Source organism: Chaetodon auriga, chromosome 16, assembly GCF_051107435.1.
Source record: "Chaetodon auriga isolate fChaAug3 chromosome 16, fChaAug3.hap1, whole genome shotgun sequence".
Classification (NCBI taxonomy): Eukaryota; Metazoa; Chordata; class Actinopteri; order Chaetodontiformes; family Chaetodontidae; genus Chaetodon; species Chaetodon auriga.
Window position 1 is genome coordinate 21717023 of NC_135089.1, and position 133993 is coordinate 21851015.

The 133993-nt window shown below is 40.9% G+C and overlaps 2 protein-coding genes across 7 annotated transcripts; one reads left to right on the forward strand and one right to left on the reverse strand.

Annotated features, from left to right (window-relative positions):
* Positions 1-9708: 9708 nt before the first annotated feature.
* Positions 9709-20622, forward strand: LOC143334605 (pyruvate dehydrogenase (acetyl-transferring) kinase isozyme 2, mitochondrial-like). The gene is made up of 11 exons (XM_076753462.1): positions 9709-9970; positions 10729-10870; positions 12554-12625; positions 12779-12966; positions 13144-13233; positions 14574-14651; positions 14764-14840; positions 15474-15572; positions 16688-16798; positions 18048-18161; positions 18440-20622. The coding sequence occupies exons 1-11, from the start codon at positions 9841-9843 to the stop codon at positions 18581-18583; spliced, it is 1245 nt and encodes a 414-aa protein (XP_076609577.1). The 5' UTR covers positions 9709-9840; the 3' UTR covers positions 18584-20622.
* Positions 20623-25661: 5039 nt separating this feature from the next.
* LOC143334073 (voltage-gated potassium channel KCNC1-like) lies at positions 25662-113607 on the reverse strand. Of its 6 annotated transcripts, XM_076752595.1 has the most exons (7): positions 112842-113531; positions 77190-77321; positions 75278-76139; positions 72081-72293; positions 39834-47783; positions 27355-35985; positions 25662-27315 (listed from the first exon to the last, which is right to left on the reverse strand). In XM_076752595.1, the coding sequence occupies exons 1-5, from the start codon at positions 113382-113384 to the stop codon at positions 47632-47634; spliced, it is 1902 nt and encodes a 633-aa protein (XP_076608710.1). In that variant the 5' UTR covers positions 113385-113531; the 3' UTR covers positions 25662-27315; positions 27355-35985; positions 39834-47631. The 6 variants fall into 6 exon arrangements, with proteins under 6 accessions (XP_076608710.1, XP_076608711.1, XP_076608713.1 ...); XM_076752596.1 differs by having other exon boundaries at positions 25662-35985; positions 39834-41870; positions 112842-113607; XM_076752598.1 differs by having other exon boundaries at positions 25662-35985; positions 39834-44117.
* Positions 113608-133993: the final 20386 nt, after the last annotated feature.

The window sequence follows — 133993 nt, forward strand, 5'->3', positions numbered from 1 at the left end:
GAATTCATCAGCTCCTGTCAACAGGTACCGTCTTGTCTTCAAACAGAAACCGTAGAAACTGTTATTAAACGTCTCACAGTTTTAGACTTTTTTTTACTTGTCAACTTTCACCAGCTAATTTCAATAATTTCATTATGAAATCATCAATCATCAAATCATCAAAAATGTTCAGTTATCTTGTTTTAAAGCAAACCAGCTCTGCTTTGTAGCACACTACATGATTCATGGCCTGAAAGTGTTGTGCCTCCACACAGAGGAGCTGCTTCTTCATGCTGCAGATTACATGACTCCAGTTTACTTCTGAAATGTATTTCTTCATCTTTAAACTGTTTAATGCCTCTGTTATATGTGAAATATTGGATTCATCAGGTGTTACATGTGCTTGTGTCCACAGATGTGTTATAAAAACAAATGTTTCATTTTTATGGAGGTAAATAAATGCAGATTGTTGAGAATGGTGTTAATGGACATCTCAACATGTGCTAAAGGCTTATAATTAAATGGTGTGCTCACTTTCCCATTAAAACTCACTGAAATGTTTTATCTTCTGCTCTGTTTTGTTATGTTTGAAATTGTTTCATAATCTGTTTCAGTGTTTTTAACATTTTGGGGGGCTTTTTGTGAAATTTCATGTTCAGCACATTGAGCTGCAGCTCTGGTATGAAGTGTTGAATATAATGAAGATTTAGTGTGAACATTTGCCCCTGCTGGTCAGAGTGGGCAACTTTTACAGTGCAAATGGACTGAAATCAAGAGTTTTCCATTGGGGACAGAAGGACATGGGGACATTGATAATGATCGCCATATTTACCTATGAACTCTTGGTTCACTGGTTGTCAAGGTGATACTTTAAAATGTGTCAGAGTATTAGATTACAAAACATAAGACACAAAGACATTACATCATGATGTCCAAACTAAACTATATATAGACCTGATGCATTCCACCAGGAGATTTCCCTGTTTTCACACGTACAACGGAGAAATCGTTGCATTGAGTTCAGAGAGTGACAAAGCACAAAACTTTTTCAGAAAGTACCTCAACAGCTGGCTGTTTAGCCAAAACTGTCATTCTTTGGCATGCAGGAACAGATCCATCCCTCAAAGTTAAGGCCAGATAGATCCTCTTTTCTCTCAGCAGGCACACACAGCTAACATTAGCTATTAATCGTGATGCATCTAAGCAGCCTTTTAAAGTTGGTGCTGGTTCAGTTGAAGCCAATTCTAACAACTTTATATGTTGCTGAGGAGTTAAATCCATGTCAAATCCATATCTGCAAAGCAGCTACAGCTGTCATATAAATGTAGTGAATGAAAGCACAACATCTACCCCTAAATGGATAAATGAAATATATAATATACAATGTTACTGCCCATAAAAATGTCTGACAAGCAGCTTCCCATTACTGTGTGACAGGAGTCGAGTACCAGGCAGAAACAAGACATCTTCTTCTGGAATTGATCTGTAATGGATTACAGAAATCAGCCCTGCTGTAGCGGAGACCTGCTCCGTCTTCACAGTACAAAGATAACATTGCGCAGCCAGGTCACCATCAGGCAGGTGCTTATAGTCAGGGACAGGTAAGCTACTCAGTATAGGTGAGGCCATTAGGAGTAGATACTGTACTTGTACAGAAACTTGTGATGGTGGATGCTTTACGCCAAAAGAAGGCACGAAAAAAAGAATAATTTTAATGTCAGATCACTTTGTTGTCCCTTCACGTGTGTTGACTGTAAGGAGCTGTTCAACACTGCTGTGAGTTTCTGCTAAGCAATGAACCTAAAAACAGCCAATTAGCCGTAATTGAAAAGCAATAATTCAAGAGAACTGAAATGTAATGAGAGGGAAAACATTGAAGCTCGGTTGTATTTATTTTTATTTGGATACACAAATGTTAAGATAAGACTGTGTGCCTGTCAGGGTTTCAGGTGTGCGCTCAAGTAACCTTCTGTTCTCTAAGTGAAGTGACTGCATGTGAGTTCTGATACAACCATGTCAACAACAGTGTGTCATCCAAGAAGTGATTTATTCATAGGAAAACACGCTCCTGATCTCTGACCTCTGACCTCTGTGACCCTCAGCAAAAACATTCAGACATATTATGGTTGTATACCTGCGTGTGGCAGATTCAACACGTTTTTACGCCACAGATTTCACAGCAGCTCATTCAAACACTGCTTAGGGAGGAAAAATCCTGACACCTGGTGGACAGATGACACCATTGCAACTTGTACAATTCACCCAAAACCTGCGCTGCGTTTGACAGCCGTAAGTAACGCACACATCAAAGAAACACGCCAGTGAACACAGATATTGAGCTTCAGTTTTTCATCGTCACACACACTCTTTGAACTGTCTGATGCGTCTGTCTGTCTCTCTTTATCTGTGTAGGAATGGAGAGCTGCTGTATGAGCTCCCACAGGTTTTCCCTCCACCTGCCTTTGCTGCTGCTCCACCCAACACCTCCAACTCAAAGTAAGTTCGCTTTGGACAGTTTGGATCAAAATGGATGTTTCTCTTTTTTTCTGACTGGCTCTTGATCTGTGGCTGAGGTCACTATCAATAAGCCAGACTCATCATCAAATCACAGTCTTTTTATATTTCACTTCCATCAGCTGTTGAAAAATCAGCTGTGTAACAGTGTCTGTTAATGTACAGCACAGCACACCCAAGATTACACTTTACAAGTCTTGTATTACTGTGCTCCTCTTCACATTCACATGCATATTTATGTGTCTGTTAATATGCTTTATGTTTGTTTGTGCACTTGCCAGCCTGTAGTTTTGTCAGTGTGTGTGTTTCCTGACACTGTGTTGACGTCTGTCCACAGTGGCCGAGAGTTAACGACTCCTTGATGGCCAGCAACACCCAGAGTAGCCCAGCAGGAAAACTATCGCGACACACATCAGTGCGCAAGAGCTAATGAAACACAGTCACTGCAAAGAGCTTTCATCAGCTGACACCAGTGTTTGTGTTTGTATGTGTTTACAGGGCAAAAAGAGGAAAAAGCGGAGGAGGAAGGCCAGGGCCATGCGGTGGAGGCTCCACGCACTCAGACAGGTGTGATGGAGCCCCGTCACCTGTAGACGGTCCAGGTGCCGCTGCCACACACACGTCATCTGCCTCAAGTGAAGGAGGTCAGCCCTGACACCTGGTTGGATGCTTCAAGAACATCGTCCACCTAACTGGCCTCCCCTGCTGGCCGCCCTCAAATCAATTAATAAATTATGAAATAAATACTTCATGTAAAAAAATCTGATTTTATCAAAATATCAATGGGAACAGTTTTGAGAGCCATATATTATTATTTAATCACTGGAAAACAGCATCAAGAAAAGGGAACAGCAGCCACATGTTGGAACAGGCCAACAGGCATCTGACCAAATCATACAGTGTACAAGAGGTGGTTGACACTGCTGACTGACATGTAATCTATTACAAACCATATTTAGGAGTGCAGTGTATCGGAAATTGTATATGCAGTGTATCAACACTTCTCTGGAACAGTTTCAACAAAGATAAAACATTCTAACCTTCATTACAGGAGGATTCAACACAGAACTGCTGTATTAGACTGCATTAGTTTTAGCTATAGGTGTACCCCACGAACTGGCAACTCAGCATATATGACTAACCAATAATATGGTGTCTCCCAGTCCTGTAGCCCTTCAGCTATCCATATTTTTATGCGTTTGTAAAGCCTCATTACCGAATGTATCTCTTTAGATATTTGGAATTTATTTAGTTTATTTTTGATGTCTTTCTTTTCCTGTCTACTGTGTGTGCATCTGTTGATCTGGGTGTAAAGCTGCATACAATTACCCCCACTCAGATAAAAAGCTCGAAGCCACAGACGAAACTTATTCTATGGAAATTCACTAAATTATTTCAAAGGTTTTCTTTTTTCAACATTATGTGCCAATGCTGTAAAAAGACAGCAGTAGCATTGTCTGTTTGAATCTGGGCGTGGCCTCCTTGACTCTCTTAAATCACCTGCACACCTGCTGGGCATCAGGCCAATCAGACCAGCGGTATATAGTCTGGCTTCATTCATCTCTGGTTGCCAGTTTGTCCTCATTCTTCCTGTCATTTGTGGTTTTCCTTGTGTGAGTCTCTAATGTACAATCTTTAAATAGTTGAATCTAGCCTGATTCTCCTGGCCCTGCTTATGTTGACTTTTTGTTTTTTGTTTGTTTCTTTCTTTCTTTCTTTCTTTGTTTTTTGGCTTTTGGACTTCCCTCTGTATGCTTTCTGTCAGGTTCAGACAGACAAACTGGGAACCCACAGAGCAGACCAGAGACTCTCAGGTGAGAAGAGGCGGTTAAATTACAGATCGAGGTCAGTACACGGGGAGGCAGTCGGGAAAGGCAACAGTACAAAAACACTGGGCAGATCAGGAGTCAAAAAACAAGCGAGAGTCAAAAACCAGAAAACCGTGTGGAAGGCAAAGGTACAGAGACGCTGGGCAAAAGGGCAACACAGAGCACAAACAGGTCGAAACACGAGGAAAAGCTACTCACAAGGAACGCAGACAATCTGACAAAGACACACTGGGGAGAGCAGGTATATATATACACACGAGGGGCGGACATAATGAGACACAGGTGAAGAGAATGAACAATCACACACATGGGGAGTCAAGACATCTAACAAGACAACACAAAACAGGAAGTGAAAAAAAACCCTTCAAAATAAAACAGGAAGTGACAAGACAGAACACAGACTCGGGCTGACACCTCTTTCAGTGCCAGCTGGCCACGTCTAGTGTCCCGCTGACACTAGACGTGACACTGTTCTGATTGTTAAATTCCATTGAATTCTATAATAATATCAAATCGAAATAAAAAAATCTATTTCTTGAAAGACAAATATTTATTGGAGACATTCTCAGCCTTTTTACAGTCCAACTGCTGTAGAATAAAAAGCAAGTCACATTATTAAACTAGTCACATTATTTGTAGAATTTTGGTGTCGTCAAATGTATGCCTTAGAAGGATTAGCATTACAGGAGTAACAGAAGCAAAAGACTATGGGAAGGTCTAATACATCCTCATACTAACCCTTCAGCAATGTTCCGTCCAAATTTGGTCCTTGTTGATCAGACAATAGTAGCAATGCTGGCTTCTAGTTTCTGGCTATTAGTTTCAATTGCCATTAGCTGCCAATAATAAAAATGCCATTGATGAATATTGTCAAAAGATCCTGTTGAAGCTTGTTCCTTCTTTTACACTCTTTGTCTTTGTCTTGTTGGGGGCTGTTCTCAGCACTGTTTTATAGGCCCTGTGTATGGAATTTAGTGGCAGCAATGAAGTTGCAGATTTCAAGCAACTGAATATTCCCTGCCTCACTCACAGCGTGTAGTAGAACCTATAGTGTAGTTACTTTTGTATGAAAATGGAGGAATTTCAAAATGTATTTGCCAGTCTGATAGATGGAAACATGAACAAATGTGAAGCAAGTGTGAAACACCAAGATAAAGCCTCCCTGACCAAACTCCTGCCTGCAACCAACTCCTGAACTACCTGGAACCTACTTTGGATCAGCACTCTCCTGATGGCGCACTGAACTCCCCTTGCTCAGTCTTCCATCACCAGCCTTGCCTGGTTCCCCAGTGATTCAAGGCTCAGCCTCTGCTCTCCCCTAGTGATTCTGTTTCCTGGAAGTTATCATTTGAGCATTAGTAAATTTAATGTTGGACCTATTCCTGCCTCAACTTCTGTGTTCTGCATCTCACAATTAGTCCTGCAGAAACAGTACCCATGGATGTAGGACAGACAACTATAACTGGATTGATACTCAAGAAAACTTAAAAACCTGATGATTCGTTTGAAGTACAGTAGTTTGAAGCATTTGATTTGTAAGTGTATTTATGTTTGTGACTGACATCAGAGATAGCGACACCCACAAGAAATGTCTGCCTCTCCTTCAACTCCATCTGCCTCCTCTTCAACTCTAACCCAAAGTCCCCATGTCGGGGCTGTTGGTGTTGTCCTGCTGAATGTCCATGTCTATGACAGACAACATCCTGTAATTTCCCCATGGTAAAAATGCCATCTGGAACAATGTGAACAGTTTATTACCAACCACTCCTGTAATCTTATCTAAATCCGAATGGGGTTTCAGTTGAACTTGCTCCATGACAGAGGCTGGTGTGAGAGACGTATCTGTACACTGCGTGCGTGCGTGCGTGCGTGCGTGCGTGCGTGCGTGCGTGCGTGCGTCGTGTCTGGCAGGGATCTAAACTGTAATGTATTCTCCTGCTGTCACCCACCCTGCTTCCAAACTGTAAGCAAGTTATATTTGGGAATGCTCAAGTGGTGGGTGATTGGTTGTCTGATGACGGAACAAGATCAGGGGGTCAAAAATAGGAGGAACATCTAGAACCACAATAACAAGAGGTGGTCAGATAATAAAAGGTGAAATATTCCAAAACCACAGAAATACTGAAAATCACTTGTTGTTGTCTTGATAAAGTCATCCTATCGAATACAACAGAACAGAACTTTATTTATACAACATATGACATTGGTAGTTTTTCTCATAAGAATATTGGCAATAGTATTGTTATCACATTTAGTATTAGTATTTTAGAAATTGTACATAATGTATATTGATACGTTGATTTCCTCTTCTATAGTCCTATATACCTTTTGTTATTGTCTCAGCCGGATAAGATTATTATTCATTTATTTTTTACCAGTGTAATCATAAAGTGAACCTATTTCAGAAAACAACAGGTATATCAAGTGAATGATAATTAATACAGACTGAGATGAATAATGTAATTGGGATGTTACTTGAACATACTATTTAAACATGTACACAGCATGTACATATACAGCTTCAGCTGGAATGACGCAGTGAGTAAATGGAGATGGCAGTGCAACAACAGACTGTCACTCAGGTTACACAGCCAGAATATTTCCACACACATGACGCACTAGTGGCTGATAGAGAATGTTCCTCTCTAGAAAAACACAAGGCAGGAACATACACAACAGACAGCTGCTTCTGTCTGTCACACACTGGCATGGAGACATATCGAATGAAAAGCTGCTGCTGTTTGCGGTTGGTTTCATTATTTGGTTTTGACAGTTTATATTTTAATGAAAGAAATGCTGAATGAGAGATTGATAGCCCTGACATGACTTTAGCTCTCTACTGACAGTTAAATAGAATATTGTATTGGCAACACATTAGCCTCAGACAGGGACTGTAATGGCAAGGCTTGGTTCACAGTAAACATCACAGAAAAACAAAATTAACATCTCTACGTACAGATCTGTAGGTGCTCAAACAGGAGCCTTTGGAAGCCTGATAGAAGATGCATTTCAATATTTACTTGGTCATAAATGTGACAACACTGTTGAAACATTTGTATCTGAAAATGAGTTCATATACAGGCATTTGTGATCTGTTACTCAGACAGCAGGTGCAGATCAATTTTAATCCAGCTTGGAAGAACTGAAAAATGTCAAATCACCTGTCTTCAAACAATGGTCAGGTGCCCATATGAGGACTGAAACCATTTTTTTCTTCATATTGGCTGATGCTCTCCTAATACTTGTCCATGGGAGTGATGGGGGACAAAGGTGAAGGTGATTCAACCACTTGAGTTCAACAAATCAAGTGGCTGATCCCTTCACTGCAGCTCACAGACAGACTGTTTGGGGAAACACAAACAGAGAATTTTGTCCTAAAACAACTGTAACTCTGGAAGATATCCGCTTCATTTGGCTAACGCAGACTGTTGAAGCCTCGGCTTGATTAATGACCAAGTCAGTGAGAAACCTTTTTACAGTAGGCGTACAGTGAGGAATGCAGTGACATAATCCCTGCGATGTGACTGTGTTGATGTTTTTCTCTTTTCCTTTACTTGACATTGTTATTGGTCAAATGGTGCGTTCTCTGTTTCCCTGTTCTAACATCATTACTATAAATATGTGGGTGTGTTTGTGCCTGCATGTGTGTATGTGCATGACAGAGTGAAATAACTCTTAATGACACATCAAGGATGCTGGTACACTCGTACTCATAATGAAATAAATGTAACAGCACTGTGGATTAACAGTCACTAGATAAAAATAAAATAGAACATGGATTTGTGTACAGCCAATAGTAGTTTAAGCTTTCTGCCCAATCTATTACTTAGTTTGGATGTTAAGTACTTCCTAAGCTTTTAAGTACTAGCTAGTTTCAGACTAGTGATTTATCAAATCAGGTTGCAACATTAAATGTTAAGAAATGTCTTACCTGTTCAAGAATTGTATAATGTGTAAATTGATTGCTGGGAAATATCAATAGCATCGTCCAATCACGAGCAATCCACTGAGTAGCTCAGGAGTGACTGCAATGTCACGAGCTAGCTATGAGCATGTCTCATAATTTGAGGTATTTATTTTTGTGGAATGAAATTTAGAATCTTCAGGATTTACTTCACTGTTAAACAGCATTTCTCCACATTCTTCACATTCTCTTTTATTCTTGACTTTAAACTCTGAATATATAAGTATGACATAGCAGTAGATTTGTCAGATCACGCAGATCAAGAGAAGATGGTTTTTTGCGTGGATGACTCTGGTTAAAAACACAGGGATGTCCAGCTATTTGGAAAAAGACAAAGAGGAATCTAAACCTGGTTTGAAGGCTTAAAAGCCCTAAAAAAGCAATTTTCCTAATCTTCTCATGATGATCTAGTCCTACTTCAATACCCAATTTTCTTTACATTTGAACAATTTTAGTTGTTTCATGAGAAGTTTCTGTATTCGTGTTTTGCTGCCCGTCCTCCTTCTCATTGGTTTGAAGAGTGCAGGGCTGGGTGATGTCATGCACTTTCATGCAACTTTTTGCTTATGTTGCAGGAACCATCAATCAAATGTGATCATCTAACCATCTGAATGAAACAATAACCTGACTGCTGCACGATTGCTAACCCATCAGTGAAGTTGTGCCAAAGACTGCAGCTTTAAATGACTGTGTCTCCTTACTTTGTTCTGTACAATGTGCAGCAAACCTGACAATGTTACTGTGTCTATATATTGGTATATATGGATGTTGCTCTCCAATAATCTATATGTTCATACACAGATGTGTAAATATTTTGCTTGTGTATTACAAAAAGAGCATAGACACATTATTTCTGGCTACCTGAATTAGGTAGGCCTCATATTATTGTAACTAGAACAATCTGACAGAATATATTTTCAACCTGATGGTTAGAATAGTAGTGGAAATGTGTTCTGAATTGTTGAAAAGCTGCTATGTGTGCCTTGTTTTCAGAGAAACGGATGCTTAGCTGTGTGACTCCAGGGTAAATGTGGTGCACGAAAGGCACAAACCACTCCACCATAATCATGAAACACCTGTTGAAAGTGGATTCATCGTGAATCACTTAAAGCATTTCTCACTGTGTTCTGATACGGTCTACGGGAAAAGGTCCTCGTGTGACTTCAGTCGTGTCCATGTAGTGACGCTCGCTCGTCTCTTAAAGCGCGTCCTCAGCAGACACAGTTACACATGCTGTTTATCAGGCGGAGGAAACGTTACGTAAAACACGACGTGACCCGGTCACACACGTCCCCGTGTTTACTATCTTCCTAGGGTCCAAGTAGGTGGGATTCCTGGAATCCTATTTGCTGGCGGCCGCCCCCCGCGCTCTCCCATTGGCTGAGCTCGTCTGTTAAATCAGAGCGCCATGTGCGGCTCCGCAGACTGTAAACGGCGGAGTGTCTTGAACTGTGGGTCTTTACTGCTGTAATTAACTGTTACTGAACTCGTTAATGCCAGAGGATTTCATCTTCACGTCCTGACTTTTTTTTTTTTCTTTTTAATTGATTGAGGATGTCTAGTAAAATGAAGTTTGTTCGGTCTCTGATGAAGACTGCAGCGCTGGCCAATGTGCCCAAGCACATCGATCATTTCTCCAAGTTCTCGCCTTCTCCTCTGTCCATGAAGCAATTCTTGGATTTCGGTGAGTGCGCGGCATCTATTAGCACTATACAAGGTGGCTGCAGATCACGGACATGTTTCCGGTTGATCTCCAGTTTAAAGTTGTAGTTAGTCATAGTTCTATCAGTAGTTAAATCAAAGGTGCCCGCTGTCATATGCAAAGACAGCAGTTCTGTGTCTGCATCGTGGTTTTATTAATGTGGACCTTGAGGAACAGTACTGAGAAAGCTGCACCAGTTTAACAGTTTGTTTCTGTTAGCATGCTGTGGGGTCTATGGTTTACCTGTCTTGAGATGAGAGGGGGGTCATTTTCCTAGCAGGCTTTAGCTTTTTTTTTTTTTTTTCCAACCCCCCCTCGTACCGTTCTGATAAACTTTGTACTGTCCCTCCGGTTTGCTCTGGTTTTGCTCATGATTTGATCAATAATTACAGTAACTGGCTCATTCTTGCTCTCGGTCCACTTGTCCAAATGAATCTTTGTAGAGCTTTCAACACCTCTCATCAGTGAATGGAGTTTGCTGGGGTCTTTACAATCTCCCCACAATGAATGACCACTCGTCTCCTGACTGCACCCAAGCTCACTTAACAACTGAGCAAACTCGATTTGCTGATGAAGACTGTGAGATGCAGTTGAAAACACCATAAAAAGTTAATAAGTGGGCCTTGAGTTCAGATAATTTTGTCAAATATCTCATGTCATAACTAGTTTCACGTCCGTTTTGGGTTTAATTTTGTGTCTGTTTGCATTGAATTGTAATCCTGAGCTGTTCTGTTGTCCAGGTTCCATCAATGCGTGTGAGCGCACGTCGTTTGTCTTCCTTCGTCAGGAGCTTCCTGTCCGTTTGTCCAACATCATGAAGGAGATCAACCTGCTGCCTGACCGGCTGCTGGCCACGCCCTCTGTCCACCTGGTCCAGAGCTGGTGAGACACGCAGTAGTACTCACTGAATGACTAACTTACTGATAAATAGAATATCTGATTGACTGGTGACTGATTTACTGACTTGTTTACTGACTGCTCTTACATGATACTGCTGAGAACATCCTTCTCATGTAAAAACACTGTTGCCTCATATTTCTTTTTGTTTTTAAAAAGGAGCTGAATGACTTTCAAAATTACTCATTTTATAATGCACAGTACAGGTAACAGGATTACATGTAACTCTCCACCTTTAGATTTGTTTATTTGCACTTCAGGCACAGCCTCATGCTCTCCTGTTACAGTGCAGACAGTCCTCTCCACACTTGTGACACACTTTCAACACTTCATTTTGTTCATAGAGTAGTTCCTCGTTTTTAAGAGGTACAATGTTATGAATCCGACTGCTATGAATAGCAGGCCAGCCGTGCACTGTAAGCTCAGAGATTTCATAACAGAGAGGGGGAGAGAGGGTGGCTGAACTTTGTCCCAGTTCCTCCTCTAACCGCCGCCTTTCTTCTCTTCGTCCTGCCTGCTTGTTGTTGAAGCTGAAGGAGAGAGCGGTCAGAACAGCAGCCTCACTGCTGAGTGAAAAAGTGATGTTGTTGTTGAAGTTGATGTTGTTTAAAACAAGTAAAACTTTCAATATCAACTGGATTCATTCACACAGTGTTCTGTGACAGCATGCTGTGGTGTCTTTCTCGGAACTTTCTAGGAACTCACAGGAAATGGTTTCCTCCCACACTCCTGGATTTTCTTCTCTTCTTTTTTTTCTCTTCTCTTTCTCTTCTCTAAAAACATAACAGGACAGTAAACTAACAGCTTCCCACTCGCTGTTCTGAAGCATTTTCCAGAATCTTCAAAGGCTCTTCTAACCAGCTGACTGGAAAAAAATAGTAAAATGAAGGTTGCTCAAAGTGACATATGGCCTTGCTCTTTTTGTAAAACACAAGCAAAATATCAACGTTATTTCTTAATCTAAGGTATTGGAAAGATATATACGAATAGAACTGATGCTAAGATTGTACTTTTTTGAACCACCCTTTGGGTTTTTCAAGGATTGCTTGGTAGGCCTATTTATTTAGAAATGAGTTATTTAGCTCTCAGATTCATCCAAATTGTAATAAGCTGGGCCAATATAGACTATTTTCACTGCAGTGGGACTGAAGAATAAGAGAGTAAGAGAATCAGCAGCATTCTGTTTGGCTAAAGCAAATGACAGCAGGCGTAGAACCGGAAAGTATCAAACAGAAAGTATGCTGTTGCAGAAAACAGCACGCAACTGAACGACCATTGGTCTCTAATAAGAAACAGCAAACTGGACTGACTGATTAGCAGGCTGCTGCTCATGATCTGCTGGGAGGTGGGTCACCCCAGGGAATCAGAGTCACGCTTGTTTGAATTGCATCAACACACACACACACAAACACACACACACACATATGGAACTACACCAGTCAGGACTGATGATGGATGGTGGTGTTTGTGTTCTTCTCTCTGTCTCTCCCTCACTCACTCTCTGTGTTTCTGTGTTGCTCTTCCTGTGGAATGTACTGCTGATGCTACAAGGCTCTAGCGGCTGTTAATGTGTCTATGTGTGTGTCTGCCATGCTCTAGCTACCACTGTCTGTCCTGTGACAGGTGTGCTGGGTTTTCAGTGGCTCTCCTGTATTTGTGATCTCTCAGGTACATCCAGAGTCTTATGGAGATCCTGGAGTTTCTGGACAAGAACCCAGATGACCAGAGAGTCCTGGAGACGTGAGTGTAACATGCAAAGAAAAGATAAACTGAGCAGAACTGGACAGGATAACGTTGATTTCCCTTTTGTATTTTCTCTAACTTAACCTCCTGCACCTGTCCTGTTCGTCCTCCCTCTTCTTTCTGTTGCCCTCCTCTGCCCACCAATCCCAGGTTTGTGGAGGTCTTACAGGGTATCAGGAACCGGCACAACGAGGTGGTCCCCACCATGGCTCAGGGAATAATTGAGTACAAGGATGCCTTCGGCCAGCAGGATGCTGTTACTGACCACAACATCCAGTACTTTCTGGACCGCTTCTACACCAGCCGCATCTCCATCCGCATGCTCATCAACCAGCATAGTGAGTTTGCCCCACCCTTCACACACACAAACACACACACACACACACAGACACACCTGTGTGCGCCTGTGCGTAAGCTCATAAACTGCTATTAATCTACTAGATCTCGAAAGTTACTACTAGTAGTGGTTGTTGTAATGGGATGAGTAATAAATGATTCCCTCTTATTTCTTGCAGCTCTCATCTTCAACGACAATATAAACCCCGCCCACCCCAACACCATCGGCTGTATTGACTCTGTATGTGATGTGACAGAGGTTGCACGAGGTAAGAAGCCTGACGGTAGTGAAGTTTACACAGATCAACCACAACATTAAACCCACTGACGGATGAATAATATTAATCATCTTGTTATAATGCAATGTTCTGCTGAGGAACATTGGGTCCTGGCATTCATGTGGCCTCTTTGACTTGTACCACCCACCTAAACATTGTTGTACACTAAGCCTCCATGGCAACAGTGTGCAGCACATTGCGCCCCATCACATTGCAAAAACTGCTCAGGAATGGATCCAGGAACATCACAAATAGTTCATGCCATTGACCCGGCCTCCAAACTCCCCAGATCCTGATCCAATCAAGCATCCAAGGGATGCACAAGGCCTAGCTTCACCCACCCCAGCCCACAGGACCCAAAGGTGCTAACTGCCAATGTCCTGGTGCCAGACACCAACAGGACACTCTTAGAGGTTCCTGTCCATGCCCCGAGCAACTGAAAAAACTAAAATAAATCGAAAAGAAAAATTATTTTTCATGCCTCTGTGCTGGCAATAACTGTGGCCAGAGGCATTATGTTTTTGGGTTGTCTGTCCAACTGTTGTGAAAGCCATATCTCAGGACTGCCTCGAGGAAACTTTGGCACAAACATTCACTTGGATTCACGATGAACTGATTAGATAATGGCAGTCAAAGGTCACTGTGACAACACAGAACCCATTTTTGACTTCAGAATTCATATGTTGAAGTGATGAAGTGGTGACATGAATTCCCCACCAAATTATAGTGTATAGATGATATTTAGACAAATAACCAAAAACAAGTTGACACACAGCCAATCTGGGACAGGTTGTACTAGTCATCTCTCGGTGAAATACGCTGCCATGTGTAGTCTGAAGTGTGCACTTAACAGGTGTTTTGGAGGTGACAGGGCGCATGTAAAATGTACAGGGAGTGGGAGAACAAGGTCCCAGCAGGGGCCCAACAAAACAGTACACCTTGAAGATGAAGTGCATTTTTGCTATATTCATCAAAGCAAGGATTTAAATTTCCCACTGCCATTTCGAAATTCCATCATGTATTTTCACAGAGTATTATGTCAGCAGAACTATTTCAGTTATCATTGCGCTTGTCTGATAGAGGAACAAAGCCCTGACACAAATCATCAAATAAAGCAGGTCAGTAACTGGGACAGAGCTGGCAGGCTGCTGATCCAGTTTGGGCCACTTTCAGTCTTTGAACAGAAAAAGTGAGAGCAACTGGCTGTGATTCAACGCACTTATCAGCCATAATGTTTATACTGATGATAGCCTTGTATTTATCACATCTGTTTATCTTTATGTCCACACAGGGCAAAGAATACAGTTGTTTTTTTCTTTGTCTCTCTGTAGATGCCTATGAGAGTGCTAAGTTGCTGTGTGAGCAGTATTACCTGGGAGCACCGGAGCTAGAGCTGAGGCAAATCAATGGTGAGACACACACAAAACGCCATGACAAAACACACACAGTTTGCATCCATGGATAATGTGTGTGTGTGTATTTGCATAGAATATTAACTGTTGTTTTTTTCCCCTCCTCTAGCCAACAACATCAGAGAACCCATCCATATCTCATATATCCCATCTCACCTGTATCATATGCTCTTTGAACTCTTCAAGGTAATAATTCATACTGCCTCTGCTGACAAAACAAGAACACTATGTTATACTATATGCAATAGTATGGGTGCCTCCTTGGTAACTTTCAGGGCCACTGCAGTGGTTTACTATTGCAGTTCCATAAAGTACATGGACTCTGGACTGACAGATTCTTTTAAAAAACAAATGTTTAAAATTCAGGCAACAAAGGCAGAGATATACTGACTTTCAGTCTATAGCATTGATCAAACTCCAAAACCACTGGATCCTACATTGCAACTTGATAATAACTCGATAATCTCTGTGTTAGACCATGTCAATCTGGTAAATAACCACATCTTTCAAAGATTGTAACACAGGCTGTCAGTTAAAAATTTGTAGTCTCTTAAGTCAAGATCGCCATGATATGACGCCATTATGATGGATTTTACAGCTGTCTTCACAGACTGTGCAGTGCTAACCATAATGAGTAAAATCATTTCCAAGCCTAAAAATGCCCCTCTGACAATACCTAAGTCCCCCCCACCCAAATACTACCTATGAACCTCAACAGTTGTTAGTATGGAGAAGCAATCGGGTGTTTGGGATCTAAATATTGCACCAAATTTGTTAGATTTTAAACAGCTGATAAACCTCCCCGTGTCCTCTCTGTAGAACGCCATGAGAGCAACCATTGAGACCCACGAGGCCAGCAGGACCCTCCCACCGATCAAAGTCATGGTCTCTCTTGGTGGAGAAGACCTGTCAATCAAGGTGAGGTGAAATACAGAAATAAGTACTCTTCATATCACATGTCTTCGTCATAAGATAGCTGCCCAATCACAGCTTCCGCATTAACTAAAACTGCTTGGTTGTATCACGTTATGTTCAGTCACATTTGCATCTGGTGTTTACCCAGAAGTTATAGCGACAGGCGACCAAATGAAGCACACAGTTACCTTGAATGACATTACAGATTGCTTCACAAAACGTCTAACATTTTAATGCAGAATGTTACATGTCATACATTTAACAAAACAGAAAGGAAAGACGAAGGAAGGGCAGCATGTACTCATGGAAGTTGTCTGTCTTATAGAAGGCTGAGGAAAAGAAGGGAATGGAGTCCTGATTCTTTTGTTGTGGTTTTGTTGCAAAGGAATGACAAATGCCATTCATGATGGCAGGATGCAATAAGGAACACCCACACAACATTAACTGAGCTTTCTAGCATGCCACAAGTTGAAAGAACAAGGTGTTATCAGAATGGCCTAAATTCTCAAACCAAGAATAGAAACAGTTTGCTAAACTAAGACGTCTTTACTCAAAAAAAGAAAAAACAGTAATCCTCCCAGTACTAAAGCTATGCTGAAGTATACTGCACATACATTATGTGTACACTAAGGTGATTATGTGACGATTGATAAAAAATATAGCTATGGAAAGAATGAGCAGAAGGAATGCTGGACTTTTACCCCCATTCTGAAATGACATGTTTCCCCCATTGCCCCATTGTTCTTCTTACCCCGACTCACCTCTTTTCAGCTGCTCAATGAGGTTACATAAACCATCATCAAAGAATGGTCATCCACCCAGAGTAACAGCATTCGTTGGCATCAACTGCACTGGCACACCCTGCTTAGAGAGGATTAACTCTTGTTAACTGTTGATTTATAGCTGTAACCTTTGTCCTGCCACAGAAAACAGTTACATACACACACAAACGCACGTATAACAGGTCATCCCATAACTATACTAACGGTGTTCTCTCAAAACAGACATCTCACACTTTCACTTTGACTAAAGACTGTTTAATATTTGTTTTGCCTCCATCATGGCTGCTGAGTCCTCTCTGCTGTTTTAGCCTCTCAATAATATCGATCTCTCTCCAGATGAGTGACAGAGGAGGTGGTGTTCCCTTCAGAAAGACAGAGCGGCTGTTCAGCTACATGTACTCTACAGCTCCCAGACCCTCCATGGAAGACAAACACAGAACCCCATTGGTGAGTTTCCCAGGCAAACACACATTCAAACCCAATATGAACAGGGTTCTAAATTAACTTTTTTGATCACCAGCCAATGTGGCTGGTGACCTTCTAAAGTTACCAGCCAATCAGAATTTCCACTAGCCAAATTTTTTCCCGGTGAAAATAAGAGAGATTATGAGTGCCACTGAATGCATTTGATCATTTTATTTACATTGTTGGCATGAAAAATGCACAGAAAGTACAACACATGAAACAAAATATACACAGAAAGTGCAAACATTTAATTTATACAAACAAAAAATGCTGTCAGATTTATTATTTTATAAAAGACATTTTTCCAGTATTTAGTATCATTACATTCCTAATAAAATGTATTTTTCCTTTCAACTTAAAGTGTTTCTGCTTCCCGTCTTTAATAAGAAATATATATAAGTAACAGCCATGACTTAAACACTTGCAAAAAATTGCATTGGTAATAAATTGAATTATGTATGTACAACTAGAAAACACAAATAGTGCAGCAGTCAGTACTGCAGACTCCTTAGGCTCTCCTGATGACTTCGGGCACTCATGGTCCTTTACTGCCTCGACTTCAAAATTATTAGTCCCCACCACAAAATTATTCGTCTTGTTTTTTTCTTTCGTGTACATGCGGCAATCCTTACAAAACATGACGGCATTTTCGTGATCAAACACAAGCCATTCACGACCTGTCAGCCATTTAGCGTTAAACTTTCTTTTCTTCGTTTCGCACGCTTTATCGACATTCTCATCCCCTGCCTCCTTCCTCTTCTCGCCCCCAGACATCTGTCCCAACCATGCATTTAGTTTAACTTTACTTTTTACTTTTAGCTAGCTCAGTCTCCTTTTTTACAGTTTATACGCCGCCGTTCATTCTTCCTCTTCTTCTTTGTGTTTGCGTTTCCGTGGTTTCTCGCGCCGGTTGCACTACAAACTGTAGTGTGCCTGCGCACAGCCAATCGGCGTCTTGTACGTCATCACGTAGCATTACGACAGTGTTCATGGGAAATGTAGGACGGACTGTCCGGGGGACAAATGACCAAGAACTGTAGAGCGGCTCTGACTGACATGATTGCCTAATGCATTACCGGCCAAATTGGCTAGTAAGTTTTTATTTACACCCGCCAATATGAATTTTAACCCGCATTTGGCGGGTTGGCGGGTGTTAATTTAGAACCCTGAATATGAATACTTGGGAAGAACTAACCTGTGTGTATGTCTGTGTGTGTGTGTGTGTACGCAGGCAGGGTTTGGCTATGGTCTGCCCATCTCTCGACTCTACGCTCGCTACTTCCAGGGAGACTTACAGCTTTACTCTATGGAGGGTCATGGCACTGATGCTGTCATACACCTGAAGGTAATACAGAGGCAGACTTTGTTCCCTTTGGACAGCCAGGCCTGCTGTTTCCCCCCGTTTCCAGTCTTAATGCTAAGCTAAGCTAAATGGCTGCTGGCTCCAGCCACACACTTGTTTCTTTGGTTTTGATCCTCTCAAGAAATGACCTCTTTACACTCAATTTGAATTATGACAGAGCCTTTTTTAACAACAACAACAGTTCTACATTCATTTAACACTCATCAAGATAGATTGCACATACATGCATGGAGAAAAAAACTGTTGTCTGTCTTCTCTAGGCATTGTCTACAGACTCAGTGGAGAGGCTGCCAGTTTTTAACAAGACTGCTTTGCGTCACTACAAGCTGAGTTTGGAGGCAGATGATTGGTGCATTCCCTCCAAGGAGCCGCTGGACCTGGCCATCTACCGCACTGCCAAGTGATTTAATCATGTTCTGGCATGGCTTCTGACACAAACTCTGACCATGAAATTTAAGGCAGAGCATTATGGCACCAGAACTATTCCAGAGGTGGATTTGAGCTAAAGTGACCAATAATGGCTGAAGAGATCAAAGAGATCCGAGCAACAGGGTCCTGATTGTCTGAGAACTTCCTTGATTGGAGCGAGCGTCTTCTTCATGTTTCTCCTCCTGCTCTCTTCACATGTGCTGTAGATGAAGGAAGACAAGAACAAGGTTGACATTCTGAGTCAAGAGGGCGAACAGTCAAAGAGGGAGAGCGAGATGGAGAAAACAGCTGATGGTAGGGCTGAACGATATAAAGAAACTATCTAATGGACATTTTCTACAGATATTGGGATTTAAAAAACAGAAATTAAAACCTTTTGTAAGAGAAACTGCTGGAAACTGCAGGTGTAACAATCAAGGATTATTGGCAGCTCTGTATTGTCACTGCTTAAGATGATGTTAGCTTTACAGATGAGCTGTTTCATAATGCTAACTATTGGACATCCAGATTCAGCTTCAACAGTGACAAGTACAAAACAAAGATATAATGTACTTAACAGTTCAACTGGGAGATTTTGACAGCTGTCATGCTTTCTGCCGGTTGTCTGTCATTTACACTCAACATAAGCTAACGGCTAGCTAGTAGCTACTTGTCTGCAAATGATCAGATAGATTGTTTATGTACATTCTGAACAATAAAAAGTCATAGTCCACATTGTTTATCAAGAAGATACAGATAAATAGAGAGCATTTTAACCAGACAACTGGCCAGCTCATGGACGATAGATCAGTTGGCTGTACCTGGCCAAAGCTGATTGATTTGATGGTCGTAAAACTTTTCTGTTTGTCAAGACAGTTGTAGTAAGCTATGTTAAAATTGTAGGTATCGTGGTGAAAAAACTGAACTCTTTCAGGTTTGTATTTTGTCTTAAAAGACATCTCTCAGCTTTTAATTATGGGAAGAGACTGTTTCATTTTGGAAACAGTCAAACCTTTGTGAATGTTCCAGCCCTTGTCAATATTTGGTACGAAGCCTTGGCTTTGGAACGCAAAGAAAAGTAAAGTAAGTATTAGCTAATTCGCTAGCATACAAAAATGTTGAGGTGCTTTTTGTGCCATCAATTTACTTTCAGCCGACATCATTGCTACGGTTGATAACGGCTGACTCAATATGCAGCAGAAGGTTTTGATATGTCCGCACAGCAGGAAGGTGTTCAGATGACAGAAAGAGGTTGCAGAATGTTTTGAAAGATTTTCGTAAGTCGAGAGCAAAAAGCAGCAGCTTGGTATTATTCCAACCCTAACGTCACACAGAAAGCACATTTTACCCAAATGATAGCCATTTTGTTTTTTTAGTTTTTATGATGCTTTTCGGGTCTTCATCTTTCAAGATGCCAGCAGAGTTTTTCCTCAGGAACATTAAGTGACTGAGAAGTGCATTGTTTTTCCTTTTTCTACAAGAACCAGAAGATTTTCTCTTCCTGTGCCTGTTAGAGTGAATCAGTCAGCAGGAATACTATGCAAACTTGTGCTGTTTTACTTTTGCTTTTCTTCTTTTACTTTTGCTTGTCTTGAACAAATTGACTGTAAGTAAATCCTCTCTTAAATTCCTGCTTTGTGGCATTGTGCCTCTTTAAGAGGCCGAACAAACAGATGTTCAGTTGCTCGGTTACTGATCGTGAACAAAGATGAAGAGTGATTTGGTTAGAGTTTCGCAGGTGCTGGAACACTGTCAAAGCTAAGCTAACTTGTCTTCTTTTGACAGTCATGTTGATCCATTAATTAGCTTTGCTGAAAGCTTGCTGTTGAAGACCTGTGAGGAGTCCAAACTGCAGTGTGTGTATTTGACTGTGTATGAAAAGAAGAGGTGCTTGTTATATTGTATATTGTGATCGACTGTGTGTATGCACACACAGTTGAAGTGCCTGTGTTCTGTTGTACATTTGAAGTGAATTGTTCATATTTCTTCTATTTTTTTATAAAGAAGCATTAGGAAAATAAATCATCCTGAAACGAATTAAACTCCTTGTTCTCGTTATGTTTTCATTATTACTGTTATTGGTTTATATATTGTGCGATGAATGTGTGTGTTTACTCTTCAGAAGTTGGGTGAATTCATTTGTGCTGATTTAGCGTTTGTTTCAGACAGCCTTTCTGACTGTCTGTGCATGACTCACAGGTCATGAACTGTGCCGGACAAGCAACAGGCCTGAACATCGACCAGTCAGAGACTGAGTTATATAACACACTGTGTACACAAGGGTGTACAATAATGTGTGTTTTGTGTGTGTGTGTGTTTTTGTGTAAATGACCTGAAATAGCTCACAACTGTTCTGGGTCAATGCGGGGACTTTGGCCACCATACAGGGTGTGTCTGTTGGGACTTCAGGTATCACACAGTGTGTGTGTGATCATCATCATTATCAACATCATCATCATCACTTTTCATCTAGCACCATCATCAGGTCAAATTTTTATTTGTCCAATACTTTGGTTTATGACCAAATAGCTGAACAACTAATGACATTCCCATCAGCTGCTTTGTGTTTATTGCTGATCAAAAAATTCTGTTATGCTAGCATAACGTGCTAAAAGATGGTGAAAGTAGCTGCTAAACATTAACAAGTTGCCATTGTTAACTTTCTGTTCGCATTTAGTTCAAAGCGCAAGCACAGTGGTGCATTCTGGGGGAGAATGTCACAGTGGTTGATTGGAGTGCACCTTGACAACAGACTGAACTGGAAAACTAACATCAACGCAGTGTGTAAGAAGGGGATGAGCAGACTCTATTTCCTGAGAAGGCTCAGATCATTCAACATATGCAGCAAAATGTTGGAGATCTTTTACCAGTCTGTTGTTGCCAGTGCACTCTTCTTTGCTGCAGTGTGCTGGGGGAGCAGCATCAGAGCCAGCGACACCAACAGACTGAACAAACTGATCAGGAAGGCCGGCTCCATTATTGGCTGCAAACTGGACACTTTTGAGAAGGTGGTGGAGAGGAGGACACTGGACAGACTGTTATCCATCATGGATAACCCTGACCATCCTCTTCACCACCTTGTGGACAGACAGTGGAGTTCCTTCTCAAATAGATTGCTTCAGCTCCGCTGTCACAAGGACTGCTTCAGGAAATCATTCCTGCAAAAAGCCATCACACTGTACAATAGAAACTTAAACAGTTAATCCACCGTCCTCATAACCCCAATACTTTACATTTTTATCTGCACTATTGCAATATTGCACAACATTTATTTATATTTACAGAATATTTACATTTACATTTACATTTAGTTTTATCTTGTATTCACTGCTGCTTTTTCTGTATATATTTTTTTGTTTGTTTCTTTTTGTTTACTGTTTTAAATTCTTGTATATATTCTGTGGTCGGCTGTATGTTCTTTGTTGTTTCTTTGTTCATTGCTACTGCAATTTCCCAGATTGGGATCAATAAAAAAGCAGTCTAAAGTCTCTTTGGTACAGCTTCACAGAGCTGCGGGCACAGCTGTATACTCAGTCTAGATAAATGACTTAATAACATCCTAAAACTGTTGTTTTTAACACATATTATTCAAAAACAGGACTAAAGAATGCCTTTATTGGGGACTATTTTAAGCAATGGATCAATACACTTTTGGTGCTGTAGTTCTGTGATAAACAAAGTAAGTGGGATTAACAAAAAGTGAATGTGAGTGCTTCCTAACAACATCACTCCTGAAGGAGTTGAGTGTGTATTTATTAAGAGATGGGTAAATTCTAGTAATAGTAATAGTTAACAAACCTCTTGCAACAAAAGTTTTATATTTCTTCTGTAAATTTCAGACCAAAAATGTATGTGAGAATAAGTCAGGTATCAACCATGATGGAGATTCTAACCCCAAACAACACAAACAAGGCACATGATGCATTAAATGTAGGAGTCAGCAGAAAAGTGTTAAAGTGCTAAGGTCCTCAGTCTGATGTAACTATTGACTGTACACACACACACACACACACACACACACACACACACACACACACACACACACACACACGTACCCAAGGCAGGTAAATGGCACATTAGCTTGAAGTAGTTATGTAATGAATGAACAGGCCAAAACCTGGTCCCTGTTCAACCAGAACTCGATTCAGGTTACCCTGCTCTGCATCTGCACTGTCTGGTCATGATATCTGATATGTCAGTGACATACCAAAAACAAACAAGAAACCCACTTATATAACTCACATTTAAAATATTGCTCAACCCTGATATTGTGTCTGGGCTGGCTCTGGCCCTCACTAACAGCTCACAAACCAGACTAAACATTGTTTTATCACCTTGATATTTAATTACTTCTCCTGAGTTTATGATCATCTGTATCTGTGATTGGTGTAATCAGGATTTTTTATACATCACTACTTTTCCCAAATCTGAAATAGGTCTGTTTGTATTTCTGTTGTTGGAGTTTTTGTAACAGTTTGCTTATAAGAGCTCTAACAGAGACTCTGACCTCTCTGGGTTTTGCCTAACTTTAAACACAAGTGACATCGCTGTGTACCTGTAGGATAATAAACTACATTGACAGGAATACTGTAAATATTTGTCCATGCGTAGCCCATATAAAGTACAAAACATGAAAAAATTCCTTGTTCGATGTAATAAAAACAATTTATAGTAATTCCAGTATTTTGACACCTTCATCCAATGTGGTGAAGGAGGAAAGTGTGAGGAAAAAGGAAGAGTTTCCACTTGAAAGGTCCAGTTTGTAAGATTTAGCAGCATCTAGCAGTGAGATGACAGATTAATCCACCTCACCTCATCCTCCCTTTCAAGTGTATGCGAGAACCTGCAGTGACCTTGAAAAATGTGAAAAATGCAAAAGGCCCTCACGAGTTCTCTAGGGCAACAACCCTTATTTTGAGTTGATTTTACACTAATGAAAACATTAATTATGTTGTACAGCGTATGAAATCTGAACTATTCCATTTCCAGAGCAGATGTCCTGTTTTAATAGTCTGAAAAGCTGAAGTAAAACCCAATAACAGCTCAGTGAGACGTGCTCTTGGCTTGTTCATGTTGTCATTTGCAGGATCACTAATTCACTGATTCTGATTCTGATTTCTGATTCTGATTCTGATCACTAGAGTGAAAACCAAAATGTTAAAAAAAAAAAAAAAAAACACTGATAATAACATAAAAACAACAAAGAAGAAGGTTAAACAACCACACAATGTATGAAACATTGCTGTCAGAAGATGACAGAGCAGAAGTGAAAAGCTAAAACCAATACTTACTGTAAAAGGCTGATCTAAACCAGGCCTTATATGGTGCTGGTTTACAGTCCATCCCAGTAAAAGTGATCCTCCAGTAAACCTTCCTCACTCTGCTTCAAGTGTTGGAGTGTCAGTGATGGCCTGTAGGATTTTCAGAGGCTTTTCCAGGCCATAGAGGCATGCTTTGTTTTTCCTGAAAGAATGAAAGTATGAAGAACAGGCACTCTGTTGATGGTCTTCACTCATGTGATTATTGGCTGAGCAGTGACACCATGTGGTGAAGTTTGAGAATGACCATTAATACACATCTTTTTTCATGTTTTTTTTTTTTTTTTTTTTTTTTTTACAAACTTATATTTAGTGTGTTTCTTTTACAGTCCTCCTGTATCAGTGAACAATGATATAATCTTATAGTTCAGTGCTTTTATAGTGACCAACAATCAGGAAGCAAATGACCTTTTAACCATTAATAACCATTCCTGTTTAATGTAACTGAAGGCACTTACAGAAACACGACAGTAAACACTAGTTAGACATTTGTTTTTAGTTTTCTGTTTTACTTGCTTCCTGCCTCTGTCCATTATTTGTATACATTTTTTTCTGCAAACCTCTCTTCACTGAAGAAGCTGGTCAGGCAGGACAGCTCTGTGGCCTGACGAGGGTCAGATTCAGTGTCATCCTGGGGAGCCGCTCTCACCTGCTCCATGATGAACTGTGGCAAATGGGCAGCTCACAGCCCAGAGATCACTGGCCACTATTTTAAACTACTAAAATCCTACTAGCATCTTGTCATTATTCTAATCATACCTGGTTTAAGTGATAGCCTAATTTACAAACAGTCAATCAATGCCATCCATGACAGTGTGACAGTGAAAGAGCACACACAATATCAGGATACTGAAACTGAGCTCGGCCTTCATTCATTTGATTATTTCCACCTGTTCCACCAGCTTTTCCAGCTGTCCCATTTCATAACATCCAGCTGATGTTCTCTCAGTAATATATGGATGTATAATACAAATATCCTCAGTTGATCCAGTGTGCAGCGAGTTAGTCTTGGTCAAAATGGGCTATACTCCTTCTGTAATGAACTGAATTACTGTTTATAAACCTGATACATATTTCAGACAACTATACCCAGCCTTTCAAACCTAAATGTTCCATATTTTCAGTCCTCTGGTATTACTATAATGCCAGAAGTTGTCAGAGTTAATGACATTGTAGTGTGTAGTTTATTGCAAGGTCAGGTTTTAGATGAATGCTGTGACTAGACAGACAGCAGCCAGTGAGATACTGAGGGATAATTACATTTGTTTTTTTCTATCTAAATGTTTCCTAATGCACATGAGTGTGTTGTATTGAGACATGTGTTTTACTGTACTTTAGTGCCTGCCATTAACGTTTACAACGGGACTACTGTAAATGAGACCTACAGGTGGAGGTGAACACTGAAACCTGTGAACTAGCTGTAAAGCTGGTGTTTATACAGTCAGTTGTTTGATGACATTTGACTGTACGCATTACTGGGTCACTGTATGTGTCACTGAGAAATGACCTCTGACAAGATATACAGACACAGCTGAATGTCCCATCTTCAGTAGTGATAAAGGGAAATGTCATGACAGTGAAGCCTTGATGAGTTCATTGACTTTTGACAGACAAGTTCAATGTTTGGAGTGTCAGCTTCTTGCAGGACTAATGTGTGTTATCTGCTCAGTGTAAAATGTTTGGGCAGCTGTGCTTCAGAAACTGGTGAAACCTGCAAATTAAACAAGCAAGAAGAAGACACAGGACACGAATGGGAGATTTTGGCATAAGCTTTGAATGTTTTTATTAAGTTTTTGAGATTTTCTCTTTAAACTGAATTTCTTTGCTTTTCCCAGTAGTTTGGTGATTTTTTTTTTTATTATTATTATTCATCTGTTTTTTTTTATTTATCCTATCAGTAAAGGAGAAGAGTTGCTCAGGTAAATCAGCATTCACAGTCAAACCTTCATATGTTTTAACAACAGAACTGTTTTTCTCACAAATGCTGTTGAATTATTACAGTTTCACCTTTTTTGTTCTTTACATGTTTCAAAAATAGAAAAGGTAAATAATAAACATTCCATTGAAATATATTTTATACAGTTCTTGATTCTTTGTATTTTATTTTTCTCTCTGCGGTGTAGTGACAATAAAATTATATCCAGCATCAGTCTCTATAGAATAAACCCCGTTCATCAATGGAGGGAAGCCTCTCATCTTTCTGTCTGCTCCTCTCTAGTGGACATATACCAACTATTTAACTTTGTTGTGGGACCATCAACCAACCAATTGATCAACTGACTAATCAATCAGTCAGTCAACAGTGACAGGAAACCAAGAACCCAAAATCCAAATCCAAAGAGTGAACAGCTGCATCTGGACTTACATCATGATGTAATCTTCCATTTGTGTAAAGCTGCAGCGGGACAGTGAATAAGAGGAGGGAAAGAAAAGATGAGAACAAGAAAAACTGACATGAGTGAAAATACAGATTCATTTGACCTAAACAGAAAGGTAGAGGGGCAGGTGATGGGTAGGCAGCTTGACAGTGAAGAAGAAAAGTTTTCTCTGGCCTCAGCAAATATGATTCAGTGAAAAAAATGTGAAAATAGTGTCAAAAGCAAAGAGAAAAATGACCAGAGAATATTCCTTGGATGTGTTCTGAAATGCTGACACAAAGAAATGAAGAATCACACTGACTGATTTTCCCAACAAACACTAAACCATCAACACCGCTGCTGAGAAGCTTCTGGGTAACCATGACTGGACTCATGAAACTGAGCTTGTCTTGCCTTCCAAGAGTGATGTGATCCCATCGCACTCTGCTGCTCTGTGAGAAGTGACTCTGCCAGTGAGAAATGCCCATGGCTGCATTATAGTATGAAAAGAAGCACAAGAATAAAAACAACACTGTCCAACACTGCATCTTCTAGTCTAGCAGAGAACGGATGAGGGGAAGACAAGAAGCTTTGCTTGTTTTCGACAGAGGAGAGGCTTCCCTTCTCATTGCCAATCACAATTAAGTTAAAGTCATCATTTTGAAGTTTCCCACGCATGCATTTAGAATTCATCTCCAAAAATAGGATAGAAAAACACAAGAACAAGGGATGCAAAAAGAAGCTTCTTCCTCAAAATAACTGAAGGAGGAGGAGGAGAGGAGGAGAGGGCGGAGAGAGAGAGAGGAGAAGTGAGGAGCATGAGATGAAGAGGAGGAGGACGGGATGCTGCAAGAAAAGCAGACTGGAGTTTTAGAGCCAAACTTGCTTTCTATGGACTGAAGCAAACTTTTTTCTTTCTTTCTTTCTTTCTTTTTTTTTTTCTTTTTTACAAAATATTCTTAACTTAAGATGAGCTTACTAGCTTTAATGACATCTTAATTTATGAGTTTAGGTTAGCTAACTTGACTAAGCAGACAATGTAGGCTCACTGAGCTTGGTGAAAACTAGCTAGCTTTGGTAAATTTAACTGACCGTTCACTTAGCTAGTTTTTAATCAGGATTTTAGGTCCACGATGGCTAACAAGGTTATCCAGACAGTGGTCAGTGGAACGTGAGTGAAGAGCATCTTGTCAAAGGTCTAGGTTGGCTAGCTCTGGCCTAACTCCATTAGCCTACATTGTCTGGATAAGCAAATTAGCTCACCTAAAATTGCAAAATGAAGTGTAATTAATTGATACAGAAAAAAGATAGACATTATATTTTGGGTTATATTTTGGGTCTTAACTTGAGTTAAGCTGTGTCCATTCAATTTAAAAGGTAACTCCAGAGGGCAATAACCTGCTGTTCTTCATGAGTTCAAACTTGCACGTTTGCACCCAAATCAGTGATGTCACTCGATGTTTTTGGTCTGCTGTTAAGGTGGAAACGCTGGCTGTGACATCACTGATTTGGTGGCTAGATATATAACATGCATGGAGGTTTTAATTCACATAAAGCTGTGAAGCAACCGTTCCTGTCATGTTCAATTCACCACCCAACAATCTGATTGCCCTTGGCTTCTTGAAATACTTCTATAAAGGCCTTTAAAACTCCATTCAGCAGTAAAAAAAGGTGGTGGTGGTGGTGGTGGTGGTGGGGAGAGGTTGACTGTGGGCAGAGCGGCTCCTCTGCATCTTGTCCTGATATGTTTGGTTGTCGTTTGGGTTTCAAGTAAAGTTGCACTATTGGTTAGCTCAGCTGTCAGTCTTCTCAAAGGGGCGTGTTAGCTCAGTCTGCACAGCATACTTCCTCTCTTACACACGTCAGTAACACAGACAAACACACACATTCTTACACACACTCATACTCACACATCACCAAAACCAGAGTCCCTAAAAAAAAGCTTATGCCATTATTGCTCTGTCTCCACTACACTGCAGTGGAATAATCAAGGTTTCTATTTGTCTTTCTGTGCAGCCATCACTACTTCTTCTTCTCCTACTGCTCTATAAGTCTCTATTATATCTTATTTAGGTTGGTCTCTGAAGCAACATGCCCTAGGAAATGTATGGAGGGAGAGAGACAGGGCTGGTGGGGTGCTGTGGATCCCAGTGTGATGCAGGCCTGTATCCATATCCCATGAACCCTTGAAGCAATTCTTTTTCATACATCTGAGCACCAAACAAGACATTGGAGACAGGGACCATCTTTGCTCTGACAGCTTAGTGCTCAAACTGAGCATGTTACAAAGGTCGTTTCTGCAGGACGCCACAGAATTGAAGAGGAAAAATATTTTTCAACCTTTCAACATCAGTAAACCATTGTGTGATTTTTGTACTGGTGTGCTTTTTTGTTGGGAAATAATGAGCATTTGCGGCTTCTGGACACAACAATATGATCGTCACTTCCTTGTCAAACTTATGTAATTGTGCACTCGTTGGATATTTCATGAGGACTACAGAGTTTTGAATAGGAACAGCACAAAGGCTGTGAGACAAAGACCCAGGAGAGTTTCTGGTTGGACCATCAGAGCTTCTGGTCTGAACCAATCATCCCTGATGAATCTTCATTACACTGAGCCACAAACTGTTTGACAATGACTGTCAACCGAGCCTTTGCTGCGAACTGTTGGCATGGAAAGATGTGGGTGCCTACCAGACAACTAGGGTCTAATGACAAACACAATCAAATTGCATTATGGGAACTGTAGGACGCAGCCTTTTTGTAGCTTGACCCAGGAGCTAGGAGTAAATGTAAAAATATCTTGGCCTCGGCTGCTTAAATTTTGGTCCTTGTTTTTTTAATCTGTCTGGGCAAATCTGATTCGCAATATTGTTTAGAAATGTTACTGGCTCAATCATATACCATTTTATTGCTAGACTTCAACTTTTACATCTACGATGAAAGGCTAGGGCCATTGTAAGAGTCCCCTCGTATGCATTCATTCTGTAGTAACAGGTGTAGAACCAGGTTAAAAATCTGACAACCCCTCCCCCACCCCCCCAAAACCCCATATGTGACACATGACCAATTGCTCTCCAAGAGCACAATGACATGAAGCCTGTAGCCCATTTTTCCTCTTTATGAACACTGCATGCTTCAATACAAAAGCATTAATCAATGCATTGCTATAATCTTCATGATCGTAATTCATCATAATTGCATGAGTTAAAATATACAAAATATATGATATGTAAACCAAAAACTACAGTTTTAGCGAATTAAAAAAAAGCTGAAAGCAATATATATTAACAATGAATGACACTGACAGAAGTCGTGTTCACCTTGGTATAGCTACAGTACAGTACATGATAGGCTTTTTTTTTTTTTTTTTGACATTTTTGAAGCTGTACTTTATAGCTTTAGGAAGACAAGAGATATAAAATATCAGAACCAATTCCTATCTCACCACACACAGTACCACATGAAAAAAAAAGACATCCTGGAAGTAATGAGACCTAGTGCAGCGTGGAAGGATGGTGGGACACAGTTAGGACCAAAATGACAGAGAAATCTACTTCCAGGCTTCAAGTATCAACAATAACATCTCAACAATCCACCTCCCAGATTTTTGATATACAGTTTTCCTGAGATAGGCCCTGTTCTCTAATTGTTTTTCAGCTCCCTGCTATTTGTTAAGACTCCCCCAGATTGATACAGAGAATAGTGTGCATATCTGCAAACCTTAAAGGAAAAACATATGAAAGAAAAAAAACACTGCAACACTTATTTTTCTGCTTTGGAGTGTGACAACATACAGTAATTTTAAACAGGGTATGGATACCAAATAGTAATCTTTTTGATCCTCACAATGCACAGTGTAGTGCTAATCAAACTTCACATGTAAGCAGGCTGGCTATTTATTCCATTTCAGCCATGACTCTTGAAGTTATTGGATTCATTTAGCATGACTGCATACCTTTCCAGAGAGCTATCGGACCTTGGGTGAATCCAGATTTCTGGACTTCCCCACGTACAGACATATAAAATTAACTAACCCATTCTCTGTCAGTGCCAAGGATTTTTCATATCCCCAATTCATCAAGAGAGTAAAGGGCCTTTTCTGCATAATTCTACAGCGAACAATAATAATGTGAAAATCACCTCTGGTAAGGGGAAGTTTTGCTGTGCATATACCAAAACCTGTATTAGCAAAACTACGTAAAGCAGCACATCCAACACATCTTGAATTAATTGCCAATGTCAGCACTAAGAACCATTTAGAAAACCAATTTGCGATGGCAGACAGGGTCAAGAATTCATATCAATACAAAGATTGAAGGTCTTAAGTTTAAGTTTTAAGTCTTTTTTATGTGAGGAGAATGAGGAATTATGCTAGACAACAGTCAGGCAGATTTTGGGTCCGAATCGCTCCTCCTGACAATTGCAGGGATTGTTCCCAATTTGAGGCTGGTCTGAACAGATTATCTGCCCAAAGGATCCTGCAGTGTGAGGGGTTTATGACTTGATGTCCTGTAGTGTGAAAGGAACAGCGATTGAATATTGAGCAGAAACCTGCAATAGCCAATGAGAGCAAGCTGGCAACGGGAAGCATCACAAACCAGATGTTGTTGTTACTCACCTCCAGCTTGTGCTGCAATCTCAATTCCATCCTGTCAGCCACACAAGTGCCACCAGCTGACTACAACAGCCTCCACGTTCATTGTTTTCCTGAAGTCAGGTTTGCTAAATCAAATTTCTATGAGATACAAAGTCCCTGGAATCACCACTCTGAAGTGTGTGGTCTTGTATCTTGACTGAATTGTCTGGTGTGTGCACTGTTACGATTCAGTACGATACAAATGTTAGCCAGAATAAATTCTCTTCACTCAATAGCCCTTATTTTTTCAGGAACTGACGAACAGCTGACGAACTTGCAGATTTGTCTGCTCGACAGATTTCATCAAATTTATTCTGTCATCTATGTGCATTTTAGAAGATGTTTTTAATAGAGAAAAAGCTATGAATGGAATGTTTGGTTTGATGTTTGTCATAGCTTGACTGTATGTCAGCCACAAAATGAAAAACCTACACACGGATGGGTCCCTGGCACAGACATGTAAAAGGCCCCCCACTCCAGATACCCAGACACAAAATGACTGCAGACAACGCAGGCATTTGTTCTCTCTTTGAAGGAGTTTTGCGTCTTTGCAGTAATTTTGTGTCTCTTCGTAGTCATTTGATTGACGAGATGACCCCTAAACCCTTTGGCCCCTGGGCCTGTGCCTGGTAGGCCTGATCAATAATCCATCAATGTCTACACAGTTTTACAACAATTTTGCTCAGTTTGGGGCCACATGGTCTCACAAAGCAAATGGCAATAAATACAGAGCAATAAAAATAAATCAAACAGCATCAAATGAACATTAGTGCACAAGACGCATAATAAAGACATGAACAGAAGTACCCACACAATCCAAATCCAGGCAAACCAGATTCTAACAGTTTACACCTTTCCTTGTAATATGACATCTGTCCAGTGCCTGCTACCTTTCAGTCCACTCTCAAGGCTTCTGCCACTTTTAAAGACATTTCCATCTTCCTGTAGAATCTAGTGTGTTCAACTCGGTCCACAGATTGTGAGAAATAACGCCTGGCAGAGTGTCCTTGCTTCTGCTGTTCCTGGTGATAGGGGTACTTGGCCAACCCTGTTTGAACACACAGAGCCAAGATGGCTGCCTCTCACCCCGGGGGAACCACCACCAGCACCACCACATGAGCTGCTGTTCATCCATCGATGCTGGTCTGACTAATGAGCTATACACTGTGCACCTGTGCCTCTTCTGTCATCTCACAGAGGGACATGATGCTCTGCTTCAACGCTGTGTCACTAGGTTGTATTAGCTGGTGACAGACCCAAACGATTTCAGTGTTTAAGCACCCTGTTGTAGGAGTTTGACCACAGTGTTTGAATGAGACTTTGTTTGGGATTATTGCACATTTGCTCACGATTGCTAAAGTTTTTCAAAGTGGGCCATCTTTAAGGATAATAATCTGAACCTTTGGCTGTCTTTGTTCAGTTTTCATTCCCTGTATTTCCAGGCTTGTGATGTAGTTAGCACATGTCTTAGCTGGGCAGCTCATATATTGTTTTCAGAACAAGTTACACTAAAAATGTCATCACTTGGTATGCAGGCAGGACTATAAGTGTTCTAGGACAGTTTATTATGCACAAAAAGGTTTACAGAAATTGAATAGAGGTTTTGATGACTACCTGGCCAAACCTTGAGTCAAAAAGGATCATCTTTTTTAAGCATTTTATAGACGCTAAGATACCACAATCACTGGGAGGAGTAAGCTGTGTTCCAGCAGTGTGTGCATGATGTCTATGTGATCCAATTTGACAGAGTTATGACCCTGATTGACCCTTCTGATCTTGATTTTTAACATTGTAATAACTTATTTCCCAGCTTCATTCAGTGAATAAATAGCAGTTGCGCTCAACACTCTTAAGTGCACTATGAAATGCCAGGAACACCATGCAGAAAATCGTTATTTTCCTGAGCTATTTTGAAAGCAAAAGCATGAAAATTGAACAATAGCAGAGCTTTAACTGACTGATATTATGGCTACATTCGAGCTACATCAAGTAAGGTTAATAAGTCACCAATCCCATTTAGCACATAAGTTGCAAAACAGTGTTCAAGATGAAGAAGAAATGATGCATTAGTAGGGAAGCTTACAGGGACTGTCACTCATTATGGGATCATGTGATTCTCTGACAGAGTCAAAGGGTTGATTTAGCAGCACTACACCATGAATAAGCTACTGAAGAAAGCATTTGCAGATGACTTCCTTCAGTTCCTGTCATCTGTATTGAGGTGGGATGTTTCCTGAACCACATATTGTCTTTCCTTGTGTTTGTCAGGGCCGTAGCTACTATTGAGAACGTCACGTTGTCTATATTCGACATGAAATGATCAGCTTACATTCTACAGTTGTGTGTTGGGTTTTTTAAAGCTGATATTTTTTGGATGAAACTAGATTTTGTTTTAGGCCATAATTCCAGAAAAGTTCTTGCACACCTTTGAATCTTAGTGACATGTGCATAGGAACTAAAACCCTTGACTTGAAAAGAAAACCAAAGAATTCTGCGCACAGCTGTGTTAATAAAGTGAGTCCAAGTGATGGACAGTGTGCTGAATTTTGCTCTTCTTTTTGATTGTTTTTAGGTGAAAACTTAAATATATTACATGGAAATAATAAAAGCAATTCAGTATTATCTACCTGATACCTGATAGACAGATATATCAGATATACCGATAACAGCCCGTGATGATGAGGCAGCCATCTTGTATTTTCCTGGTTCACTGTGTGGATAAATAACTTCAGCTGTACCTCTTCACTCAGCCTTGACCTCAGACTTCAGATGACCATTCTAATCTTGAAGGTGTGGTGTTGCCTTGGATATCAAGGTCATGAAAAAGTTCCAAGAAAAGGGACAACAGATGTTTTCAATTTAAATACGCAGAATCACTGACATCTCAGCATGGACAGCAGAGTTCACTTCAGCATCAGTTTGATAGTCCTGGGTCCAGATTGTGACAGAGACACACACAGCTGCCATTGGAGAGAGTTATATATAAGGGTTCTGGTAAAAGGCTACAAGAAGAAGAAGAAGAAGAAGAAGAAGAAGAAGAAGTAGAAGAAGAAGAAGAAGAAGAAGAAGAAGAAGAAGAAGAAGACGAGGAGGAGGAGGAGGAAGAAGAAGCAGAGTAGCAGCCAGGTGAGAAGTAGTAGTAGTAGTAGACAAACTTGTAGTAGCAATAGTAGCAATATAAATACTTGCAGAAGTTGGGAGGAGTCTTCCTGGATTTTCTTTTTTTTGGGGGGGGTGGGGGGGTGGGGGTGGGGTCTCCTAAGGTTTCTCAAAGAAAGAAAACAGGGTAGATGTTGCAACCCCTTTTTCTTAATTCTTCATCTTTCATCATTAACAACAAAATTGAGAAAATCTGTTTTCAACATAAGCCTAGATTCTTTTTTTTTTTAATTTGTTGCATACAACATCACTTTAGTTCAATTTTCATTTTTAAATTCTCAATTTCTAGCCCTGTTATTCATGGGGGAGATCAGAATGGCTTGCAGAAGTCATGCAGAATATTCATGCTGGTAAACAATGTCATAAAAATGCATTTCTAATTTGCAATCGTTGCCTTTTTTTTTTTTTTTTTTTTTTTTTTTTTTGTACCCTAGAATAGTTTCTCAAAGACGCTCTCCCACTCCTGCCGAATACCTGCTTTCTTTAAAAAGCTTCTATCTTCTTGCCCCACATCCCCAGAGGTATAGAGTGTATGGTCTGCAGAATCTCCTTCCCCCCTCCCTCTTTCCCTCAGAGGGGGAGGGAGCTCCTCCTCATCCATCATGCTGTCTGAGACAGCAGTTTGCTGCAGAAGGTGCTGTTTTGCAAATGTTCACAGCCAGTTTGGGGGGTTGAAAAGTAGCTTGAATGGCGATGATGACTTTGCATTGACATTGCTGGGTGGAAAAAAGAAATCTATGGCCTCTCCCCCTATCTCATGGACTCCTTCCCTTCTCTCTCCCCACTTTTTTTTAATCCACTCATTGTGTCTTTGACTGTCTTTCTTCCGGTTTAATTGGTTTCATTCATGCCATGCAGTTTTGCTAAAGAGGGGGAGCAGCAGTGGTGCTGAGATGCAGGGAACAGGACAGTCAAGATACTGTGAAGACTCGACAGGGAAAGAGAGAGTGAGAAAGAGAGAAAGAAGGTCAATCACGTCTTCCTTTTCAGTGACACCTTTTTTTTTCTTTTTTTTTTTTTTTTGTAGCAGATGTTAGAGCCAGTTTCATATCTTTGAGGGGTTCTGTTCACCCTAACTGGGATGTCCATCCACGTGTTTGTCTTTGGGTTAATTCCATCACAAGGTGGATTAAACCGGCTCTTTGATCAGTTGAACTTTAAGTCCCAAGATGTCAACTGTCTCCTGGAAGATCCAGATGATATAAAATAGACAGGATCATGTCAAATATACATGTGATATGGCTGATGTTTTCTGATATGTATGAATAGATTTCAGCCAAAAGTCCTGTAGCTCAGCAGAGATTAACAGGGCAGCCCGGCCTGTGCAGCCCAGCAGCAACACTGGATCAGACTCTGCCGGAGCCGTTAGACATCACGATGGACCACCCCTCACCTTGCATAGTGCTTTGAGTGCCAAAATAATGGAACATCCACTGGGAATCAACAGTTGTGAATGCAGCTTCTTGAAATAAAGAGTGGTCAGGAAAGCAATAACACAACTAAATGACAAATACTTGTGGACATAGAGGGCATCCTTGTCGCATGGTTTCCAAATCCAAGTCTGTCATAGGCCCTCTGGCTGCTACACTGGGAGCATCCATGCTGTGGTTTGCTCTGAAAATCACTTCACAACAGCTGAAATGTTTTCTCTCCCTTCTCGAAAGGGCTTACATGTGATCGTAAGCATTTTCTTCATTGGGATCATCAGCGAGGTTGCATATGAATGTGTCACACAGATGATGAAAATGTTCAGGTCAGTGTCAGTGACTGTGATGATCTCTACCTCTCATCTTCTCTTTTTCTCTTTCTCTCTATCTCCCTCCCGTTTTCTACAGTGAATTCCGTTGGGGAGATGGAGGAGCAGCGGTTTAAAAGTTTATTGTTTTCCTCTTCTTGTAGGGAAAGGGGGGTTTAGAAACTCAGCACTGAAAGGGAAAAAGAAAGAGACTTTAGTGTGGGATTAAAGTGAATAAGTAAGGACTCTTGACCCTCATACACCAGACCATAGCATAGAGTTTAATTGTGCTCTGGTGGAGGCCAAAAAGTGAAATAATTAAAGGATTTGTCGCATGAGTGATAAAAAGTTCTTCAAAACATCCGAATTGTCTTCATATATTTCAGATGAAGCCTTTGATTTGACCACTGTGTATACCAGTTAATTACTTTGAAGTGAATTAAATGACATCCAGGTCTGGTGCAGACAAAGGTCAAAGTCCATTTTGTACATACAGTAAGTCAGTGGAATGATGCTGGTGGGTAAAACAATGTTATCTTTGATTTCATAGGAATCAGACATATGATCCTGCAGCTAGTCGCAGCAGCTGTTCAGAAGTTCAAACTTAGCCTGTTTCTGATGTAAGCGTGCAACTTCAACAGGTTGCACCTCTTGAGCTGCTTCTTATGCAGTGATTAGTTGTTCCTAAATATTTACTCCCACTAACCACCAGGTGTAGCTGTCATGTAACTGAGGAGTGAGTGAGTGAGGACTAGTGGTTGTACAGAATATGGACATATCTGACCAAAATCTTTCAATCAGTCTATCAGTTCTGTTTTTATAATGACACATTGCTAATATCTTAACTAACTGAGATATTTCTAAAGTTTTAATGAAATCTGATTTAACCTTATTTAGCAAATCACGAGTTTGAACCCTATTTCTTACTAAGAACTGATCTATCAGAATTGGCCAATGAGATTGTTCTATCCAAGAATCAGATTTTACAGCTGATGTAGGACCAATTTTACATACAAAACTACAAAAAGATCAAGACAAAATGAGTCCGACTGACAATTATTTTACCCACCATCACAGGAAAAGAACATTTCAGCTTTCATCCATCTGTTTTTATTTACATTTCCTTTACTGAAAAGGTTTGGATATCTTTCTGAGGTCCGGCGTGGAACCACATTAGATATGGGCCTGTTTCCCAAAAGCATCGAGACTGGGTAAGATCACTTGTTTGTTGGTAACCTTCTATGCAATAGACGGAAATAATCCTTTTGTAAAGTATGACAAGACAAAAAATTAAAATTAAAATTAAAATAAATAAAAATAAATAAAAATAAAAATAAAAATAAAAATAAAAATTTAAAAAAAGGCAGTTTAGTATCTTTTTCTGGAGCTTTCAACCACATGTCACCATCTTCATTAGCAGTCACATGTTAACAGGACAGACTAACAATGGTGGACAGTACATTTCCTCAAATACTGTATTTAAGTATGGTTTTGAGGTACTTGTGCTACACTTCAGTATCTCTAGTTCATGTTACCTCTTACTTCTACTCCACTCTATTTCAGAGGGAAATATTTCACTTATCATCCTATCACATTTCTTACTCTGCAGATTAAATTCTTACATAAAACATACAGGATAAGTTTAGAAATTGCAATGACAAGCATTTAACTAGTGATCCCCACCCTTTTTGTCACATGACCCTTGACAAAAAAGCAGAGTCTAGTTGCAGCATTTTGTGACATGCTGCAGATGTCTGTGAGTCATTAAAAGTTCCACCAAAAAGAGATTTCCCCTTCAAACTATTCTGATGGTATATTCAAACAATTGTTCAAGGCTTTTAACATTGTTCTACTGGTACTCTTACTTCAGCGAGTAAGAGAGTGCTTCCACATACCATCGCTGACAGGTGACAATGACTGAGCAGACTCACTGGCTGATGAAGACAGTGAGATGGGGTTGAAAGCTCCAGAAAAAGCTAATATCTGGATGCTGAGTTGAGAGATTTGCCAGGATAATCTTTCTAACTTATATTTTTTATGTATCAAAACACCACCATATTTTTCTTCTGGCAAAACTTTTTTCCCACATCTTTCACAGATGAAAAAACTATAAATAATGCATGTAATTTTGTCTTTTAACTTCCTGCCTGCACAGGCAATGGGGATGTCTCATATCGCATGGATTGATATCTGCTGCTTGTTATCACCTCTTGTCAAATTTAGCAAATATCTGAATCAGTTAAATAACCTAAAGTACAGTGTGGAGGACTGCAGCAGTCTGACAAACAACAACCTCTGCTTGCATAGCAGTGCAAATCAGATCAGCTCTCCCACACAGAACTGGGATCAGCTGGTCATGTTTCTGTTGTAACAGTCATGGTGACTGCTCAGAATGTTATATTGGTATTTGTGTATGATATCAGAACACAAGTTGTCTGAGTGTGGCCAGTTAAAACTTGTGTTAATAAAATTCCTTCATTTAAAACACAGTTTCATTTGTTGTTTTCCATGACGTGGGTTTATACTGTAATTCTGTTGCAAGCTAATTATTCCAAATTATACTATTAATAAACATATATTACATCACATAGTTGGATGAAAAGATGTGTTTTAAGTCATTCTGAAAAATCAGCTAACAGCTAACAGCTACTGCCTCACACAGTAAGCCACTTGTGCTGGCTGTAAGACAGTCAGCATGAACAAACATAACTTTGCGCCAAAGACCATCTTTATAATTTGATATCTGTGGTGGATGTGGTGATGTGGGGTCACATGACCTGCTCAAATTCAGGACGGTGTCTTTTTACTGGTATTGATTATAGCCAGCAATAATAACCAGAAGTTGTGAGGAAACGGAACAAACGAAAAAATGGGCCAGCTGCAAAAGGTCAATATTAATACACAAAATGCTGAGAACTTGTTTGTCTATTGCTATAACGTCGGCAGACTTAATCCCAAAGATGCTGTTGGCAAAGAGGCCTTGGGAGTTGATTTCATGTTCAAAATGAGAGTGACAGTGTAAGCCATTGTAGAAACCCTTCTTTCTTTAATACCGCTGCACAACATTCCAAACAAAATCCTCTCAGGTTGTAGCAAGAATATAGACTTCTACAATGGCAGATTGAGTGTTCCTCATCTAACCTGTAGTTTCCAGTGGTGCTCAATATGAAAGAGTTGTCGGTACTAATGGAAACTGCAGCAACATAATGCTGTGCACTAAGGCAAGGAAATGACAGGCCAAACACACCACTGAAGCAAAGAAAAGACACATCACTACAAAGCTTGCCCAGCCCATCTGACATGCAAGTACAGTGGAAACACAGAGGTTGAATGTAACACACACTATCATTTCTCTCTGTCTCTGTAACACACACACACACACACACACACACACACACACACACACACAGACACAATCTGCAGAAGTCCTCGGGGGCTGCTCAGTCCTCTGGTATAACAAATTTTTGAATGCTAATTAAGTAGCTGACGAGACCAAGAGACATTGAGGAGACAAACTAAGTGGAATCAAAAGATCACAGGTCAAAGTTCAAATCAGAGGACTGCAGCCAACCAGGATTGGGCCAAAATCTAGACCAAGAGCTGAGCGTGGAACTTCTCAGCTTGCATGTACTGCACATGTACAGACCAGACCTTGGCCAATTAACAACGATTTTTAGCTATTTGTTTGATCCCACATCCATTGGACAGGCATGGCTAGCTGCATCAGGCCAGTTCATTGTTCATTCATTTTGCTCTGGTGCAGTTTGTGTTTGCCCAAATGACAAACTACATTTCTTCTGCACCTGTGGGATGAAACAAGCTATCGGTAGTGTTTGTCAAGGCTGTTTGACCCAGGTGTGGTGTGCACAAAGGCTCCACTTAAGAAAAAGGGAAGGAAATAGAGTGCGGCACACAACACGAAAACACACAGAACATAAAACAAAATATCACACCAACACAGAACCACACACAGGTGAGGAAACACAACACAAGGAGCAAAACGGTGCACAGGAAGAACAGTGAGGTACACATTCTTACATGAAGAAGCGGTTTTGCTTCTTTCTTTCTTTTCTCCTCCTCATCATCACCACACTTTCCTGTCTTCCCAAAACCTTTCCTCCTCCATCTCCTCCCTCTGATGCTGCTCGGCTGACAATCCTCTCAGAACACATCATTTCATAGCACATTTCTCCCCTCCTCCCCATGTACAATATATCATTGCAGTCTTTTTTCATTCATTTAAATGTCCGTTCCTGTCTTCCTCCTCGGTGAAATCCAGTGTTTGCCCACTCTTTGTTTTTGTTTTTTCAGGTGCAAAGGTGCTCTAATTCCACTCAATTCCTTTTGGTTTTTGCTGCGAGAGACTTCGGAATGGGGGATGGATGGTGTGTTAGGGGTGTCAAGTCACTGAGAGGGTGGGAAGACGAGGGACAACACGAGGAGAAAACAGGAAGGACAGTTGGACAAAAAAAGCAACACAGCATTTTTGAAGGAGGGGGCAAGAGCCACAAAACAGAGCACAGAAAAGAGAGGAAAAGCTTGACTTTTTACTTCTCTCTCCCTTTTTCATACATACATCTTTGAGGAACAGTAACATAGTGTGTCGGTGTGTGTGACAGAATGTGTGTGTGTGTGTGTGTGTGTGTGGGTGGGAGGAAGGGTGGGGGGATACCTGAGTTGTGAACAGATGAGAAAGAGAAAAACATTGTCAAATCTTTTGTAGAAGCTAAAGAACCAACAGTAATTTGGATTAAAACCTGTCACTTTTGAGGGTAGTCAATGCAACCTCTTCAAAGGGCAAAATCTGTCTGACCAAAAACATCTGGAACTGTTCAACTAGACGCAACTACACAAGAATATTTGAAGATTCTCCAAAACCTTGGATTTCATTCAAGGAAAACAGTTTGGGGGGGGGGGGGTTACATCCAATGCCAATGTACAATATCCCTGGTACGATATGGCAAAGGTTAGGCAAAGATCGGCAAAGGTTCAGTTGGCCAACTACAACACTTGGTTGAAGTTAGATAAAGACTGTGACTATTACTAATGAACAAAAACCTCATGTTATGAAACTGTGGCCTTCTGAAAGTCTGACATGCTACATGCCCATCCACTGCCCTGACTTCCACTCCAGTACTCCCCACCTTGCTACAAAAAGGACACAAGTAATTTCTAGGGATAGCGGGGTGGACACACTATAAGGTGAAATGGTAAAGGCTGTGCTCTCAGGATTGTACCCATGTGCCATCTCCTCTGCAGTCGTGTGCACCTTCCTCAACAATAAAATCACATTATATTCAACAACTACACATCCATGTATTCACAACTTTAGATTGTTTTTTTTTCTTATTGAGGAGAGTATTAGTTTACAGAAAGTGTTGCATTAAAGGTTGTCTGTAGCCTTAACATTACTACATTACCAACGTTCTTCAGGTCCATTTAGAGTGTGTTTTAGTGAATTAGTTAACACGAAAAATGTTTACAAAGCATACAAGTGTTTCATACCTTCAAAAAGTTATTTTACAGAAATGGTGTCAAAGAGTGGAGTTTGTCTGCAGGCCAATGCTGCATTATGCTTACATGGTGAGTTTGCTTAAATAAATGTGCACTCAATCAAGGTTTGTCCAAACTAACATAGAGAGCCGAGGTAGGGTGGGTTTGCTCAAAAGAGTTGAGCAGCTCAGTCCTGCTCGAGGCCGCCTGGCAGGTTAATCTGGCCATGATCCTCATCCTTTGTGGGAGGTTGCATTGAATCATTGCATTGTCACATTGCAGAGGTACCCTTCTTCTGAAATCACTGCAGTTTAAATGCAAGGGTAGAGAGTAGGACAGGACGGAAGGAAATGGAACGTGACATGGACAGGCTGACGGAAGATAATGAAAAAGCAGACGGACAGGGAAATTTTGGAAAGGAGGTATCTTGGGAGGAAAAGAGTCTCTCCTCTCTCTTGCTGAAGAGGAGTTGAGACAATGATGGAAGAAGCTGGATATTTTTTTTTATGTCTTAGTATTAGTTCACAGTTACTGCTTCTTTTTGCATATATCTGATAAGCGCAGGGCTTTCAGAACAGTTCTCTGTGAAAAGAGAAGCAAAAGAAAGAAGAAAAAATCATAAGCTATGATTGTTAATATGTTTCTCTTATCATAAGTCTCTCAAGATCAATAAGAAAGCAGCTATACAAGACCTACTAGAAACATAACCCCTCCCCATCCTGCAAAAATAAACTTTCCCACCCCCACCCAGCCCCATTACAGTACCTAACTTGGTCTTTTTTGACCAACAGCATCATAGCATTTTGGCATGCATAATATCAGCCCATCCCACCTCTTGCATTCAAAGAGGCGAAGATTTTTTTTGTCCTGCATGCTTTGTTAGTGCATATGTATGCGTCTTAACACACACATCCATACACACTCTTAGTTTTCTAAATGTTTTATACACATTCATTAAGCTTAAGACTAAAATCTTATCAAACCTCCTCACATTATTAGTCATATCAGTATCCTTATTGCTTGCAATGGAAACCCATGCAGATTCATCTACAACACAAACTTTACATATGTACATCATCTTGACAAAAGCCACCAATCAGCAGTGGCCTGTGACAGACACCCAAAACAAGTGGACATTAGGGAAGGGAGAGGAGGATAAAGAGACGATGAGATGGTGAGAAACAATAGACAGGTTCAGTAGAGAAACTGGTGTGTTTACGTGTGTGTGTGTGTGTGTGTGTGTGTGTGTGTGTGTGTGTACGTGGTGTGCATTTGGAGTAAAAATGATTTTCCAACTAGGAATTTAATCCTGAATTCCCAGTGGATTAAAACCACAAAATCATTCCCTCATACATGAATCAGGATTCAGCTGGACTTCTGAAGCTAAGCAGGACACAAAAAACCCTGTATGACCCCAAATCAGGATGACACAAGGTTAAAAAAATAGCTTGATATTTTGGAGAAAATGCTTATTCATTTTCTTGCTGAGAGATTAGGATTCATTGTAGATCTCATGCCTGTGCAGTACAGCTAGAGCCAGGAGGCAATTGCATTATCTTAGCGTAAAGAAGCAGCGGGAAACAGCTAACCTGGGCCTAACAGTCCAACAATTTGCTTGCCAACACCTCTAAAGTTCCCTAATTAACACGCTGTGTCTCTTTTGTTTTAATCTGTACAAGTGTTAGTGTAGCCAGGCTAGCTATTTCCCCTTTACTGTCCAGTCTTGAATCTAAGATGTCTATTGCTTTCTGGCTATATATGTAGTGCACACACATAGATTTTTTTCATTTAACTCTGGGCAAGAAAGTGAAGGAGTGTTTCCCAAAATGTTGAATTAATTCTTTAAAAACACAACTACCTGCTCCTCAGATTATCCTCATTTGGTGCCCTCACCTCCCAACACTCCCAGCTATTAAAAAGTAAGAGGAAGGAGATACCTCAGAGCACAGATTCCTCTGAAAAAGGAATCCTCAGCTCACTTTTTTAAAGTCCCATTATTTGCCAAGACCTAAGAGACAAATCTGGCTCTTGTCCAAAAATATTCTTGACTAAACAGAGTTTACGTTCATTTAGTGATAGCTTTTCCCATTTGGGAACCTAATACCAATCAAAAGGAATGATTCCTTCCAGCTGAAAGCTCTACGATATTTTCTGGTGGGAGAGAAGGAAGGCGAGAGTGAGGACAAGGGATAAGGACAGATATGAAACCTAGCCAACAGACACATCATTTCTGTCTGCAAAAATGCATGAGTATGACAGTAGTTCTGAAATCAAACACATTTCTGCAACATTAAAAGAATCCAGTTCAAAACAAAAAGAAAACATCTATATCGAACAGAAAAACAAAACTTAAAATTTGATTACTAAAAACAAAAGCACACTCACTGACAGAATGATGACATCATCATATGAACACACAGGTTGATCATAAACAAAACAGTAAAATGAAATCATAATTTCTCGGGTTCTTTCTTGCAGAAGCATGAGGAGAGGAAAATGTATTTTTCTAAATTTGTATTTGTGCATCTTGGTACAGAGGTAGATGCAGGTCTGGGCACACACACGCACACACGTACACACACACACACACACACACACATGCACACACAATCATCCATGTGCACACTTGTCATGTGTGTGCCGCAGATACAACATGTCTGAACAGAAACACACAGATCCAAACATCGCCGACTCTTTTATCTTATTGCATATTTCTATGTTTGTATGTCGTCTCTTTTGTCATGTTCTCTCTCTTCTTTCCCTGTGGCGTTTGTCATCTGCTCGTCCTCTACCACGGGCTGTCGCTCCAGTAGCCGTTCACAGTGCCTCCTACTGAGCAGCCGTAGCCAAAACAAAGAAGAGATGGACGGACAGCAGAGGAGGGAGGGGGGAAAGGAGGGTCGGGGGGTTCAGGAGGGGCAAAAACAGGGAAAGAAAGAGAAGCCAAAAAGGGAGAAAACTAAAAATATTGCCACTGGCTGCTGAGTCACACTGGAGTCAGTGCACCTAGTAACGCTGTTGGCAGCGGTGGTGGTGGTGATGATGATGGTGGCCGGATGAACTCAGACCTGAGGAAAACCGCACTTCTCACACCCAGGCTGAGCTGCCATGTCTGAAGGGTTCTCCAGATAAAGAGACAGCCAATTTACTCGCCATCTAAAACTAATGTTTTTGAGAACATGCAAATTTGCTTTCTTTGTGAGAAAATCAATATCAGTCTCATGTCTGGGTGCACTGGAGTCAGGACATGGTTAGCCTAGCTTAGCATAAAGACTAGAAGCAGGGGGAAAAAACTAGCCTGGCTCTGTTCAAAAATACACGTACCAACAAAAAAACTCACTAATTAACATGTTTAGTCTATACACAAATAGAAATGTAAAAAAGGACTCTTTTAAAGAGCCGGGTTATGTGCTGGGGCTACGTCTCCATGAACTAGTTTTCCATTCACCCACCGCAGCATCTTTGGATATTGAGCGAGCTGCCAGATGCAAGAAATGCTTTCAATGCTTTATGCTAAGCTAGGCTAACAACACCCTGACTCTAGGTCTGTACTTAACATGAGCATAGTCATGAGAGTGGTATCAATCGTCTCATCTCACTCATGGAAAGAAAGCAAATAAGCTTTCTTTGTACTGTTCCTTTAAACCTTAGCTAATGACTAAATGGAAAGACAACAAAGAAATGTTCCAGGTTCACAGGTCAGCCTTTTGTTGTGAGCCCAGGTGAGAGTGCGTGGAGAGCAGGTGAAGAGTAATGGCGTGATAAAGATTAGACCCACTTGCTCCAGTTTCTATGACAATGTCTACACTGGAGGTCTTGAGGCTAAAGGTCATTTCTTTGTGTGTTCACCTACAGCTTATTTCTCTATACCTGCTTTTGCTTTTGTCGATTTTATGAAAAATGTTTCATGCACCAGCTCATCTTAGTCAAGCAACAGCTCAGCCAATACCAACTCTGCTGTTCATCCCATTCCTGATTCCCAACCCCTAGCATCCCATGATCCTCTTTGACAGTGATTCCCAACCTTTTCAGCTTGTGACCATTTAAGACCAACATACCATAACTTCTCAGATCAGGGCAGTACACCCTGTGAGTCCTCTGTGCATATTATGGAAATTTTTTTTGCAACTTGGTGCACATTTACATTCTGCAGCTAAATATTTGGTGGATAAATTTGGTGGTAATTATAGGCTGAATGTTAGTTCACTACTTTTAGTTCCATGGAAATTAAGTGAAAGATGGAGCATTTCCACTCTAGAATCTTATTGAGGACTGTGAAGCTTTCTTATCTTCATGCTGGAAAATAACATTTACAGACAATACGAATGAACAAATAATTGAATAAATATTAACTAAAATATACCAAAAATATTTTGTTTAATAGATGCTTTATTTTTGGTGTCTGGTCAAAATCCCTGGGGAAAAGTGAGGGTGTTCCACTTATGACTTTATGACTTAAGTCACAGCCCTGTGTCAAGTAGTAGCCCATAGCACGTGTGGCACAATGAAATAAGACTGCCCTTGACAAGCATCAGGTCTGTGTGGAGTGATGAGGTGACTGTAACCTTTCGCATATACATGAAATAAACAGAAATGTCATATTTCTATCATGTTTTTCACTGTTTAAGCTTTGAAAGGAGATGTCTCCTTGTGGCCAACATGGACCTTGACTAGATAATCAATTCTATACACTCTTCATCTCATCTGGAATCTCTACTTGAGTAGGGTTGTAATTACCTGTTTGATAGTGGCTCGCATTATTAATTCAGCATAATGTACAATTCCACTATGGACATGTACGTTAATTGTACTCATAATCATATAAATGTTGACTAAGACTTTGCATCAACAGCAGACACCATCAAATTAAATCAAATTGATCAAAAACTACTGATTAACTAACTAAAATATGATGAAAGACACTTAACAATATGAACAGGGGTATTAAAAGGATGTCTTTAATCTTACCCAGATTCACATAATGATCTGGTTCTATCTGCAGCTGATGTAAATAAAGACCACTATTTAAGAATTTACAGTATGTCTTAGTAGTCTAAGTATTATAAGAATGATTGCTTGTTTGAATAAGGGCCTGGAAAATAGAATTATCCAGTAATTCATTAATCACAATTTCAGTGTTTCATAAATAGACTGAACTCATTTCATATCATTTCAATCAGCTCTCTACTGCTTCAGGTTTATGTTGCAACTCCTCTGGGGCTCCAGATTGGGAACCACTGTCCTAATGAACTGCATCCCACCCTGACAAAGATATCCACGCTTCTTAACACCTGTTCCCCCGCTGTTCACAGTATAAAAAATAATTTGTCATCAAGTCCTCCTGCAGTACGTCCTGTTAGTGTTGTAGCAGAGCATTTAGGGTCTGAGCAGAGTCTGAAGTCTGAGGAGGAAGCAGAAGAAAGAGGAGGAGGGGGTGCTGCTGTATTTATAAGCTGCTTATGGACATGATGAACTCCGTCTCTCCTGTCTCCCTGTACTAAAGGGAAGGGATACACTGAGAACAAACTATGCATCTGTGTTTGTTGATACATGTGTAAGTTTGCACAAGTGTGTAAGAAAGGTTGTTTCATCTAAATGTAACACAAGGAACTGAACATCTACAGCCTACATGGCTTTTTTCAAAGGTGCAGAGGTGCTACAGTTTGGGGTATTCCCTTTTAAGAGATATGGTTTGGACTTTAAAGTGTAGAAAAATGTCTTTACTTTCTCAGCCTACCTGTAGGTATAGTGTATGTTCTTATTCTGGACATTCTGATGAGTAAAAACATGCATGCTGCAGTAATATGTGTGTGTCTATGTGAGTGAATGTGTGCATTCTGAGGCTTAATATTAGAAAAGTCTCTTATTCATTGCTACTCTTAAGTATCAGTCTTAAAGCATTGAAGTGCAAGTGCAGTCGAGATACAGGCAAGAAGTAGCACAGGGAAAGCTAGAGGCAAGCTAACTCAACTATCATATCGGTCTAAACTAACCTAGACTCTATCCCTGTTAGTAAGGCAGGTGTGTTAGTGTGTGTTTGTGTATTTTAAAATACATTTGCTTAAGCAACTATCTCAGCTTAATCAGTTTTAGCTATTCTGTGGTTTTAAAATAGGACCCCTTAGTGCCTAGAAGAACTCTAATTCATTGTTGTCTCTATCAAGAAGAAAACATGTGAGTAATGGTAATGAAAGGGCAGCTAGGATGAATCAAATGTCCATGATACACTCCTTTCATGTTGATGCTTTTGTTTCTTTCGCATGTTCCCCAGGGGAAAAAAAAAGTTCTATTTTATTGTTGCTGTTGTTGACATTTTGTTGTTTATGATTCCCTGTCAGCTATGCTACAAGATGGAGGGAATGGGGGAGTGACATCGCCTAAGGCCAGGCGGCTCAAAGGGCTCGAAGGTGGAGTTGGTGATGGGGGTGAGGCGCAGCGGGGCACCCGTCATCCCGGAGATATTATTGAGGCTGCGTGACTTCTCATATCCCGTAGCTACGTGAAGAAGATGACGAGCACAGGTGAAAGAGTGGGGTTATGAGGGTCATTCATATTAGCAAATGACAGTCAGCATTAAAGTTGTCATGATATGGTAAAAAGTTGAAATGTAAGGAATGTGTGTCATTGGATGGAAATGCAAATTTTTTTAACAGAAAGTAATGTCATGATATATTCATTTATGTTATGACAGCATTGCACATTAGAAATAGCAAATATAAACCATTTGTTACAGTTACAAGCATTTGTAAATGAAACAAAATTTGAAAAAAAGAAAAGATAACTCAAAACAAAACCAGCCCAAACCAAGTAAAAATATTTTAGACCAAAGGAGGAAGTTAGAAAAAGACAGACAGACAGATGGACGGAGGGACAAACAGATGGACAGACAGACAGAGACAGGACAAAACAGGAATATTGGTTACGAAAAAAACAGCTATCAGTTGCCACAATAACCCTTAGACACCTAAGGGTGGCGCTCTGCAGCACTGGCATGAACTGTATAGGAGGGGAGGATGCACTAGTCCAGTGGATGTACACAAACCCCTTTGATCTGAATACATCCTATAATATTTTTGGACTTGTACATCCACTGGACTACGTGCTCTGAGATTCCCAAAAGCACATCAGTGGTGACACAGCCAGTCTCGGTGGTTCAATGAGCTTTAGGAAACTCAGAGCAGCTCGTGTGGGTAAATCATCTGGAGCTGAGCACAGTTAGAAATACACACAGTCCTGCATGTTAACCAATCTTCAATAGAAAAAGCTTCACTGAGGACATGTTGATCTCAGAGTCCAGGTGTTTTAGCCAGTCTACCAGTACAAACAACAGGCTGCTGTTAACAACGAACAGTCAGTTAGACAGAAAGACAGATAGACAGACTGACTGAACACAAACCCTCTCCAAGGTCAGGGTCAAGTATGTGCTTCTCTTCATTTAGAGGGTAAAATCTAGCAGGTTTCAACCTCCACACCCATGCTAAGCAGCTCTGTGAGGATGTGTTTGGCCACAGCAGTGCTTTGAGCTGAATGCTAACATCCCAATGCTAACAATGCTAACATGCTGATGTTTAAGGGTATAATGTACCATGTTCACATCTTAGTTTAGCGTGTTAACATGCTACCATCTGCAAATTAGCACTAAACATAAACACAGCTGAGGTTGGGTTTTTAGGGGGTTTTCGGCTTTTTGAAGGGCAGGCTGAAATAGCAGGAAGTGGCAAAGTTGGGTGATCTTTCAACATGTTTGGTGGAATTTATTCTCGAAGATTGTGGTTTATGTCACTTTATGTCATTTACACCTGACTGACATCTGATCACAACGTTTGATTCGCCACTTAAGAAACAGCGCTATGTAAGAACTAGAACTAACCTGATGGATACTGGATTTTATCGGCCAATATGACAGAGACTTGAGAGTATAGAAATTCTATCATGGTGTATTAGCTGATATCCTTTGATTTCTTTTTTGGCACTCCAGCACGCAAAATCACGAAAACACTGTTTCTAAATTAGCAGGAGGAAAGATGCATGTGTGAGTGCTGACCCTCTGTGTCTAGTTACTTTAAGGCATGTTTATTATGTGTTGTTATGTGTTGTTGTGTATGGTGTTGCCCCATATGCCAGTGCCAGAGATGAATCTCTGTTTTATATAAATTTAATGGACAATAAAGCAATCTGAATCTGGATATAGCATGTTCACGGTACACCAATTTGTTGACATAATGTTTCGGCAAAAAGCTAATATATGGTCGGGCCGATTGACTGGTGTAGCTCTGATTTTTATATTTAATAATAATTTGTATGTTTATATTAAAGCACTAACTATTAAAGAGCCAAAGAAATAAAATCCCAATATAAATGCAGAGAGAAGTGGCTCCCACAGGGGGCGCTGTACTGTGATGGGCTCAGAGGGAAGAACAAATCAGAATCTGTTTCATCTAAAAGTTAAAGGGGATCATGTCAAAAAAAAAAAAAAAAAGAGTATTAAACACCAAGCTTCACACAGAAAAATAAGAAAATAATAAAACTATTGGACATTATAAGTCCTTCTTATCTGGAGGTCTGGAAGTCTTATTTAGGAGAGAATGCAGCTCATTTATTTTACTTTATTCTGTCTTTAAACTGTAATTCTCTGTGTTTACTACCATTGAGGAACTCAGGGCTGGATGTCCAAATATAATGTCAGCATTGAGATTTAGATTTTCCGATAAACAATGGAGTTATTATGTAAAATAAAAATCAATCTTGGTGAATTTTATTGTATTCAATAATTGTGCTTTGGATTTCAATGGAATAAGGCTGATGTCTGATGTGCTAAAATGCTTCTACAACACCCAGCATCACACAGACCATCCACACACAATGGAGTCAATTCATAGATGACTTAAAAGTAGGAATGCTAATAAAAAGACCTAATGTGAACACTAATAAAAAAGGTGGGTTGTTGTCAACATACATTTCACAAATATCACCATCATCACATAAGAGGTAAGGCTGTGTTCAGGCAGCTTTCTCACTCATTTCGATGAGACCACTGATTTGCCATAGTGGGACTGCCTTAACAAAGCTCCTGCAACAAACCACTGGTTAATCCAGCTAAAAAGTTGAACAGGGTTCAATTTTTGCTACCATGCGAAGTGATGTCATCTGGCAATGCACTCCTATGTACCGACTGTTTACTAAACCCCTCCTCCAAACAGTGATTGCTCAATTAAAGCTTAACGACCGTGACTATGCCCTGTAGGCCTGTCGAACTCTAGGTTCTAAAATGGGGCTATGGTAAAAGCAATATTCAGTCTGTCAAAAGTTTGGAGTGTGAAGTCTTTTAGCTTTACAAAACCTGGCACATGAGAAGAGATGGTTAAACTGTGTGTTTAACATTATGTGGGCTAACTACCTTTATTTACTATATAACACTCAGCTGTAACATTTAAAAGCTGCAACCAACTCATGTTGTAGCATTAGCATTAGCTTGCACTGGCTAGCTACAGCTGATGAAATCTGCTAGCCACAGTCATCTTTTCAGCTGGCAAAAATCCTTATTTACTGGCTAGAAATCAGAGGCTGTTTTTGTCTCTTTCTGTCTACAATCAAGGACCCATTGTTTTGAAAATAATTAATTTTTTTTGGTAATGCCCCCATTATCACTGTTCACTATATATTTGCTATGTGAAAACGTAAAGCTTGACATAAGAAGCAACATTAATTGAGGGGTTGGGATTTAAGGAATGGTTAATTGTACATGACTAAGAACAAACATATAATTCATTTGAATTAATTTGAACCTAAGCCAAGGGTCCAAACTGCCATTGTTCTATTCCTTCATCGTGCCTCCCTGGCTAACAGCTAACATTATAGTTGCTGTCACCAAATTTACTGTAAGGCAGCTCCAGCTTTAGCAAACAACCTTACCTTTATGTCTGATTTTGCTGTCAAATCTGAAATGGCTGTCAAGGTCAACCTTCAATACAACTCAGTAGTTTCCTCCAGTTATAACACAACTTAACACTATATTGGTTAACATAATACTAAGAAAATATCCTCATTGATTGATTTGAATTTTGATTAAAAAGTGACAGCCTTTGAGTAAAATACTGACACCTAACAAGTGTCAAATGTGGTGGTATCAGAGCTGCCATGTTGTGACTACTGCTGCTTTTATCACCCATGCATAAAACTCATGTTCTCCTTGGATAAGTCATGGGAAGAGCTGACAGTAAAGTACTAAAGGGCATCTTTACCTTGCACCCTCATCACAATGGCTACAACAATAAACAACTCCAAATCAACACCTACATAACCCACCAACACATGATACACCACAGTTTTTAATTACTCATCAACACCTCTCAGGAAGGATTTGCCCTTGTGAGGTTAGTCTGGGATCAGTTTCAACTCTGCTGTAACTTGAGTTCAATGTTGCATAAAGAGGAAGTGAGGCATTAATCTGAGACCAGCATGCAAAGGCAAAATCAACTTTGTAAAATTGCCTCCTGAGAGACCTGCTCTGGCTTCCTAGAATGGGATTAATTTGCTGCTTTTCTTGATATTGTTGGCCCGGGGAAAGTCCAGTGTGTAGGATTTAGGTGGATTTATTGGCAGAAATAGTATATAGTATTAAAAATTCTGTTTTTGTGAGTGTATAATCACCTTAAACTGAGACTTAGACTGAGCTCTAGTACTAGTACGACTGATAGTAGTACTAGTAGAAATTTGAACATCAACAATTCCATGGCAACTGGGCAAACTCTCTCCGCTGAGGAACAATGTGAGATATGATCAGAGGTTCCATGACAGCTAACAATGGAAGTTGGTGAGATTGTTTCACCAACTACCAAAAAGTAGCCTACGGATGCCTTCGGGTTTCCTGTCACATGACCCTTGCGTTGTATGTCGCAGCAGTCCCTTAAGAGTATCCAGCATCACTTTCCTTGACTTGGGACAGGTCATATTTGTTTGTCTATCTACTTTGTATATAGAGAAGCAGAATTGAGATTTCAAGAATGCTCAAAATCCACATTATATATATATATATATATATATATATATATATATATATATATATATATATATATATATATATATATATATATATATATAAAACCACATTTAATACCTTGCTTGTGGTTTCATAAAAACTGTCAAGAGGCCTTTCAATTGTGCTGTGGGTCTCCTCAGTGCCTGGTCTAGGTTATTTTGGAATGCAAAATGGCATTACAGAAAACGCTGTTGATTTTCACTCATCCACCTGATGGCTAATGTCTATTAGCCAATTTTCCGACACAGTGTCCAACCATGGTCTCAGTATATACTACAGCAGTATGGTACAGTATATAGACTACCATAGTATGAAGTCTGTGGTGGTCTGTGAGATACTGCTTAAACCTCAGGAGGCATTCTGGGTACTGGATACCACAGCGACAGATCTGGGTCACCATGTTACCATTCTAAGGATCTGGCTATTCAATGCACTGTATACGTGTGCGTGTGTGTGTGTACCATGTATTCCTGATGTTGTGGGGACATACATAAATGTAAATTAGGATAAGTCTTGCAGTGATGAATGCAAGCCTATGTAATGTCCCCAAAAGTGATGGAAATATGACTCTGTGTGTGTGTGTGTGTGTGTGTGTGTGTGTGTGTACATGCGTGGATTAAATGCATGAATATCAAAGTCCTTTCCATCAAGCCTCATATCTGAGAACAGCAAAAACTGAAACTGTCTCATTTTCTCAAACAAGTGTGTGCACTGTGTGTAAGTAGTCAACATTTCTACCACTCTGAAATGAATGACCAGTGTCATGTCAGCTTCATATATGTGTCGTGTGTGTGTGTTTGTATATTTGTACATGTTTACTGTGTAACAGCACACATTCTGCTCTGTTTAAATAGCTGTGTTTGCAACATCAACTCCTGTAACCACAGGAATAAATCAGCAGTACTGCGGCCTTTAGCTGATTGGGACAGAGAGAGAGAGAGAGAGAGAGAGAGAGAGAGAGAGAGAGAGAGAGAGAGAGAGAGAGAGAGAGAGAACAGCCCAGTGTTAGATTGATTGGGATCAATAACCTACAGTTTCTAACATACAGCAGCAATTTATATTGACCTGTAATCCCTGATCAGGACTGCTATCGTCAGAGATCTTGTGCATATGATTCTGATTATGAACACAGATCTGCATAACCAACATTTGCAGTATTACTAATAGATAAAAGAAGGCAAAACACATCATTGATCAGCATTTCTATGTCTCAGTGCTTTAAAGATTTAAATGCAGTGGCTGCCTCTGGTGTGGCTCTTGCTGTATACAAAGTCAAGCTGAAAGGTGCTGAGCATCTATAATGAGTGCCTCTGCAGGTTGCTCTGCAGCACATGCAGCATCAGGCAGCTTCAGCTATGATCTGCCACTTAATGTGCCTAATATTGTGTTCATGGCCTTTGAAGCTACTTCATCTTGTATTATCCTGCTGCTTCAACTGATGAAATGCCTCCATTGAATGGATGGCTTTAGTCATCTACAGCGCTAGGCAGTAACGCATTACAGAGAACTGTATTACAGCAATGTGACTGCTTTTTCAGTGAGGAGCAGTGTCAGGGATTACACTCTGTCAGTTGGCCTTGTTAGAAAATTAATGTCTAGTAAGAGGAGATCACGAAACACATCACTAAATTTAAATAGTTTTTACCATACAACATGCTTCTTATGTATCACTAAACATTTACACCCAGTATCTTCTATGTCACTGGCTAAACAAGCCTGCTATTATTCTGATCGTTTTGAGGCTGCTGTTCAATTATAATGTAATTTGGGAACATTTTAAGTTATGATTCACAAAAATAATTATAGTGGGCTTCAGAATGACATCTTCATCCACTGACACTGCAGGAAGAAATGCAGTTAACTGTATAGCCTTATTCCTTTGATTCACAACCTGCTTACAAAAAAGAAACAGGCCAATAAATGAATGTCTGAGATTCCCAAGCTCACCAAACTCTTTAGATTTTGTTTTAATATTATTGGTCAGTGGAGGTAACTTTTCCACAATGCTGCTTTCTGTACCCTCCAGACTTGCTAAAAGTAAACACAAACCAAATCAGAATAAGGACACGTGGGTGTAAAGAGTCATCAGATATTACTTGTGGCAGGAACTGATCCAACTCTTGTCTAAATGCAGCTGAGAGTTTAAATAAAGAAAAAAAGTCAGATTTGCTTTCTTTCCCCTCAAACAAGTTTAGCTAAGACATTTACAACCTGCCTGACTGCTCACATTTCTTGTTCCACTGGACCTATTTTTAACAATTGCCCCACACTCCAAAATTTCAGCAGTTATTTTGGTGAGTAGCATTCAACATAAATGTCCTTGTGCAGCTGTAAGACTGGGTTAAAAGGTTAGAAGAAATATGGTCAACATTTCCAACCTGATACTTTACTGAACTGCTTTTGATTATAATGTAATTTGGGAACATTTTAAGTTATGATTCACAAAAATAACAGAAATAACTTCTATAGTGGGCTTCTGAATAACATCATCATCCACTGACACTGACTCTGTGATCAATACTTTGGTGATGAGTTTAATCTGTTTAGAGCTTCAGTTTGCCTTTATACACTGTACTCATCTCTAATAAGACTACATACCAGTGTCTGGTAACTTTCGAGGAAACAGCAGGATTTTCATGCTTGGCAATGTTACAAACATAATAACAGAATGAATGTGTCTGCATGTGCTCCAAATTTGTGCAACAGTCAAATAGCAGGAATTTCATGCTAACTTTCCTGCCATTTCTCACTGGAACATAATAATATCATGTTAGCTAACCAGAGCTGACAGATGTCTAACAAAGCTGGCGTGAGGGCAAAATGGGTTTTGGTAAAACAGCAATTCTACTGGTTTCCAGCAAGCTGCTTTGTATGATCTGAAAATATAAGAAAATGTCCACACTTTCTCTGCCATTCTTGTGAGACTAGCTTGCTATAGCTTTAACAATATATCAACAGCAATCATAGCAATATATCTCCCTTGCCTTGTTGATCATTCCTATCACGCACGATGAGTGCACAGGCAGAGTCCATGTAGATGGACAGGCAGGTGGGCCATCCAATCATGGATTTTGTTCAGAGTTGGGTGTGTTAACCATCTTCACTTTGGGGACAGGACCTCAAAAGTGCTTTGTGCAGTCGCTGGGGCTAAGCTAACTGTTGATGGTCAGAAAAGGCCTCCAAACTGCAGGCTGGCTGTTCCTTAATGCACAATCTCTTGTTTGTATGTCTTCACTTGTCCAATATGGAAGATAAGACACATGGATGTTGAGGCTTTGGAGTAATAATTATATCTTTTAAGTAATCTGCCTAACACTTTATGTTGTGTTCAATAAACACAGCAGGTAGTGTAAAACTGGAACACACTTCATATGCCTTCATTTAGCTGTATCTGCCTAAGACATGTAGACTATCACTCCACTATTCTCCTTGTGTTCGCTGTGCTGTGGAAACATCTGTTAATGTTGGGAACAGACTTCAAAGACCTAGCTGATGAGACAATTTTGTCATGGCCGACAAATTATCAGCATCATGGCCGATTATGAACCACAATTGGGCATCTATACCTGTGTAGGTTGGCATGTGACACTTTGTACAGCATCTGTGATGCACCAACAAGCATGTCAGAATTTCTTGCCTTGTCTCGTCTTAACAGGTCTGGTGTGACATCTCCCATGACATGTTTCTTAGTGATGACCAATCAGCTGCTATCTCTACAGCACAGTCAGGTAAACATGGCTAAGAGGAGGAGGAGGGATGCTGAGGTTGCTGCTGTCAGGTGAGGCAATGAAACTGTTGGCACTGTGATCTGACATGGTGACCAACATCTAAGACAAAAATATTGTGTAGTCTGATCGCGGCATAAGCTCCATCAACCTCATATACACATGTTGAGATTACGCATATGGAAATTTAAGGTTACATAGGTTTGACATTAACTTGTTAAAAAAAAGATAGACAGACAGATGTGGCAGGAACTGATCCAACTCTTGTCTAAATGCAGCTGAGAATTTAAATAAAGAAAAAAAAAAGTCAGATTTGCTTTCATTTCCTCCCTCAAACAAGTTTAGCTAAGACCTTTACAACCTGTCTGACTGCTCACATCTTTTGTTCCACTGGACCTATTTTTAACAGTCGCCCCACACTCCAAAATCTCAGCAGTTATTTTGGTGTGTAGCATTCAACATAAATGTCCTCGTGCATCTGTAAGACATTTCAAAGTGTGGCATCTTTATTCCTCCTTGTTGGATGTAACTTTGTAATAAGCTGCACATCCCTGTGGTCACATGCCAATCAGTGCTGCAGTGCTGCTGCCCTTGATGGCTGATAAAAATGACCTTGTGTTATGACTTCACTGATTGTGGTGTGACCACAGTGGACAGCGAAGACACATTACCGTGTCAAATTTGTCAGTTGTACCAGGAGTTTGTTACTTCTCAACACAAAAATAGTAATAGTACTAAATGTGCACTGCATTATGGTATTTATATACTACCCTGAGGGTAGACTGCAGCTCTGACTATTTTGAAAGTAGAAATCTAATCTCTGCTTGAGTTAAAAGTGCCCTTGTTTCAGTGAATAAGCAAAGCCGAAAAGCAAGTCAATAAAGTTGGGGGGCCTGCAAGAAACATTACAAAAAAACCCCACAACGGTTTAAAATCAAAGCAGCTAAGATATCCAGATTTAACTCTCTAATCTGGGTCAAGATCCCACATTTCCTACAACTCTCATAATGATAGTACCATTCACTCTCAGCCTGGTAAATGCACACATCATTCAAACTCCACAGCCCTGGTTGGTAACAAAGGCTATACAACCGTCTTCGCAGGTTGGGTCATACTCTACTGACAAGTAATATGACCGTCAACATTAAGATCAATGGAGTGCCCCTTTATTATCGACGGAGAGAGTAAAATAAAAGTAAAAAAACATGAAAGCAAGTTGAAAAAGGCAAGGCAAGAAGAAGATATACCTACATGGCGCAATGGATACTGTTTTAAAAGAGAACTCAAGATATAACCCCACTTAGCTAGGGTTAACAAGTTGTTCCGAGTTCAAACTAAGCCTATACAAGCCTACAGTAGCTTCATTAAGTCAACCAGTGAGATTATTTCTGACCCTAGAACAGCTCTATATTTTCAAAAGTCAAACTTTGATTTCCGAACGATTCTCTTCAAAGCCAAAGCAAGAAGCTAAGCGAGTGCTCACAGTGTAGCAGCATACGTAGCTGTTAGCTTTGCTGTGATGGTGACTTGTACATACCTCCACTCAGTCAGACTTTAGTAACACAACGCAGGGGGAGAGACTGAGGAGGATAGCCTGAGGATGGGATGGATACACCAGTGTTAGAATGGGATGGGGAGACATGAAGGAAGAGGGAAAGGAAAGGGAAAGGAGGGAGGACCAAGGGATGATGGGAAAAGGAGGAGGAACCAGGGAGTAGAAGCACAGGGGAGAGTGGATGGGATGGAGTGAGCTAGTTTTTCACACCACAGGCGAGTTGAGATCTACCATTATTTATTGAGTCTATGTCTCTGCGCTGGAATTAAATTACTGCACAGTACTCAAAAATAATTGCTAAATAAACATAACCAAACAAAGTTTTTTATTTGTGAATGGACATTTTATGTAAAATGACAAAACATAGCACTATACTATGTTAATTCAGTATTGTATGTATAGAGGGTGACCTTCTGTCAAACTTACAATAACCAAATACTGTTATAAAAGCTGACATAGGTTCAATCATTAGAGTATGCTATGATCAAACTATGTAGGCCCAACTCACTGGATTGTCTGCCTTGTCTTATATTCCAACTCTACCAAGGCTGAATATTATCATATGTAAAGGATCTATCAGCATGACTATCTCATTTCTATATTTTATATATTTATAATTGCATCAATAATCATAGATCTAATAACTTTAAATGATACATTGAACTTTGTTGTGTTTAGGATAGGGCTTGGTATTATTATCATTATGAAATTGTTACTGTCAACAAATCTCATGAAAAGACCAAAACCAAGAAGCCTGTCTCTCAGTACTTTATGTCTGTGACTCTCTGCTCCAAGCTCCATTGTTCCTGCTGAAGATTAAAAAAATATTGTTCATATATATAATTTAAATTTCAGTATGGTGTGACTGTAGGAAGGACAGTGAAAAATCTCAATGCATATTGAGTGGATTGCTATGAAATTTGGTACTGATATTCATGTTCCTCAGAGAATGAACCCTGCTGACCTTGATTATTTTTCCTCTAGCACCACCAAGAGGTTGACATTATTGGATCTATGTGAAATGTCTTGAGAACTGTTCAATGAATTGCCGTGAACTTTTTAACTTAAAATTACATTAATTTTGCACACTTAACTCCAATTTGCATACTTGTGCACAGGCACATGCTTAGAAAGGAATACTTTTTTACTCTTTTAATTTTAGTAAAGTAGTTACTACTTGTGTCTGACATTTGTTTTTGCACTATTATTTGTACCATTGGTCAGTTCGTGCACTGCTGCTGTAACATGAATTTCTTCATCAAATCCACAGAGCAGATCAAGGAGGTGTAGGAAGGAGTTGGGAAGGGAGAGACAGGAGGAAGAAAAGGGAATGGGAAGGCTTGGGGGTACACAGAAGTGAACAACCAGGGCAAATACTATTCCAGCATCAATCTGCATGCCAAAAACATATCAACATGTGTTTCTGTTAACAGCAAAATGCTCATTATTTTTAGCTAGTTGGGTCTAATTACATATGTATGCATCTCAAATTTCATTTTATCACTTGAAACCACATGTGGATTTGAGATTGTTCAGAAATAATATTTGCATCAGATACAGACATGTGAAAATGCAATATGACATTACATGACCAACACATTGGACAGTTGGTTAAAAGGTACATACATCCATATAATATGCATGTATGTGACACGTGACATAGCTCATTCAAAACTGAGATAAGACAAGGATAGAAAGAGAAAAGACATACACATACAAGCATAAAACACAGGAAAGAAATATGTGTGTGTGCGTGTGTGTGTGTGTGTGTGTGTGTGTGTGTGTAAAGACAGACAGACAGAGCGAGAGAGAGAGAGTGAGACACAGAGAGAGAGAGAGAGCTTCATTGCTATGTCATATGAACACAGACACACAGGATAACATTCTGAAAACATAGATGAATACATTAACCATGAAAAATACTGTGGTTATGCAGAGAGAGAGATGCACATGCAGAACATTTAATAAGATGAAGCATGCAGTAGAACCTAAACAGATATTACCATGGTTATGTACATCTAATCACGAAGATCTTGTTTACCCAAACAAACAAAACTGAGCCTGAGGGCTACGTTTCACGCAATGGAAAACATGGTAAACTCATGATATTAGTCAAATGTAGGGGGAAGGAAAATGAAAGAGAGTATAAGAGTATGAGTATACAGTAAAACTACACATTTTATTACTTATTCATTTAGTTTAATTTTACATATTGAAGTTACATCAAGCGGCTTAAGAGACTGAAACGGTTAATGTATACAGAAGTCTACGATGGCCAAGAGAGCTCAGTACCCGATACCCAATTTAAGAAAGCACCAGAAAATACGCAACTCACAAGCAAATGAAGAAAGCATCTTCATCACTCTGACAATGGTTGTATTGCATTTAGAAAAAGCAAAACAGCCTTTCACAGTGATTGTCCGCTAATAGCTTAGCTAACTGGGCACAATGGTTTTTTCAAGCTTTGGATTTCTCCATATGTTAGGGCTGTAGCAAGACAGATGGGGTGGTGTTCAAAACCAACAGCAGTAGAGGAAAACTGTATGGAAGGGAATAAACAGTGTGTTTATCAGCTCCAACATAAGTTGAAACTGTCAGCATGTCTGGCTAACTCGCTCATGACCTACAGTAAGAGTGTTACTTACGAGGTCAGTTAGTATTGTATATCATTACCTAGCCACATGAGTTTGCGGGGTTAAAGGTAAACTTAAAAAACAAAAAAAGCCCATTCATGACTAGCACATGTACTGCGAAGCATTTCTCCACCATGTGGAAGCTGGTCCTGAATACTATCAGAGTTTAAGTAATGAAAATGGCTCTGTCCTGCTTGTTATTGGATTTGGGGAAGTTTGCACTCGACTCCGCTTACTCAAGATCATATTACTTTCACCAAACATATGCGTTAGTTGTCAATCTTCAAGCCTTTTCTCTTGTGACATGAAAGTAAAAACATACCCTTTGAAAATATCATGTAAGGTAAGTATCCAAACAGTGTTATGTTCGAATGAAGAGTCTGATCATACATTTTCCTTTATCATACTTAAAACACTAGGAGTAACTCACTCTACACTGATTTCAAAGTCTTCAATGTCTACACAGTTCATTAACTGGTGAGGATGCTGACAGTTTTTCTGGGACGTGGCTTTGGCCTCAGTCTTTTATGTCATGTATGCAGCCATCAAGTGCATATTAGTGACACTCTTTACAAGAGTCTGCTGGAAACCTTTTAGCTCCAGCTCATGGATATATTGTTGACATAAAATCTGCCAGCATCTAGAAATAAAAAGCTGTGTTTGTCTACCACTGTCTGAAATCAAGGGCCCATTTGTTTCAACAATTACTTTGACTTCTGATTGTAAATCTGCCGCTGGGAACTGCATATTTATGGACTGTGCAAGAATGTAGTGTGACAGGCATAGCAACAGTAACTAATGAGGGAGGGGGCTTATGTTCATAATGGATGAGTCTGTACCTACAGTGTCAATGCAGGAAGTAGTGTGTCCTACATGTAGTGAGAGTAAAGGTGTGGAGGTCTGATAAAGGAAGAGAGTGCCTGACTTTCATGCTTGAGACCAGGATTCCAGAGTTTGTCCTGTACCAAGCTTATGATTAACCATACCTTAACCAGTTTGTCATAACTATAACTATCTTTCTGTAACTTTAACCACACTATAATTAGCATGCCCAGATATTATAGAAAGGAAGAAGTTAAAAACTATGGCATTAAACATTAAAAGGTTTTGTTACCGCACATCATCAGCAGAATTGTCCAATATCAACATTCTTACCTGCTGATTAGTAGAAAGATCTCTGCAAATAAATAAAACACAAGCAAATCAAGAGTCTAAGTGTCACGCCTTCTCTGCATACAGAAACACACCACAAATCAAAGACAAATGGAAAACACAGGCAATTGCAGAAACTGTGCAAGAAAAAAAAAATCTGCAGAAGTCTAAATGTTGTTCTAGGGTTCTAGTCAATACCTACAGCAAATCAATATCACTGATGAGTGGTCATGTTTGACTGCCAGAGCATGTTCAACAGTGTTTGAAGCCTTTTTGTAAGACCTGTGGCATTTCTATATTTGCTTGTGTTTCGTTATTTGCTGTCTGTATGCAGTGAATGTGCTGTGAAGTGATGAATGTGTGTTCAGAAATGGAAGACTACATTAGAAATAATAGGTTTTACATGTTTACTGATTTACTGCTGCCCTTGTGGGTCCAACGTTGTTTGGAACATCCTATATTATTATATTGCTATGTTTCTGTGCGATGGGTTCAAGGTAAGATGTATACAATACTACTGCAGACTGGCGGAGCTGTATGCTAAAGAAAGAGCCAAGTCTTACTTTTGAGTAAAAGTAAACCCTGAGCTATTACCGTAAATAACCTTTACTGAACTGTACAGTCTCTTTAAATAAAGATTTACAGGCACAATAATTCTCTGGTTACTCTTGATAACCATGCCCACATGGCAATCTCCACTCTGTAAACATAATCCACATAATCGAAAAGTTTACGCTTTCCTTGGTCAACACAATTCCCCTCCTGACACCATTGTGGCTCGACTGTTGTAGTAGCACTCAGGAAATAAAATAATGTGAGTGCAATCCAATAGGCCTCTGGGGATTCTGACCAACAAAATGATTAAATACTAGCTTAAAGGCCATCGATTACTGGTTGGAGAAGAGGAAAGTGAAAGAAAAACAGACTGTGTGTGAGTGAGAGATAAACAGAATGAAATCTGGTGAAAAGAGAGTTTAAGGTGTTAGAAGCTGCATGTTGGTGGTAGAACTCAAGGGAGAGGAAGTGAAAGAGAGAGAGGGAGAGCCCTCCACTCTGCTATGGCGCAGCATATCTCCTTACATCAATGAGCCTCTAAGTAAGACTCAAGAGTCAGTTCAGGCCAATGGAATCTGTCTGTCAATGAAGAGAATCAATACTATTTCTACAGAGAACAGGGTAGGACAGGGAGAAAAGACTGAGAATTATGGGAAGGAAAAAAACAAGGGGAAGTAGGACGGCAGTCAGAGAGAGCATGAAATACAAAGCAAGGCAGTGATTAATGCAACATTTCATTCCTTTATTCGACCTCCACCCACTCACTGATTAGGTTTCCCAGCGAAAGGGGAGATAGACGTGTACTGTATCATAATGCAGAGCGTGTCTGCTGCCTTTGAAACTCCCGCAGTCAGGAGGAGGGTGTAATGTGCAGTCTTGGCCTTTGGAGGCACTAGCGGCACTGCACCAACGATCACTCCAGAGCTACCTCTCTGCAGGTTTTTTCTTTCCTCGAGGAGAGCAGGCAGTGTTCTCCTCTTTGCATTCTAGCAGGCAGGGCAGTCTCCCCGATCATTAATCTTGTTTTGTACTGAGACAGCAAGAAACCTTAACAAGTTGCAGACTCACAGAAAGACAGAGTTGTAGGGGGATTCTTTTTAGAACAGCAGCAACAACACTAATGTGACTAAAGGCCTCAGTCCAATACCTGCTCTGAATGGTCAGTCAAAGGAAGAGGAGAAGAATGTTGATATTGGGTGACTCTGCAAACACCCAGATTACATTCAATGAATGTTTTGGTTAGCGCTTTGGTTAAGGTCAGGGAAAGATTGTGCTTATGGTTAATAAATAGGCGGATATTTATTGTAGGTCTATGATGGGGTGCAAACCCTTAGTCATCTCATGGTCATCTTACATGACAAGGTACATGCCCATCCACCAATCCAACCCTTACTTCCTGTCTTGCAATAAAAGCTGTTTTGCACTGGATGTACTTTTAATTTATTTAACCCTAACAAATTCTACGAGTAAAGGTCATGTCTTACCTAAGAGAACAAATACAAATAATATATCTGGATCTCTGTGTGTTAAATGGGATTGCTGACCATCATCTATCGAAACATGATGATTTGCATCACCATGTCACTGCAGTAATGGCTATGGCATCGATGTCTATACTGATGGTAAACTGATGGTAAAAAAAATGGTTTCTGGATGGGCAGAAGTTGTGTTCTTACAGACGCAACTGTAATCAGTTTGTGGTTTGGTGTGCTGCTCACTGTATTTTCAGTTTCACAGCTATGTGCTTCTTTTTGACTATTGAGACAAAAAAAAAATTGTTGCATACAGCGGAAATAAGACAGGTGTCTTTGTTTGTTGTAGGTTTCATTTGTCGTATCAGACTGTAATTTTTCTGATATCCATCCTGAGGACAGAGCACGGCATGTTCCATGAGTGGATGCTAATCTTGGAGAATCTGTGCAGGGGAAACTGGCCTCATTAGAAAAATGATATCACTGGTAATTTGTTGTTATGACTAGTAGTTTTTGTTGCCCAAACCTAACCAAACCATTGTGAGCACTGGATGTGAAAATGCTGGTCATTTGGAACACAATGTTTTGTCGTTTCTCTTGGAGGACTTGTTGGTGTAGGAGGACAACTAAAATCCTGTTAGTGTCCAAAAGAAATGAGTGAGACAAAGTTGCAAACTTTTCAATTTGAGAAATAAAACTGTGGAACTCTTTGTCCTAATGGTGAGACAGCAGACAATTTTCTCTGCCCAAGTTAGTACAAAAGTTACTTTATTTGCATTATGGTTTATTTATCTCCACACTGCCCAGTTAAAAACCAGAGAGCTTGCCTCTGAATGAAGAAATGAATATGAGTATGAGCCAAGATGACTGGTGGGCTGTTTAAGTAGGTTCTTTATTACCTACTGTTTAGGCTTGGCTTTCCAAGTAGCAGTAATTACCTCTATCTACTTAAACCCAGCATGTGTTGCTGGGCACTTTCCTTTTTTTTGGTTTAGATTATGTCCTTGTACACTGTGCATTGGCATCATACCCTCACAAAAGGTTTAATTTGTCTCACCATTCATTTCTGTTGGCTTTACTGGATGGTTAGTGAAACGCAGCCCACTGTATCGATATGAATCAATAATGCAACCAAACACCAAGCCTTGACCCAAAATGCTTTGCTGCACCAAGTCCCAGAATTCCCCTGTCCACTGTTTCCGTAGCAACAGCGGTTAGATAAGTAGAAAGTGAGAGTGAGAAGAAAGAGAGAGAGAGTGTGAGAGAGTTAGTGGAGGGATGGTGGGAAATGATCTAAGGATGGGAAAGTAAGACAGAATGATTAGGACTGATAAAATAAACATGACACACAAACATAAAAGATAAAAAAAATATCAATGAGGTGAAAAACAATTTGAATCAGCACATTTCCAACACAAACATACATAGATAGATAGATAGATAGATAGATAGATAGATAGATAGATAGATAGATAGATAGACCCAGAAAATGCTGTAGAGTGAGAAAGGTCCTCTCAATTGTTTGACCTCCTGTGACTTGTGCCCTTGAGCCTAGATCACCAAAGGTCAAAGCATTGCATTTCTTAACATAAAACCACAACCAAGCTACAAACCACAGGGATTCCTCTGGCAGGGGCGAAGCACAGTTGGATCTTGAAGAGTTTTGCATTTCTAGGGACTTTTGTTACAGTGCTATCCTTTTTAAATCTTATTTCAGTTTTCCTGAATCAGTAGTAGTAGCTTGCGCCCCTGCCCTATTGCTTGCTCATACAAAGGAACAAGAGCCAGGGAAAAAAAGCTGAAGAAGAGGAGCAAAAACATTGCACAGAGGGGAACAGGAGCATTACAATGCGATGCTGCCCTTTTCAGAATGCCTCCGAAATGCTCAAGTCTTTCGTTCTTCCCACCCATCGCAACCACAGATCTGATAGTGTTGGATTACAGAGACAACAGTGACATTAAGATCTGTAATTAATCCTATTCAAGTACAGCACAATCTGTTATAATGTCAGCGAGAGGGAGGAAGGAAGGAAAGAGGAGTGTCGTAGAGGGACTGGAAGAGAGCCCTGGTGGCACTTTTAAAGCAAAAGCCTGGCAACCATTTTGAAATGTGTGTGACTGTGAATTCTTGAGGTGTGCTTGATTTATCTTGCCAAGAAACTTGACCAGTTCCAAATGTGAGATGATAAGTTAAGAAAAGTTGATAAAGAAAACAATTTTCCCAGACGCAGGCAGCTAATAGTTTTTCAAGTGGATTTGAAGCTTTTAAAGTGCAAGCGAAGAGGCCATCACAGCACAGCAAACAGTGCCACCACTATGCTAGTCACCACAGCCCTTCGAAGATGTTGAAATACTTACCTGGATGTGTGTGTGTCTGTGTTTTTTTGGGGGGGGATTAGACTTTTGTCTGTCTTTCTTTCTCCCTGCCTGCTCATCTATCTGCTGGTCTGTCAAAGGCCCTGCTGGATCGTGTGTGTTTTTGTACTTGGAAAAGAAACATATTAGGTGTCTTGCTGGTTAGACCTTCGAAGCACTACAGTAGTCAGTGTTCCAGCCCAGCCTGACAGAGGCTCAGACACAGCTCAGCGACAAAAGACACTGTTTTCATTTGAGAGTGCAGTAACAACTCTTTAAAGCCTTTTTGTAAATCAGATATCCAAAATTATTCCCTGAGGGATCTGATCAGTTCAATCCCATAATGCAATGGTTGGAGCCAAGTCTGTTGTAAAAGAAAACAGTGCTCTCTGTGGACTGCGCTGTAAAAACTGACCTGAGCTCAGTTCCAGAGGAGAGGACAGAGGATACCGACCAACCAACCAGTCAGCAACCAGCTCTCACTGGCCTGGCGGGGCAACGAGCCAACCAGTGCACAGCAGTCGCTTTCACTCTGGCACCCATCCCAAAACAAACATGTTTAATTGAATCCCCATTTATTCCTTTATTTTTATTCTGTTTTATAGTCTTGTCATATTTTTGTGGAAAAAGTCACTCAGTGGTTTGGTGCAAAATACTACATTTTGGTTTTTGATTCCCAATATTATGATATTTGATTGATCTCAATAGGGCAACACATCCTAACTGCACTTGAGAATCTGCAAACCAAAGCAGTTGTATCGTAAAGTTTTTTCCACATGTCAAGCCAAGTATGGAAAGACCAGGCACCATCTCTCCCAAAAGCAGTAGGAGTAAGAAATACGACTTCCCTGGTCCATGTGGAACCAGGCTGACTTTGGAGCTAAAGTTCTTTCAGGGGGGAAATGTGATGGTGAGCATTTGGTTTGTGATGCCCCCCTATCTGTAAGTACCAGAGTGAGAAGAGACCGGGTGAGAGGAGGAGAAGGAGGAGGAAGAGGAGGAGCAGGAGGAGGGGAAGACAGCTACACACGAAATACAGACACACACAGAAAAGGACAAACATACAGACAGAAACAAAGAAAAAATAGAGAAACAGACAAACAGACAGACAGATGGATAGGTGTAACACAGACCAACAGGAGCCAACGTACAAATGCATGACCTGACACAACCTGGGGAAGGAGACAGTAACACAACAACAACAAAATAACAACAACAGCACGCATCAGACATGGACCCGCACTGTGAACTTTAAGCTTTCACCCCAGTCTGACCCCACGGCCGGTTCTCCCTGGTGGTTACAACATACCGTAGGTGTAAAGAGGGAAGGCATATCGCTCTCACACAAACAAATGGGCTAATGAACAGTACACAGAGTCATGCATTTAGTCACACAGTCATGCTCACAGACTCACACAGTGTGTTCATTTGGCTAAATGGTGTTAGTGTTTGTGTGTGTGTACAACTGCGAGGGCTGATTCTTCTTACAGGGATTTGGCTACATTACACATTACATCAGCGAACGATGTTTTTGTCTTCTAAATATACAAATAAACTCACTTTTACCACAAAGCACAAACTGGCAATCACGGGTGCCTTCGCATAAAATGTGATGTTTCGCGATGTCATTGCATTTGTGTCTATTCTGAGCATGAGATGGGACATGAGCGCAGAAAAAATTAATAATTTACATTTAGAGGGAGAATCATCGCACAACAAATTGATTAATTTCATGAAACAAAACTCCCTCCTTTGCTAATAAATGTATTTTTCCATTATCCACATCCAACAATAACCTCTGTCTCTCAGTTTCCGTGTTCTGTGTGCTCTCACATTTGTTGCAAGCTCACTAAACCTGATGCTGTTTAAGTGTTCCATCATTTGAGCCAGCTGTAGGATGAAACTAGTCGGATTAGGGAAGTAAGGCCTGGTCACATCAGAAAGTGGTACAGCTGAATATTCATGCAAAGTATTTGGTTCTTGAAGCTTCATGACTACTTGCAGGGCTACTAGGTGATAACCGCTAACTCAGAGGCCAGCCAAGATGTGCTATTGCAAGTCTTCTTAATTTATACTGGTCAAAAAAGTCAGCTTGCTATTGGTTCACAGCACAAACTCATTAGTGTAAGTTCGCCAAAGTTGAACTCAGCATGTCTAATGTATGCACGTTTTTCTAAAAATGTCCCATTATATGCGCAAAATTGAGACACAAATACAACTCCACATATATCTGTAGGTATGTCATTTGTATATTTTGTGCCTAGGGAAGGGAGGGATTGTAGGATATATTACAGCAAATGCTGGGGATCTTATCTGCTTGTAATTAGCTATATATGCTACATTCATTTAACAAGACTAGCAGTAATGAGATGTAGCTGTGGCAATGAGCTAAAAATAGCTTGATCATAGTAATGGTAATAATAAGCAGTGAGAATATATCTTATCTTATATACAGACACCATTTCATTGTGTTCATTATGTAAATTATTATAACAATCCCTTCAGAGAATGAATTCCTTTATCATTAACAAAATACTATTGAAATGAATCCTAAAATGAACAAGTGAATGCTCGGGTCAAGTCTTTTGAAGTGTATGGACACATTCACACACAGACACACAAACACACACATATATACACACATACCATGCATATGCCCCCCACCCTACACACCACTATTATTCATCATATGATGCTTAACCATACTTAAAAGCTTTACAATAACAAGCAACCTGCATGCACCTCTATACATTCAAACTGTGTGTGTCAAAGTTCTAATGATAAAGAGTCTGTCACTTGGTGTGTGTGTGTGTGTGTGTGTGTGTGTGTGTGTGTGTGTGTGTGTGTGTGTGTGTGTGTGTGTGTGTGTGTTGCGAGGCTTCTTATTGTCTGACCTGACCTTGGTGCTGTTTCTGAGGGTGGAACTCTCTACTTATCAACTTTTTCATCACTCTATTGTGTTTTTGGTGTCTCTCTGATGTACTCTAATCTATTCCCTCCAGATTAGACTACATGCTGTAATATATGATCTAATCTGCTCTATTCCATCCAGTAAAATTCAATTTTTTTTCTTTTCTTGTTTCATATTTTGCTGTAGTCTGATGAATGCACATTAAAATATTCACAACACATAAAGATATAATACAACAATGTAAAGTTATCTAGTTTAGTACAGTCTAATCTCTATCTATTCTACTGTAATCTTGTCAAATCTAATTTCAATAAATTCAATTTAATGTAGTCTAGTCCAGTGTAATCTAATCTAATCTAGTTTTATCTACTCTATTGTCTAATCTGTTCTGGTCTAATCTATTCTAGTCTAATGTAGTCTCTTGTGATTTTATATTTATTTTACTGCAGTCTAGTCTGGTGTAATCTATTCTAATCTTTCTCCAGGGTATTCTAATCAAGTCTGAACTACTATAATCAACCCAATCCAATGAAATATAATCTAATCTAGATTAGTCTAGTCTATCTGAATCTAATCAAATGTAATCTAGTCTAGTACAATTTAACATATTTTAGTACAAACTAAATATAATCAAATATTTTGTGACCTAATGAAGCCTGATCTCATATGATCTAGTCTTGTCTAGTTTAATCAATTTGTATCATATGTCGTCTAGTCTGATGTGATCCTGCCTATAATCTATATTCCAATCAAGTCTTTTTTTCATCTAATGTAATCAAGTTTAATCCAGTTTAACATAATCTTTGGTTTACACAGACAGTTGGTCAGCTCAGTAAAGCTTCCGAGTGAGTTGAGGTTGTATTACTGACTGTTGAAATGCTTCTCGCTGCTTTGTGCACCGTGTGGACGTTTTACCTCTGCGATTCTATGGTTTGATCCAGGAGGAGGTGGAGTTAACACTGAGCTCCTGCTGTAGCAGAGGCCCCTCTGGCTTGAACCAATCATCTCCCAGGGAGGATGTCACACTGCTGGACTCTGAGTTCTCTGCATGTGTATTTTGGAATGTGTGTGTGTGTGTGTGTGTGTGTGTGTGTGTGTATGTGTGTGTCAGGGGAAAAATAATGCGAACAGTGTATAGAGGAGTGTATAGGGTGTTAAAGGTGAAAGGTCAGGGGTTACATTTGAAAACAAAATTAATTATTTTAGTGTTAGCAGGTCATGGTGGCGGGAGGCAAGTTGATAATAGGAAAATGGAGAGGAAAATGAATGAAGATGCAGGGAAAACGTTAGTGAGGACATACAGCAAGCGGGGAAATGAGGATAGGATGAAGGAAAAATGGAAAGCCAGCGGACGAGGAGGGAGAAAAACAACCGAGAGCAGAAATGAGGAAGAACAGAGCGTGGGGAGGAGAGAGAGAAAGAAAGGATGAAGAGTTAATGACTTACAGCATGAAAAGTGAGAAAAATAAATCACACAGTGAGATAGATAGAGTGACAGAGTGAGAGGAGAGAAAGACAGAGCAGAACAATGAAGAAGCCTGATATGATGAGTGAGAACAGAATGGCACTCATCTGATCTGCCTGTTCTGCCAGATCAGATTCAAAATACTGCACATTTACACATGAAGAGTTTCATTTCAAAACAAGACACCCAGAGACAGACTTAGATATTTGTCACATTAAAATGTTGCAAGATAGCTCCAGTAAGGGCAGGATGCTCGTACTTTAAAGAATGAGGTTGGAGATATTTTAGATTTTTATAACTGTCAGCAAATCCCATAAAAAGACACAAACCAACACTGTGTCCTACTAACAGCCTGAAATATCTTCTACCACTGTGCCATAGAGGACAAAAAATGATGAAAAGACACATCAATGAGCCACACAGTGAGGCTGGGACTGTCATTGGGTTTAAGGGTATTTGGTCATAAACCAAAGTATTGGACAAATTCATATTTTGACCAGATGATGGCACCAGAAGAAAAGCGAGGGGGACATGGATGAGACATTTCAATCTTGATCAAAGTGGTGAACAGACCAAATGGCCATCAGGCTGCCATTGCCATCTATAGAGCAATCCATAAATTCATGATGATGTTGTAAGAGTATCACCAGAAAAAGAGGATTGATTTATAATCCAGAGGACAATCTGAAGCAGCCATGTGAGGGTATTTTTCATTTGTGTTTTTTAGTTTGTTTTTTGTTGTTTTGTTTGTTGACCCATCCATCCACCCACCCCTTCCTCTTCCCTACATAACATCATTGCAACGTGTCACATTCATAACAAACAAAAGTCAAAACTCGTGAGGCCAGTAGATGTCCATAAGCACATGTAATGTAAGCCATTTGAGCTAACAACAGATGCCAGTTGTCTCTTGTCTTTATGTGGGATTTGTCGATAATAAAAAAACACAACACAACAAAGTACTGTTTTGAAATGAAACTGTATGTACAAAGTTTAACACAGTGAACTGTATCAGCTGGGATGGACACAGAATAGAGCACATACAGAAGACCAATGCTGTCCTGCATGTAGTGTTGCTGAGTGACTGCTGACCCACCTAAGTAAGGAATCATCTGCAGAATGTGAATACTGCATTATTTGACCACAATTCACAAAAAGGCTATCATGAATACTTCTGTGCTACAGTAGATGAAATCAAGTCACTTCAACATCAGCACAGATGGCAGTGCTGCAGCAGCCTCTGCAGTACCTCTGCAGTACAGATGCAGGATAAATGCATGAAGGGGACTTCTTCTATTACAGCTGTAGCTTGACGGTGTAAATGAGAAGAATCACTGAATTAAATATCAATGGCATTCATTGGACATTGATATGTTATCTGTACCACAGAGCTGTTCATGCTGAACAGTCTGAAGGGAGAGAACCCAACTTCAGATGCTGAGGTGTCACTCAGAATGACAGAGGGGAGCGATGCGGAAATGTAATATGTTTTGTGTTTATGGGCTTTGCTGAGACTTAGTTTTAGCTTCACTTTTATTTTGAAATACAGTTATATTCCTTATGTGGTGTGTGTGCCATTGCATCTACTTTTTACTATATCTGTAAGGGTGTCTGTGTGTTTAACACATTCTATAGGTGCATAAGGGTGGACACAATACCATGAACACCTGCATTTTTATATTATTAGGTGTTCTGCTATTTTGTCCGCCTCCTGTATGTATATGTGTAATTGGATATGTGTGTGCTTGGAACATATAGATCTGACTGTTACGTGTGTTGATATTTGTGCACACCACACACACTGCCAGCACATATCAATCAGGACCATGCATCGAGCGACAGTCCACTGCTGTCACTCAAGTACCGCCCTACCCCCGCTCTTCCTCCTCCTTTCCCCTCAATCCTCCGCCTTCCGCCCTCCACCCTCCTACCTTTCCGAACGTTCCCATCCGTCGTGCGCTGGAACTCCCCGGCACTCAGCAGGAAGCAAGCCCTGTCATGTGGGTAGCGCTCGCGGCTGGTGGTGGAGCCGAGGCCCCCGGTGGCGGGGCTACGCTCATCCCCAAGGACCTGATCGATGGTGGGACAGTCTTCATTGGCCAGGGCCGCCGCATTGGCTGCCGCATCACCGTTCTGCTTGGAGTCTGAGAGGGGGGACAGAGAGATGAGGGGTAGCAGTGGAGGTAAAGAAAAAAGAGTGGTTGAAATGAAAAATAGCAGTATGGAGGAGGCAACAGAAGAGAAGGAGGGAAATGGTAGTAAAGGTAAAGAGGAGAGAAGAGGAGAGGAAAAGAGACACGGAAAGGAAAGGAGATGGGGGAGAGGAGAAGAGACAATGAGAAGAGATGGGAGGGCGGGAGTTTAGAGATTGTGAGGAGGAGGAGAGGTAAAGGAAGAGAAGATTAATGGTTGTGAGACAGCAGGAGGAGCACGGGGGGAAGAACTCATTGAGAGAAAAAGGAACAGTAAGAGCACGAAAGCAATAAAAATGGAAAAGGGAGATAAGACCGGAGGTGGTGAAGAACAACTCAGAGGAGGACAAGGAGAAGGGATATGGAGTTGAGAAAGAGAAGCCGAAAAAAAAGATGAAAGAGAAGTGGCCAGAGAAAAACAATTAGACGGTAAAAATAAAATCAAAGAGCGTAACGAGAGGATGGAGAAATGGGGGGGGGGGGGGGTTGTAAAGGAACATTAGTGCCTTGTGATAGCTATCCTGGTCACATGACCAACACACTGCAGCAGAGCAGGCTGTAGACACACACACACACACACTCACTTGTACTCACACAGTGAATTTAACAGCACTGAATGAGAGAGACTAAACAAAGGAGTAGGAGAAGGAGAGAGAGAAAGAACATATATAGTGCTGCACACACACACACACACACACACACACACACACACAAACATAAACACACAAAAGAGGAGATGACTACAGGGGAAGCAGTGTTTGTAGCTTTCAACACAGCTGTCAAATCTAATCTGATATGATTTACTGCTCAACAGTTACAGATACAGGCCAGAGGGATGGACACACACACACACACACACACAGAGAGAGAGAGAGAGAGAGAGAGAGAGAGGACACAAATGGCCAAGCACAATAAACTAGTAATGAGACTTAGACCCCATTTACATCTGGAATTAAAATGTGATCTGTACCCTCACGTTATCCAGATAAAGAAAAACACGTGTTAATGCAAGGTGTCAATGAGTTGTGATCGGAATGTAATTGGATCTGCCTGACCACATCTAAGGGTAGTCTGGCTCGCATTATGTTCGGATCTTAGGCAGGTGTAAATGCAATCTGTACAACATGCAGGCAACCGTACACAACATAACACTGAGACAGATAGTGGTTTATGGTTAGTTAGTTAGTTAGTTATTCAAATAGTATGCAGTTAGCAGTAATAGTAAAAGCAATATGGGTGGAAAATGAACAATATACAGTACAAAATAACTGTAGAGTGACAGGTAGCGTTGCACTCATCTCTGCAGCTGATCTGCTGTTAACATAGGATATAATTTATCTTGTCACAGAGAACGCCTGTACTGAAATATGCTGGGACAAACTGTCACCTTTTCATACAAAGACAGAAATAATTCATGTTTTACATTTGCTGAATGTACAAGAGGAGGCAAATGATTAAGAGTTCACAAAGTTTAAAAAGTTTCCCCTCACTCACTGATTTGCCTCCACTTCACATTGCAGGTTTTTGGACATTGATCTGATCTCAGTGAGGATGAGGAGAACACATGAAACATAACAGGTGTAAATACAAAGGCAAGATCAAATGGTTATTGGCCAGATAACATGTCTGGATATGGATCGCATTTTAATACCAGGTGTAAATGGGGTCTTTGGGTCAGGTAATACTGGGAAAGAAGGAAGGAATGCATGATAAGCAGCAGTGTGTGTGTGCTTAGTTAAAAGCAAAGTATTTAAGTGTTCTAACACACACTGACTCACACACATTACTTCACATGTTAGTTTGCTGTCAGACACTGTGACTACTCATACTGTAGTTATAAACCTTAAATCCAGTACAGGCACATGCTGCAATTATATATACACACACACACACACACACACACACACACACACACACACACACACACACACACATTTGTGTCCCCTCCCCACAATGCAGATGATGTACATGTCCATTGAAACAGCATTGCAGAGATGAGATGAGAGGGCCTGGATCCATGTTTGGACAGGCGTAGAATACTGTATATCTATATAGATGAAAAATCCAGGATTATCATATCATGTCAGACTTGGTGTTACAGCATCTGGCTCTGAGAGGAAAGAGATGGATTTGTTGAGAGAACGTAATAAGCTTTTTTCAGCTTTCTTGTCCCATCGTAAATTAAAATCTATTTTAGTGTACTCCACTCTAGGAAGAACGAGGACATCAGCAAGTTATTTACAGCTTCAAAACCTCTTAAATACACACTTCTCACATCAGCTCAGTGCTTGAAATCTGACCTCTGGCCATCAGTTAGATGAGAAAGGGAAAGACTTTGACAGTATTATATAATCATTTGTGTTAAGGCCACTCTAGTGATTAACTTTGGAATTTGGAACTCTATAAGTAGTGAAGAAGAACAGATGACACATGCCTGATACGAAAACAAATCCTTTCTCAACCAGGCCAAACCATGTCAAAATCAACCTCCATGCACACACACACAAATTCAGAAAACATATCCCATGACCTTTAGTGCTCAACCACAAGCACATTCCAACACTTGCATCCAAGTCAAAAACTTTTGCAGACTCGCACTATCAAATTCAAGAATTCTGAACGTTGCTGTTCTGGGGTAAGATGTGATATTGATCAAAATTAGATAGATGATTCCTCTGTTTTATTGACACACTTTTCAGGTAGTGTTAGAACAATTAACCAAATGGTGCTTTACTCTGTTTCATATTATTGTGAATTGAATACCTTAAGCTGTAAGGAAAAAAAAACACTTTGAAGATGTCACCTTTGGATCTGATTCTGGGTATTTTTCAATATTTTCACAAATTTAGCTTTTTTCCCTCACATCCACACACTTGGCCCATTAGGCCATTGGCTTGAACACACATACATGATCTAGTTTCTTTTAAATCACTCACCTGCCCTGTTGATCTCAATGATCTCCTCCTGTGCCAGTGGACAGTCTCCAGTACCCATCATACTGCCAGATCCCACCATGCCTGGCCCGAGTACATTGCCCATCAGCCTATGCGGTGAGGCAGTTGCCATGGCCAGGGCGTCTGGCTTGCAGTAGTTGGGGCTGCCTGGCTGTGGTGCCCGGGGGATGTGCTTGTTCCTCTTCTTAGGGAGCTTCTGCTTGGCCATGGCCAGGGAGTAGTACATGCCGAAGTTGTTGACAATGACGGGCACAGGCATGGCAATGGTCAGCACACCGGCCAAGGCGCAGAGGGCACCCACCAACATTCCTGACCATGTCTCAGGGTACATATCCCCGTAGCCCAGCGTGGTCATGGTCACCACAGCCCACCAGAAGCCGATGGGGATGTTCTTAAAGTTGGTATGGGCCGCGGCTGTCGGATCATCTGGGTCGGCACCGATGCGCTCGGCGTAGTAGATCATTGTAGCAAAGATGAGGACGCCCAGCGCCAGGAAGATGATGAGCAGCAGGAACTCATTGGTGCTTGCCCGCAAAGTGTGGCCCAGGACCCGTAAACCCACAAAGTGGCGGGTCAGCTTGAATATACGCAGGATACGGACGAAGCGCACCACACGCAGGAAGCTCAGCACGTCTTTGGCTGTTTTGGAGGAGAGGCCGCTCAGTGCCACCTCCAGGTAAAAGGGCACGATGGCCACAAAGTCTATGATGTTAAGGGCGCTGCGGAAGAACTCTGCCTTGTCAGGGCAGAAGATGACGCGCAGCATCACCTCAATGGTGAACCAAATGACGCAGACCCCCTCCACATATGTCAGCCAGCCATCTGTGACTACCTCATACACAATCTGCAGGGTAAGAAGAAAACAATAAAGGGTTAGTTGATTTTTACCAAGCCTTTACTCATTCATTTATACATTCATTACAAGGTACATGTTCAGAAGCACAAATCCCCAGGACATTTTGTTCTAGCATCTAACTGTCACACGAATTTGTGCTTTATCATCCCTCTTTCTTATCACTTCCTGACAAAAGATAAAGTTTCTTTAGCAATTGCTAAGTTGTATACACATGAGTATACAGAAATTCTGTCCAATAAAAAATATAACTCATATGGAGGCAGTCATAACTACTTTTTAGGCCCCCTCTGTCACAGATAACCTTTAGCACTTCCTCTGTGTCAAGCTAACTAGCTTTAGCAGCAGCAACAATTAAGTTGTTGCCATTCCCAAAATTGAGTGCAGCCCAAAATCCAAGTCCCAATGTTAAACCATGCAAAAAATACCTCTTAAACCCAGTTCATGAGGCCTTTAATACAGGGTTCATAATCCAAGACACTTGTCATGTTATTCATCCTGCACTGCTGTATTAACTACTTAGCTACCTAGACACTTGAATTCCCAGCTAAGGTAAATACTATACCACACTCACCTTGTCCATCACTTGAGTGACTTTCTTACACCCAAAGTGCTTAATTTAATTCAAATCTGCGTCAATCCCCCAATTTTAGACAGAAAATCAGTTTACTAGTTATGAGCAGTACAGTTGTCTGCGAAAACAATTGTGTAATGACCTCTGTGGATCTGGTGGAGCTCTGTGAAGTCTGAAAAAAGGGTTTACCTTGGCTTCAGCTTGGAGGCTGCAGATTTAGGGCCATAGCTTTGTAACTTGCAGGTTGTATCATGGGAAATGTAACATTGAGCACTTTTGGTTTAGTTGACCCATACACTAAAAATCAGACTACCTCGGCCTCTGCTGCTTCATTTATGGATCATTATTTTTTCAATCTGTCTCCTGAATCTCCCAAAAATAATAGAAAAGCAATACTGTATTGCAGGAATGTCCCTTTAACAATCTCATTACCATCTCTAAAACAGTTCACTAAAACTTCTCTGCACCTCCTCATGTGTCGTGTTGCCAACGGTGACGGTCTCCGTCTTGTTGTAGATGGTGTTGAAGGCTTCATGGGTCTCCAGGCAGAAAGTGGAGATGGAGAGGAGGATGAAAAAGAGTGAGCCAAATGCCACATACTGCAGAGAGAGAGAAACAGAGGAGGGGGAAGAGAAGTATTACAATTTGCACATCAAGCATACATCAGCTCTTTTCATTCAAATAAGACAACAGGAAATAGTCACACCAGCACACCAACATTGTTTCTGCCCAACTGAAGTCTTTGTCATCAGCATGGTATTAGTAGTTTTGGTGTTTGTGTGATGGCTGGTGGAGGAGGAGGAGGAGGGGTTTGGGCCATTGCAGTATGTGGACAGCAGTGGTTATACCAACAAGCTTCAGATAGGGGGCGCCAACAACACATTCAGGAGAGTGGAGGAATGCTGTTAATTCAGTGCAAATGTCTTGACTACTCCAATCCCATTGATAACAGCGCAGGCTGATAGAGGGAGGGCGAGGGGAGGGATGGAGAAGGAAGGGAGGGAAGGATGATGGATGGAGAGTGTAAAAATAATGAGGTACACAGGGTATCTGTGTGTATTTGTGTGTGTGTGTGTGTGTGTGTGTGTGTGTGTGTGTGAGAGAGAGAGAGAGAGAGAGAGAGAGTGTTTGTGTGCATCTGAAAGAGAGAAAGAGAAAAAAATAGATACACAGTGTATGTAAAGAGAAAAAAGGAATAATGGATGAATAATGACATGTATGCATTACTGTGAGCACCCTTATGAAAACATACATAGATACTTAAAGAAACGTCTATTGGGTGTGTATGTACATGTGCTGCACACTGGTTGAGCAGTCTTTTTTTCTCTCAGCACAGGATCAGTGATGATCAGTTTGTCTTAAATTACCCATCAGACCACCGCAACATTCACACATACACACTACATTAACTGTGCCACTGGCAAATCATTCATTTATGGTATCCAATGTATTATCAATTGTTTTCTGTGCAATGCTCAGGTGTACATAATGAGATTTCCTTTTCTCTGTATCCCCCTGCCCCCCCCACTATTCCTATTACTATTCCTTGTTCTCCCAATTCTCTCTTGTCCTGTCACGGTTCATTCACACGTACACAATTCTCATGGACTCCTACCATCATGTAAGCTCTTTTTCTAAACCCCTTTCCTTTCGTTTGACCCTGATGTTCATTTTGAGCAATGTCCTGCCTCCCAATCATGCAGATACTGCACTGCCCAGACACAGACCGCATACATTCTTCACTCTGGGTGCACTGGCATATTTGGCATCTTCTGTCCTGAAGCAACAACTGAAACACTGGAAGAAAGAATACCAAATACCTCATGCCTCACATGCCACCTGATGAATGTGAATCCAACAGTCACTGTTTTTTAGCTCTGTTTTTGGTCTTTATCAACTTCTGAGAGAAAATCTGGCTCTTTAACTGTGTTCCACTATGTTCACCAGCTAGATGCTAAACAAGTCTGTCTGCTGTTTGGCCAGAAGAGACTGAAATACTCTACAGTATGTTCTGCTCTAACAGTGCTCTGACGGGAATTGCAGTGAGTTGACAATATCTGTTGGGTTTCAGTTTATATCATTTTATCCATTTTTGTTAAAAGTTAGATTTCACGGGAAATTGAATACTGAACATCTCATAAACAAGTTATAGACCAGGTATTTGAGTTAAAAGGTCCTCAGAAAGACCTCAATCTGGACAGTTTTCTCTCTCTGACTAAAGACATAGTTCCAGTGAAAACTGATGTGTGCACCAAAAATGAAATTACAAACTCAGAGACACATATCTCAATTACGTACATGGATAAAATTCTGCACCAGCAGAGGTAAGTGATCATATGCTTCTTGGTTATATGCGTGGACTGCCCATGTCAATGAATGACATTATTTAAGGTTTGGAAATGGATGTTTATGTTTTATTCATATGTGAATTTGTGAAATGCTTATTGTACAAAAAAACCCCAAAAACATACATACATTGGTGCTGATGCTGAGATCAGGATCACAGGGTCATGAACATTAACAAGATTTGGTTTCCTGTTCATGTCTACAGGAAGTAGAGGTGTAAGGGTGACAGGTGCAGCACACACAGGCTGGTTACACCTGGATGTCTGAGGTAAGTTATGTGTGTCAGATTACACCCCTACTCTCCTCGGCCATGTCAGCTGTGCGCCCTTTTTTCACCTTTGTAAAATCATTGCATCTGTGTTTGTGGTTCACTGGTATCAAGGTCGAAAAGCTTTGCTTCATAAACAAATAACTACATGACTTTGTTCCTCTTCAAGTCAAGATTCCCTCCCAGGGTTTGAATCGGTCCCATTTAGACTTAAGATGTAATAACAGAAGCATCGATTTGAGATCCTTCAGGCGAGGAGCTTCCCAGTCCAAACCAAATCTTCTATCAGGCTCTACTGTACAGGCTTACTGGAAGGGAAAAGATTTATTTGCTGCCGTGCTAAGAGTTAGATGAGGAGATTAGTGTCATTCAAATATTTGTATGTAAACATGAAGGTACAGCCAACTGCTGGGTTGCTTAGCTTAGCATAAAGAATGTCTGAAAACAGACACTTTTAGAGCTCATGTTATATCTTGCTTGTTTAATCTGTAGTATTTCCGGGAATATGTTGTATAGCACATTTTAAACATGTGGCTCAGAGTGCGCTGCATTCAACACTATAATCTATTTAAAATACAATAAAATAGAGTCAGAGCTCAGTTGGTAGGGTGTGCACCCCATGTATTGAGGCTGTCAGTCCCCTGCAGTGACCGCAGGTCCCCTCTCTCTGCCCCCTTTCCTATCGCACCTTCAGCTGTCTCTATCATAAAGGCTAAAAAGGCCCCAAAAAATTTTTTTTAAAAAAGCAAGAATTGTTGGACAATGTACATTAAAATACAGGCAGTTCCACAGTTTATGTCCATGAAAACAAAGGGCTGCCAGTCTGAATTTCTTTGTCTTAACTGTACATTTAATGCTGTTGTGTTTGATGGCCTAAGGCAGCAGCTAGATTGCAGAGGGAGAGACAGTGAACTAAGGAGGTGCTAATCGATTCTAAAAGAGTCAGGAAGCCAGTGTAAAGATGTTCTCTGTGCTCCCATTGACTTCTTTTGAATGAGACTCTGGCAGCTGCAGTATGTGCAAGCTGAAGTTTGCTCAGGTGCAGGATTTGGTTTGACATTTTACCTGTTTTCTTAGCTGTGAAAATGCAGTCACAGTGACACAGTCAGCGTTATTTCTTAAATTTAACTCATGATGTATAAAGACACCCAAGCCTTTGGCTCTGACTGCAACTTTTAAGGACATTCAAACATTCTTAAATTCAACCCTGATTGCTAAGTTGTAAATGAGTATCAGCAGTCTGTTAAACAATGTGGACTGTTTGGGTCATTGGGTGCCACAGTAAAATACAACTGTGTGCCAACTGTATAGCTATGAAATGTCACATGATGTTGGTGAATAATATGGCAAGTGGGGGCATGTATAGTGACAATAGACCAAATAAACTAGACCTTTTGTCATAGCAGGAGAAGCACAGCTGTAATTATTAATATTATTTAGCTGTGGATGGTAACCGCAAACTGATTTTTCAGGGATCCTTCTGGCTTTGGCCCACTTCAGCTTTAAGCCCTATAGTCTGGAGCTACACTATATTGCCAAAAGTATTCACTCACCCATCCAAATAATTGAAATCAGGTGTTTCAATCACTTCCATGGCCACAGCTGTATAAAATTAAGCACCAAGGCACGCAGACTGTTTCTACAAACATTTGTAAAAAAATGGGTTGCTCTCAGGAGCTCAGTGAATTCCAGCATGGTACTGTGATAGGATGCCACCTGTGCAACAAGTACAGTCGTGAAATTTCCTCACTCCTAAATATTTCACAATCAACTGTCAGTGGTATTATAATAAAGTGGAAGCGATTGGGAATGACAGCAACTCAGCAACAAAGTGGTAGGCCACGTAAAATTACGGAGCGGGGTCAGCAGATGCTGAGGCGCATAGTGTGCAGATGTCGCTAACTTTCTGCAGAGTCAATCGCTACAGACCTCCAAACTTCATGTGGCCTTCAGATTAGCTCAACAACACTGCACAGAGAGCTTCATGGAATGGGTTTTCATGGCCGAGCAGTGCAACACAAAGCGTCGGATGCAATGGTGTAAAGCACGGCGCCACTGGACTCTTGAGTAGTGAAGACGTGTTCTCTGAAGTCACGAATCGCGCTTGACCATCTGGTGATCTGATGTACGAGTCTGGGTTTGGCGGTTGCCAGGAGAATGGTACTTGTTTGGCTGCATTGTGCCAAGTGGACAGTTTGGTGGAGGGAGGATTATGGTGTGGGGTTGTTTTTCAGGAGCTGGGCTTGGCCCCTTAGTTCCAGTGAAAGGAACTCTGAATGCTTCAAGATACCAAGAGATTTTGGACAATTCCATAGAGTTCCAGAGAGTTTGGTGTGGATGAACTTGACTGGCCTGCACAGAGTCCTGACCTCAACCCGATCGAACACCTTTGGGATGAAATAGAGCGGAGACTGAGAGCCAGGCCTTCTCGTCCAACATCAGTGTGTGACCTCACAAATGCACTTCTGGAAGAATGGTCAAAATTTCCCATAGACACACTCCTAAACCTTGTGGAAAGCCTTCCCAGAAAGTTGAAGCTGTTATAGCTGCAAAGGGTGGACCGATGTCATATTAACCCCTATGGATTAAGAATGGGATGTCACTCAAATTCAGTCAAGGCAGGTGAGCCAATACTATTGGCAATATAGTGTATATGGTTGTCTTCTGCTGATACACTTTGACCCTGCAACCAACAACAAGTACTGCAGGCATAGACTTATTTTTCAGTTTCCTTTGGAAGTTTTCTGGCAATCTTATCTGTCAGTATGGATTATTGCCACGGTCTATGGTGCATGAGATGGTTCACCAACAGATATCATTCTTCAAAGGCCTGATTGATGAAGAAAAAAACTTCATTCATCCAAATGTTTGCTGACTCCACTAACTTTAGAATTGTCAGCATTTTGAGTTTTAAAAAAGATCTCAAACATCCTCTTTTAAAGGAATACAGCACTATGTAAATGAGGTATGACAACAGTGTATAAAAGCAGGGCAAATTTATGCCCTTTATTTACACTGTAGTCCTTGTTTTTTTTTTTTATTTCGACCACTTCTTTGAAAATTGTATTCTCTTTTTTTAGATATTTTAAAAATATATGTCAGTTTGTACATTTCTGGAAAGCATACAGCTGTCTTTATTTTAATGTTCCTTTAACAAGCTGTCGGGGTTTTTGATCCAACCTGTGCATTTTTATGTTATTGCATATATCTACTGCTTTTTTGTATTTTTTAATTTATATACAGAAAATATAAAGATGAGGCAGCTAATGATGGGTCTTTTTCATCACTAATATCACAGTACACTGCCAACACTGCAACATACTTCATTAGACTTAAGACCTGTCAAACCATGTCAAAACCACTTCCTACACACACACATCTAACAATGTTCAATTGTTCACATCTAACACAGCAACTGTGTTAGGTCAGTGATGAACGTTGACTTTCCGCTGTGTGTGTGTATGTATGTGTGTGTCTACTAACATGCGAAGTGCACACAGTTTGCATTTGTATGTTCCAGTGCATGTATGAAAATACACTCATGTGCCTACATGTGTATGCCTAAAATGTGTAAGTATGCTGTCAAGTACATGTACATTTTTGTGCGTGTGTGCGTGTGTGTGTGTGTGTGTCAGGTCAGTGATGAAGACAGACAGATGAAGTCTTCCTCTAATCCTCAGGGAGCACATCAAGTCCCACAGCTTATTATCATGGTCTAATTTAACACTGCTATCTAGAGCTGCCCTGGATACACACGCGCGCGCGCGCGCGCACACACACGCACGCACGCATGCACGCACGCGCACGCACACACACACACACACACACACACACACATTCTTTTGGGGTGTTGGAGAGTTCTTGAAAGCAAAGACAGAGGGATACACAGCATAAACATACCCTCATTTAATTTTACAACTTGCCTTGGCGAGCTCCTTCCTTAAATGAATGTTGCACCTTTTTAAAAAAAATCTCAATCCATTTTTGATCAGTACCAAAACTGGGTTCATTTTTCATTCAGCCTGAGAGTTATTTTATTTTGGTATTATTTGCAGTTAACTGATGCAGCACAGTTGCCCTGCAGTCCTTCTCATATCATTAAATGTGAATAATATAGCTTCTTCTGGTCTGAGAGGCCATTCTGGATATATAATGGTATATGTCACTTTAAACTGCAGTGTAAATATATATTTGGAGGACGGTTACTTTCTACCAATGGTTTTACACTATTCTTCTGATCTACAGGGGGCAGTCACACAGCAAGAAAACACAGCAATCAAAACAAAAGACAAAACTAGAAGCAAGTGGATGTAAATAATAAGGATTCAAAATTTTAAAAATCAGCTTTGCAGATGTTTTATTAGGATACAATGGACACACAATATGTGTTTTGGTGAGCAGAACTGACTATAAACAGAAACTTGGTTGGCATGTCAAAATTAGCTAAATTAACACTTCATTAGCCTTGTGGAGACATTTCGCTTGGATGGAAGGTCAGAGGAAATCAACATAGTCATTAGGGTTTGTCTGCGGGCGACCATGAATCAAATTGTACAGTAATCAATTCAATAGTTGCAGAGATACATCACTCAGCACCACAGCTGACCAGCAACAGTTCTAGAACCATGCTGCTAGAGGCTAAAAAACACATCTATTTGTTATATTCACGAGCAATTCAGGTGTTTGTGATTCCATTTGAATTTTGTTGGGTATTGCAGAACACTGTAGTTGTGTCATAAATAGCCCCTACACATATTATAAATTGCTATACTTCCATGTACTAACCATTGCCAGAGATGTTAAGAAGCAGACTTTCTGTGACACTTCTGATTTTTTCTGCAATCATTTATTTTGTCTTAACAATTTGTCTAAACATAGCATTAAAACACAGTATTTTCACTGACATACAGTACACTAGTTTTCTATTTGTGTTGTCAGTCTGCATCTTACAGTGGGAAACACCTTCTACGAGCCAAATGCTGCCAAAATGTGTCTGGCTTGTGAGTCTGCCTGCTCTGCCAGACACTTTGGCAAGTAACCAGCAGTCATTTGGCAGAATAGTTGGCTGGTAAAATAACATGATTGTCAGACTGGTTGATATGATAACTTTAGATTGACTGAGGTTTTCCAGTTTCATGATGCTGGTTCATTTTTAATTAGGTTAAATCACCACCACCATGCTAACCTGTGCTACACAGTTAACTTGAGAGGATTAGATCAAAACCTGCCACCAACTCAAATACTGACCAATGAGCTTACTGGAAAATGTCATCACTACTCCTAAGTAAGAAATAAAGAGCAGCAGGAATGTTTTTATAGATCAGGAGAATCGTGATGCTTTATTTGAAAATTATGGGAGAGGCAGAATCACTTTGCACAATCATTTGTTCACTCTGGGTTTTTCATTTTTGATACTAGTTATGGTCAGTGTCACAGGGATTCCCGGTGCCCTATAGTAATACCGCCAAACATTACATGGACTTACTGCCGTGTCTTACCATTGGCTTGTTTAACATTCCTGCCGGCATTGAGGACATAAAGTCAGCATTATGTACGGTACTTTTCATTGTCAGTGGTAAGGTCAAATCGCCTTTGAGTAATTGACAGGAAAAGATAATCCAGGGTTACTATTTGTAGTATGAGCTCATTGATATCAGCCACACTTTCACTCTCCTACAGCCCCATTTGACCTGGTTTAAGTTTACTGATTAAGTGAATTAATGCTAATCCAACATTTCCTGCTGCTGCTTCATGTTAAAAGCATTCAGCCGGTGAAACTGAGGATGGCTTTTATTGTGAAGCAATCACAGGGAAAGCATTGTATTTGTCGATAATGGTCGTGATCATTATCAATACATTATTAAATAAAAAATAATTTGTTGCACTATAAACAGATACACCAGCTGTTCTTCTGTTGTATTTCTGACAAAGTAGTTGCTCACAGCATAATATTAAGCAGCACTTGCTGTTACTGTGGACTGAAATCGCTTTCACATCTTCAACCTCCAATTATTAGTTATTTATAATGCTAATTGAGCTTTTAAAATGTATATATGTTACCAATTTTAGGCTACATGAAAACAGTACAATACAGAATGCATTCCCTTGTAATTGATGTTTAAGCAACAAGCACTGTACATAACAACTGTAAGTAGATTAAACTTTCACATACTTTACACAACTTAACACAACCCACTATAAAAAAAAAAAATGCATAAAAAAACACTCAACATTCCATATGTTGAGTGTTTATTTAAACTATAAGACACAAGCAACACTAAAGGTGATCCTGTTCTTTTTCTTCTCCTCTACTTTCCTTCATACGTCCCTGCCTCTTCCTCTTCATCACATTCCCTTGCTCGTGCCAGTCATACAGAATGACCTAAATCTCTTTCCTTACCTCCTCCCTTGGACAATCTCCTCTCTTTCTTTAGCTTTCTCTCTTTATCTTCTTCATCACTGACTACCTTTTCTCCCTCCTGTCACTGCTATTTTCTCCTCTATTTCTGTCACTCTTTTTATACCTTTCTCCTTCATTTGTGTTCTTCCCTTTCTGTCATCTCTTGGTATCGTTAGATCTCTCCTTATTCAGCTCTTGCTTTTGTTCCCTTCTTAATACTTTTCTTTCTTTCTTTCTTTCTTACTTACTTTCTTTCTTTCTTTCAGTAATCAAAAGTGGTCGCTAGTTGTGACAAACCCAGACAAGTATTACCCAGTGGTTGCCCCTCAACTATCTTTTTAACCACCTTCAGCTGTTCATATGGTTGTGCATCTCACAACAATTTCTACCTTCACAAGGCAGCTATTTTCAGCCAAAAAAGAAAAAAGAAAGAGCAGTGTCGCACAAAACACCAGACAGAAAAAGTTGCTTGAACTTGACAGAACAGACACATGATTCACAATGAATGCTAACACTGGTGGCTGCTAACACATTAGTCGAAACAATTTTATCCGGTAATAATATGCCTGAGATATGTGATTTTGCTTGTTGTGGAGTTCCTCTGCCCCATGGCAAAAATCACTATTGCAGCTTCAGCACAGCACATATTAACGTTCTATAAAAAAAAAACCTGACAAGCACAAAACAGCAGACACACAAAGTCATGGACTGTCTGGTGAAAAAGGTCGAACAGCTCACTGCCAAAGAGACAGATATTTTTTTCAGAAGTTGGTAGAAACGTGTGAATTTTGCACTTATATTCATCAGCAGAACAAAATCATGACTTAAAATTATTGCTAATGTTTCTCTGCCTGTAAGCTCAATGTGTAAATAGACAATTAATTGCAAGCACACTCATCAAAGCCAAACAGCAGACAAACACGGTTTGTAGTGAGATGGTAAAGAAACATTTAGCTAAAGAGCCAAATATATGTTTTCAGGGGTTGGTGGAGACCAAGCCAAAGCTAAGCTAAAAAATATGAATACTGGACTTAAATTTGACAGGGGGACAGAAAGTAAAGTAATGTTTCTCTGTATCTACTATATATTTAAATAAGCATTTGGCAACACGATAGCTATAGCAGTTGCATGTCAATTAATACAGCTTTAATACTCATATATTCTGCTGATGTTGATGCTATTAGCTGGAGTCTACAAATAAGAGCAAACACTGACCAAAAATATAAGCCTGTTAAAAGCATTTAAGTGGTCTTACGCAGCTTTGCTTGTGTTAGCATATCGGAAGGAATAACACTAAAACATCTTCCGTTGAGTCAGAAAATGCTCATTACCTAAGTACTTGGCTAATAATGTCAATACCTAGGAGGGGAGCAATGGGGGGGGGGGTGAAGACAAACTGCAAAAAGCAAGAGTGCAAGTCAGCAAGGGAAAGAGATGTAAAGAAAGAAAGGGATGATGGAGGAAACGAGAGAAGATAAGACAACTGCAAGAAGGGGATGAAGCAAGAAAAAAGTGCTCTCAGCTTGGGACGGAGGATCAAAAGCTTCTAATTAGAGTCATTTAGCTTGGCCAGGCTCGAGATTGGTGCCCAAACTCATCACACTGATCCCACACTGACCTATATGTCAGTGGAGAGAGGGAGAGAAGGAAAGGAGGAGGAAAAATTACTAACAAAGCTGCAGAAAGAGAGAGCTGTGGTACACTAATTGTGAAAAAAAAAAAAAAAAAAGTAAGGATATACTGGGAGGCAACCTACCACGAGTGGAAGCAACACAGTCCACATGGATCATTCACATGGGACACACAAGCTCATGTAGGACTACTATTTATTACTATTTATTTACTATTTATATACTAATTCAGGTTGCCAAAAACATTTTCAAAGAAAACACAACTACTGCCTGTACCATGTCAAATGGGAAAGCTTTTTTCCAGTGAAGCAAGTGCACCCTTGATGTACCACATGGAATTCAGTGGTAGGTGGGCGTACAAAGTGCATGACTTTGACACTAGAGAATGATTTTCATGTCCCTTCGTAATCAAAGGGCTGTGGTTTGTGTTCGGGAAAGAGCTAAGTTTTACTGAAATCTCAAGCAAACTTGTTACGCCTTTAAGTAACACCTGGTGGCACACAGGCATACTATATATCCCATATTATTGGAAAATATGCTCTATGCTCTATGTATGGCCAATGACTTGCAGCAGAAGGTAGGACATTATTGCAACATTTAACCAAAGCCCCCATTTTTCTCAAACCCTAACCCAGTGTGTTAGAATTAAGTTGGCAATGTAAGTTTGCTGGATAGATATTTTCTTGAAGACATGATTACAAAAGATATAGAAGTAGTCCCCAAATCAGGACACAAAATGCAACATTTACACTGTTTCAGACAAGATCATTAAAATTCGGGGACTGTCCATCCCAGAAATGTGACATCAGCATCAGTCGTTTTCAGCAAAAGCCTAAAGATGATGTATGCTTACATTCAAGTCACAAAGCCCTCTAGCAGCTGAGGAAAAGGTGACTCTTGGCCATTTGGGGACAAAAGAGAAAATGCCAAGTGTTTAGTATTGTAACCATGACCACGAAGATCCCCTTAACTGCACAAAGTAATCATTTTAAACAAACCCATGATCTTGCCCAAACCTTAACGAATGATTTTTGTGCATAAACCTAACCAAACTTGATCATTTTTATTTTTGCACCAGAAATCTATGCAGATTTGGAAGGCACAGACAAATGATGTCATCCTGCTGAAAGGCCATCAGATCAGAAAACTCCTCTGTGCGTTCTGCTGGATGGCAGTTAGAAGTTATGCGTCATGTCGTTTTATTTGGAGGACTTGAAAACAAGAAAAAGCTTACATCAACATAACACAGGGTGAAAATACAAGTACATTTAATTTTTTTTTCCAACCCTAAATGTAGACACATGGCATAGGTTTACCCACTCACACCATAGTTTGAAATGAAAAACTGCAGCCAAATGATTATACAAACTGATACTTCATTAATTACATCACATTTTCTCTCTTGTAGCAGTGACGCAGCATTTGGGATGTCCTCTCTAACACTGCAGAAAAGACACACACATACATATACACACACACACACACACACACACACAAACACACACCCGTGTAGAGGTGACTTCACTACAAATAGCCTGGCTGAAGATTTGCATACTGTTTGCTCCCCAGGAGGAGAATACAGCAGTATGTTGGCTGGGATGCCTCTGCACACATGCACACGCACGCACACACAAACACACACACACACGCGCGCACACACTTGAAGTGTGACTTCTGCCAAGTCAGTAAGAATCTAACTGGACAGGCTGTGTGAATAGGTGTGTGTATGTGAGGGAGTGAGAGATGAAAGCAAGGCATAGCAGCAGAGGTTCAGGTGAGAGACAGCCTGTATGTGGTCTTGTAGCTGTGTGTTTCAGACAGTAGGAAGTGGTGCAGTGCATTAGTTCTCAGTGTGCTAGAGAAGCTGGGATGTCTCAGCATACCTCTCTCTGTGGTTTTCCCACTACTCTTCCCTTCTTGTTCCACTTCATTTTCCTTGTTTAAACTCATTTATCTCTTGCTCTTTATCTAGTCGTCTGTCTGGCTGCCTTCATCCACACTGCACTTCATGGTTTTCTGATTCCCTCAACCTGTTTGCTGTCTCATTTCTCTGTCTCACCTTCTCTCCCTGTTCCTGACAAATGATGAAATGGAGGAGCCGTCAAAGATCAACTTTAACGCAATCAAGCAAAGAAGTCTGGCAACTTTGTATTGGATAGTATTAAACCAAAAGAAGTGGCCTTTTTAGGTCTCAGGTTTTAGTCAACCCATAGCCAGGGTAGGGTATGAACTACTCCCTCAAGCTTGGATTTTCATTCTTTACTCAACTACTTCCATCATTACTCTTGTGTAAAACTGAGAGCAACACCATTAGTGCTTTCAAGAAGAGACTGTCCCCAAGTGTGAAAGCACAAAGACTTGCAAAAGAGACGGAGTTCTTGGAGAGAGATCAGGGAGGCAGGTGGCTGCAGCCAGGAAGAGGCTATGACTGCAGGCTTTTCACCTCGCTTTCAGTGTGGCCACTGGGGACATTGTGTAACACTTTTTCTTTTAGAAGTGGTTGAACAACAAATCATGCACACTCACTCACTTGAAGCACACTGAGAAGGGCTGCGACTGACAATTCTTTTCGTCATTGATACATTGATTATTTTCTTGATTAATCAATTAAACATTTCACAGTAAATGTCACAAAAGAATGAAAAATGTACATCACACTTTCCTCAAGGCCAAGTTGACATCTTGAAATTCACTTCATTCAACAGCACACTGAAGCGCTAAAACCAGAATTTGTTTGTTGTTTGTTTTTGTCATTTTTGCAAATGTCCTGAGCAATTAATCAGTTATAATACTTGTTCATTTTCCTGTTGAGTGTCAAATCGATTAGGTGGCTAATTATTTCATCACTTCCCTGAAGCAGAGACAGACAACAAAGCAAAGCTGCTAACTGTCCCCAGACCCTTGTTCCTCAGATGCCCAGAAGGCTGAAAATTTGTTGTCTGCCCATTGTTTTGTGGTAATTTGATTTATTGCAAATTTGTTCTGGAACATGCACAAGTAAAGCATTTCATTGAATCGTAGTAATAGTAGTGGTAGCAGTAGTGTTTTGTATTTTCTAATCCGGTCTTACTCATCCATTTCATTGGTTAAGGGTATTGAGTCACTTCTGTACAGTAGATAGGCTTTACATGAACTAATTTAACTTCCAAGCACACACACACGCACCACATTGCATTTGGCCCACCTTACCTTTTCTCTCCTTCCTTTAGTGCCCTCTCTTCCTTCCCTTCTTCCCTCTCTCCCTTCCTCCCTCCTCAGAGATATGGACAGAGCGGTCTACTATAGCCAACCAGCCTTAGCCTTGCATAAACCTCCCAAAGCACTCTGATAGTAATTGCTGTCCGGCCTTCACCAGACATATGCGTAAGCAAAGCTGGACTGCACTGAATCAGCAAGGGGGGGGGGGGGTGGCGGTGGACAGAAGAGGATCGATGGGACTCTTTTGGATGAAAAATAAAAAGAGCCTTGATGTCTTTTCATTATAAATCGATTGATTAAATCCCATCAATCACAACGCATCTCCATAAGTCATAAATACAGCTGGTCAGGTGGAGTTTGGATCTTGTTTCCCCTGCGCTGCAGCATTCTCAAGTGGTGTATGCTAAAAGCATAACCAGCTAACAACAGAGCTCATTTAGGGGGGGAAAAAAGCTATTTTCGTGGCTAATTTAATCTGCTATGCAAGGCAGTATGTGCTTGAAAAGATTGGACAGAGGGAGAGGGAGCAAGACCAGTGGAGGGAGAGCAGACAAGTTACAAGCTAATGTAATGCCTGGAGCCACCCACTGCGCTATAATGACACGGACCAACGGGTACCCAAGGTAGAACATTGAGACTGGAAGTTAGGAGGAGGAGGAGAGGTGCTGTCACAAAGCGACGGGGCTCTGGCACCGAGAGAGCCACCCATCCGTACACTGGCAACAGTACTAAAACAGCCCTGAGCCACACTGCAAAACCTGCTGCGTCGAAGTGTGTGTGCATCTAGACTGATCCACTTGGTTGGTTTAATAAGCCAAAAAGGGCTGTGTTAGAGATTTTAAGTGTATGACGGACAAAAGGGACATTTTGAGAACAGCTATCAAGAGAAGATGAAGTACTAATCAAAAAGCTCAAACTAATAGAATGATTTTAAAAAGCAGGAAACTCCAGAGAGAGATGTAAAACACAACCAGTATGTGAATGGCTCTCTTCCTCCTTCCTCTCCTGTTCTGCTGTAGCGCTGCTGCAGGCCGCAGATTGCTGCAGTGCTTCACTCGGTGCAGAGTTAGCTCCAATACACTAAGTAGGAAGGACGGAGCTCTGCCAAATAGTGCCCCAGGCTGCCAAGGCTCAGAGTGAGGGCCAAAAGTAGCTTCTGCCAGGAAGTACTGCACATACCTGTGGGATAGAACAGGCCAGTAGGGGACGTTGTCTGACACTTCCTGCTACTGAGGTGGCAATTAAGACCCCCACCCCAACAACACCACCACAGTTCATAAAAAGAGCTTGACCACCATGACAGCCAGTGATGTTTCACAAAAAAAAAAAAAAGACCGTTTTTGATGATCAGTTGAGGCATCCTTTAATCTTTTACTGCATCACTAAATATTAGTAGCAAAGCCAAAGGCCATATATTGATGGAGCTCAAAACAAGCTTAAAACTCACCATTAAAGCGCCCCTGAACAGGACAGCAAACAACTTCCTGCTCACAACAAGCTGCAGTGGATTGGAGCTTTAGCTAAAGGCCTAAAAGCAAATATTGTGGGGGTTCAGGGTTTTTGCTATTGTTTTTTTGAGTTTCTGGTGTCTCACTGTCTCTTTATTTTGTGCAGGTTTGGAGGTGTGGCAGACAGGTGTGTTCAGCGGCAGGCAGCACAGCTGATTGACATCCTGCAATTATCTCCATCAGTTTTTAAGCTCTGCATTTCTTGCTTCTGGTGGTCAGATTGTGTTGGTATCCTGAATTCAGCTTGTGATCTCTATACACTGTGTCATCATTCCTGATGAGGTTTGCACTGCCAGGCAGTTGCTGCTTATTTCTGTGACTGTTAATATACTAGTATTCCTGCCTGCCTCCTTGGTTTTTGTACTATTTTGGTATTTGGGACTCTCTTAGTTATCTTGTGCTTTTGTGTTTAATCTCCTGTGGGAGAGATTTTGGTTATTTGTTTCGTTGTTACTTAATAAAACTGTTAAACGGCTTACCTGTGTTTTGTCCTCTGTGCCTTGGCATTTGAGTCATTTTGTTAAAGTGGTCTTCAGACCGGACAAATATTAAATGAGCACAGCTGACTTTCTATCAACATCACATCATCTTGAATCTACACAAGCATGTGTGAATTTACGATAGAATATTTCAGCCATAAGGTCATGAGACTTTCTCTCATGATACAAAAAACACTTTTTCAGCTTAAATCTGTATTTTTATGTATTCATTTATTTATGTTTCACTTGGGAGCAGTGAAATTGACCATTAACACATTGTCATAGTATCACCTTAGAAATGTGTTGTTATGGTGAATGCATAACAAGCAGCTAACTATGTGTGTCTGCTGTTTGGTGCTGGGCAGGTGTACAGTGTGTTCATCAGAGTTTTTTTTCACTGAACAGCTGTCTGCTGCTGCTGGAAACAAGGTGGATGAGAGTGCTGAGCCTGAACCAGAACAGTAAAGGCAACACAATGAGCTGAATGACACTAAAACACTCTGCATGGTTGAGGGGAACTGCAAAGGATTTTACCACTGAGTGACACCTTTCACATTTCACATAGTCGTTTGACCCATTGTTCACATTAAAATATGTCTTAGTGTAACTTTAAAGAATATGGCTGTTATTATTCTGTACTTTTCATATTCTCTCCAAATCCAGTAAAAAGACCCAAAACGGACAATGTGTCCATCCATCACTCAGTACTTTCTGAGTTCCCTGATCTTGGTTCCTACTGAAGATGGACATCTTAAACAACTGTCATGAACACATGGAGACTACAAGTCTACACCTCTGTGAGTCACTTAGGCACAGTCAGAGTTGCTTTGAGCTAAATGCTAACATCAGCATGCTAACATTCTCACACTGACAATGCTACCATGTTGATGTTAAACAAACATACCTGACATTTGCTGACCAGGCTGGAATATGAAGTACAGCTGCAGCTGATGGGAATGTCAATAATTTGCAGGTATTTGGTCATAAACCAAAGTGTTGGATAACGTGAAATTTTGATGTGATGATGCAGTTAAATTAAAAGTTGAGGAGAAACCAAAGTTATTCCAAGTCATCCTGAAAAGAACATGTCTCAACCAAAGTGGCGCACTGCCCATCCCTAAAGCCACACTGCTAGCGTAGCTAAATAGGCTTATTACTGTCATATTAATCTACATTTGCTGCTCTAGTGAGTATTTCCAGCAGCTGAACGGTGTACTGTATGTGGGGTTGAGCCAAAATAAACTGAAGCGAGTGTCTTCATGGTAATGAAAGAATGTGTCACCCAGTGCAACACTGTGACTCATTTATGTGTTTTTGGACAACAATGGAGCTCTATGGCACAGAGGAATAAGATATACCAGTCTTTGGATACACAATACACGTTAGGAGGATACACTCATTGTTGCTTTGGATCTACAGATGGGATTTGATGATAAGAAAAATGTACAATATCGCGGTCTTTAAGTATATATTTGACATGAAGACGTTACCGCAGTGGAAATGTCTATAAAGGTCAAGCTTGAGTACATCTTGAGCTAATATTTGGAATTGCTCCATATAAATATGTATTCAAGAACTCTATGTTGCAACTTTCATATTCAGTTGTCCTAGATTTTAAGAGTGAATCATCCATAGTAATACTGGACAGATTAAGGATAGCTACATGAAAGAGGACTTCACTGGCTGAAACCTCCAACTGTACACTGTAATGATTGACAGCTTGGCCCCGCCTGCCTGCCCCATATTGATGTTTTAACTGGCCGGTTAGATGAGGTCATCAACTGAGAAGAGCACTCCACTAAGGTCATATATTGATCTCCCATCTTTCCATGTGTGTTTGTGTGTGCTGGTGTATTGGTGTGGGCGTTCTTAGCTTGTGAAAAACAGAAGCAGTCAAATTACCAATAGGGCGGTGACATAAGTGAGATCCCTGCAGATTTGAGTACAAATACACAGTATTTGTATGTGTATATGTGGGTGTGTGTGACTGAGAGTGAAATGATTGCAAGAGCAAGACTAAAAGTGAAGAAGTCTGACTTCTGGGGATGTAGCTCGACCATCAACCTACTGACCCACACACACACCCACACACACACACACACACACACACACACACACACACACACACAAATAAATGTATGCAGATAATGCATTCCCTTGCCCCTAACTCTAACCTTAACTACTGCAGCTAAATGCATAACCCCAACCATCACCGCTAACCCTAACCTAAACCAACTCTAACCTTAACCTTAACCTTAACAAATTGTTAACCCTCAAACAGCCCTTTGAAGGTGTGAAAATGTCCTCACAAAGCAGGAATGTCTCACAAGGCTGGTTTATGCTGGTTTGGAATTAGTCAACACAAAGAGCAATACAAGCAGACACACACACACACACACACACACACAGAATACTGCAGAGGCCCACAGACCAAGCCAAATGGAGTGACGGATGGGTAGCGGACTCAACTATCCAGCAAACTGGGACTGTCCTCACTCTAAATGTGACAGCCCTGGCTGCATGTTGACAAGGGCCTCTTGTTGTCCTTCAAATAATGACCGCTGTTCTCAGAAACAGTGGAGTAAGAAGCACCGCAAAGGAGTAACCCCACACAAAGTGTCTGATTTTGACACCCAAGCTGTTCACATCCTGCTCCCTGCCAATATTAAACATTGATTTCTTTGCACCATTTGCACAGTCTTCACCTATGGTAGTTATTCTTTTCCATGACTACAGTCTTTACCTAACCTTACTATAATGGCCTGACCTGGCAGATGGGAGAGTCTCACGTGGACAGCTTCTACAACGTCATCAGGTCATCACTGCATGAATAAAATATCTGCATATTCCCGATAACATGAACATATATCTACTGTTTACCTTGCAATCTTCACGTAAGATATGATATCAAGAATTTATTTATAATGCTTTAAGAATTTTTGTCATGGTTACTTGTTACAATTTTGGAAGTCACCAACAAACAATGATGTCCTAGCAATAAGGCCGCCTTATCAGAAAAATGCTCACATGGATCGTTTCAGAGAGCAATGTGAAATGGGCAGTGTGGTCATTTCAGTTCAGTCAAGAACTTGAATTATTGAGAATGATATATAAGAAATTGATGACTACATTGGCTGCACAGCATTTTTACCTATTCACAGATTTTAGCTACTCAGAGATGTGGTATTGATGCACGTCAGCTAATGCATATTATAAAACTGCAGTACTGAAATGAGTAAAAAAAAAAATGCCTTTACTTTATTTAGAAATACTATTACTATTATACAGTCTTTCATCTTCATCTGATTTTTTAAGCTCAATGTCAAAAATGGCATCAGCCCCAAAATCCAGTGTCAGTTGGGCTCTAGCTCCAGATGTCACCACACCGAGTCATTTAATAAGGTGGCTGAAAACAGACTGAAAAGCAGAAGTGGCGAACAAAATTGCAACCAAATTTCAACAAGTGTCGTGGGTTTTTTTTGTTTTTTGGTGACAAATTAGGTGCATCTATATATCAAATCTTTGTTACTGTCATACAAACTAAAGATGACTAAATAGTGATGACTGTCTCGTCATGCTGTCCTACACGTATGATTCTGTCATTGCCATTTGCAGATTCTTCCGTTCCAACAGGACAGTTTAGGAAGGTGAGTTTTTCAGAGGTTAAAAGTTTTCTTCCGCACAGCACCTGCAATATGACGATTACTTCTGTATTTCATCAGCTACACCAAGAGACATCAGGGAATATGCTTGGATGTTTGTGTGCGTGTGTGTGTGTGTGTGTGTGTTCACATCTTTCACTTCTCTCTTTCACCTCATCTATTCTCTAACTCCTGTTGTCTTTCCCTCTTTTTCTCTTGCTCCTGTTAGTGTGAACCGTCCTTTGTCCTCAGTGTGGTCTCTCGCTGGGGTTCACTGTGTCTGGCTCTCTTTTGCATTTTGGTTTGTGTGTCCATCACATGTGAAAAACCATGACAAACCACGCTGATGAGCCTAAAGACAGCCCAAGGATGCCCTCACCAGAAAAAATTACAGTATTTGTGGTTTGTAGACGTTTACATTTTCCCAACAAGTGACCTCTTGTGGTCATGAGAATAATAACTGATACTGAGAAACAAAGGAGAAAGTAGCGTGAAGCTGACAGAGCCACAAAACCTCAAAGGGAGGAGGTCAGGTCGGATGGCTATGCATACAACGCGTCTTTGACAGCAGTGACCATAGCTTGCATCTGGTCTCTCTTAAGCAAGTAGCTATAATTGCTTAACCAAATCTTAAACAACTTTGTGTTTGGCATCAATAAACATTACAAGACATGTCAGGACCTCATGCTAATTTTTAGACAAGCTGATAGTCGTGTGAATGAAACTGTACACAAGCTGTACTGCAAACTCCACCTCAATGGTTCCTCAGCCATTGGAAATTACTACACCCAGTGCAGATACAGTACTTTTTTTTAGGTCCAAGAACAAAGGTTCAGGAAATAGACCCTGGTTCCTACAATGAAAATGAAGGTAAACTTCCTAAGATCCCAAAAAAAAGTTCCTGCGGTATAGACGGGCTATGCATCTTGCTAAAATTACATCAGTGACATCTGACATATCGCATGTGAACAAACAAACAGAAACTCTGCAAAGAGATGTTCCAAAAAAAAAAAAAACATGATGAAAGATGTCCTTCCCTCTCTGGATGCACAAAAAATAGACTCACGGGCCAGAAATACACAAATAAATAATGGAGGGACGGGTAGTGGTTTGGTTTAGCCCCAAGGTCAGGACAGATTCTCGACAAATGGAGGAAGATGTCATTTGTCTGCCACAGCACCAAAAAGCAAAGTTCTCTGAGGTTTCTGGAGGATACAGGTGATTTGCATTAGTGAGAGAACAGGAAATGAATTGCATGACTTTTTTGTTCACAATTCTTCTGGTACACTTAGCCTTTCTAACGCAGCACATTACAACGACATCGTACACTGATGTAAAGAAACGCCTGAAGGTACATTAACTAGCTGGCTTCCTGTTTTCGACTTGGTCTGACTGCTTGCTTCCTTCCTATCTTCTGTCCTCTCTTTCTTTCTTTCTTTTTTTCTTGTCTTCACTCCTTTTCTTTCTTTCCTCATTAATTTTCTTTTGTTCCTTTTTCCTTCCTTCCTTCCTGCCTTCCTTCCTCCCTTCTTATCTTCTTTTCTTTCCTTCTTTTGTCAAACACAGGCTACATGATGAAATTGTGAACACGGAAAGAATACGTGTGTGTATGTGTGTGTGTATGTGTGTGTGTCTTTGCACACAGCTATAAGTCCCTTGAGTGATTTAAGATCAGCACAAGACCTTAGGGACAATAAGAATGAGAGCAGGATAATGGAATATGATATCATGCAGAGGGGCAAGGGAAAGAAAGAAAGACAGACACAGACACAAAGAAAGAAAGTTGTGTTCTGTTATGTTATCTTACATCTGATGCTCTTGTGACTACATACAGTTGTCCTTTACATTTCTGTCACTTCGGCATGCTTACCAGTACTGCTCCATCTTATCTCCTGTCTCCCTGGTGAACACACACACACACCTTCAGCCACACAGCTGACTGAGGTAAGGCAGTCAAACAGAAGGTAGTGCAGTTTTTCTGCTTAGTTCTCCTGTTCTCCCAGATCACTGCAGTGCTCCACAATGCCATTCACATCGTCCTTGTAAAAATATTCCTCTCTTTTGCTGTGTCCTGTCCTCCTCCTCCTCCTAAATAAAAGCACCTCGCACCTTTTTTTTGAAGTCACAACCTCAATTGAACAAAGATTAGCAAAGCTTGCAGACAGAGTTCAGGGTTTGTGAACATATTTGAACACTGATCAGGTTAAAACCATTTCTCTCAAAAACTTAAACCAAACAGCTACGAGGTAAGTCATTATGGGGTCCATCAGTCTGGTCTTCCACGTTCAAACACTTTGTTGGACTGAAGTGAGGCGACTTTCAACGTTCAGCATTCCAGTGTTCAGTCATAAAAATCTATCCTTGTCGGTACATTTAGGATGATTGTCCTGCTGCAATGTCCTAAACAAAAGGGCAGCTAGTTCTCCACTGTTGACTCAGTATACTACATATATATACATACATACTGTTGCGCATAAAGTTGGAATAAAATATTTTTTTTACCTTTTTCCATGAACTGATTGTGACATGTGATTTATTCTTAACAGATAAACTGTATATCTTCATAATGTACAGAATGGTTACATTACATATTGTAATCATTGCCCCTGGTCAAAAATGATGACTGATTTAATAGGAATTAACAGAGGATTGTGTCTGAAAACAAAATTATTCCAACTTTATGGGCAACAGTGTGTTTGTGTGTGTGTGTGTGTGTGTGTGTGTGTGTGTGTGTGTGTGTGTGTGTGTACAGTCATGCTTACAACTCTAAGGCTGTGCGGAGCAGTGATGCTTTGATCTTAATGCTAACATCAACATGCAAACATGTTCACAATAAAAATGCTAGCACGCTGATATTTAGAAGATAATGCACCATGTTCACTATCTTAGTATAGCTTGTTAGCACGCTAACACTGAAACGCATTTCAGATGTCTGTAGTGTCAGTAGCAGTTCCAAAAATAGAGACATTTTCCCTTTTCATTTAAGTAACTGTTTAAGGCCCAAAGGTTACAAGATCTAAAGATTCACAAAAAAGCTAAGATTTTAATCCGACACAATTAATACAAATTTGTGAAAGAAAACTTACTTTTTCTTCTTCCCTATGCTATTAATCAATGCACAAGACTAAACTACCTAAAGGGTTTAGTAGTTTGAAGTAGCTCCATTTGCAAGACAAGTGCCCTTACTTTTGATGCTTTAAATCCATTTTTGCTGACAATATTTAAAATACTTTTACTTAAGCAAAGATTTTCACAAAGAATTTCAGAAGGTATTTTTACATTGTTGTCTTAGTACTTTTACTGAGAAGGATCAGTACACTGCTTCCACTACTGTGAAACCTACACGCAGTACGCAAACTAATGACATTCATCAGCCTCAGCTGTACCTGTGTTTAATGTTAATTAGCAAATCTTAACATACTAACATGCTAAAGTGACATGGAGACCATGTTGAACATTACCTGTTAAAGATCAGCATGCTAGCATTGTCAGTGCAAAAAAATTAGCAAGCTGATGTTAGCAAGCTGACATTAGCTCACAGATCTGCTATTCAAACGTAAAATGTAAAACACACTGTGCATTCACAGAGCAGCTCAGTGCAATATGATTATGCGTTTTTGCAAAGCAGTGGTCAGCAACCTATTTCATCTTCACCATCAAATAACACACATGCACACACACACACACAAGCACACACCTGCAGAGATTTCTCAGCATAATACAAGAAGTTGAAACATTACAGCAGATAAGGGACAGCAAAATGCAAGAGAAGAATAAAAGAAGAAAGAAGAAAATGGATGTGGGGAAAAACAGACAAATGGAGAGATTTTCTTCGTCTCCTTTCCCTAATAGAATTCCCAGTTGGTGCTTCTCCCTCCATCTTAACTTCTCAGAAAATAATCCCTCCTTTACCTCCCTCTCTCATCTCCTACTCCTCTTCATATGATCTCCTGATCCTCCAGCTTCCTCTCCTCTGTGTCTTTATGTCACTTTCTGACCAATGTGCTTCAGCATTACACCTATTCTCCTTTTCTTCACTCACATCTCGTCCCACAGTATGCAGATATGAACACACACGCACACTTACGCTCACACGCCTGCACACACACACACACACACACACACACACACACACACACACACACACACACACAACAATCAATCAAGAGCGTGGCGTGAGAGACACACAGCAAACATACAGGAATGTTTTACAGAAATCATCGTATTATCGATGCAGAACATGAGGACTGACAGAGAGGTTTATGGAATGAGTGTGTGTGTGTGTGTGTGTGTGTGTGTGTGTGTGTGTGTCAGTAATGTTAAAAGACAGAGGTAGACTGTAAGTGTAAAATGAAGGCCCTCTTGGCCTCATTTCCTTACATTTCTTTATGTCTTCCTCTTTTTTATGGCAGGCAGAGAGCCAGTTTGTGGTTTAAAGAAGAAGAGAGAGGAAACAAGACATACCTCGTAAATCCAGTGTATGTGTCTGCTGACATAAATGATCAGGGGATAAACAGACTTCCCGTGTAGCACAGCTGAGCTCCTCAATGATCTGTTGCTTACTATTATTCTACATTTATTCTAATCTTTCTACACTAATAAAATAAAAATACAGCCATATCCATAAAGCACAGTACATCAGTCAGTCAGTAGTTCCTTCTTTTCCTCTGGATCTGTCTTCCCATTATTGCTCCACTGCATATGTAAACTTGTTTTAAAGGCATAGTTCAACATTTTGAGAACTACGCTTATTCAAGATCTTGCCAAGAGTGAAATTAGAAGATCAGTGCTATTCTCATGTCTGTGTTCAGTATGAGGCTGCAGCCAGCAACCACTTAGCTTAGCTTAGCACAAAGACTGGAAACAAGAAAAGAGTCAGCCTGGCTCTGTCCAAAGGTAAGAAAATATATCAGCACCTCTGAAGCTCACTGATGAAAACATCTCATCTTATTTGTTTAAATCATACAAAAACCAAGAGTCACCACGTAGTTACAGTGACGACAAGACTCCAGGAAGTAACTGCCTGGCAAAGACTAGCCAATGCCATTTTGAAAAGAGTTCAGTCCCACTGTGGGTTAATCTCATTAACGAATAGGAAAACTGTTTCCAAAGGTCATGTTTTGGTTTAAAGATCACCAAGCAAACAGTCAATATGTCTCTAGGACCAAAATGATCAAGTGCCAGTGGATTCCCCTAGGCGGCGTTCAATAGACCTCTCTAGAGGACTACAGGGGGCACAGGAGGTATGATAGTGCGAAAAAAAATAATCAAATGTATTCATCCTCTCGAGACCATGAATGTCTGTAGAACATCTGATGACAAAGTTGAGATATTTTAGTCCGGACCAAAGTGAGTACAGCTGTTTTTAACTTCAATATCACTGGCCTGTCAGTGTGCCAGTCACTGCAAACTCATTCTGTACAGCCAAACATCACTCAAAGTTTCCTAAGATAAAGGATATTTCACTCAGTTTACATATAATATATATTTAATGTAGAGTTGGACAAAGCTGATAGAGAGTGTACTGTATGTAATAGAGAGGACTCGCTTATGAAGATGATTATATATGTAATTTTTTTTTCCCCTAAAAAAGCAATATAGCTTCCTCTGAAGTGCCTGCGGCCATCTCCTGTATGCCTGCTGTTTGCTACAGCGCCCCCCACAGAGCGTCACCGTGAACACTGCCGCAGGGTGTTCCTCCTCATGCAAAAAGGCAAGCTGTGTGTCTGTGTGTGTGAGACTGCACCAGGGGCTTGTCTCCAGAAGCGTGCATCAGAGGCGCTATAACACCTCCACCCCCTCTGGGGGGGATGAGGTGCGCGTGTTGAAATGATGGAATGAAAGAAGTCTATATTTAGAGGGGAAGAAAGGAGTAGAGGAGGACGGAGAAAGGGATCCTCTTCTGGGTTTTTGGCTACTTAAGCAGGAAGATTCAGAGAGAGGCTGTGGGCGCATCTCTGTTTGGTGCATTCGAGGTTGTAAATTCACGCAGCCAGCGTGAAAACCTTATTTTTATGACTGTTGCCAGGCTGTGGCACTACTGCTTCTCCCAGTCTCCCGAAGGAGGAATTGTTTGGAAAATCCTAAGATTACTCCAATTAAGTTCAGCTTCCACAGCTCCCCATGGCACACAAGACGAATATCTGAACTAGTCTGTTTGTATCTGAATATTAAAAAATAAAATGAGTTTCCTGTGTCTGTTCAGAAGTCAATGCCAACTGGCTCTGTGTCAATCCTTCACTTGTCATTAACAATAAAAACGCCTTTATCAGGCTTTTAATGGCACCCACAGAACGACTGTGGATTAGTTGGAGCTGTCCTCTGTGTAATTCTGTGATGTGGTGTGCTTGGCCACAGTGTTCAAGTGATACTCTTGGTTTGGTCAAACAACTATGAAAGGTTTCCGTGGGTCAATACTTCCCTTGAGAAAGCTCTTCAAATGTCATGTTTGTCATGAATAAATAAAGTCACGCTGACCGCACTCTGTGTGTGTGTGTGTGTGTGTGTGTGTGTGTGTGTGTGTGTGTGTGTGTGTGCGCGTGTGTGAGTTGATACATAAGCACAGCTTTGCCTATGATGTGCACATGGGCTTACATGAAATTTTACCACACTGCATTCTTATTCACAGCTCATCATTAGTTATTATTATATCATTACAGGGCCCCACTACAGTTTCAGTTAATACCATGTTATTCTTGTGCATAGTATCAAACAAATGTACAATAAATCATATCATTCCAAACCAATTTTAACATAGTGAAACTCTGGCCTTCTGGGCCTTTGGAGTCTGGAGTGACTCAGGTTTGGGCATGGCAAGCACCTCCTCATCACAGCGATGTGACTTAAGTCAATTAGGTAGGATGATGACAGTGATGAAACATTTCATCAGGCTACTTTCAAGTGGCTGCATTCAGGATCTCAAACGTAAGTGAAATTGCTGTCTGTACACTATTTCAGCATTTCAGCGCTGGACAACTTCTGCTTCAGCAGCTGCTTCACCATCTGAAAGTGCCAACAAACAATTGCCAGAAGTCAAACACTCCAAATTAAAATTGTGTTCTCGAGTTGATTCAGCACTTCTTCACTTCCAGCAATGCTTCTATTTTCATGTCACTACTTGGTGCCAGCGACCCACATTAGCCACTTCAGCGCTGGATAGCACCCCAGGGGAACAAACAGCACACGTAAAGCTTTTCATTTTTCATAGACAGCTCTGTTAGCTGAAACCTACACCCTATATCAGTACTGGATAGCTCAGTGGCTCAGCACAATGACAGGATTCATGCATTGTGAGCACTTTAACTATCAGCCATCCATCCAGGATCCTCTGATACCCACCAAACACCACTCCACACAACAAATCACACCTAGTGGGTACTTTTGAAGAATCTCACAATGATTAGACCTCATCAAGGTACTGAAACAATCTGCAGAACACCAACATTTTCTTGCTCTAAGATGTCTGTTTTTGCCCCTTTCCTTCAGTGGAATCAGAGTGGGGCTGCGTTCAACAATTTTTGTAACTGACAATCTGACAATCATGGCTGCTTTATGCAGTGACTGGCCAGGTGTGAAAGTAGGCAGGGTGTGAACTTCTGTCCAGCTCTCTCTCAGTTCATTCTTCACACTACTTCTGTCACTTTTTGTGTCTTCAATCGCTCCCAACACCATGAAAGCTTTCAAGGAGAGACTGTCTGAATTAGGAGGCTATGATGGCAGATAAACAGGCTGAAGCACTTCAGATATGGTCATGGTCTTATACCACAATTTGGATTTGTTAGCAGAAGAATTGCTCCGTTCTTTTTGTTCTACTTCTTCTGCTATGCTGCAACCATGAACCCAAGACAAACCCTACCTTAACCCTTTAGAACTGTGATCTCCTCTACCTTTGATTTAAGATTGGAGCTGATATATGTGTGTTCATGGTAGTACGAGCGAATTACTGTCCTGTGTTTCATCTTACAGGATGACAAACAGAGTGTGAATAGGAGGTTTAACTCCGCCTCCTCCAGCTTGGCTCTAACAGAGCGAATGTTTTGGACTGCTGTTGTTGGTGGCAGGTCCATTCTGCTGGGGCATTAAGCACCTGCTCGGCCATGACAAATGAAAGTGTGTATGAGCATGTAAGTGTCCAGATATGTGTATGTGACTGCTGCTGCATTGCTTAGAGTTGTTGTTATTTGGTAACAGGGACTTTAAGCAGAGCATATGGTGTTATTAGCTTTTGTAGGGGTACACTGAGGCAGTTTAGCACACGTAACAGCTGCTGAGCCGACAGCAATTTTTCTTTGGATTTCCATCTATAGAAACACTCACAAACAAAGTGAGAAGTGGGTAATTCCTTGTTGATATCATTTCAGTTTTAGTCATGAGAGATGCTGATGAAGGAGGCTAAACTAATTAAATAAGTTTGATGATTTGAGATGGTTTTAATGGCCAAAAACTGACCTCATCAGAAAATGACAGCCTCAGTCAAATGTTTGAAACAACCTCTGCCTTTACCTGGTGGTCATGTGAAGAATGACCGTGGCTCTCTCGCTCAAAGAGTGTTTCTATCATTATACTGCCACAAAGAAATGGAGGTTTATGCTTTAGAGTCCTAGATTAAATTAAATGCCTACATCAACTAAATAAGTGGCAGGTACTTTATGTAGAGAAGCAGAAAGGAGTGGAGGACAGGATGGTCGATGGGCATACGAACACCATCTGATTCTCACAACCCTAGCACTAATCCACGTGGGTAGCAGCCTGGGTGACTGTTACAATGTTTTTATACATAAAAGCCTGAATTGTGTTTTGTTTTGTGTTTTTTTACCCTGACCAGCTTCAATCTCAAACTGTTGCTTGTCCACCACCAGTGGAGTGCCAAGCTTTGGCTACCTGCCCTCCTCCCCCTACAAGACACACCGCTGAGTCTGAGAGCCCATGTTCAACTGACTGTGTATACAGGCATTTATGTGTAAATTGGTTTGGGCTGTTATGTGTGAATTTTAGTGTTGATAAGAGGGTTTCATCTGAGCGTGTGTATTTCAGTATGTGCGTGTTGATCATGCATGTAGATGTGGACGTGTGTGGTGTTGGTGTTCTGTAACGTCACTCAATATTTATTGATCAGTAATACAGGCCTACATCTGTGTCAATTCTCATGCCCTCCACCTCCTTCGTGCACCTTGCAATTATGCAAACCCCCCGAGAAATTAGCTGATCTCAAATTATAGAGCTCTATTATCTTTCCATGTTTTCTCATGGTGACAAGATGAGAGGAGCATTCATCAGGACACAAGAATGCTGTTGATAACATTTATGTTACTCCATAACGTGATAATAAATAACGGTTCTCTGAGATTTTAAATATAAGACTGATAATACTTTATATTTTTTATTGTCAATAAATCTCATGAAAATTTAAAAACTAACAATGAATGTAATATGTGTATCCAGAGCCAGATGAATCTCCATCCTCTGTCATCAATCAGTGAGCCACACTGTGGCAATGGATGATACGTTCCTCCATCATCATGAACACACACACTGCATTATTTTGACTCAATCCCACATACACCGTCCTGCTGCCCCAAATACTCACCAAAGCACCAAATGTGGATTAATCCGCAGCTGAATACAGTCCCCAGAAGTCCTCTCCATTGTTGCATGCATTGTCACTTTTAGTCTTTCCATGGCATTTGTTACAAATATTACTAAAAAGAAAACAACAATAGTTTGACTATTTCAAGAAAACCAAACTTGACTTGCCTATGTTGGAGCTGTTTGGAGATACTATGAGCATTTGGAAATTGGTTTCAGGAGATTTCTTGTTGCAATCTCAGCCACTCATGTGGTTTTCTTAAAGCCGGATTTGCTCTTTAGAGAGTAAACAGAGGCACCAAAACAGTGAGGAGGTAATGTTGTTCAAAATCAGTCAGTAAGGCAGAAGGGGATCAGCTCCATTTCTCACCTCCATGCACACACACACATGCACACACACACACACACACACACACACACACACACACACACACACACACACACACACTGCACAGCACATCACAGCAGATCATTCTGCAGTAATCTGCTGCAAGTGAGAGTGTATTAGGCTGTGCGAGGCTGGAGGCTTACTGCACATGCTATTTTCTATGCTCAATTAGCTCCTTTACGCAAGTGTGTGTGTATTTAACCAATGTGTGTGTGTGTGTGTGTGCGTGTGCGTGTGCGTGTGTGTGTGCATGCGTGCGTGCGTGCGTGCATGCATGTGTGTGTTCGTTGACTGTGTTATTGACCCCTGCGAGGGGAGAGGACAGTGGAGATCACTCAGAGGTTAAACGCTTTATTTCTTGACATGTCATCAAATATAGTATGGTGTCGCTCTTTCTCTCTGCACCCTCTCCTCTTACATTCACTCTTCTCTCTCTCTCTCTCTCTTGCTCCTGCCATTGGCGACACGTAGAGAAAGAAAGCTCTGTCGCAGCATTATCCTGAAAAGCACAGAGGGGGAAGGGGGACCCTGGTGGATATATTGCCTATAGCGCAACGAAACCACTCAAGAGGGAGGGGGAGAGAGAGCAGCGCTAAAGGTTTTAAAAGCAGGAGGAAAGATCCCGAAAACTGTCAACAGAGAAAGAGATTTTGAAATCATCTAAAATGTGCGTGATTAAATTTCACAATTTGGCTGTCACTGTTTTGCTGCAGTGGTATTACGATCTTGCAGTGACATTACCATCTACTGCCATGCACCATACCGAAGGTTAGAAGCAATATACCTGCTCCATAAATAACACTGGCTAAGTCATTGTTTTTGGGTGAATCGGTTAATAAATGGGGCCAGTTTCCACCCACTGACCATCTGTCTCACCTTAGCTCTTAAAGGAATAGTTCAATACTTAGGGTAATAGACCATTTTTTCAAGAGTCAAGATTGAGGTAAAATGGATATCAGTCATGAAAGGGTTACCCTGCTCAGTATATGGAGTGGAAGCAGAATACACCTACTGCAGGTGTTCCCAACCTGTTTTGGCTGGTGTGTCCCGACAGCCCTGTCAGATAAACTCCAGCACCACCCGTCATTCCAAATGCGTTCATTTCAATTCATTTTAAAAAGAATGTTATTTAACACTATGAATTATTTAAGTAGATATTGTTGCAGTGTTTCTCATACAATTGATGCGGTGCCTTTTCAAATGCTGACATCCATAAATATCACTGATTTTCATTAAAAGGAATGTGAAGAAATTTAAGTGTGAATTTAGCGCTTGCAGTTTTGCAGCTTTTAGACGCATGTCCTGCTCGTTAGAATCTGATGACGTATAACTAGCCGCATCTGTGATTTAGCTTTACACTAACAGGACCAAGCTTAGCTTATTTTCTGCCTGTGTGCCAGCTGAGGACATCGCAGTCTAATAATAATAAACCCAAATAACTCACATGTGCAACCAAGCCTCTGAAAATGAGGTCAAATTGACAATAACAGTTCCACAATGGCTGTGTGTGGCGGTACAGTAAGTGTGTGTAAGTGTAGGTGCGTGTATGTGTGTTGCCACTGTGTTGGTATTTGTTTCTCTCCTTGAGGGAATGGGAATTGCCATCACATCCCACAGTGTAAAAGGATGGAGAGAGACAGAGGGAGAGAGGGAAAGAGAGGATGAATGTGTGCGTGGGACGGTTTTGCTTACAAAGGAGCACCATTCAGCTGAGACATCCACCTGAATGAGGCTGAGCTGAGACGTACTGCCCGATCAATAAACGGATACGAGCATCCCGGCTTGCCGAGCTCAGCAGAAAAGAAAAAAAAGAGGGGCAGCGGGAACAAAAACGAGGGGGTGCAGAAAGTGACCCCCATCCTGTTCGTCTTCTTCCCCTACTGCTTCTTACTCTGAATTCATTTCACCACCACCCTCACCAAAAACACCTTCCATCCTGTCACCCCCTCCCCTCTCTCTGTGTGTCTCTCCCTCCTTCTCTGCAGCAGACTCGAGCGCAGTCAGCTACTACGGGGACTGCAGTGTTACGCTATAGCACAAGTAGAGAGCTGGAGAGTAGAGGAGGGTGAGATGGAGGGAGAGGACGTGGAGGGGGTGAGGGGAGCTGAATAGCGATAATAAGCAATCCAGCACTCAGCTCTGAAATCATGGTAATAATGCAGCACGAGCTGTCAGTGGTGATGACGGAGAGAAAGGGAATGGGGGAAGCACTGTACAGACTATACAGTAGAAGAGAAGACAGGAGGTAAAGAAAGGAATAGAAAACCCTGCTGTCTTTGCACGGATGTTGCAGTATACTTAATGGACAGATGCAAGAATTGAACCAGCAATCCAGCCATTAATTTTCCATCACTTTCTTAAAGCATCCGACATTTCCGTATTCTTCAGATGAGACGTTGGCAGGGACAAGCAGCTTCGCCCTTGTCGTTCTCCACAGAGCTAATCAGCTAAAACCGAGCGGGCTGCCTGACCTCAGCCCACCTGAGCGCTGCTGCTGCTGCTGCTGCTGCTGCTACTGCTGCACTGGCCACCCCACCCCCGGCCAACCTATCTTTATGTCACCGTGCTGGCACCAAAACTATTGACTGCAACACTTTCAAAGTCACCTCAGCTGTCATATTGATGCTCCCCAAACCCCCCCACCATGACACCACACCGGCGTCCAAACCCCCCCACCTTCAGTCCTTCGATCGCTTGTTTGACTGCCATTTAATTTTCTGACTTGTCGCGTTTTATGCACGAAAAAGCTGCGCCAGGCTAGATCTTGATCAATAACATCCATCTTAATAAGTTAAATACGAGATACAGCTGCAAAGGAGACAACACTTCCTCATAACAATGACTCCTAAAACGAGATATTGGAGAGTATGACAAAGGCGGGCCTTCATTGTACGGGACCTTCGTACTCACATCATTAACGATGTGAAACTGTCGCAGTTTGCTTTGGTTTAGGCAACCGAAGTACTTGGCTAGGTTTAGGAAAAGATCATGTTTAGAATAAGCACTTCACTATTAGGTGTGTGATGAAACATGAGTACCTTCTGTAACCTAAAATGGCTCAACTTTAACTTAACTAACAGCGGTCTCCTGGATGAAACTCCTGGGTTTCCACCTCATCTTCCTCTAAATAAGGACTTTCTTGCTCTTTATATTACATGACCTGACTTCCTCCTTTACTCCTTTCATAATTATGATGGCCACTAGAGGTCACCACCTAACAATAGGCATAAATGAAGGTTGTAATAACCCACTCCCAAAGCCGACCTATATGGTCATTTTTTGTGATGAGGACGGGCTCAAAAAATAAGATTCACACTTCCTCCAAACTTACTACGATCATATCATTTGGTATGAACCAGTGGTTCTCAGCCTATTTTCAGCACTACATCCCTTATGATGAGCTGGCATGCCTCATTGACGAACTGGCAGCTACGGACATCCCCAGGTGCACATTTGTGACTCCATCTTGACATGAAAAGTACATGTGACACACTGAAGTAATTTCGCCCGCAGAGAACATGTAAAAGCATAAACTACGCAGGCACTCAGTTGTGGTCCCTCACTTTTGCTGTACGAGAAAGGAAGCACTCAGACGTCACGACATCAGACTCAGGATCACGCACTTCTCCTGCACACTTTGTTCACTGATATGCTTTTTAAATGTGAAGGCACTACAGAGACAGATGTATTTTGGGAAAAGGCGTTTTTGAAGCCCATTTGAAAATGAACAAAAATGCTGAGGATATAGGCTTGAAGGTGTGCTATTTGACAAATGCTCACAGGGCGCACTGGAACCGTGGCAGTGGAGTCGTGACAGAGCTACAGGGCAGCTAATGTGTGGTATCGCTGTGCTCCAGTGGACATCCACGGATGCATCTCAGCTATGTGTTTTAGTCGTATGTCTCAGGGCAAGACTGACAGACAAGAACAGACACAGCAACTCTGCGAAAGCTCAGATTACATGGAATGCCAACTTTTGTTTTTTTTTTTCCATCCAAACATTTTTAACATTTCAATACCTGCACATGACCACTATTGATTCTCATGGCAATGCAGATGTGGAGTCTGATTTCCATGTTTCACTGCTGTGTGCCAGTGTTTCGAGGAGGGAAGTCTTTTGCAATCTAATATCAGATATTTATTTCAACATTCTCCAACAGACTTCCCGCATAAGTTGCAGTGGGTCTGTGGGCCCCCAGTGGACAAATGGTGCATTTGGCATTGTGTGTGTGTGTGTGTGTGTGTGTGTGTGTGTGTGTGTGTGTGTGCCTCTGATTGTATGTCTCCATCCCAAGTCACTAAGAGCGGTGAAGTCAATATGTTGTCTCTGTGCATATGGCAGAGTCCACAGAAAATACACCTCAAGTCACAGTGATCCAGGTCAGCACTAGCCTCCAGCTCTGCAAATGGCCATAGATTTTTAGAGACAATTAAGCAGAGGAAGGCAAAGGGAGACATGGGTGAGAGGTGGAGAACTGACCACCCAGGAAGAGGAAAGCGATTAAACTGACGAGGGGATGAAGGATACAGAAAAAGAAAATACGGAAAAGGAAACAGAAAATATGACTGGAGGAGAAAGGTGGGAAAGCAGAGGGAAACTGAATCATTAACTGATTGGAAATTGTGTGTGTGTGTGTGTGTGTGTGTGTGTGTGTGTGTGTGTGTGTGTGTGTATTAATTCTCTGAGCAACAGTAATAAATACCATCAACTACACTGTCTGTTATGCTGCTCAAAACAAACTTCTACATGTCTCCTTGGAGTTGAAAGGTATATTAATCTGACTCCTGTGACCCCCTCCTCAACTGTGATGATACAGCTAAGTCTGAGATGTATATCATTTGTTGATCCCGCCAAGTGTGGAAGCAGCTGGTATGCCAAGTCTCACAAGCACAGCACTCACGGGCTGACTCTCTCTTTTCCAAAGAGATTATAATGACAGTCGCCACAGTAGCGTACCTAAATACTTCTGGAGGGGAAAACTGAAAACGTCCTGAAGTGACTTCCGACCTCCATGCCCATACAAAGGCAGCCACAGCCTTGGATCCAAGAGGTGCAGGTTTGGCCAGAAGTTCAAACTAGTAAGGCTCAGGGCCTCCATGGTCTTCCAGCTCAGGGGGAAAGGGACTCCTGTCATTGATAGTGCTCAAGCCTCTGCACCCCTTGTCCCCACCCTCCACATCATGTTTGAAACATTGTGGGAGACACCAGGCAGAAATCAAGGGTGGACATAGCCTTGAAGTGTTGGATTGCCAAGGGACACCAACTCCAGTCTCTAACAAGAAATTTGGATACACTACCTACCCATCCACTACCCTGACCTCCTCACCCTTACTCTCCGCTTTGCTATATGAAGGATACATTATGTCCAGTTTTTGTGCTCGACTTCATCTGTGACTGACAGTTTTACTTTAAGATATTCCTGAAGAAGGCTTTTCCTAGTGATGCCATCAAGACACTGCTACATGCTGTTTGTACTTTTTAGAGCAATAAGAACTCATATCTGTGCTGTAAAGCAGTGCAGTGTATTTCAAACCAATTTCAACCAGCTATAACATTAGCTAACGTTACGCAGAGGCTAACGGTATTATTTGATTCATTAGTGTTTTGCTCCAGTCTAAACTGAAACTGTGTTCACCAGCAAAGTCAAACAAAAAAACAGACAATTATCACCCATTTCTGATGGATGCTGGAGGAAGAACATGAGTTTTATAATAAGCTCCCCAAACACACACACACACACACACACACACACACACACACACACACAAATGCATTCACCATCATCTGCCAGCACACCTAACATACATACTCATCATTAAATAGCCATGCATTCATGTGCATGTGCTCACCTACACACACACACACACACAAACACACACACGCACAAACCCAGCAACCTATTGGCTGAAGTATGAGGTGGTTTTGTAGGTATCATCAACAACATACCAGAAAAGAGAGAGAGAGCAGATGAATGGAGGCAGGATGCCACAGCAACCTTAGGATTTTCTCTCTCAGTTACTTGGTGATTAAGTTAATTATTGGACTGTAGAGAAATTTTCACCAAATTCGGACTGATAGTGGACAGAACTGGATCCCAAATTATGGTAATTCCTAATTAAGGCATGTTAAGACTGGTATTTTGCAGGGGAAAGCATTTGGCGCACACATACAGACACTAGAGAGGGAGGCAGAAAGAGAGAAGGCTGGACTGATGCGCACAGACAAATGGGCATCAGCAGTGGCCAAATTTGCGCACAATGATGTCAATGGTAGAGACTAAAAGGAAGTAGCAGCGGCACAATAGTGAAGTGGGGGAGAGAAGCAAAGTGATGAGCAGAATGTAATGCATAGACATGAGAGAGAACACAGCAGTGAATGAAATGAACCACGGGAACATACTGGCGCATATGCATCTATTAAACTCTATCTATCCATCTATCTATATTTCTATCTATCCAACCATCCGTCTGTCTATCTATCTATATCAAGTATTTTGGTTTACTTCTTGAAAAACACTGCAGTGCATCTGACATCGTCATACACTTCCAAAACTGTTTAGAGGGTAACTTTACGCGCAACAATGCGCAGTGGCGATAACAGTGCCAAACACTGCTACGTGAGCGCGTTCCAGAGAAACTGAATAGAAGGGAGCAGACACTTGTCCGACAACTCACCCGGGCGTATTTGGAGGAGTAGGGGTCCTCGAACAGCGCCCACATATTGGGCTGCCACACCTCCCACCACGTCGCCCTGCGGCCGTCCTCCTGCATGCACAGCCGCTTCAGGTCGCCGTCAGCGCCGCCGGTGAGTGCCGGGTCATCCTCTGGTGCGTCCGGCTCGGGGGTCTCGAAGCTGTCCAGGGCTTCCTCGGCGTCGCGATGTTGCCGGTAGTTCATCCAGCAACACGCCTCCACGTCCGTCTCATCGATGCCCCAGAAGGCGAGCTCCTCCTCGAAGAGCGGCCCGCACACATCGTTGGGGCAGTGGAGCTTGCCGGTTCGGTAGTAGTTAAGGATGAAGGCAAAGGTGGCCGGGTGGCGGTCGAAGAAGAACTCGTCGGACTTGGGGTCGTAGTCGAAGTTGCTGTAGGCGTCGGGCTCAGTCAGCCAAGACAAGCGCGTCCCTGGCAGCGTCTTCAGGGTGCTCCGGTAGGTCTCGTGTCGGATTCCGCCGCAGTTGATCACGATCTTCTCGCTATCTGACGCCGAGCAAGTCATGGCTGCGCTGGAGCATGCTTCGGTCGATGCGCCCGACTGCTGCTGCTGCTGCTGCTGCTGCTGCGGCTACTGTCCTTCTCCATCCACCGCCAGTCCCCGCTCTGTAGGCTACTGTTATACCGTCCCGGCAAGGAGTCAGGGGCAACTGAGAGGAGGAGGAGAGGAGGAGAGGAAGGAGGAGTCTGTGTGTGTGTGTGTGTGTGTGTGTGTGTGTGTGTGTGTGAGAGAGAGAGAGAGAGAGAGAGAGAGAGAGAGAGAGAGAGAGAGAGAGAGAGAGAGAGAGAGAGAGATGCGGATTTTATGAATCAATAGATTTGTCCGCTGAATGACTGACTGCCTGATTGACTGGCTGATTGAATTCATATTTGAATTTGATTCGATCATTTGATGTTATTAATGTTAAAACTACCATTGCTGCTGAGCAAATCTCTTTACATTTGATCTTTTGGCTCTTTTGTACAGTAGAATTTGCTGCATCCTTGGGTTGAACTGCAAAGAAATAAGATTTATTGAACTGAGAAGCAAAGAGAGACGAAACTAGAATTTTCTCTTTTTTATGCTCAAATACAGATACGATGGCATCTCAACATCACTTCCATTGTTGAACAAAAGTATATCAACCTCCACTCTGTTTTCCAGCTATTCCCCATTAGAACCTGGCTGCAGGGATTTGCTCCTAGTCAGACTCCAGAGCATCAGTGAGGTCCAACACTGATGTTAAGTGCTAAGGTCTGGCTCACAGTCAGGATTCCAGGTCACCCCAAAGGTGTTGGATAGGGTTGAGGTCAGGACTCCGTGCTGCCATTTCTTTATGGAGCTGGCTTTGTGCACAACCTCTGTGCTCCTTAGTTTATATTGTACTTTTGAGGTGTACATAACCAAACAAATCCACAGTTAGTCACATTACCACATACTGAGTGCCACTCACTGAACCTGGGACTCCATGTTGGGTTCCCTCTCAACAGTGTCAAGATGGCTAAACCGTTCATTTCAATGGATGATGGTCACTTGGTTGCGTTATGATTATTTGTGTTTTTACGGATTGCCATAAATTGCTTTGCAGTGATTTGCGTGTATTTCATATTGCATGATGTAGTTCTGTGACATGTAATATTTTCTTTCCATGTGTTTTAGTTTGTCTTTTGCTTTGCAGGCATTTGTTGATTGATTTTTTTTTTTTTCTTCTTCTGCTTGTGCATATGGATTACTTCTACATCACCTACACCTGAACATGAGCGGTGAGGTGATGCTGAGCCAATGACGTGGCTGGGTTACAACCTCGGGCGTGAAGGATAACTAGATGTCAGTGGACAATTTTAGCCTCTCCTCTACAGTATTTGTGGTGTTACACTTGAAAAGTGATGTAAGTAGTGTGAGGATGAAAACAGAGCCGAGAAGTTCAAACCGTCACACACCTGAACAGTGGCTCTTTAAAGTGGGACTGACTGTCAAATTGTCAGTTTTGTAAAGTTCCAAAAAGCCTGGCTATTCTGCCTTCACAAGGAGGGTTTCAGATGTTGTCGAGACAGTATATCAAGCGTTTTGTCTGAATCAAACTGAGGCCTTTGGAGGTCTACTCTGGCTGAGCTGCAGAACAATTTCTTTGAAACTCCCGTTTTGATGTCACACAATTAAATAAAGAATTAAAAATGTCAAAATGTCTACCTTTCTCCGTCAAAGTACTGCAGTCATCACTGTAATTACTACAGTCAACACTAGGCCTCCAACTAAGGATTATTTTCATCATTGATTAATCTGCTGATTATTAGACCTACTAATTGCTCAGTCTATAAATTGTAAGAAAATAGTGAAAAAAGTTCCATTTACAATTTCTACAGCAGCGATGAGGGACTACAGAGGTCTGGTAAGATCACTTCTTTCTGACTCCACACTAACAGATTTTTTTCAATTTCAGGCTTCTAGTCTTCAGCCCCAACTGATGCTGATTCAAGTGACATCAGATGAGGACATTTATCAGACTTCTCACAGCTCCATCTGGAGCCACCAAAGGCTTTATACTACTTCATTCCACTGACATGAACCTCAGGTACCAGTAGCAGCAGCTGTTCATGATTTCAAACTTAGCCCAGTTCTGACGTAAGGGTTTACTAAGTGTAGTTTTACTCATCACTGAATTAAAATAACTTGCACGTTATGAACTACCTCTACTTATAGATGAGTTGTTCCTAAGTATGCCAGGTGTAGCTGATGTGTAGCTAACTGAATCAACTGACAAAGCTAACATTAGTTTTCTAGCCTACTTGCTTATATTTTAACAATGAAACCCATGGTTATTAAATCACTAATTTGAAACCATCTAGTTAGGCCTACTGAGAACACAGGAAGGACTTTACGTTCAAACTGAGTAATGGCTTTACGACTGGTTGGTACAAGCCAATCAGAGCACAGAAAGTGGATGGATCCATTTTACCTGAGTCAACACATATAAACATTAAAATGTTCGCTACTTAATGCTGCTCGCTCTTGAAAATGGTTCTGAGGGTTAAATTATTTATGTTATTATGGTCAGCAGTTTTTTAATGTTGTAAGTAATGAAAGCATTCATCACATATATGAAGTCGAGTAAACATACATGTAAAACGAATAGATTTCAAAGGAACTGAAGAAGTCAGAGTGCCAGTACCTCAACACTCTGTTTAACATTTGGTTTAGTGTCCTGCATGAAAATGAGTCTCCTTTACCAAAGCTCTCATCTCTCTCTCTCTCTCTCTCTCTCTCTCTCTCTCTTTCTCTCTCTCTCTCTCTCTCTCTCTCCCTCTCCCTCTCTCTCTCTTTGTGCTGCATCACTCCCTTCCTCCACACTGTCTTTCAATCTACTAAAACACTTGGCTCAATTAGAGCGGAGCAGGAGGGATATGATAGAGTGTTTCACGCCCACCGCCCAATCCCCCCCCCACGCCTCTCTCTCTCTCTCTCTCTCTCTCTCTCTCTCTCTCTCCTCCCCTTTCCAAGATAGCCCCTCCACCACCAGTAAGGGGGGGTGGGGGGGTGGGGTGCAGAAGATGTATTTGCTGAGCTCCACAAAATGGGGAGAAAAGACTGCAGACCATCAGATCATTCGTGCTCTCCCATTTTCTCTCTCTCACTCTTTTTCTCCCACAAGGTGGATGCTCTCCATTTCTCTCTCCACCTCTCCTTATCACCTACACTGCCTGCAACCCCCCCACCCCTCTCTCTCGATCTGTCTCTCTTTCTCACTAGTGCAGTGAGCAATGCTAACGTGCTGTGTTTGTCTGCAGCACTGTGCTCTGCTGTATAAGGTTCACTACAGCGTCACTGGAACACACACTCGCTCACTCACACACACACACACACACACACACACATACACACTATACTATACTATACTAAGGCCTTAGTCAGTGGAATACCCTAAACCAATCACATGCACCTAAATTCATGCATGGTCTGGGCAAAAGCTCTGCATGGAGTGAGCACCTCCACGCCCATTCCAACACTGTTTCCTACAAATTGTGTTTATATGCTACTAATCTGCAAAGGCAAGGGTGGTTTGAAAGGAACATAATGGTGCACAATGAATTATATTTTTAATCAACATCACACGGAAATGTTGTTAACTTGCATATATAGCAAGTCACAAAATGTTAATGCTGAGAAAATTGTCAACTGACAACATATTTGATTAGTTTGCCTATAACATGCTCATGAAATACACAATACAATTGTTGCAACTTCAGCTTTTTTATGGTTATGTTTAGAAACTCACAGCACTTGGTTAAGATTGGAGAGCAATTGTGGTCTTGGTTTAATACAGACAAACATATTGTGACTTAAAGCACGTAGCTGCGCAAGTTATGTTGATTACCTTATTACTTTATAACTAAGGGGCTTTTATTTCCAAAACCGATCCTGCATTTTGCAAAAATAAACTTCTTCCAATCAAAAAAAGTTGATTGTGACATAAGCCAGACAGCAACCATGTTTTACTTCAAATGTTATTTGGCAGTAGAATTAGTATCGTGTGTGTGACTCATTTTTAGAAGCACGGTTATGAAATCTGACCTCTTTATTAGAGACATGGCTTCTAACAGTACATGCTCTAGTAAGAGACCAACACTAAGACAATGTCTTGAAGAAAAGGTTTTCAGTGCACTGCAGCAGAGGATGTCAATTTGTTGACCTGACGATTGACTGAGCACTGAGAGACTGACATTGTGTAAACAATGTGGTTTTAAGATGCGCTATGTGTCGGGAGCATCGGCTTCCGACAGTATCTGCTGGTGAACTGACTCACAGTGCTGATGGCACAGTATAATATTTTGCTCCAGTTAAACAACAAGATTTAATGTGTTCCTTAGTTAGCCTTAGAGGCACTGGTGGGACTTTATCTTTGGACAGAGCCAGGCTAAGTCTTTCTCTATTTCCAGTCTTTATGCTAAGCTAACCAGTTGCTGGTGGTAGCTTCATATTTACAGCAGTGAGAGTGTCAGTCTTCCTCTCAACAGCAAAGCAAATGAGCATATTCCCAAAATGTCAAAGTATTTCTTTCCATGCTGTCTCACAGCACATTCCATCCTCTCACAGCCCAGCAGCTGTGCATATTTGGCATGATGATGGCGAACACATCACAGCATGTATGAACAAAGTCCGCAGGGGTCAGGTCTACAAGTCCAGAGGGTGGACATTTGTCTTTTTCTACCTTGGACAGAAGGGACACATGCAGCAGATACACTGAAAACGTCTGTGAAAAGGTCATAATTTAAGTTTAGGCTTTTATCATGTTTCTGACTTTTGAAGGAACACATGCTTAGTTCAATGACCGTCAGGATCCTAAACCTCATCCAAAAACCCTTTTTGACAAAGTGAAAGTGCACCGTCAGGTTTCTTATTCACAAAAAAACATCCAAAGATATACTGTATATAAATATATATCTGCATACATTTCATTTATTCACATATACTGACACTGCACTGTATGGCGAATGTTATTTTTGCTGCAGTGAAAGCAGTCTCCTTTTTTTCTCCCATCCCTCGCTTTCCCCTCTCTCTCTCTCTCTCATCTATCTGTCTTCTCTCACCTTCCTCCTCCTCTTCCTCCCTGTCTCTCACTCCTCATCCCCTCTGCATTGGGAGACTCTATTTTCTCCTCTTCCTCATCATGCTCTCCAAGAGAACATGTGATGAAATGTGAAGATCAGCCGAACTCTCTGTCCCTCTTCCTCTCTCCTCCTCAGCCTCTCTATCTCCTCATCTCTGTTCTCCTTTCCCTTCAGCAGCTTTTCTCTCCATCTCTGCTCTCTGCATCTTTTTCCCCTGTTCTGCCCTCTAGACTTGGTCATTGCTCAGAAAAACTGGGTGGATAGCCGTGTGTGTATGTGCAAAGAAAAAATGTAATGATAATGAAACAAAAACAAAAAAAAAAAAATCCAAAAGTCTATATGATATAGTGATGTGTAAAGCTTTTATTCTGAATAAATATATCAATATTGTAAAATTTCTAGAACATTCTTTGGCAATACTGTACTTACTGACAGTTATGGACATAAAAAAAAGGCAAAACTGGCGAGAGAAGGGAAACAGTCAAACCAAATGCCTAAAATAATGACAGAATAACAGAAACACCTGTCACTTTAACACAGTATGGATCAGCAGCACAAACTGCAGCCTCCAAAATGATCAACACTTCTCTGAGAAAGTTTCAACAAAAAATGCACACTGCACATTAGAACCTTTATGAATAGATGATTTATTGCTGAACTGTAGGATTAAACTGCATTAGTTTTAGCTGGGTGTACTTGATAAACTTGCATCTAGATATACAAAATAAGACAACTGATACAATACAGTATTTTTTTGGAGTCTGTTTTATTTGTCCTCTTTTTCCATGTTTTGCAGTCAAATAAACTGTGAGCTTACTGCTTTGTCCAGGACATTTTGTCTTAGTTTGGAACACAGTGCAGCACACATGCTGTGTCCGCGGTGTTGAAAGCAGACAGACAAAAACGCTCAGCAGAGAATCCCAAGAGCTGTCCTCATCAGTCCTGTACTGAGGGAAGGAGAAGCCGTCCCTCAGCTTTCAGCACCACGGACAGCACCAACACCGCTCGCCTCTGCTGGAAAAACACAAAGTGACACGTTCGGCCTTCTCTGGTGGACACATGACCTTGTCAGCTTCAATGGAAGGAATACTGAATGCACCTTTGTGGGAACAGCGTGTATAAATGAATGACGTAATTGCTCTGTCATTCCAGTAGCTGAAAATAAGTGTCGTGCAAAAATAATTAATAATCTTAATCATAACAAGGCGCGTGTGCAGCTGTGCTGATTGATGGGGTACAGCCCTGACACGTCCACTCTGGAGGCCTGCTATTGGCTGATTCAGCGTTTGAGGCATGGGTAGACACAGTTTTATATTATATTTCAGCTTCACTTTCAGACCTTTACACAAACTTCAGAATGAAAGCTAGGACTTAAAAAGTACAGCTGTAGGAGAGCTCCACAGGTCCTAGATACCTGAAGTATAGAAAAACCTTCAGAGTGACTGTACAAAATATTATTGCCATGATTAATACTGAAGCAAAACTATCATTTGGAATAGGGCAGTTGAAGCCTCTTATATGAATTTGATTAAACATTTGTTAGTATTTTTAGCACTTTTTTGCATTCCTCAAAGGTGAAAACAAATGAGAATAAAGCTTGACCTCCTGGTTTGTTTTTAGTATGCATTTACTTTCTCTTTATTTATTTATTCATTTGCAATTATTTTGTTTGCGCCTGCACTTGTCACTGTGCTTCTGTTACCTTTCATGTATGTTTTCTGTGAAGTATTTCGCCTGACAGCAGCAGTGTTTCTTCATCATGTTTGATCTTGAAGATCTGAGTTATACCATTAGCTACCATGCTCGACAGAAAGCTTGCTAATGCTGATTACACAGCTTATGCTAATGTTTGTTAGTAAGAATTGAGTGATATTATTCGTAAGGTTACTATGACTGCCAGATGACAGCAATCATTGCCAAATTGCTAATATGTATGTCTGTATTTTTGTTCCTCTGCCATGGTTAGTAAAGTGTAATCTCCACAGACAACTGTTACATCACACAAATCATCCGCTGTTCATACGTTGTGAACTTAATAATGATTAAGGTATAAATAAAGAGAAGTTCGTGTTTCAGTGTCAAGTGCACAGTAGTGCCCTTAAAAAGCAAAGCCATTCTTAACATTTCAAAACAGAAGAAGGGCGTTAATGTTAAGGGCATTAATGTTATGTTAATGTAGTCAATGTTATAAGCATAATGTTGCACATAAAAGTTAACTATTCGCTGTTTGCAATCAATCTATTTTATGTATTATGCAACCAGTTCCTTCTTTAACCCTGCCTGTGAGACATGACCTCTCCTGCTTTCTCCTCTTACACCTCTTTTTTTTGTAACTAGAAATAACTGATGGGTCAGTCATGGCTATTTGTTACTGTCACACACTCACATACATGAACACATGTCCTCTCTTTCACACGTCTCACACAAGCACACACTCCCATTTTCACGAACAGAGCTATGCACAAACTGTCACAGAGATGGACAATGCATTAGCACATGTACACCCATACACACACTCAGTTAATTAAGTTAACATGCTGACTAAGGAGCTCCGGAGCTCTTTGCAGTATGAGGGTGATAGAGGAGGGGACACTTGCACACAAAGTACACACATAGACAGTACACACATGGACAGGATGAGACAAAGTCAACCTGAAGAGACCTGTGTTTGTTTTGACATTGCACCAGTACAGAGGGGGGGAGAGTGTGTGTGTGTGTGTGTGTGTGTGTGTGTGTGTGTGTGTGTGTGTGTGTGTGTGTGTCTGACAAAATACATTACATTAGTTTTCATTACCTTCCAAAATAACTGCAAGCATCTTCCAGTCACTGTTAATGTTAGAATGTTGTTTGTTATTGCCTTGCAAAACTGTTACAAAAACAATTAATATTACTGTTTGTGATGTGCCACCTCTATTGTTAAGGTTTAATCAGGCTCTGGAATAGAAGTACTTGGTCAGGGTTAGATCATGGTTGTGGTATCTACTATAATATCAGAATCGATACAGCAGATGTGGAGATATTGTCGTTTCTATTCCTGGTTCCTTCGTTACCCACAATGCTAAATAATTCCACAACCCAATTTGTTTCATTTTCAAACTTGTAGTCTTTAGCTTCAACCAACGCTGACTCTAGTGACATTACTGGAGAACATTAGTCAGACGTCACACAGCTCCCCGGAGACACTAAAGGCTTTATACTACTTTTTTCAACTACCAATGGAATAGTCCTTATTTCAACAAAACCTCCTGTTGTGGATCCCAGAAAGCAAACCAAAATGCTCAGCTTGAGACTCAATACAACAGTTGGCCAATGAAACAAACCCAAGTGACACGTCTTGCATTTAATGCATAAACTAAGTGATTCTATGACAACTCCATAGTTACCTCCCATAGTTCACAGAGTACAGAGGATAGATTTGGAGAATAATCCAATTCTGTAGAATGGGTGAACTATAAATTACTTTTTGACTTGTTGCCAGGGGTTGGCAAGCTAATCAACAATCACTCTCAGGACAGACTGGGTTCTTCCACTGGTGAGTAACGTTTAATGTGCATTTTCTGAATTCATTAATATTCTGTGAGCTGGATGGGAAGCTTTGATGGGTGGGGTGCGGCCCACTGGGCCTGCTCAATAGATTTTTTTTTTGCCTGATTGGACTACCTTTATCTGGTTTCAATGTCTGCCTGTCTCACCATCCTTGAAGCCCCTTGTACCTTTGGATTTTGTGTATTAAATCATTAAATTGCTTCAGCTCTGCTCTGGTGTCTGCATGTGGGTCCTGTTCCCTGTACCCTTTATGCACAATTGTGACATTACGAACTAGTCAAAAAATTGACTCAGCAGAGACTTGCCACTCCTGCGTGCCTGGCATGACTTGGGAGTGACAGAATGTTTTCTTTAATGAAAAGCCAAGTTTCCTGAATTCCCTTGTTTATTGAAAGCAGCACCCTGAGTTTGCCTAGTTGGCAGCATTGGTTCCCAGTGACTGGTTCCCACTCAGTGGCCCAACCGACACCTATTCTTGGCCCTTGGTTGGCAGCCCAGTGGACACCAGTTTCTGGTCTGCAGTCAGCGGCACAGCTGACACTTACACCTTACCTCCAGTCGCCCGTCTCCTTTGATGTCCAGCCTGGGCTTGCAGACCCCCAGTCTACTGTCCCTATCTATACCTTGCCTGAAACCCAGTCAGCAGCCTCTGCCAACCACAGCCAGATCTCCAGTGAGCAGCCTCTGTTGATCCAAAGCCAGATCTCCCAGACCATCAGTTGGTCATCTTCAGTGCTCAAGTAGACCTGCCAGCTTCTTATTCAGCACTGCAGCAGTTCCCTGTTCCAGAGCCTCAGCATTTCCCTGTTCTTGAGCTGCAACAGTAAAACATTCCAATGTTGCACTTGTGCCCTTTTCTTGAGCTGCAAGCAGTCACCATTTCCCATGTTGCACCAGATCCCTGTCCCTGAGCTGGAGCAGTTGCCAGTTCCCATGCTAAAGCAGTCAGTCCCAGATGTGCTGCAGTCCAGTGTTGGTGAGCTGCAGCAACCTTCTGATCTTGAGCTGATCTGAGATCAAAAAGAAAATGTATTTTGATTTGAAATAATCTATGAACCTCTGAGCCTTTACAAAGTCAGAAATCAGTGTCTGGGCAGTATCAGCTGGACTGTCAGTTCAGCCAGACTCCTAATTTTTCTGGGAGCGTTGCTTGGGGCGAATGTGCCATGCAGACTTCGCAATAGATGTTCAATCAAAAGTGTTACATGGTTTTGAATTGTAAAGATTAAGTGAGCTGATGTGACTGGATTCAATGTGGTTTTAAATTTATGGAAGTATTACAAGCGTTGAAGAAGCTCCTTGAATTGAAAATACGGTGGTCTCTGGGGCAACCCTGGGTTGTGCCCTGTAGGCAGACAAGACCCACAGTGAGTGAGAATACATCCATGAGAAGTCGTTCTGGGGCGGCTGAGAAATGTTTGCTTCGGTGTAATCAAGACTTGTGGTGAATCTGTATCTGTATATAAAAAACATAGAGAGAAAATTCTGTTGTGTCTGAGAACCACAGAAAACAGACACCAGATGATAATTCCTCATTAAAATGTGAACTTGAGCAATCCTCCTAGAATTGGTCCGGTCTATGTCTGTACAGTTTATCAAAACCTTGGCTACCTCCGTAGCTAAAACAGGGAGAGAATTCCTATCTGCTGTCTGCTAGAATGGTCTCTATATATTACGTTAACGTGTCTCTGTCTGAGGTCTCCGTGTTGTCCAACCTTGAGACCTTTGGGCTCGTAACTGTACAGAAGGCCTGGGATAGAAAATTCCTTCACACAATGGAATTACAAAGTTGGAGGAGATATTTGAGGTGCCCCTGGTTCCAGAAGAAAAAGTCCCACTATTTTTTTTCTATGACAAATATCTTAGAAAATATGTTGTTCTTTAACAAAAAATCAGGGTCACAAGTCAATCAACTCACAAGTCTTTGGACATAAAAGCGCCCGGTGTGCATTTCGGCAAAAAACATCCAATCATCGAGCTTGTTACATGCCAAAGTGATGGCAGCTGACAATACAATCTGCATCTTAAATCACTTTACTTTTGGATTGAACTGGACTGAACTATGTTGCCATGTTTTCAGCAATTATGGCTGTTTTTTTTGTGAATGGCCACAAAGACTGGTCTGCCTGGGATGGCCATGGATATTGGCCAGTCATCTCAAGAACTGGCCTATAAGTCAGCTTTGCCTGCTGACAGGTCCTTAAGTCTCCAAAAACATTGGAACAATATTTTTTTTTAAGTTAGCATTATCTTGATACATTTGCCATTGTAGGGAAATTATTTTGTTTTACACTTGCTTGGGGCACCACTTCCAAAGAGGAAAATTAATAACCACGTTAATTCAGTGAATCCACTGAAAAACTAATATTGATTTGTGATTGATAAAGTGCACTATGCAATGTACTGAGCAATGATGAAGGAGAGGGCATGATTGCCTATAAGTACACTTACAACTAATATAGTAAAATCTAAGGGTTAAAACTGTTATTTCAACATCAAGCCAGTCATGAGCAGGAAGATTTTTCTGCCTACTTTGAGCTGCATTGGCCATTATTGGAGACTTTCTAAGTCAGAAACCACAGAAGTGGATGTTGCAGCTGGGAACCTCTTCATGACATACTTCCAGGTGGCTTAATCAGAAGATGCCCACCTTGATTGATTGTGCAGGCAGTAGGCAGATGTACAGTCTGCATGGATTTCTTGCTGGTTGAGTCAAAAAAAAAACCCTCACTATTTTAGAGTTCATAAATTTCACTACATAACTTTGGGAGGACAAACATTCAAAAGTCTTCAAGTAAAAGTGCAGTAAATTGTAAAAATGTAGCCTTCTAGTTCAGTCTTTGCGTGTAAGTTTCCCCTTCTTTTTCCCTCTGTCCTCTGTTTTCCTTCCTTCTCCTTATGTTTCTTGTCTGTCTGTCCTGTGTCTGTCAAGTGTTCATCTGTCTCCCTGCAGGGGCGTGGCTGACAGGTCAAGCTTGATTCTCTCCTCCTGAAGCGCAGCGGTAGTCAATCATTCAATCAAGGCTCACCTGCTGTCACATTATATAAGCCCTGGCCCTCCATTCAGTATTCGTCGAATCGGGTAACGACTGAGACCCAGCAGCTCTACTGAGTACTTCTTGATCAGTTTACCTTGCTTGCTTGTTTGTCTGCCTTCCTGACTCTGTATTTTTTTTTTTTTTTGTATGTGCTCAGGTGCCTTGTCTTCACCTGCCCTTGTCCCTGCCCTGTCAGTCCACATCCTGGAAGGAAACTGGAGAAACACTCATCTAGTCTCAACCTCTTCAAGATTAAATAAAACTCTGAAATCTCATGATTGCCTTAAGTCTGTTAAGACCACACGTCTGATGAAAAGACATTTAACTTTTCCTGGTCTGTCTCTGCTTCAAGCATGGAGTTAGGGTCCTGTATTCAGTCAGACTTAACAGTGAGAAACCTGACTAATAATAAAAGAGAAAGACAAAATACACAGATAATTTTACTGATAGGAAAATGACTGCTGTCATGTACTATCTACTGAGTCATTCTAGCAGGAAGTCCCCTCAGGTTTCAGCCGGAGTTTGAGAGTGTACTGTATGTGAGAGAAGGAGTTCACACCTTAGTGATGCTTCCAGTTCTTTTTTGTTTAGCTCTCTGTGGAAGCAAACAGCATCAGTCTCAGAGGTCTGATTGCTCTTCAATTTAAAGAATGAAACTAATTTTCTTTCTGTGGAGATTTTGATTATTTGCCCTGTTTCCTTTTGAGCCCTGTTAATCCCACCAGGTATCTGTTGTAAATCTCTCTGTTGTGACAAAAGCTGGTCTTGTCCCGGAAGAGGATGACTCCTCCACTCTGGTTAATTTTTGTGTGATAATTTTGTGTTGAGTGGGTTGAAAGCAGATTCTTTGGTCCATAAACAACTAAATGTACCCACAATGACCTTCTCATTATCATCTCAACAATGCTGAAACGTCTGTACCATGAATCCTAACTAAATTTGATCAAACTTAACAGCGATTGCAGAGCACAAGAAGGAAGCAGACTGAGGAGGACCATCTATTACAGAAGTTGAAAGTCAGTTTCAATGCTATTTAGCTCTGTACAGTGTGAACAGTGCACTGAGGCGTAGGTACCTCTGGGGAGATGAGATGCAGATCAAGGTGGGGTACACATGATCAGAGGAAATGTGTGGACAGAGACTAAAGTTAAATAGAGCTTTATTGGAGCAGACCTGATGACTTGTCAAACACAACTATCAACATTATTCATTGCTGCATTGCAATAATTGCTGGAAAGGAACCATCATTATGCTATCAGTTCCATTACAGTAAGATTGTAAACCTCGTCCAACCTACTTTGGTAATACTGACTTAATGATGGTCATGCAGATTTGAACATTTGAATATTAGAGGGGGAAGTGACAGAGGAGAGATGGGGGAGATAGATGGGAGAAAAAGACAATGATAAATTGGTTAGTGTAAAACAGGAAGTGTGTGTAGGATCCGCTAACCTGTCTGTTCCTAGTGTTCTGTCCAGCCTTTGCCCAGCCTCAGCCTCCCACGTGGAGTTTTGTTTGTTCCACTCCTTATGAGTGCACTTTTTGTTGTTCACTTTGTTAATAAACTTGTTTCCCTTTTTTACTTTTGTCACCAGTCTGTATATTGAGTCCAACTACTTCCAAATTAAGGCCCAGCCTAACAGTGTGTGTGTGGAATATGGTAAGACTGCAGCAAGCAAAAAGCACAAGACCACTGTTGGTATACAGCATACATTCACAACGAAGGAGAGAGAGATAATTATAATTACAGAGAGTGGTAGAGTGGGATGATTTAAAAGAGAGACAGATGGGCAGATACTTATTTTAAAGGAATAGTTCACCATTTTGGCAAATACTCATTTGTTTTCTTTTCAGAAGTGGGATGAAATGATCAGAATAATTATGTTTGTGTGTTAAGTACAGAGCTGGCCTCAGGATGTGGTTAGCCTAGCTTAGCTTAAAGACTGGAAGTAGCATGTCTGGCTATAGCATGGTTTGCAAGATACAGACAGCGAGGTTTAAGTTTGGTTTTAGTTTGTGTACAGGCACAGTGGCAAAGCTGGCACCCTCACGGTGACAACAAGACTCTGGGAAGCTGTGCAGAGTACTGCACCTGACTGACTGACTGACTGACTGACTGAGAAATAGTTCCAGCATGCAACTTTTTTAAGTCTTTCTGAAATTCAAGAGCAAAATGTAAGAAATGCATTAAATAATGTGTTTATCTACTCTAACAAAAGCTGCAAATATTACTATGCCAAACCAGCTAGCTTGCTACTTGTAGTATTAACACTAATGCAGCGTTACTTCAAGGATAGGATTGAGCATATCATTAGAGTAATGATAAAAATCTGAATACATAAGTTAAGTCAAACGTGTTAGAGTTAGAATGACATAACAATCTATTCTAAACATTTTTTTTAGAATGCCAGCTGTAACCCTACAATGCAATACATCAGACTTTTGCATGGCCCAATTGCTGAGAGTTTTAGCATGATATCACATAGCCTGCAAAGGCTTATTTTAGATCCCTTGTACAAAATTCTCCTTTAAAACAAGTCATCTGGTAAGATTAAAGTCCGCTTGTGAGTGTTTTCAATCAACTCATGAAGCTAATGTTACCTTAATTAGCTCATTACAGCTGATAAACTCTACCAGAGTTTATTGATGCAAAATTGAAAATGGCCATAACAACAATTCAATGGAAACACAGAAATATTTCTTTGAGAACATATAGCTTGACAGGCATTGCAACAGTGACTACAGAAGATGTGACATAACAGAATGTCACTTGTCTTTTGAACATTTTTTGTGAGGATAAAATGAGATACAACATGGTAATTAGTGAGCTTTGAAGTGTATTTTTTCCCTTTGGACAGAGCTGGGCTAGTTGTTCCCCTTTGCTTCCAGTCTTAATGCTGCTACTGACTCCAGCTCTGTACTTAACAAAAATACATGAGATTGATATCTATCTTCTCCTCTCACACTCAAATAAGTGTATTTCCCAAAATACTGAACCACTCCAACAACAACAACAACAACAACAACAACAACAGAGAAAGAAAGTGACCTATTATATCAGTGATCAGGGAAGGTGTAAAACTGCATTGTTGCTACAGAGAGAGACAGTCTGTACCTGAATGTCTCTCTTGCCCTCTCTTAGACACACACACACACACACACACACACACACACACACACACACACACACACACACACACACACACACACACAGTGCAGTGCAGTTTCTGCATCTGTTCTCGCATCCGTTATACTGCAGAGTGGTACACGGGGACATCTAAGGGCCGAAACATAGAACTGCAGGGGACCAAAACACTGCAGTCTCCCCTCCCCTCCCCGCTCTGTCTCCTCCTCTTTCTCTACCTCTGGCTGTCTGCGTGCCCCCTCTGACCTCCTCATGTCCTCCCTGCTCTCCTCATACGTTGCCTCCTCGCCTTGCCTTTCTTCTTGTTTCTCAAAACTGCAATAAAGGCCGACATCTTAGGATGTGCCCCAAGTTCATCATATGAAGAGGAGGGCAGAGGAAGAAAAGAGGAAACAATGAAAGGTAATTTAAATTTTTCAAACCATTGTCAGCAAAAATGTCTCCTGTTTAGGCACTGACTGGTTTCTATATTACACACACACACACATACACACATATACGTGTATATGTATGTATGTAAATGTATGTATGTATGTATGTATATGTGTGTGTGTGTGTGTGTGTGTGTGTGTGTGTGTGTATAGATATATACATACACATATATATTCTTATCCACTCACCCACCCTGCTCCTTATGGAAGTATAGTTAGATTTCCACCTTTAATCCCGTCATAATTACTACGGCCACGAGAGGTCACCACATAACAAAAAACTTAATGGGTGCAAAGATACAAATAAGCTAAAGATAGCCTAGACAACCATGTTTTTTGAGAAGGATCGTCTGGTATTTCTTGTAAGACAAAGATATATTTTGTAAAAACAAGAAGTGTTTCTTTCGAAAATGTAATCATTTAGTATGTCGTTATAATAAGTCAGGACTGATATCAGTTTATCTCCCAGTTGACAAACTGGTCCAGGAAGTGTTAGTTTGACACAGCAGCAGGGTTGGTGGATGTGTGAACCCTGCAAATTGCAACAAGTTGGGACAGGAGCATCAAAAGACTGGGAAAGTTATGGAATGCTCCAAAAACACCTGTATGGAACATTCCACGAGTAAACAGGTTCATTGGTAACAGGTGATAGTATCATGATTGGGTATGAAAGGGGCATCCTGGAAAGACTCAGTCCTTCACAAACAACGATGGAGCGAGGTTCAACGCACTGTAACACACGATCGTATAAAGGATATTAAGACATGGGCTAGGGAACGCTTCATAAAACCATTGTTGGTTTCACAGTAGGGCTGTCAACAAATATTCTCTATTCGAATATATATCAAATTGTAAAAATAAAATCCATTCATTCAATCGTGAAAACTAGCATTTCTATATATAATTAAATATTCTGCCTCTACAGTTTTCGCTTTCTCTCATGTCCGCCCTCTCTCTCGCTTCTCTCCTGATTCATTGAATTAAGAGTTTATTTCAACCAAACCAGAGTTCCCAATGATTGTTGGAAGAGGAAAAAGATGAAGCAAGAAGGTTTTGGTGACTTTTATGTTGTTTTAGTCGCATTTGAGTGAAGTGTGCGGTTTCTGTGAATGGAGTCTGCTGGTTTTGGCGACAGTGAAATAATGGCTGTTTGTGTTGAAACAAAAAAGATCTTACTCTTTAAGAAAAAGGTCTGTCTCTGTTGGGATTCTTTCCATAATGTTGTCAGACACCTAGAATACCAATATGAGCCTGTGGTGGCAAAAACAAACACTTTCAGTGGATGTACATGGACAGTGCACAAACGCCTGAAAGGATTACATTGCAGCCTGTTCTGTGTCTGCTAGCTTCAGCACTCGTGCTAAATACTGGGAAAACTGACAAACAAATTGTCATTTGGACACAAAAAAAATGGGGAAATAATCCATAATCCATAATCTGGTCCATAATCAGACCAGAAGGGACCAGAATTCCTCCAGTTTGTCCAGGACATTGAAACCTTCCAGGACACATGGACACCAGCACCAACCGGAAACTCTGCACTCTTGTGGACATCACGCACAAAAACAGATAGTCGAATGGTCGGAGCCTAAGTGTCATTTATTGAGAAGAGTCATTCACCCAAACAGTGCCTGCCAGTTAAAAAAAAAACAAGAACAAGGATGAAGAGGAGAGGGACGGAGTACCTGGCAAAAAGGCAGAAGTATCTCGATACATGGGAGGTTTACCTGTGTGTCAGTCAAAGTCATGCTTTTTGTAAAACATACCACATGGCGCATTTCAGTGGATCACACGGCAGGAAAAGCAACAAATATGCCAAACATGAGTTCACCCAAGAGGCTCAGAGACATGCTCCACCAATGATCATAATCACCCTCTCCTTCCAACTGTCTCTCTTGTCAGTAGCCTCTCTCAAAACCATAACTGTCAGAATGTGGAAGTGATGTGTACAAATCCTTCAAGTAACACATCAATACACTAATGGGCGGAATTTATATGTCCTTTGGTGTTTTCATTGATGTAATGCAGGGATGTTCAAAGTGTTTCACTTTCAACCAGGTACCTGATTCTGACTGCCTAACTGGAGTCACTTATTGTAGGAACTACTTAACTCAGTCCTTGCTGCTCTGATATTTTAAAGCTAGTTTTTAGGATTCACTGTGCGTAGCCTTGTCTAAATGTAAGGGGAATGTGGAGAGTGGTGAGGGTGGTGCCGGAAAATTTCCCTTATTCTCAAATCCCTACGTTTACAGGTATGTTGTCCACAAACTGAAAGTTCAGTGAACACACAGCCATACATGCATTCATCTCATTGAAATTGAATGAAATTGAAAAAATGAAACTAAAATGAAATTGAATTGAAATCAATTACATTTACACATTAACATTTTTGTTCATGATTTGAGAGTAATATTCCACTTATTATTTCTGTTGGGTGTTTCACAGCTTATATCATGATTACGTCGAACTAGGCTTTTCTGTTTTGCTAACAGTGGCAGGCATACGCTGCCGTGAGGCCAGTGTGCGGTACAGAGGGGCTCCCTCTTGTGTTCATTGTTAGACACTGTGATAATGATGCTATTAAAACTACACATCACCAGTTAATTCTCATCACATCCTGATGGTTATTTTCCACTCCTGAAATAAGTTGATTTCACACTGAGACAGTCAATTTGAGAGAAGGACAACCAGCTGTTCTCAGCTGATGTTTTCAAGAGCTGTGGATTTCCAAGATGGCTGCCAGAGGGCATGTTACATCACCTGAGACCTGTAGCACAGGATGCCCCTACCAGTGTTTTTCTACTGCACAGCCATAATAAATGAGCATGGAGGTGGGCAGGTCTCTACTGAGGGTTTAATAATGAATGAGCACAGACAGACAGAGAGAGGGAAAAGGAGAAAGAGTGCTGGAATCACACACACACACACACACACACACACGCACGCACGCACACACACAACCTCACTTACACAAGCCCAGATTCCATGACTTATTGAAGTTGACATGAAAACCTGCCACAGACTGCTGCTTGAAACAAAGTCATGACTGAAATGGACATGAGCTCACACACTTCCTGAAAGGATTTGATATTAAGCGGTTGCCTTGTTATTTAGACAGAAAAGTCCACTGTGCTACAAAACTGGAAGGGTCTGTGATGATGTGCTTGTAAACTGGTAAATTACCAGTGAGAAGATTGGTCAGGGCTGGTCACACTGTGTGTTTTCATATCACGGCAATTAAATTATGTTTTAGTTCATTCTCCTATTTTCTCAGTGTTTGAAGAAAATGTGACAGGAAGCCGTCTGGAGGGTCATTGTTTGTTGTCTACAGCGCTCCTGTCCATATTCTGAAGTGCTGAACAGCAGCGGACATGTACAGTCTTCCTTTCTACTCCTCCATCATCCATCCATCTATCCATCCATCCATCAATCAATCCCTCTTTTGCTCATCCCTTATTACTGGCTAATTAATAAGACTACCCTTCCCTGCTAATTGTCTACCGTTTATAGGATCACAGGAGACACCAGGGAGCAAGTGAGAGCAGGAGAGAGAGGGAGAGAGATAAAGAGAGAGGTAGCAGTGTAGGGGTATAATTATGTTAAGCCAAATCACACATGAACTTGATAGAGCTTATTCTTAGCACAGGGAATGTAGGAAAATGACAGGAAGGAGGAGGACTGGAGTTTATTTCAGTTCAAAGAGCGTTTAACAAGGCTGATCTCATACACTTTGTAAGGAAGAAGGTTTTTTAAAAGGAAATCAAAGAGACAAACAGAGAAGTGAACTTAAACTGAAAAAAAAAAACAAAAAACTTTCTGGCCTCTTATCCAAAGGCCTCCACACGCCGTAGTATTACAGCGATCTTTACATGTGACCTTCACACTATGAGAGCATGTCCTGTAGATGTCGGTGGCAGCCACTAATTATTCTTTGGCAGGCCAGCAGCATGGCTGTGGGGATGGCATCGTTAGTCTGTCAGTCTACCGCCTGGCTTCAGACTGAAATAACTCAACAGCTATTGAATAGGTTGCCATGAACTTCGCTACAGAAATCTACATTTTCCAGCCTGAAGAGGTCAAATTATTTATTCAGCCACTACTTTGGTTTGTGATCCAACACCTGCATAACTGACATTCCACCAGGCTCAGCTGCTCTTTGTGTTTAGTGCTGACTGGTAAACGTTAGCATGCTAACCAACACTCATGGTGAGACTTTCCTTGCTATACTTTGATTGCATGTCCCCTGATCTGCAGAGAAAGGCTGAACTCCAGCAGTATGCTGCTGCTGACTGTGGGCTGAACTCTGGTTGAAGCTATGGCTCAGGTTAATTCACCGCGCACACACACAACCAATCAAAGTCTATCACAGCCATGGTAATCACAACAACCACTGCAGCCATACTCAATCACAGCAGCAGCTGGTCATAAGACAACTAGGCCACCGCTAGCCTGCTCGTTATTACCTGCAATGATACGGACATGCATTTGTAAAATGTGGGACACGGAACGAAGAGAACGACTGAAGACACTGCATGAACGCAACAGCAAATATGGAACATTTGCGAAATATTAAAGCTTGGTCATGAATGCTGGTTTACCTGAGTAGCCTTTTCTGATTGGATAAAACAGGCCAGGAGATGATTTAACCATCTCCAAAAACATGCAGTAAACAAGATCGAAATCTTTAAATCATTTGTCATCATTAATTTCATTTTATTTGCAGGTGAAAATACTTGGTCTGTTTTAACTGGCAGCTTATGATACTGTAGGCAAACACACACACACATACTGCTATCAAAAAGAAAATATAGCACAAAAAGCCTCCATTCATACACAGTATAGATACATAAGTAACCAACATACTCTTTGCAGCTGCGGGTGACATCATATTAATAAGAAGCCACAACCCAGAGTGGACCACAGGTGAAGTCACATCACCACACTCACCTGGCCACTGTGTACATTCTGCTGTCATGTCGATTCTAAAATGACATGAACACAAGAAACCTGATTCCTGTAATCAGGTTCAAAGAAAAGCTCTCTCTCACACACTCATTCTCTCACACACACGTTGTGTTTTTATCACTTGTGGGGACATTACATAGATTTACATTCATTTCCTGGAGCCTTACCCTTACCCTAACCCTAACCATGACCACTATTTGCCTGTTCCTAACCCTATACCTACCCTAACCTTACCTAACCCATAACCCTATCCTCAGTCTTCACCCTAAAATGTAATGATTTACATTAAGGGGACCTGCATTTTGTCCCCATAAGGCAGGTGAGTCCCCACAATGTCACTGTGTAAACAAGATTTTTGTTCCCACAGCGTGATAAATACCTGGTCACTCACACACACTCACAC

What these genes read in the sequence shown, in the direction of transcription:
- LOC143334605 (XM_076753462.1), top strand. Translation starts at nt 9,841, where the DNA reads ATGTCTAGTAAAATGAAGTTTGTTCGGTCTCTGATGAAGACTGCAGCG. An exon ending in GAAGCAATTCTTGGATTTCG is followed by an intron (nt 9,971 to 10,728) that starts GTGAGTGCGCGG and finishes TCTGTTGTCCAG; the next exon opens with GTTCCATCAATGCGTGTGAG. An exon ending in ACAAACACAGAACCCCATTG is followed by an intron (nt 16,799 to 18,047) that starts GTGAGTTTCCCA and finishes GTGTGTACGCAG; the next exon opens with GCAGGGTTTGGCTATGGTCT.
- LOC143334073 (XM_076752595.1), bottom strand. Translation starts at nt 113,384, where the DNA reads ATGACTTGCTCGGCGTCAGATAGCGAGAAGATCGTGATCAACTGCGGC. An exon ending in ACTCCTCCAAATACGCCCGG is followed by an intron (nt 77,322 to 112,841) that starts GTGAGTTGTCGG and finishes CTCTCTCTGCAG; the next exon opens with TATGTGGCATTTGGCTCACT. An exon ending in CATTGAGATCAACAGGGCAG is followed by an intron (nt 72,294 to 75,277) that starts GTGAGTGATTTA and finishes CCCCCCTCTCAG; the next exon opens with ACTCCAAGCAGAACGGTGAT.